The sequence below is a fragment of the Xyrauchen texanus genome, chromosome 34, assembly GCF_025860055.1.
Source record: "Xyrauchen texanus isolate HMW12.3.18 chromosome 34, RBS_HiC_50CHRs, whole genome shotgun sequence".
Lineage (NCBI taxonomy): Eukaryota > Metazoa > Chordata > Actinopteri > Cypriniformes > Catostomidae > Xyrauchen > Xyrauchen texanus.
The window spans coordinates 34949199-35078161 of NC_068309.1; the positions used below are offsets into that span (position 1 = coordinate 34949199).

At 37.1% G+C, this 128963-nt stretch overlaps 2 protein-coding genes across 6 annotated transcripts; one reads left to right on the plus strand and one right to left on the minus strand.

Moving 5' to 3' along the window:
• Positions 1-1528: 1528 nt before the first annotated feature.
• On the minus strand, positions 1529-66800 carry pdlim4 (PDZ and LIM domain 4). Its single transcript, XM_052104213.1, has 7 exons — positions 66646-66800; positions 54042-54193; positions 37307-37388; positions 14853-15052; positions 12267-12430; positions 7901-8054; positions 1529-5326 (listed from the first exon to the last, which is right to left on the minus strand). The coding sequence occupies exons 1-7, from the start codon at positions 66736-66738 to the stop codon at positions 5122-5124; spliced, it is 1050 nt and encodes a 349-aa protein (XP_051960173.1). The 5' UTR covers positions 66739-66800; the 3' UTR covers positions 1529-5121.
• A 17888-nt stretch (positions 66801-84688) lies between these two features.
• Positions 84689-118743, plus strand: p4ha2 (procollagen-proline, 2-oxoglutarate 4-dioxygenase (proline 4-hydroxylase), alpha polypeptide 2). 5 transcript variants are annotated; one of them, XM_052103982.1, is made up of 17 exons: positions 84689-84826; positions 85051-85217; positions 93979-94073; positions 94298-94394; positions 94494-94645; positions 97746-97883; positions 99145-99384; positions 100197-100396; positions 102140-102316; positions 103191-103261; positions 107915-108014; positions 109933-109986; positions 112969-113028; positions 113085-113150; positions 114873-114941; positions 115157-115253; positions 118278-118743. In XM_052103982.1, the coding sequence occupies exons 3-17, from the start codon at positions 93992-93994 to the stop codon at positions 118346-118348; spliced, it is 1674 nt and encodes a 557-aa protein (XP_051959942.1). In that variant the 5' UTR covers positions 84689-84826; positions 85051-85217; positions 93979-93991; the 3' UTR covers positions 118349-118743. The 5 variants fall into 5 exon arrangements, with proteins under 5 accessions (XP_051959942.1, XP_051959938.1, XP_051959937.1 ...); XM_052103978.1 differs by lacking the exon at positions 113085-113150 and having other exon boundaries at positions 97746-97901; XM_052103977.1 differs by lacking the exon at positions 112969-113028 and having other exon boundaries at positions 97746-97901.
• Positions 118744-128963: the final 10220 nt, after the last annotated feature.

Consider the following 128963-nt stretch of genomic DNA (forward strand, 5'->3'; position numbering starts at 1 on the left):
AATTTAGTTCTTTAAAGGTGAAATCATCTATGTACAAATGTAGCTACAAACTTAACAAGTGCGCACACCAAGGTTGCCACACACCCCTGAAAAATGCTGCCCGAACATTTCTGTGTCACCATAGATTTTTTTTTTTTTTTTTTTATTCAACAATTGCACAGTTTACAGGAACGTTCATCTCCATTATAAAACTAATACATTGTGCAGATTCCAACATTGCGGGTGTTTTAACATAAACAAAACATAAACAAAAGACTCACATCATCACATTTTCTGTGTCACCATAGATTGATCACTTGCCCCTGCCTGGCCACCATTTTGAAAAACTCCTGGCTCCGCCCCTACTAGACGTGCAGGTTTATTACACAGGACAGTCACGGTTTTTGGTAGGGTCACTGACTTTTTTCTTCTTAAATTAAATCTCATTGTCCTTCTCGCTGTTGTCTCAGGTATCGTTTGCGGAGAAGAAAATAAATGTTGTTTTGTCATTCCAGTCTTCAGCACATCAGCTGAAATGTGTCTGGTTACCATGGCAATGACGTCATGCGCTTAGCGCTCACGCTTTATGTCTTCCCGTCAGTCGTAACTTCTCAGCGAGTGCTAATTACTACTGTGTTGACTCATTATTTTCACAAACCAGTCGGCAGATAGAGACAAAAAAAGTAATCTCAGTATATATTATTTCTTTATTTCTGTATGAGTGGAGGGAAAAGCAACAGATAATTGAAATGTCAACAGAACGCAATAAGAAGTGTGTTGAAGTACAGTTTTGTCTTCATGCATCTAAAGCATATGCTATTATTCTGAAATCACTTTGAAGTTTGTTCAACAGGAAACTATAAATAAAATTATTTATAAATGAACAAAACAGAACACTTCTGATTTGTCTGCAAATTTCAAAGCACTTGTTCAGTTTTGATCATAATGCCTACATGCATTAAAAAGTAAATGTTCTAAGCTCTAAAAAAATACCTATTTTGTGTTGGTCATTATTGTAGTTATTAACATGTTAATAAATATGTTTAAATTATCAACCCTTTAAACTCAAATTATGGGTCGATTCAAGCTTAAAGGGTTAATATCCATTACTTTTTCAGGCCTAAAATTCCCTGATATAACCAGATTTTCCATGACCGTGGGGACCCTAAACCAAACATCAAATCCGACATCATCATAGTTCTTAACAATTCCACCAGCTGATGTGCAGTGGAAAAGTGATGGGAGAAACCTCTATTGACCCTTGATACTCACTGATAGAAACCATTTCAAATTCAGCCAATTTATTATCATTTTATTTTAATTCATTTTTCTCAACATTTTGCACCTTTATTCACCAAGTGATAAGAGGAAAATGTCAAAGTACAAATGCCCCATCTTAGTGGAAACATCTTTTTTCTGTTATGCAGTAGTTAGAAACATTCACTGAGTCAGGCTTGGAAAAAAGGGTTTGCCATGATGCTGACCATGTTGTATTTTAGACAGAGTCATTTTGTTTAAAAGGTGCCATTCCAAACACTCCTCGTTGTGGTTGGAGATTGTGAGGGAAAGAGAAGAAATGGAATGTGAAGTGCAACTGAAGGCTGTATTTAAGAGTGTCCTGCTCCTGGATTTGGTTATGGAGAGGCCACTGAATGCTCTCCGTGCATCAGAAATGCAGTTTGACCTTCACAGCTATCCTGAAAGCACAAACTCCTCTCATTTTACATGCAAAGTCAACATGGACTTCTGGGCTGTGATAGAGGATTAATTTCTTTAAGAAAACATGCTCATTAAACCATTGCAACACATGTCTACATCAGGATTTTGAATAACAAGCCAACTGTAGTGAAAACAAATGATTATTTAGGAATAGCTCACCTAAAAATGAAAATTCTGACATCATTTGCTGAAGTAATTCCTTTTCTTTATTCATCATTATGGCAAAGATCAGCATGAGAATTCCTCAAAACCTCTCTTTTTGTGTTTCATGGAAGATGGTGCCATGAAAATAAATAAATGATGGGAGAATTTCTATTTTGGGGCAGATAATTGCTTAAAAAATGACCATAAAACACCTTGCAATAAGAAAAACAAAATCATTCCATTTCTGTTTTTGTGGGGTTTTTTTTAGTTCCTTGTCACTATGTTAAAAAATTAACAATCTGTTAGCATCCAAATATTTACAGAAGTCTCTTATTACAAGGAAGCAGTGTTATAATGTGTTAAGAGTTTTAAAAAGGCACACGTATAGATCATTCATAAGAAACTAGCAAAAACAAACATTTGTCATTTTTATACAGAATTTACAAAAGCATCAACAATTCTATGCGACCTCCGCGGGAAAGAAAAGCCAAACAAATACAATAAAAGCATGCCTACTTTAGTAATCTTTAGTCTGTTTGATACTATTTTTCTAAATGTGTTGTTTTACATAAAGCAGCTATCTATACCAGTTAAAGAAATTAAGTTTACATCTGTTAAAAAGGCCAGAAACACTCTACACAAGTATGCAAACTTACTATAGACTATAGCCTTGGTAAATGCGTTGTAAGCACGTGGTCTTATTGTACATAACGTGCATTCTTGTCTTACTGTGGCAGTAACAAACATCAGTACTTAAGAGGCCATAGAGTTAACTTCAAAAGTCATTAAACCCATTGTGTTTATTATTTTAGGTAGATAGCTTTAAACTTGTCGACAGATGAGTGTGTGCTACTGTACACTATTAAACTAAATAGGCAAAAGAAGAAAAGGAAAGGTTGTATGTGCGGAATGCAACAACACATGAAACCAAGCTTGTGCAGCTAGAATCATTTGCGTTCAAATACTTCTTGTTTTGCAGTATGAATTGCGTTCCGATGCTTTTCAGAACACGACATGTGAAATTCAACTTGCGTAGCTAGACAGTGTTGGGTAAATTACTAAAAAGTAATCCACTACAAATTACTTCTATATATATTGTGATCAGATTACTAATTACTAGATTACTAAGCACTTTTCACAGAATTTAATTTTTTTGCTCAACGAATTTAAATGAATGTCTATATTTCCTCCTTGATCAGTACACAAGTATCTAACATTTCTCCCTTAAAATGACTTATTACAGCTGTCGCAGAAACGCAAAGAGATGTACATACACAGATGAGCCAAAACATTATGTCCACTCACAGGTGAAGCGACTAATGTCCTAACAAGGTCACATGTCAAGGTCTGGGTGGATTATATGGGAAGCGAACAATCAGTTCTCGTAGTCAACATGTTGAATGCAGGAGTAAAGACCTGAGCAGCTTTGAAAAGGGCCAAACTGTTATGGCCAAACGAGTGGGTCAGAACCTCCCGGTCAGCAGTGGTGAGTACCTATTGACAGTGGTCCGAGGAGAGACAAACCACAAACCAGCGACAGGGTGTTGGGCGTCCAAGGCTCACTGAAGCGCGAGGGCAACAAACGCTATCCCGTCTGGTCTGAACCAACAGAAGGTCTACTGTGGCACAAGTCACAGAATATTTAATGATAGTTATGGGAGGAATGTTTCACAACACACAGTGCATCACACCCTGCTGCGTATGGGGCTGTGTAGACCGGTCAGTGTCCATGATGACCGCTGTCCACCATCGAAAGTGCCTACAATCGGCACGTGAGCATAGAAACTGGACCTTGGAGCAGTGGAAGTGGGTCACCTGGTCCGATGAATCCCACTTTCTTTTACATCATGTGGACGGCCGTGAACATGTGCGCCATTTACCTGGGGATGTGATGTCACCAGGATGCACTGTGAGAAGACGACAAGCCAGTGGAGGGGGCATGATGCTCTGGGCAATGTCTGGGTCCTGCCATTCATGTGGATGTCATTTTGACACGTACCACCTACCTAAACAGTATTGCAGACCAGGTATACCCCTTCATGGCACACTGCACACATTGTTGTGGAATGGTTTGAAGAACATGATGAAGAGTTCAAGTTGTTGCCCTGACCTCCAAATTCCCCACATCTCAATCAGATTGAGCATTTGTGGGATGTGCTGGACCAACAAGTCCAATCCACGGTGACCCCACTCGCAACTTACATGACTAGAAGGATCTGCTGCTGATGTCTTGGTGCCAGATACCACAGGACATCTTCGGGGGTCTTGTAGATTCCATGCCTTTGTGGGTCGGTGATATTTTTGCAGCACGTGGCGGACCAACAGCATATTAGGCAGGTAGTCATAATGATTTGGCTCATCAATATATGTACATAATTCATGTTTAAAATTCTACATAAATAGTACTACTTTAGAAATGTGTAACTCAAGTAATGTACTGTACTAATTCATTTATTTGTAAGAAACTAATGTGATTACTAGAATTTAACATGTCATGTGTAACTAATTTTGACTTAAAGGTAATTACATTACAGTAACTAATTATTTTGTAATCAGATAACACTCAACACTGTACTTCCAAGAATGCAATTCATAGTTGCGTTACATTTCTAACACAATGACACTTGAAATAAAGCTTACATAGCTAGCATTTGCAGTCACGTACATGGATAGATTATGTTTTGTTTCTAAGTCTGCTTAAAGCCAATCAAATGATCTAGCATACAAACAGAAATAGTGCTCCATTTCTAGAGCCTCTTACTTGCGTCTACGGAAAAGTTAATAATAATAATACACTTCTTGGCTTCTTAGCCAAAGAATAAACATAACGTCCCAAACTTTCTGAATAAATGAATATAATTACCATTTTCCATATGGCTTGAGGCATTTTTCATGGCCTTTTTGAACAGCTCAGTCCATCACATCTTTCAGAACAATAAATCTCTGGGGTGCCACTGGAATTTAGGTGAACAGATGTTCATCAAAGTATCTGGGTCGTGGTTTATTTTCTACAGTGTTACCTTACGTTTCCATTTTTCTTCTTAAAGCAACACCAGAGTTGACTTTCTAACCACAGGAAAAGTGGTGCTGGCCAAGACAACAGCTCTTCTTTTGAGATCAGTGGCAACACAGCAGGTTAAAAACAGAACATAAATCTAGGAGAAAGTTGAGCAGTGTCTGAAAAAGATTTTAAGCAGAAGTTTCAGTTTGCTATTCTCATTCCCACATGGATTGCAGGATTGGGTTGGTCATGTCGAATCCTTGCCAAAAAACGTATGTTCAGACCAGTTCAACTTTAGAGTTGGGGTACACGGCCACCACATCATAGCCTTCAGGGGGTTGCACACGCGCCTTGGCATGGGTCTCACAATACAGATTTTCATCAATGAAGAAATATCCTTTCTGCTTTAGATTGTGCCCACAGTCATCACACATGAAACAGTCAGGATGATAGAGCTTGTCTCTGGCCTTCACAATGGTTCCACTGTGTGTAAAGACAAATATATGTGACTATATGCAAGACAATTCTTATATGCAAGTTATTATAACTTATTATGCTGGGACTTTAGTGTCACTTTAAATTCACATTTGCCAAAATGTCTGCATTTCAGACAGACAGATAGACTTAGTAAGGACATTCCAAATTTGAAATGTATTCAAATTCAAATTGACCATTCGCTAAGCTCCGCCCCCTGTCCCATAGAAAAGAATTGAGGATTTCCACATAGTGGGATTACAATGCAATTTACAGTCAAATGTGCTTATAAAATGTTTACAGTCATATAGATATTATTCTTACACAAGCTGAAATGAAGTGACATTGCAAATCATTTTTATCTGCCATTTTTCTTAAAACAACACTCATATTGTGGAGGATGAGAATTTATGCCCAATGCAATGAATATGCAACCTATGAGACTGTTAGAAATGTTAATGTTACTTGAACTGGTGCTGTTTTAGTGCATTTCTTTCTTAATACTGTGGAAATCTTTTAATAAAGCATTATATTGTTACATATTGTTTTGTTTTCTTTCCTAAAAAAGAAATAAATGCATTTTGACAGGAAAAGAGGTATATTTAGAGTAAACTTTCAGTACTTTAAAAATATGTGATTAATCGTGATTAACTATGAAAAATGATGTGATTAATCGAACATTTGTATCAACTGGCAACACTGTTAAAAAGTGATAAAAAAAATCAAGGCAAAAACTCAAAATAACATTCAACTGCAAATGTCCTTACTGATGTCATGTTACGCTGGCACAGTTTAATCCAAAACATACTACAGTACATACTTTTAACACTTTACCTTTATGTTCCCTTTGTAAAGGGTTTATAAAGGGGTTCTAATAATTCATTTACAAATGATTTATAAATCATTGATTTTCCCATTATAACATCCTGAACAAAAAGGGTGACCATAATGCAAAACCTATTAGTAACCTATGAAAATGTACATACACATGAAACACATATGAAGAATTTATTAAGTTGCCAAATAGTGAGACATTTGACCAAACGTTAAAAATGCTTAATAACAATTATTCAACATTAGTAACCTAGGAAAATGTACCTTATTGTAATGTGGAAACATATGAAGAATTTATCAAAGAGTTTCCAAATTTAACCTCGCATGTTATAAATGTTTAATATCACTTAGTCAACATTAGTAAAATAAGAAAAAGTAGCTTAAAGTAAAGTTTCCACATATAAAGTATTTATTAAGGGGTTGCCAGCATGAGACAACTGTATTCATAAAGTTCATTATAGTTTAATGGTGATTAGGCTGCATTGTGACATACTGTAAATTATTAATTGGGGCATTTGATGTATTTGATTAATATAAATAGAAAAAATTGTACAGTATATATTAAGCATTTATAACATGTATAATTTTTAATGGTGTTTGCTGACTATTAAGCAAGCATTGCATGAGTCACCCATTTTATTCATGTTGTTATAACCATATATAAATTATTTATAATGCATTTGTAAATGGCTTATTCGATTTATTAACCCTTAACAATAGGTACATTAATGTAAAAAACAATATTTTACTCTTTTTTTGGAAAGATTTCTGTAAAATTCCTCCAAAAACTTATAAGAGTTTCATAAACGTACCATAGAAAAGTGCAAAAGCTTGTCTGATAATAAGTTGCTAATGTAGGTTTGGTCAGTAATGTTTTTAAGGCAGGGCTTAGCAAAGGGTAAATTCCTTTATTCAATAGGCTTATCTAAAACAACACTGATCCAAACTAGATATAAAGAAACAGAAAGCTACTGCCCGGGACACATGTGTTTTATGTCAAACTGATGTCTTGTTGGATCCATATCACTAAGCAAGTTCCTATTATAATTATATAGGTCAAATTATGAACAGGTGTAGTTGTGGAGCTAATATAAGTATTCATATCAAACCAAACCAAACCAAATCAAAATATGACATTAATGTATTATTACCGGTAATAAAAGTGTCATTTGCAAACAAAAGGTGCTATAATGTTTCTCAAAACAAAATTACTTTTAAGGCCACTGTATACCAGCATTTATACTCATATTGCCACTGCTGCACACTACCACTGTTAACCGCAACTGATTCCAACATTTACAATGGATACATTGTTTCACACTTCTGTGGAAGTAACTTATCATATGACATCACTGTTTACTTAAGAGCATTGTAAATGGGAACTACAGAGAACTTGTGTCCTGTGGGAACGTGCAGACTGTAATAAAGTGATTTACAGTAATACCTGGATCACCGGTGCAAAGGGGTGTGGCCACATGTTGCAGCAGGTCTAGTTTCATTTGACAATTACATAATATTGTACCAATGTATGACTATTGTACGTTAGTAGTGTGTACTCTACAGTCGTTATTTATGTGAGAGTGTTTTGTCCGAGTATAATAGCCAAAATATTGTCCGAGTATAATAGCCAAAATATTGGCCATTAAACTGGTTCAGCTGGATCAACTGAATTGGTGATTACAATAGTGTTCAAGTGTTTGCTACAAACATTTAGAAAAATTGATGAGCAGAACTATTTGACACACTTACACAATGCCATTAGCACAGCGCGTGCACTGGGGCAGTTTCTGTAGTCCAGGGATGGGTGCGAGAGGAGCGCTGATGGGGCTGCACAGTTTTGGTACTGGAGATTTGACGGGAGAACGCAAGCCTCTCACTGAATGTTTCTCCACTGGAGAAATCCCTGAAAGTCAAACATATTGACATATTGATTGATATTCCCATATAGAGTGTGTCATTCAAGAATCTTTTTAAGGGGGCTAATGGTCAGGGGGACTTTGTGCGATAAGAGGCTATAGTATAGTATAGTATAGTATAGTATAGTATAGTATAGTAGAGCCTTTTTATTTGTTGACTATCCGTAAGTTACCCAGTTACAGGGCTCAGCTTAATGTCCATACATCCCTATTAAACACTTCTGATTGGGGACACATAGACATATTCATTCAGCCTAATCATCCATGGGTTCCTTACAGTACAGCCACTCCCTATAAGCAGACTATGCAGTCTGTGTAGGGCACCAACTCACTATGGGGGCAACATCTTACCCTAGGAGGGCACCAGAAAGTCCACCGGCTGCCCTTACTCACACGTTATAAATTATTCAAGGACCCAAAAGCAGTTGTGGAACACAGATGATTGCTTCACGCTCATAGCTGTGTGAAAATTCTTTAATTGTTCTCATTTTGTGTTCCTTGCAAAAACTAAAAGCAAGCAGGTTTGGAAAGACATGTGGGTGGGTAAAAAAAGGCAGAATTTAAATTCCTTATGACAGCATATCCAATGTATTTTAAGAGGGTTTGCTTAGCATGAAACAGAGAAATCTCCTAATACCCAAGACCAGGAAACAAAACATGCTTTTAGCAGCTGTCCCAGAAATGAGAGCTGAATTGAATTAATGTGCTTCACACTTCAATCCCATGTCAGATACTATTCACCACGCAGACATAACTGAAAATCGCTGGTGCGTGTTAGCTTCTGGGCATGGCTGCAGCCAAGGCGCTGGGCCAAGTGTGGACTACGGCTGCCAAGGCCTCCTCCTATCACCACTCTTTTGAGCCCTGTCTGAAACCAGTCCTGGTATAGCACAAGCTCAGCGGAAAAAAGGGTGATGACTAAAGAAAAATATTTAAGGACAAGTTCACCCGAAAATAAAAATTATGCCATTAATTACTTACTCTCATGTCGTTCCAAACCAGTATGATTTTCTTTCTTCTGGAAATCACAGAAAGAAAAAACAAATCTCTGGAGAATGTCCTGATAATTTTTTACTCTCCTTGAAATGGCAAGGAATGGGGACTGGAAATAGCACTGTGTGAGTAACAGACCCAAAGTAATTAATAACTGAAAATCTTGACATCTGTACTCGCTCCATTTGCACTATTATTAGGGGCCAAGCCCCGAAGGGTATCTGGTAGTTTTCTGCTTATTTGTCCATTGATGTCTAAGGCAGCCCATAGAACCGTATGGAAAAAATTTGAAACAAAGATAGAAGATATTACTAGATATTCCTAGTGGCAAATTTGGGGTCTCTATCTCAAACCGTCTAGTGCCACCAACAGGTCAAATTTCAGGCTTATAACTTTTTCAGTATGCATCCGACTAGATTTTGCAATGAGCAGTCTGGGGACTATACCACCTACTAGTGAATAAATATGGAAAAATTATATTTTTGATTCTGAAAAGATCTGCCTAACCAGATGAGACTAGGCTCTTTAGATTCTTTGAGCTTTAGATTCCTTGAGTCGAATAATATCCTATGTTCCTGGGTTGGCGATATAGCATGTCAGCCATTATACATTTTTCTGTAAACAACTGTTTTGGCGTACCAAGACTAAATTTAGTATGTGTTATCGGCACCATACCCTGAGGGCACTTGAAAAGGTTAGCCAAACATATAAAAAAGTTAATAAATATGCTTAAACTTTAAATTATTTTGCGCCATTTTCATGAATCTTATCTAGTTATATTCCTTGGGTCATGCAGAATACAATGATACCAATGTTGCCATGATCAGCCATATTGTCACTTTAACCCTTTAATCTCTGAATGTGTTTTTAAAGATTTCCTGTTTCAATTCTCTAAATAAATACAACAAAATAATTGTACATAAAAAGGAATTACACATGCAAACACAACAATGACTTGAGGTTTGTATAGCATGCAGACATGATTTTAGTAATTACATTTTACAGAATGAGTTTCATTCTGTGCCATTTGAGTCATCAGTAAGTCTGTGTCATGTACTTGGCGCCATCTCCTGGTGGCCATATGGAATTATAGTAATTGATCACATGCCTCTCAGCCCAAATATGGAGGACTATCACCACCGGTAAGAGCAATCTAAACCCAATCCGATTGGTTTAGTGTTCCATGACGCTACATTATTTCTGATGATGTCATCTGATCCAGGAAAGCTAACGTGTTTGTAGCCAGACAGCAAGATGCCAGATAGCCAGATGCTGTGTGCATACTGCGCTTTGTGTGCGTTATCTAAAGATCTATGCATGCAATTACTTTGTGTGTGGGCTAGTTTTAAAGATAATCGCCTCCTCTAAGTAATGTAAGGATATTTTATGTTCTGTTTATTATTCGGGAAGTTATAAGCAAAAATGTGGTATATGCTCACATAAAACGCATGTCAAAGACATACTTAGCTATTACTCACTACATTTTTGTCTGTGAGTAAAACAAATAGTCTGATAAAGTCAAATACTCTTTAAGAGCTTTCCAACAACATATGACACATGGCTATTTGATCAGTATGTTATTTTTACCAATTAAATAATATGTGCAGTGGAAAGTTTTTAAAAATGGAACAGTTCTGATTTGTCTGCAAATTTCAAAGCACTTGTTCAGTTTTGGTCATAATATCTACATGCTTTGAAAAGTAGAGCTACTAATCTTTCAAACAATACCTATTTTGTGTTGGTCAAGACAGTAGTTATTAACGTTTATTTATTTTTTTCTCACCCATCCGAGTTTAAAGGTTTCAATTATAACAGTTTTTTCTCTCCTCTTCCTACAAATCTAGTCCAATCTCTACCAAATTTCACTGATGATCTTCAGACCAAAGCGCACAAAAGTAATCATTTAAATATTTTCTATTCTAAGCCATTGCCAAGAAATGACATCACGAATGTGACAGAGAGTATTTTCATTAACAGTTTTCATAGCACCACAGAGACACAGTGTTTACCGTTTTTTTTTAATAGTAACTTAGGTATAGCTTACTTATAGTTGTCTCTGCAAATTAAGCTGGAATAGGAGAAAGTATTTTAACACTGTAAAACTTACAAACTACAGCTTTAAACTGCTTTGCCAAAAAATCCTCACCAGGGATGTTATATCCTATTAATTTCACTTGTATTGGGTCTGTTGCTGTTGTGCTTGGCCCTATAATTGCTGCTTGCAGCTGTATTATACTATCTATTTTACTTTTGGGTGAACTATCCATTTAAGGGCAGAACAATTATGGATACATTTTACAATGGTGTCAGCTATCTGACTGTTATTGTGCCAAAGTGAGATCGTTACCTCTGCGTTTCTCACAGTCACTTGCTTGGGCAACTTCAAACCTGTCGACAAATACCTCTAATAACACGCTTAAACAGTTTAGACTTAAGCCCTGTGACTCCATACTGATATAATTCAGCATGTGAGAGATGATAGAATGTAAGTTTAGTCTTTCCAACTCCTTCCCTTCAACCACCTTTCATATAGAGACCACTTTTCATGATCCAGTCAATTCTTGAAGGCTAAAGTCTTGTTTCAACCCCTTGGTTTACGAATGCCATTTCATTATGACTTAAATGCTGTCTTGCCAAAATGTATTGTTCTCTAGTTTATTTTTACCTTCTGTAAGGAGTGCTCTCATGCATTCAATAAAACAGATTATGATAACAATGACAAGAAAACTGAATATGACTAAGATATAAAGACTATGATAAATAAAGTGGGTGCAATGTTCTGTTTGATGAAAACAGATATATAGTGCTGCTTAACCTTGGAGAAATGACTTCTATTTTTAAATGCAAGCAACTCCTCATTCAGTCAGTTTGAGATTTCATCCACAGTAGCAATAATGAAGACTGCATAAGTGGTATTATGGTTATTCAAAATGGTCTGTAGCTAAACAAATGATGAATATATTGTCCTTGCATATTTAGTTAGTGTTTGATGAACAAATCTTAGCAGGGTGGACAACCAGGAAAGGAACATCGGACATAAAAATGTCAAGAGGTCGAGAACCTTCTAACTTCATTTATTATATGGCACTTTCAGAACATCAAACATAACTGACTTGTAGAACACTGTAATGAAGGAAATGACAACTTATTAATTGGTCTTTGGCAGTGTGTCCCTTTTAAGAGAGATATATATAAGTTAAACTAACCCCCATCTTCTGCTTCCAGGATTCCCTGCAGGTATTTAAAGGATCCAGATTGTTTGGGAGCTGACACAGGTTCCTCATAGTCCTGAAGCATCCTGTAGACATCTGACTGTGTGTCGACCCCATTGCGGCTGCCTGATGAATTCACTGACGGTTCAGGGCTGAAACTGAGAGGGAAACATATCCACATCTATTTCTGGAGAATTGTGGAGATTTTAACAATGTTGGTCACTCAGGAGCAGGGGAAGTCTTATAAGGTGCCGGTACGCAGTGTTGTAGTACTTGAGACCAGGACTCTGTCTTGGACTCAGTCTCGATACCATATTTTTATGGTCTTGGCCTTGTCATGGACTCAGTCTTGACTCGGACTTGAACATGTATGGACCTGGACTTTATCCTAAGGCCAGACGAGTCCCTTCAAAATATATATCATGAGCGCTTCGACTTATCTGACAAACATTTCTCTGACTGACAGTATCAGTGATTCTGACGTCTGTCACGTGTTTCTGTCGGCTGTGTAGAATCAGAACTAGTGATGCCCGATTCACAAATGAATCATTCTTTTGAGTCGGTTCTTTTCAGTCAATTGGCCAAATGAGTTAGCAAAAAGGTCTGAATTCTGTCTCACTGAAACATTTGCAGTGGTTTCTCAGTTAAAAGAGTATCAGATATTTAAGAAAATTGGAGATCAAACCGATTGCCTGAAGTGTATGACCTACAGTCATTTGAAACAAAAGGTATCTTTTTTGAGAGGTAACTTTGAGAAACATCCTCTGCTGCTGTGTCCTGTGAATGAGGGGCTGTTCACACCAAATGTCTTTTTGCATCCATCCATGCTGTTTTTTAAGTTGTTTTTCTACGTAAACATGCTAAATGGACATCTTTGACCACGTATCGCTGTTTCCAGTGTCTCACGCAGGATTGGCACATTTTTGTCCATTTTAAAAAGAACTTCAACCGTAAAAAATGTGTTGTGCTCTATTCATTGCTCTGTATCTTGCTTTTTTAGCGCAAGAACTTTGGTTTGAACGACCTCTAAGACTTTTAGAAATGCTTTAGCCATAGTTACATGAATGCTACACATACTAAAGAATATGTAAAGATACTTCTTTCAATGAAATCAGAATTCAGTGGTTTTGGTGAGGTTTCTGTGCATACCTCGAGATGAAATCCTGCAGATGGAGGTAAACAGAAATGCTTTCTTGAATTATTATGAATGGAATATAACAGTGCAATTGAGGAAATTGTCAACAAATTGAAAGTAAAGGTTTAGATTCACTTTCTGTATATGTATGTCATGTTATATTTAGTACATTATTGTTTAGATTTAAGGTCCATTTTGGTTATAGTACAGTAATACTGTATTTAATTTTTATAGCAGAAATGTTTACTTGACTTACAATGAATGGAATAATAATAGTACACTAAAGCTGGTAGTTTGTATTGCATTGCAAAGTGTTAACAAACAGCTGCAGAGCGTAGAGTCAATAGGTGTTTAAACATTAACTATACATTTAACACATTCAGATTTAGTGTCTTCTGTTCTTGGTCTTGACTCATCGAAAAGAGCCGCCAACTATTTTTTAATTCTGCGTTTTGTGACATCTCAGCTCCAGTGGCATTACGGGATAGTAAAGTTTCCATGGGATGCTCACTTCAGAATCGCGGTGGATGTAGTAGGTCATCCAGGTACTTTTTGTCTACTTATGAATACTGAGGAATCTGACATAATGCTCCATTGAAATAATGATTTTGGCATACTATATATTAGGGAAGTATACATATTCTGTCGCAGGAGTAATCTAGACAAGATTCGATGGTTGATGAAAATTAACCGAAAATTATAGTTCCACTGAAGCCTCGGATATACAGGCTTCAAAGTTATACATTTTTGACATAAATACAATAACACATCTTGCTAATATCTCCTTAACTGGCACACCTGATTGTAAATAAAGATTGTTACTTCCAAACCACACCCATGATCAATTTTAATCAATCATCAACACTACGTTAATTCTACGTTAATGAATTCCGTGGATGTGTTCAAAAAGCAGACATATTACCAAACAAACACCTTAGCAGAACAAAATAATTAGCATTTTATTTGTATAAACTAGCCTTTAGAAAGTAAGTCATAAGGATTTAGATCGATATGGGCGACAGGTTTGAATGGTTTAGAATATTTATTGAGTGAACTATTCCTTCAACATTACCTCATTTTAAATAACAATGTGCAAAAGCTGTAATATCTTTGCAAAATGTCAACTGTAGTGTGCAAGTGCTATGAATGAGGACAGAGCATGCACTTTGGAATTTCAATATGTGAAAATTCTCGCAATCACTTCCTTGATAAATCACTTTGTTTTTCACAGCCTTGTGAGAAACATAAATATTTGTTTCTGGCAGCTGTACCGTTGCAAGACCAGCTACAGAAGTTACCTTAAACTCAGTATTGACTGCAGAGTGCATGGTATGTGAACATGGCCAGCAAAAACATTGCAATTTTGGGAGTCCTCTAGGGGGTTGTGCATGTGACCTGTAACAAGCTGAGACAGTTTTCATTGACATCATGCAAAAATGACACACCTGTTTGGAGAGCATAGACTGAGGCCTGCCATCTGCTTCGGTAGAGCACCGTTGCCGTTGTTGTTTGAATATAATCCAGCTGGATTGTTGTACATAGGTCTTGAGTTGCCATTATTGCAGGGCACGCCGCAGGTAATTGGACTCTTGGGGGATGGGCTCTTGGGAAAGGGGCTATAGCCACTGCTGATTGGTCGGAAGGTCTGATAAAAAAAATACATGTGATTAGAATTATTAGCACTATTTCACTTGCCATATTTTAGAATATTTACATTTAAATGATATTCGGTTCAGTCATGGAACTCTACATGGCACAAGCTGAGAGATTCTTTGAACATGTAATCTGTTAGCCAATCAGCTCGCACAAACCATTGTGCAAGCTGATAAGTCCTTTGATATATAATATGTTAGCCAATCAACTTGCGTACTCTCTCTTTGTCGATCATTAAAATGGCTCAGTTGTTTGCAGGTAGGTCAGTTTCACTGCAGCAGACTGTGAGAGGTTTTTCTTTTAAACCCTCCTCCACCCCAGCATCGCAGGCCTAAATCTGCTTTGAGGGGATTGTATGTATGTCTAATTGTACTGTAGCATCATGTCAGTTTATGTTCTAGCAATAGCAAGTCTTCATACTTGCTCTACAGCAGCAGCATAAGCCTGTTGAGTCCGCCAAGACAAGGGAACCACTAATCCGATACTGACGTTTTTAGATGAATCGGGTATCAGTCTGTTAACTGTTAAGAATGACTGTTAATTTTTCTGCTGCATTATTCAGTAGACTAAGTTACAAAGGTTTCCTTAATAGGCTACACATTTATGTAATTATTAGGGCTGTGAATCGATTTCTAAAGTTTTAATAACTATTTGCAAAGTTTTTTGTGATTAATCACGATCAATCATGGTACATGGTGCATATACATTTTATCAACTATATTTATTTTATACTTTGTCTCAAAGAACTTGAAATAAATTTGTTAGTCATCATTTATTTGAATTATTCAAATAAGTAAGACATTTTTACATGTATAAATCTTTGACATGCAATAAAATCAGTGGACATGCTGTAGTCAAAAGTTGAGTAAAATGTTCTGCCGTTTTCCTGTCAAATTTTTTATAATAGTATCAAATGGGCAGATTCAATTTATAACAAGCTTTATTGGCAAGATAAACTTAAGTGTACATTTTACCATAAAACAAATTGAATTCTTAAGTTTAAAATATCAAACATTTGATTTTCTCTGGCTGCCATTCTGTCTCTATGGTACACATGCTGACTCTCTCTTTCGTGATTTCATTTTTGAAACTGGTTCAGATGACAGCGAGTGAGTAAATTCAGGCATTGCGAAGAGATACTGCAGCTTGCCCGTATCTCTACCACACCTGCATCATCACTTTCAGGTGAAGTCTCCATTCTTGTACAGTAATCCTGTGTTTATTATGCCCAGGACATACGTTGCGCATAATGAATAAGTGGGCACTGCACCACACAATCCGTTTCTGTGCTAGGATGTACAGTATTGTCAAAGGTTTTCCTTCATGAAACTGTATTAATGCCATAAACAGTTTATTATTAATCATAAAAAATACAGTGTTAAATTTCCCAGCCTATTATTTATTTTTTTGTGTAGTTTGATGTTTTTTTCTTTACACATAAGAGTACACACAATCAGTTCCACACAGTGAGGTATATATATTCAGAACTTATTAGCCCTGAAACGCATACCTCGGGTCTAAAGAGACCCCGGACTGTCACGATTCATGAATTCGCTGTTTCCTTCATGTCCCGTGTTATTGTTGTTCTGTGTGTTTGAGCGTGTGTTAGTGGGCGTTACCGCTTGTTCCATTGATCAGCGTGCCAGCTGATCTCATTCACTGCACCAGCTGCTGCTTATTACCACCATGTATTTATACTCATCTCTATTTCCTCTCTTTGTCAGATCGTTGGTTTGATGTCCTCAGTGTTTGTTCGGTTGTTTTCCTGTCCGCTATCTTTCTGGTTCGTGTCCCTGTTCGGTGTCTTCATAGTTCATCTCATCCGGATTCCACCTGCACTGGATTCACTCCTTCACTCTCTCCAGCCCCTCCCGTTATTCTGTACTGTTTCGTGTGTTCTGACCTCTCACATTAAAAGAGTGACTTGCATCTTTGCTTCCGTTGTTTTACTGTGACAGAACGATCTGACCAAGCATGGAAGCAGCAAGTGGCACCTCCTCTTCTCTGGAAGATTTCATCAGATCCAGCATGGCACGGATGGATTCCCAGGAGAGAAATATGAATGAGACGGGTCGGGCTATTTCTGCTCTCGTGACGCAGGTGTCCGAGCTCACTCAACAGTTTCAGCTTATGCGTGCTCCGCTACGCCACCCACACCGCCCGCTCCCCTGTACCACCAGAGAATGTCTCTCAGTCAGAGCCCCGCCTACCTGTTCCCGAGTCTTACAACGGTGAGCCGAATTTTTGCAGGGCATTTTTAACACGTTGTTCTATGCACTTCTCTCTGCAGCCCAGAACTTTTGCCAATGAACAAAGCAAGGTCGCATTTGTGCTCACACTACTGACTGGGAGGGCAGCTCTGGGGAACGGCGGTGTGGGAGAACCAAGATCCATGCTGCACCTCGCTCCAGACACTCGCCACTGAAATGAAGAGAGTTTTTGACCGGGCAGTCGCGGGCAGAGAAGCGGCACGGATTCTCGCGGACCTTAAACAAAATGAGAGATCCGTGGTCTGATTACTCCATTGAGTTCGGACCTTGGCAGCAGAGTGTCAGTGGAACGAGGAGGCGCAGTGGGACATGTTCCTGCATGGGCTGGCTGACCGCGTTCAAAGAGAGATCTATGCTCTGGACTTGCCTACTACACTAAACGGGTTGATCGAACTGGCGCCCGTGTAGATTCCCGACTCTCCCGAAGTGGAACATCGGAGGGCAACCGCCGGTTGTCTGGAGCAACGGAGACGCTGCGAGCCAGCAGCGGGACGCCGGTCAGCCCCGCTCACGATCACGAGCCCATGCAGGTCGGGCGAGCTCGGCTTTCCGGGAGGAGAAGGAGAGGCGGAGATCCCAGGGCCTTTGTCTTTACTGCGGCACAGCGGGACACTTTGCTTTCAACTGCCCGGTAAAGGGCAAGCCCGGCAGTAAATCAGAGGCTACTGTCGGGTGGGATCTCCGCTGAGAAGACCTCGTCAACATCTATGCTCCTCCCGGTAAGACTACGATGGGCAGCCCAATCCCTCGACTGTCAAGCACTACTGGACTCCGGGCAGAAGGTAATTTCATGGATTACTCCTTTGCAATCAAGAATCAGGTTCCCCTTCTGCCTCTCACCCACACCATCGCAGTTCAAGCCCTCAACGCCAAGCGCTTCCCACTATCTCATTCACCACTGGACCCATCACACTCTGCGTATCTGGCAACCACACTGAAACCATCTCCTTTTATATTCTGGACTCCCCTTGCATCTATTGTCTTAGGACACCCCTGGCTCATTGAACACAATCCCAAGATAGACTGGCGGCAGAGATCAGTATCAGAGTGGAGCAATAAATGTTATGAGTCCTGTCTTGTGTCTGCTTGTCCGCTTGTTTCTGTCTCTTCGTTTCAGGAGGTAGCAGTGGATTTGTCAAACGTGCCCACGGAGTACCTAGACCTGAAGGAAGTGTTCAGTAAGTCTCGCTGCTTCCTCCCTCCTCAGATCGTCCCTATGACTGTGCCATAGAGTTACTGCCAGGTACGCCTCCGCCTAAGGGCAAATTATATTCACTTTCTGTTCCAGAAAGAGAGGCCATGGAGAAATATATTTCTGATTCTCTAGCAGCGGGGTTCATCCGTCCTTCCTCTTCTCCAGCCGGGGCGGGTTCTTTTTGTGGGGAAGAAGGACGGATCCCTGCGACCTTGTATTGACTACCGGGGCTGAACAGCATCACGGTAAAGAATACTTACCCTTTGCCACTGATGTCTTCAGCCTTCGAGAGGTTGCAGGGAGCGCCGGTCTTCACAAAATTGGATTTACGTAACGCTTATCATTTGGTCCGCGATTAGGAAGGGGGATGAATGGAAGACTGCTTTTAACACCCCCAGGGGCACTTTGAATACTTGGTCATGCCTTTCGGCTTGTCCAACTCCCCAGCAGTCTTCCAGGCACTCGCCAATGACGTGCTGCGAGATATGGTCGACCAGTTCATGTATGTCTACCTGGATGACATATTGATTTTTTCTTCGTCTCTCCAGGAACACGTGCAGCACGCTCGACGAAGTGCTTCAGAGGCTCCTAGAGAATGGGCTTTTTGTCAAGGCGAGAAATGCGCTTTTCATGCACAGTCGGTTCCCTTCTTAGGGTATATTGTGTCGCCTGAGGGGATGCGTATGGATCCTGAGAAGGTTAAGGCTGTGGTGGATTGGCCAAGTCCGGACTCCGTGAAGGCCCTACAGAGGTTTCTGGGGTTCGCCAATTTTTACCGGGCGGTTTATTCGCAATTTCAGCCAACTGGCCTCGCCTCTGATCGCCTTGACCTCCCCAGAACTACGCTCAGGTGGTCAGACGCAGCTGAGGCTGCGTTTGCCAAACTGAAAGGCCGCTTCGCTTCGCCCCCATCCTGGTTACCCCTGATTTATCACGTCAGTTCGTGGTGGAGGTCGATGCGCCAGAGGTGGGGGTAGGTGCAGTGTTATCCCAACGTTTTCCTTCTGACGACAGAATGCATCCGTCGGCGCTTTTTTCTCACCGCCTGTCACCGCCGAACATAATTATGATATTGGTAATCGAGAGTTGTTGGCAGTCAAGTTAGCGTTGGAAGAATGGCGTCACTGGTTAGAAGGGTCGGGGTACCCTTTATCGTCTGGACCGACCATAAGAATCTGGAATACATTAGAACCGCTAAAAGATTGAACTCTAGGCAGGCTCGGTGGGCACTTTTTTCGACGCTTTGACTTTACTCTCTGCATCGCCCAGGTTCCAAGAACATCAAACCTGATTCTTTATCGCGCATTTTTGACCATTCCGATCGCCCGTCTACTCCCGAAGTGCATTTTTCCAGAGACCTTAATTGTCTCTACACTCACATGGGAGGTCGAATCGAAGGTCAAGACGGCCTTACAAGGGGTAACGCCTCGGTCGGCTGTCCACCGAACCGCTTATTTGTGCCGGAGGGATTACGGTCCGACGTCATTCAGTGGGGGCATTGTTCCAATGTGGCCTGTCACCCAGGAGTTAGTCGCACTACATCTTTAGTCAAACAACGATTTTGGTGGCCCCGTATGGCTCGCGACGTTCACAGTTTTGTTTTGGCTTGCTCAGTTTGTGCCACTGGTAAGACCTCCAATCGACCCCCAGACGGGCTCCTCCAACCGCTGCCGGTCCCTTCGAGACCCTGGTCCCATATCGCGCTAGATTTCGCCACCGCCCTCCCACCCTCTCAGGGTAACACGGTAGTTTTGACCGTGGTGGACCGGTTCTCGGCTGGCCCACTTCATTCCCTTGCCCAAATTACCCTCAGCCAAGGAGACAGCGATTACAGTCGTCAACCACGTCTTTCGGCTACATGGCCTCCCGATGGACGTGGTTTCCGACAGAGGTCCCCAGTTTGTGTCCAAATTTTGGCAAGAGTTTTGTAGATTACTGGGTGCGACTGTTAGTCTGTCCTCAGGGTTTCATCCCCAGAGCAATGGTCAAACCGAGAGAGCCAACCAGGATCTGGAAAGAGCGTTGCGATGTCTGGTCTCCAAGAATCCTTCCTCATGGAGCCAACAATTGTCTATGGTGGAGTACGCCCACAATTCATTACCAGTATCATCCATGGGCCTATCTCCGTTTGAGTGTAGTCTAGGTTACCAGCCACCAATTTTTCCTAGTCTGGAGTCCGAGTCGCGGTCCCTCCGCTCACGCTTTAGTCCAGAGGTAGTCGCCACACTTGGACTAGAGCCCGTGAGACTCTACTCCAAGCGGGAGCCGCACTAAGGCCAAGGCCGATCGCCACCGGTCGAGACCTCCCGTATACGTCGCCGGTTCCAAAGTGTGGCTTTCTACCAAGAACATTCCTCTCCGCTCCGCTTCTAATAAACTTGCTCCTAAATTCATTGGCCCGTTCAGCTGTCACCAAGATCATTAGTCCGGTGGCAGTCCACTCAATCTTCCTCCAGTGTACAGGAGAATTCATCCGTGTTTCATGTATCCAAAATCAAACCCGTCTTTTATTCTCGCGATTAACCCGCCAGCCCGGTTCCCCCACCGCGCGACTCGTAGAAGGGGAACCCACTTATTCGGTTGACCGTATTCTGGACTCTAGGCGAGGGGACGCGGAATCCAGTACTTGGTGGACTGGGAAGGTTACGGTCCGGAGGAGAGAAGTTGGGTGCCTGCTAGAGACATCCTGGATCATTCCCTTATTGATGATTACAATCGACAGGTAAAGGAGTCTGGGGACGCCAGGAGGCGTTCCTAGGAGGGGGTACTGTCACGATTCATGAATTCGCTGTTTCCTTCATGTCCCGTGTTATTGTTGTTCTGTGTGTTTGAGCGTGTGTTAGTGGGCGCTACCGCTTGTTCCATTGATCAGCGTGCCAGCTGATCTCATTCACTGCACCAGCTGCTGCTTATTACCACCATGTATTTATACTCATCTCTATTTCCTCTCTTTGTCAGATCGTTGGTTTGATGTCCTCAGTGTTTGTTCGGTTGTTTTCCTGTCCGCTATCTTTCTGGTTCGTGTCCCTGTTCGGTGTCTTCATAGTTCATCTCATCCGGATTCCACCTGCACTGGATTCACTCCTTCACTCTCTCCAGCCCCTCCCGTTATTCTGTACTGTTTCGTGTGTTCTGACCTCTCACATTAAAAGAGTGACTTGCATCTTTGCTTCCGTTGTTTTACTGTGACACGGACCTCATTCCACCCCTTTTACCTCACACACACACACACACACACACACACACACACACACACACACACACACACACACACACACACACACACACACACACACACTTCAACATTGCAGCAATTTGTTTTTCTAATGGTTTAAGTACCAAAAGTGTATAGGGTCTTTAGAGACCTGACTTATGTAAGAGTGTCAGGTTTTTTTTGCACTTCCATAAATACATTTTATGATTATTTCCATCTATTTACAATCGCAGGATATCTATTTCTTTATTTATTATAAGAGAAATAAGTACTATATTTACTATATTCATACAAATAAACACTATCACGTTGATTTTCTGTGCAACAATGGTGAATTATCAGTATCCCATATGCATGTACACATAAATATTATACATGCTATTTTGTACTGAAGGTGGAGCTGATGTTTCAGAGATTGATTTGATTGACTTTTGACATTGCTATTTGATGAAGAAACAATATTAAAGTAAACTATAGCAAGTTTAACACATGAACAGTATGATATGACTGTTGTTATTTGAGTGTTCTACTGAAATAATATAATTTGTTCAGTTATTTAAACTCAAAAGGTGCTTGAGAAAATATATAAGTGTAATGCATGTGTAACTTAAGGCGGGTGCACACTGTATGATTTATAATATTCCTTTTCGGTTGTTGCTCTTCAGACTGTTCGATATGAACACCTTGCACCATGGCACACTGTGCGGCATTATGTCAGACTGCACGATATACATCGTAGCCGACTGTGGTCCCAATCGTCCCGATCAGTGAACGTGATTCACGTTATGGGAGTGCTGCAGAATAGAAGCGAAACGGTTTTTGCCCTCCACAGAGGAGCATTTTTGTTCTCTTTTTTCCAATACACTCCATCACGAGCATAGGCTCACATTTACAAGAAAGTTGGATTTTGTCAAATAGGCCTATAATAAGACAGCCTGATCACGAATACAGAAAATTACAGATGTTGAGAATGAAAGTGAGTGCGGGAGCTAGCCTACGTAATAATGAGCTACCACAAGCAAATATCACCATGTAACATTTTATTTTTTATTTTATTTTGGTTACTGGGTAGTAACTGTTATTTCCTAATTGCTTATGCCTCAAAAGTATAGAAAATGGCTATTATTCCCCTCAAACTTTGCTTTTAAGACCAGGACAGTGATATTTTGAAATTTACCTATTTTCCAGCAGTATAAATACAGGGGCCTTAAGCCCACCAGTTCAGTTTAGTTCCAGCTGCCTAAGTGGATACATGTCTGCATTTTTCTGAGATGGCATCAAGAGGATGCAAGTATCCGGCAGACGCATTTTGCTATGTCTGTGGCCAATTTATCAAGACAAGAGTGAAAAAGTACTCCGTGGAAGCATCTGCTCAGATGTGTGAAGCTTACAATGCATATTTTGGCATGCCTGTTGTTGATCAAGACAAACACTGGGCACCTCATTTCACCTGCAAGCACTGCAAAAAACCTCAAAGAGGATTACAACAGCATTTAGACCTTGCTGGACACCTTGAATTATGATGAGTATAGCTGGGAGGTCGTAGGAGATTTCAAAATGGTGGCATTCCTGATGGGTCTCCAAGTTTCCCTGCTATCTTTGTCTTAGGGACAGCAGGGACACCAAGGTGCACTACCACAGGTGGGACTGACCACAGCGGACTGAGTTCTCTGTAGGGAGGAACAACATCAAGTGGGAGGCACTGGTGGACCCCCGGAAGGTGCTGATGCCACCACTGCACTTAAATTGGGCCTTATAAAACAATTTGTCAGAGCTCTAGATAAGGAGTCAGCAGCCTTTAAGTACCTTCAAGACATCTTCCCTAAGCTGTCTGAGGCAAAGGTCAAAGCCGGTGTCTTTGTCGGACCACAGATAAAGAAGATCCTGGAGTGCAATGAATTCCCCAAGAAGCTCACTAGTAAAGAGAAAGCTTTGTCGCAGTGGTTCGGGGCTTCCAGGGCAATCACAAGGCTGAAAACTATGTGGAGTTGGTTGAGACTCAAGTGAAGAACTATGGCACAATGGGCTGTAGGATGTCCCTTAAAGTCCATATCCTTGATGCTCATCTTGATAAATTCAAGGAGAATATGGGAGCGTACTCAGGGGAGCAAGTGAGCGCTTCCATCAGGATATATTGGACTTTGAACGCAGCTACCAAGGACAGTATAACGAGAACATGATGGGAGAATACATTTGGGGGCTGATTCGTGAAAGCGATTTACAGTATAATCATAAATCTCGAAAAACTACTCACTTCTAAATCTTTTATAGTCATTACTTTAGTATAAATACATGTTAATTTGGATTCATATGCTGTTTTTTTCTTACTTTGTATGAATTAAATGACACAAATTCGCCCATTTTCTCATTGGAAATAAGTACATTTAAAATTATCACTGTCCTGGTCACAAAAGTAAAGTTTGTGGGGAATAATAGCCATTTTCTATACTTTTGGGGCATAAGCAATTAGGAAATAACACGTACTGCCTGGTAACAAAAATTGTGTTACATTGTGTATTCATTGTGGAAATAATTTGTGGAGTTAATTAACAGAGGTTCAGGAGGAGCATGTTAATTTTAATCTGACAAATCATAGCCAACGAGCAGGAGTATATAAGCTGCTGCATACCTGCTTCCTGTGGCAACTCTCCTGACATCCCACCTCCACCCCATCTCCACCTATTCTCTAGATTCATTATCTAAATAAGTAAAGTCCAGGGGAATATTCAGGACTCGAGTCGAGTCTCAGGCTCCGAGCCCTCCAGTATATGGACAGCAAGCCAAATACATTTACTGCTTTAACACAAGATTACATTAACATACGAACTACTGAAAAGACTTGTACATGGCCCGAAATATTACAAACTTCACTGTTCACATTGGAGAAAACAAAAAAGGTGGGTTATAGTATGTCTTTCTCCACTTTTAGGTTAGTAACCTCTAGGCCATGCAAAATCTGAAAAATTCATATAGGCTGATAATATATCATCCTGCAAATTTCCTATGTGGATGATGCACAAACACGACATAGATATCTATCATTTTATCCAACTGTATTTGCTGATTTGGATTAAAATGTCCCATAAATATTTACCAGTATAAATTGTTAAATCTTTCTATTTTATTTAATTTATTTATTTATGAATAAAATTGGAGTGGTGTGAATGTGTTATGTGTAGCTCAATATGTGTTTGACAGCCAGTTGCATCTCATGAAATTTCAGTGTGAAAATAATGAATCCTATTCTTAATTTGTCCTGATTTGTTGCATTATATCTTTCATTTATGAAAAATAAAATCACAATATATTTGTAATATTTTGGGCATATATGCATTTTGTACATCCATGCTACCATACATTTAAGGGTAAAGAAAAAACAACACTGGTATCGGATCGAGATTGTTATCGGCCGATACCAAGAGTTTGAGTATCAAAATCAGATCGGGAGAGAAAAATTGGTACCGGTGCATACATAGCCAAGACCAAACCTACCAACATGCCATATCCATTATAACACCTTAAATGTATTCAGAGAGTTGTCATGACTGAAATTCAGTTAACATGTATAAATAATTACATAGTGCTCCAGTGCTTTAACAATTAACAAAAACATTTCTGAGACCCTGTTTACACCACCTTGTCTACTAAAGAGGTCACAGAAGACACCTTTGAGATGCATGTGTTGAGATATCAGTGTCAGAGATGAACTTTTGTACCATGCCCCACGGATTTCATTTTTATGGGCATAGCTGTTCACTTGTGATCGGATTGAATGAAATGGATGTTAATACCAGGTGTAACTGAGGCCTTATAGATGCAATAACAAAATTTTATAAAAGTAATGACAATCCACGATTCTAACAGAAAAACAGCCTTTGACTGGTTAACAGGTCTGGCATGCACTCTATAAAGAGTTTACTCGGGATGGGTAAATATTTACTATTGCACACGGCTTCAGTTCCCATCTTGCATATTTGCCTCTGGCCAACACCGCTTTTGATTACAAGCTGCAGTTGAATTTTCATGACATCTGCAAAAATTTGTTTATGTGTTACTTAGCAAAGTAGTGTTCTCCTTCAATTATGGAGTTGGGATATCATTTTATATATATATATATATATATATATATAAACAGTGTAGCAACAAGCATGTTTGGATTCACTTTCCAGTATGTAAAACTGTATGCTGACAATGACTACCTAATCCATCCATATCACATTCAAAAACCATTAAAATAATACGAAATTGTGTTCAGATTGTACTTACGGTGCTACTTTATCTGTATATAGGTACAATTTGTGTATATATACAAAAAGTGGCATTTGAAAATGAAACTGTAACAGAAATTCTCCCAGTTTCAAGTCAACTGTAGTTGGTAGGACTGGTCTGCACACTAAAAATGAAAACCATCTCAAATCCCCTGCATTACAGTACAAAGGGTTCCAAGGGCAACAATTCAGTATAGGGAACTAGACAAGAGTTTTATTGCATTCTTATCTTTGAGTGAATAGAAGCCAACTGCTCTTCTAGTTTCTCATAAAAGTGTGCAGAGATATCTGGTGTAGTTTTCTCATTATTTCTAAGCAGTAGCACATGTACATACATTTTTTTATATTTTCCCCTCCCTAATGTCCATGTATAGTGTAAGTAAAGACTATTTGCTACAAAACAGTCATACTTCAGTTTTCACAACCAATGTCATTCTATGTCTGACCCTTTCTGAACCCAAAACTCCTTTGCATGTTCAATGAAACACAGCTTTGTTGTGCTCACACACGGGTTGCGGGTTTGCAGTCTGGTTCAATATAAATGTAAATCTTTTAATAACAGCCTTTATGCAAAGTTTGCATTGCATTGTGACAGATTCACAAGACAATCTCAGCTGAAATGTGCCGCTCAGACTGAAATTATCAGGGATCATGTTAAAAAATTTTACTTTGGTATTCTTCAGAAAGGGTTCACAGAGCAGCAGGTACTACACACAGCCAGAAACTTTTACTGTTAGTTCTTCATTCAGACTTGAATACACCTCTTCTATGATTACCATATTTTCAATATCTGAATTATAATTCATTTTTATCATTTTTGAGGACATACAGTGACATATAAAATGTCAAGGTGGTCTAACTGTCCTGGAAGAAATACTTAAAATGTTTCTTCTGCTGAACACAAATATTTTCAGCTCTGTAGATCCATAGAATGCAAGTGAATGGGTATCAAACTTTGAAGAAACAAAATCACATAAAATTGTTAAATCCATGTCTTCTGAAGCGATATGATAAGTGTGGGTGAGAAACAGATCAATATTTAAGTTATTTTTTACTATACATCTCCAATTTCACTTTCACATTCTTCTTTTGTTTTTGGCTATTCTCATTCTTCCTGCACATCACCACCTACTGGGCAGAAGACTTAAATAATAACCACATTATGAACTTAAGAAGGTTTTTGCAGTAATCAGCGTTCATCAATCAGCGTAAACAAGAACCCCAATTTCCTTATGCCATTAAAGGGATTAAGAGAAAGCAGTTTAAAACATGGTTTATGTGGTCATGTAAATACATAAGAGGCATTTTGATGGATGTTTGAAGAGTGTGTATGTGCGTGAACAGACTGGATAACAGACATCATAGGATGGAGCCCAACAACAAGTCAACAAAGTGGAAAGAATTCAACATTTCTGGGAGTGCAGTGGGAAACGCACATACACTATTAATTTATACACACCAATGTAAAATATCTACGGTCCCTCACATTTGTCTATATGCGCTCAAACATTGTGGGAATCCCGGAGTTTGTGTAAGAGGAAACCCCACTATTGCAGTGCAATTCCGCTGCAGGTTCTGATAGCAAGTTAAGAAAACAAACACTAAAACAGCAACAGCTCTAGAATATCTGGAAATAAAGTTAAGCAACCGAGTATAAAATAGAAGTCTTCCTCGGATTCAGTGTTTGTTATTCGCAGGGAAACTATGTTGCTGTGGAGAAAGCTGCTTACTGACCAAGCATGATATATATGGGAGTAAAGAATACACTTATACAGAGCATGTAAACAGAATGCTGTTTTCTCACAATAGGCTGCTATCTAGTTTCCATGTAAATGTAGTCACTGATTTGTTTCTCACCCACACATATCATATCACTTCTGAAGATATGGATTTAACCATTGGATTTGTATGGATTACTTTTATGCCGCCTTTATGTGATTTTTGGAGTTTCAAAATGTGGTACCCATTCTCATGCATTGCGAGGACCTACAAAGCTGAAATATTCTTCTAAAAATATTTGTTTGTGTTCAGCAGAAGAAACAAAGTCATACACATCTGGGATGGCATGGGGGTGAGTAAATAATTAGATAAATTAATTTTTTTGTTGCACTGTCCCATTAAATAAAAACATTCACTGAAATGGTATAAATAAACCAACATAAATACAGTACTTGGGACTATAATTCTAATATATATATATATATATATATATATATATATATATATATATATATATATATATATATATACACTGTAAATATATTTGTGTTCTTTTTATTATCTTGGACATACTTATTTGCCATTGACCCACTTAGTTGTCAAAAAGACTATTTTCCAACAAGGCAACATAACTGTTAAAGACCTTTGACTTGACGCATAGTCCTTTAGTTAACATGTCTGCCACATATGGGTGTAAGTGCAATAAAAATTGCAGATTTACTGGTTTACACATCTGGCGAATAGCTTATAAAAGTGCCGGTTTTGTAGTACAAAACAGAAAACCATTCATTTGTACCTCTCTACCCTTAAACCATAAATTTGTACTATATAAGCTTCATTTATTTATTTTATTTATAAAATATGGATAAGGCTTTTGTCTCATTAAATGTATTTATTTGATCTGTGCAGTGAATGTAGAGGAGTGCTGAAAGTCTTTACAGATGCAGTGGTTGAAACAGAGACTCCATGCCGTGTCTGATCACTTCTTTTCATATCAGGGGAAATATTATATGAAAACCAAATCAGACAATTATCAAACATAATTTACAAACAGTGTGGTTGCTAAGATCTAACCTCTCCTGTTTTGAAAGGTTCAGAATGATCAAGAGACCGAATCAGCAGATGGGTGAATCTCACAAAACCTATGAAAAACAGGTCTGTTCTTCCTCAAAACAAAAGAATAAAATAAGAAACTGTTTTGCTTAAAGAATAAAAAACATATTCTTAGGACCATTATGATTTTTTGCATTGTGATGCTATTTTTATAACTACTAAAAACATTTCTGCAACAAAATCTCATTAATGTAATGCACCAAAAAAGGCACATTCATACAATGTGAAAAAAGGCCAGTACCAGTCTCCTAAAAAAAATTTTAAATCGTATTCTCATTACCGTAATGTGAAAAAAAATCTCATTATTCTCCTCAAAAACAAATTCTCATTACTGTAATGCAACAAAGGCTCATTCCTGCAATGTGAAAAATCTTATTAACAGTATGCAAAAAATCGTATTCTCATTACCATAATGTGAAAACAGAATCTCATTATCATTATTGTAATGCAAAACACATTTCCATTATTGTAATGACAAAAAGGTTAATTTTCATTAAGGCAATGTGAAAGTCTCAACCAGTATGTGAACATTTTTGTTCTCATTACCGTAATGGAAAAACAAAATCTCATTCTCATTATTATCATGCAAAACAAATTCTCATTACTGCAATGCAAAAGAGTAATTCTCGACTCATAACCGCAATGTGAAAAAAACAGCATATGAAAAATCATATTCTTATTACCGTTATGTAAAAAAATATAATTCTCATTATTGCAATGCAAAACCAATTCTCATGACTGTAATGCAAAACAAGGCTCATTCTCATTACCACAATGAGAAAAATCTAATTACAGCATGCAAAATATGTTATTCTCATGACTGTGATGTGAAAACCAAATCTCATTCTCATTATTATCATGCAAAACAAATACTCACTACTGTAATGCAAAATAAAAGTTACTCTCACAACCGCACTATGAAAAATCGAATTACCAGAGTGCGAAAAATTCTATTCTTATTACCACAATGTGAAAAAATATTATTATATTAAAATTACAATTAATCTTAATTTTGCAATGCAAAACAAATCCTCATTACTGTAATGCAAAAAAAGCTAATTCTCATTACCACAATGAAAAAAAATCTAATTACCAGTATGTGAAAAATTTATTATCATTACCGTAATGCAATTATTCTCTTTATTGTAATGCAAAACAAATTCTCATTACTGTAATAAAGAATAGCTAATTCTCATTACAGCAATGTGAAAAGTCTCATTACTAGTATGCGAAAAAATATATTCTAATTACCGTAATGTGAAAACTAAATAATTCTCATTATTATCATGCAAAACTCATTCTTACTACTGGAATTAAAAAAAAAGAGTAATTCTCATTACTGCAAAGAGAAAAATCGTATTATCACCACTTGAAAAATCACATTCGAATTACTGTAAAGTAAAAAAAAAAATGTAATTCTAATTCTATCAAATTCTCCTTACTGTAATGTATAAAAAGGATCATTTTCATTACAGCAATGTGTAAAATCTAATTACCAGTATGTGAAAAATCCTATTCTCATTACCATAAACTGAAAACACATATGGGCATAAAGTCTCCACAGATTCTTTATTTAGGGTGAAATAGGAACACAAAAAGTCCAGGGAAATATTTATGAGGTGTGTTTGTGTCTGTTCATAAATCATGACCATCATCGGGTTTCACTGACCTGTTTTACAATGCTTTCCCAGCATGCCCTTTGGTTCTGGGTGACTTCCCATAGAGCTTGAACATGCAGAACTATGCAAACTGTCCTGCTACTGTAGTGACTCTTACAAAAAAAATTATCAAACTGACCCACACATACTTTTATTAATTAGGTCTTGCCTCTGGGAATTGACCCCCTGATTTATAGTGGTAGATATCGGCCTGAACACTGCAAGGAAGACATAGACTTTAAAGGGAGGACCTGATTGAATCCATATGGCTACTGCTAGCAGACTTAAAGAACCCCCACCTAGAATCACAACCATAACACCACCCTTCCCCCACTAAACACATAAAATCAAACATATAGAGCTAAGTTTAAAAATAACCTGAGAGAATTAAAGCATAAAGATATGCCCCACCTCTTTAGTATTCCTCAACTTTTCTCTTATGAATAGTGTAACAATAAAAATAAAAAAGAGGAAATATTAGGGCTGTCAATCGATTTACATTATTTATTAAATTAATTACATGGTATACCAAAATGTAATCAAATTAAACGCATAAATAAATATTTGCTGAGTGCCCCTTAAATAACAATAATTCAATAAATAATGATTAAATAATTATATAGTTAAATTAAAATAATTACAATATATATATATATACTGTATATATATATATAAACAATTCCCTTATATTTAGTGTTGGGAACACTGATTTATTTTAGAGAGTCTGTTTGTTTTCGGCAGTTCATGTAAATAAACTAGTTCACATAAATGATTCACTAATTCACTTGAGCCACATGCAGCCTTAAAGGGACTTTGCCTTCTTTAATGCGAAATATTTAATTAATTGCTGCTGTTTGTCATTATATTTCAATTCAGTTACATAAAGTAGGGTGTTTTCTAGTTTTATTAGTGTATATTAAGTATAAATGTATGTGTAATATAACGTTGTTTTAATCTTACAAAAAATGTTTCTACTATAGTAGTATAGTAATATAGTAGTTTTGTGGTTACTATGGTTTAACTACAAATACCATGGTTAAACTGGCCACTGTAGTAAAAACATAGTTCATTCTTGTCAGGGTATGTCACCCCAAGTAAATAATAACTATCAGGTGATATTATTGAATTATGCAATCAGAATTGAGCGCAGAATTAAATAACATAATCTGATTGTTATATATCTAAAAATAAAAAAGTAGCTTCTTTGTAAGTTACTTTTTGTTAATAGTTTGAAGTGTAGCTAACTACTTTTTTAAAAGAGTAGCTTGACTGTAGTTCATATACTTTAACCGCTTGCGACCCCTCATCCTCATATGAGGACATTGATTTTTGGATTAATTGTACCCTACACAATTCAAATTCATTTAAAATGACTGTCCTCATATCCACAGAAGACTCCAGGCATTCAATTTAAGTTTAAAGTGTCCAAGCCTGGAGTCAGATGACAAAACAAGTTGGCGGCAAATTCAGTGAAATGCTTCTATGTAAGCTGACCAAACAAAAGTGCATCTGGTAAGAAACTTCATTAAGTTTTTACATTGAAATCCATTTTTGTCAAAAGGGTAACATTTATAGTTTCAGCTGATGTGCCAATTTGAAAATGTCAGTGATTTGTAAGGATAAAGAACACTGTTAATAATGTTGTCCTCTGACTTTATTTATGAGAAAACCCAAAAACCAGAGGGTGTGATCACCTTTCTGAATCAATGGATGCGTCCGAAATCTGGAAAATGCTACCTTCAGAGGCTGTATACTGACCAGAGAAAGGATGAAAATAAAGTGCCTTTCTTCTGAGAAGAAGAAATTATCTCGTTTGCATGGATATTAGGTGCTAATAGTAACAAATCATAAAGGCCAATGGAAAATGAACACCCCAATCTTGTCCGGGTCTCAGAAGGTTACGTTTTGAGTAGCTGTGGTAGCTTCCCCATCACTGTTTCAGACTTTTGGACATCCAACGTACAGTATAACTGATATGAGGACTTGATTATCACTGAAAAATTAATGTCAAACTACCTCAAATATCAAATACAAATAGACAAAAGATTATTTGGCGTGCTCTCAGTGAGTTTTCAGTGCAAATCATTTTAATATTTCACATTTAAAAAAACATTTATGACTATAAAACAGGGCCTGAAAACCCAGTGAATTGTACTTGAGAGACTTTAGGAAATGGGCAACATTAATAAAAGACATTCTGACTCATGTTACGACACTGAGGTAACAAGAATTCCAAGCAATGATACAATTCCGGTTCCAATTCCTAAGTTATTCTCTGACCTAAAGAGTCAGGGCTAAAATATGTCCCCCTGAAAAATTACACAAACTTGGCCGTATCTGCTTCCATTGGAAAAGATGTGACGTGTTCGACTGCTATTCTTACAGATTCTCAACATTCATAGTTTTCCAGTTGCCGCAGCGCAAGCCACAGTGACTTACATCTCAGCATGAGGCACACATCTGCTCTAGAAATCACTAAAACAATCTTTATAGATGTTATGACACACAGTCACCAAATGTGAATGTGATTTGCATTGCCAAATTCAAGCCAAGAGCCATTTGAGAACATCTGTCTCATTTGCTCACAAAAAATGGCTGACAGATCAATGCAAAGCTATTTTTTATGACACCAATGAAAACAAAGAAAATTTTAGCATCATGATGAAAATGTGTTTTACTGTAGGTTGGATGAATTCAAAAAGGCAATATGTAAGGTATAATGTTCAGTCTGTCAGTCAGTCCTTATCATGAAAGAAACCCTGACAGGGTCATCGGGACTTAATAATATAAATAATAAGGGGACTTTCATCACCTTGAAGGGGTTTATTTAGGATAATGAATGGCTGACTGTATTTTATCCCATGTATTACACAACTTCATGCCAAATATACAGATAAATGGACATGAAATATTGACTTTAAATGTTCTTATACGTAAGAAGATAAAGAGTGATACAAGTGATATGAAACTAGCTATGTAGGAAATCACCTGCCAGGGTCAGTGGTCAATTATACAGTTTAGTGATTATTATACAATACCATTTGACCAAAAAATACTATTCTTGACCAGTCAGAATCAAGTATTCTAGATAGTTGTGTAATAATGTAGACTATTACATTACATTTCCATAGAGTTCTTAGAAAAAGCCATTTGCCTTAGGGAATACTTGAGCAAAAAGTTCTGACCCAATTCAGATCCACCCAAACCGTAAAAAAAAAAAAATTCATCTTGAATCTTTGAGGTCTTCATAGCATGAGGCACCAAGAAAAAGAGACAAGAAAAGTCAGCACTTTCAATTTGAGATTTCTTCAACCAGGGTATACAAATGAATGAGGTCTGGGTTGGGGTATCAAGAACAGTGTCCGTGGCAGGCATGGGTATTGGCTCGTGGTCCATGGCAGGCGTGGGCGTTGGCTCGTGGTCCGTGGCAGGCGTGGTGGCCAGTGTAGAAGTGCCGAGTTCCTCATCCACTACTCCAACAGTAAAGGCCGAACCACTCATCAACAGGGCAAAGTCAAAATACTTTGAAAGAGTCCAATTGACTCTAACTCCAGACATCCTAGAGCAGACTGGTTCATTTAAGCCCACACGAAAAATGTCTTTGAGGGCAATACCATTAAAGTCCACCAAGTGACACAGTCCACAAAACTCAGTCACGTAGTCCTCGAGGAGATGATTCCCCTGGTGTAACTGCAGAAGTTTAACTGCTATGTTCATTTTTTCGATTGAGTATTCTGTAATGTTCAGTGAACTACAGTCCTTTACAAATGTGTCCACTGCAGTTTGGTGTATGCAACAATTGAAGACATTAGAAGAAATATTTGACTTGTCATCCTGAAATGCGAGGCAAATGTTGAATCATCATAATTAGGAACCACAAGTTCCACATATCCCTTCACTCAATTGGGATGTTCTCTACTATTCTGAATGGCAAGGGCAGTGACAGTAACAGCAAGTGTATTATGTAGTATTAAACACGTATTGAAACCGATTTCATCAGGCTCCGAAAATTCTTCGAAAAGAATGCAAAAAATAGCCTTCTCAGCTGCCATAGTTGCAACGATTGCATAACACAACAGGGTGTTCAATGCACCACCATTTCTGTTTAAATAATCATTTTGCTACGTTTTGTCAGGGCTGAACGTGCCCCAGATACTCACATGACAGGAACAAATGAGGGGAACAGGAAATCACATGACAAGGACACATGACCAGAAACAGATACAGGAAGTAAACTAATTTCAAAATAAAAGGCTTGAAAACAATACATGAACAAAACACATTTAAACGTGACAATTACACAAATACCATTTTGCTAAATATATTTTACTTAAGATGCATGAGTGATCGAATTATTAAGACATAGTTCTGCACCAGCTAGTCGACCATTTAAAACACTACTTGAATTATGCTATGTGTACTATCCTTATGTGAGCAGTGCTATATTCTCACATTTCATCTGAATCTCACCAAATCTCACAGTTAAACTGAGTCCACTGGGGGGATGAGAGAAGAAGTTATCATGGCGTTGTAACGATGCTGGCAAGGACGAAGACAATGATGAAGGAGTGATGAACCCAAGTGCAGCTTATTTAAATAAACGTGTAACCAAAAACACTAACAATAAACTAGAACTAAACCTAAACCTAGACTAGACTTTACTTGGCATGGCATGGCATGAACAAAAACAACAAAGTTACACTTACAAACATCAATACTAGACAAAGGACAATGGTAAACATGAGGGCTTAAATACATGACAGGTTGGAACATAAATCAATGATCAAACAGAACACTAAACAAGATAACAAGACAATTAAACTAAACCAATGACAAACTAATGAAACAATAAACCAATGAAAACAAGACACATGAACATGGAGGGAAAACAGGACATCACATGACTAGGGAACCACATGACATGAAACAGGAACTAGACTTATCAAAACAAAAGACGTGCAATCAAAACATGAACAAAAACACATCTAAACATGACAGGTGTCTTTAGCCAAGTGTGAAGTCAAGTGTCGCAATACATCTTATAATTGTTCTTGTTGGAATCATGCAAACCAACGGAGAAGGATCTGCTTTAATGGTGGAAAGAATATGCGAAGCGGTATGAGAAACTCAGAAGCTTATCAGACCAGTATGTGTGTATGTGCGTTATATTTCTGAATACGGCCTGAATACACACTTATAAAAAGACAACTTTAACCACTTCTGAATAATAACATGCACAATGATAAAAATGTGATAGCCTTTATGTAGATTCAGAGTTTATATATATGCATTACCCTAAAGTAAACTTTGGGTGAGTGAAAACACTTTTTGCTGTTATTTTTAAATATTTTTACCATATTATTTTTAACTTACATTTTAATTTCGAGTAATTGATTACTATTTTTTTGTGGGTTAGAGTACTCGAATAAAAAAAAATATATAATATATATATATTCACAATGCTCGAAAGAATGTTTTTAGCAATGGCAATGTGAAACCTTACCTCCTAAAATAAATGAAATAGTCTAGTCTTCATCATGGCCAGAGACCCAGACCCTGACGTAAAGCAAAACATGTTTCACCTAACTTACATTGTACATGATATGTTTTCCACAGTTTGAGTTCCACAGACGCAAGGAGAAAGCTAAATCAACTAAATCAGCCATCTTGTGCCTTAGTCAAAAATTAAGTGACGTGATTACAAATGCTTCAATCTCAATACAAACAAATAGAAAAAATGCAACTCACTTTTATTTATCCACAAAAAGAGGGATTGTCAGCCGAGATATCCAATGTTCTTCTTTTTTTATTTAAATCAATACAAAAATGTGCAACCAAAGTGCTCCGTGCATATTAAAAAAGATACAAACAATTTGGTCCCAACGGACTTTCTTCAGTGTTTGTCATTGTTATTCATTTTAACAATTTATAGTTTAGTATTGGTTAAAGTTATCCCACAACACACAACTTTTATAATGTCATATTATGCATTAGCTGCGTTAAATAAATATAATGGCATTTAACATTTAACAAATCTCATTGATTATAAATGCAATGAAATTAATGGATTAATCCCATAAATTCAACATTCATGGATTCAATCAGTCTATGTAAACATTTGTCCATTTCTAAAGGTGTTAATAAGTAAAATGATTACGTTTCAGATGCTGTCAGTACGTCAATATTGTAAGTGTCGACGTCTATGCAAATGAATGTTTGCTCTTCATGTAAGAATACATCTGACTTCTCATGAGATCACGTTGAAAATGGATTAGTGTAACGGTAGCCTAATTTGGTCTGCAAATAAAGAAAGAAAGAAAATGTACCTTAATAATGCTTTAATTAAAATATTGTGCTTTTGTTTACTATCTCCTTTTTTCTAAAATGTTGTAAGGCCTGTAAAAAGTGGTAACCTGCAATTTCTACCTTTAGCAGCTATTTCTGCCTGTTCCAACTAAACCATCGACTAATCTAATGATGTCAGGTTGATTCAATCATGTTAAATAATATTTTTTTTTCTTGAATAAATCCTGTTAATGTACTTGCTATAATATGAAGCACATTATTATTCAGGTTACCTGACAAAACATTTTTCACAGTGTGCATTTAAAAAATGTACAAAATCCCAGACCACTTTGCCAAGCACTTTCTGTTCCCCTTTATCATGCCATAATGGTTCAAACTTGTTGAAAAGGGAGTGACCACATGGTTCAACAGAGATCAAAAGGTGTCATGAGACATAATTTCAGCAGAGTGTGTCCAGTCAACTTGTATTGTATATTACACATTTATGGCAACACCCTTCATACCTGTGACTCAGACTCCAGTGTGCCACTGTATGAACTGCTCTTGTTTTCTTCTATTCCAGTTGGAGACCAAACTCTTCCAGATCTGAAAAAACAAAACAATAAAAGCAGTTACAGGTGAGTTAATCCATATAGTCATGTGCATCAGTGAACACAGCCTTCCTCTCTTTAAAGGAAACCGGTAACATTATTCATTTGGGAGTGTTCAGTTGTGCTGCAATCCTTGTGGTAGCTATTTGGTGCTGAAATTACATTTTTGTATTCATCCATCCAGAGTCATGTCATCCAGAAAAAAAAGTGCATCCAAACACTTTTATCCATTTGTCGAGCACATTTCCCCTCTTGTATGATTGCCTTCAGTTGTTCTGTTAGTAGGGGCGTATTCATGCCCTCACTGTGGGAGGTGTTGTCAAAGTTGCCGTGAACTGGGATGAAATCTAGATGCTGGCTGTCAAAATGTCTTCAACAAATGGAAAACCTAGTCCAGATGTTCTTTAACACAACTGACCTGATGTAAAGCAAAACATGTTTCACCTATCTTACATTGTACATGATATGTTTTCCACAGTTGAGTTCCACAGACGCAACGAGAAAGCTAAATCAGCCAAGTCACATTTGAATTGGAAATCAATCTAATGAAGACTTGAAAGAATAAAGGTATAAATAAATCACCAAAAACTACACTTGTGTTCTACCCACACAACAAACAGCAGAGATTTCTGAGGGGTTATGTTAAGGAATAGGGTTGGGTTAGGGGATCTAAAATATCAATGTGAAAATATAATGTAACTAAACAACTATATAAGTATAATGAAACATATTGGGCTCTATTTTCATGTGCAAACAAAGAGCAGCACTACGTTCAACGACTGTGCTTTACGTCTTATCCAATTTTCGTGAAAGCGCTAAGGCTAAGTGCAATTCTCGTGCCAGCGCAAAGCACAAGTTACTGTGGGTGTATGTGCGCAAACTGTCGGTGCAATTAGCTATTTTCCTGAGGAATAGGTCATTGTTTCAAATGCACAGATTTTCCATGCATATAAAAGGAGAGTATCACTAGAAATACAGTATGCCTGACATTGAACAAGGACGCAGTTAATGCACAAAGGAACATAAGTCCATATTTATATTATTTTCATTAATTGCATACAGTCCATTTACACTACCAACTTCTTCTGAATGTGCTGTCTTTTTAATAAAACTTTATAATAACCCATTAGCGCTTTACGTGCGCAATTTCGCCAAACCCAGACAAATTTGCTTGTTTGTTTAGTGACCTAGAAATAATTAGGGATCTTTAATGTTTCTTCTTATGAGATATCAAACTACATTTATACTTGAACTTGAATCCGGACTTGTTCTGATTGTGTCTTTCAGATCTTATTAAACATTGCTTTCACATGTGCCATTATGTGGGTGAATCTAAAATGTCTACAAAGGTCAGTGGCATGCCACCTTTTGACCAAATGGAAAGTCACAGAAGCCTCCAAAGAACATCTGTAAATAACAAAGACAATGATCTTCCTCTTCCCTCTGCCTATGTGCCACTCACACCTTCCCCCACACATCAATACACAGCTCTGAGCAACAAAGGAAAAGTCTGTGGCCACTCCTCTCATGGAAACTTCACCACTAAGGCATGAATGTTCCCTCTTCTGAGTTGGCATTAATGTAATGGGGTGAGGCAATGACTCACATATGAATGTCAAAGTGACTTAAGGCCATCTGGATGTGACTGATTACTGAAAGCTTTTAAAACGATACCCACTCACATGAAGAGACTCGTTCAGCAGACGGCAGGCTTGTAAATGGTAGAATTGGGAACGTTCCATTCGTCATGAGGGTTGAGAACCGACAAGTGGTTCTTATTCAGAAGCAAAGTGGAAAAAAGTCAAATAAATAGACAACACGTTTTTCTACTGCAATGACCTCGCTGCTTGCACACAACAGAAAACATATATCACGACCAGTGTAGTTTGAATCATGAATGAATTACTTTTATGAGCGGGTTTTCTTTAACGAATCTGTCAAATAGTTATCGGTTTGAATCAGTCTAATGAATTCTCTGACTCTCTGTGCTGCATTTTCTGTGCCGCATCCTTGACAGTTTCACTGAAGTACTGTGTGTTGAGGAATGAAATGGAAAATGAGCGAGGCGGATGCAGTGGGCAAAAATGATTCAAATGTCAGGACACAATGTTCTGTCTTGTTTCATCTCATTTTGCATCATGATCTGTCGTTCTATTTTCTATTCAGAATATGATGCATAATTACTGTAGGCCGTGGACAGATGTTCAAAATCGCTGTCTTCTACCATCACTATGAGACACAAAGACAAAAACACATAACCGAAGAAAGACATCCTCTTAAAAGATTTGTTTTTTGTACCATCATCGAGTGGCATAAATAAAGGACTACTGAATGCTGTGCAGTACACACTGAATACTGATTAATGTTCTTTAAAAATAGTAGGGTAAAAAAGGACTACAGACCATTTCAAAATTTCTCTCTCAAAATACTAAATATCAACAAAAACATGTGAAATATTCCTGATACACAAGGTCATTGTTTGCAATGAGAAAAGGTTTATTTAGAGGTCATTTGATTTTCACATGTAATCATTTTTTACATTTCCACAATTAAGATATGAAATTACCTTGTATTTTCTGACAAACGATTTTTCTGTATTTTTCAGTAACTGTCAAATAAGTGAAAGTGTGGTATTTTGGGTAAAAGGCCCCCTTGAGCTAAAAGACCCCTGTGAAAAGTCAAATATCAAGGTGGTTAACACCAACAAATCACCATTACGATGGAAAAGGAGGAAGATGCAGAATACCTGTAAACCTTGAAAAGGTATAGTTATAGAAAAGGATTAATTGTGGAGGATGTGCAAACTGTGTGTGTGTGTGTGTGTGTATTTAAGGTATAATCCATGGCTAGGTGTGCATTAAATTATTTTAAAAGCACGATGTGGAGGTGAAGAACCTTCCGACATGAAGCGGGGGTGCACTTTTTGCAAAAAAAGTGCAAATTTTGACTGGATTTTTTTTTTTAATATGCATCAGAATTATATTTTTAATTTCAATTTAATTAATAAATTCCATCAAAATGAATTGTGTAATGTTTAACTAAATAAACTAAGAAAGCAAATAAACAATTTTTTTTTATTACATTTTATTGACGATTACTCAATCTTCAATAATGTTTTTGTTTTGTTTTATGTTATTAAAGATTAAATATTTAAATGTGATGGAACTTTGTAAAGAAAATGAAATGTGTAAATCTTAAAATTATGTTTTTATGTGTGCACAAAATTGTTATTTTAATTTGATAACAAAATTCCATCAAACAGAATTGAGTAATCTGACCTACCGGCAGACGGGTCAGAAGGCACAATTAAAATTTCTTAAACTCTCAACATCCACAATATTAATCTGCCGGCAGACTGTGGCTATCTGCTTTTTTACAGCAATCGTGAAGCTGCGTTCATGATTCAGGTCAGGGCGTCAACAGCAGCATCGAGCGCCACTTTGAAATCCACATGAAAAGCGCTTTCAGACAAAATCTCAGAATGTGTTTTGTTGAAAGGACTTTAAATGCTTCTGTGGTATTAAATTGCATCTGACTTACGCTGTAAAATACTTGATTTCTGTCACAAGTTCCATCTGGGCTTGTTGTGTACATTAAATAGTTTTAAGACAACCTTTTCTCCATCATTTTATAACTGACATTGAATCACTGTTGTGTGTGTTTGTTGTGAGTGTGTCAGTGTAATGACTCCGGACAGACACATTACAAAGATTCCACCCTTCTAACAAGGGTTTATGCTGGTTTATGCTATATTAACATTAAATGCATTAACCACGATTAAGAAAACTTAACGCATTAAACTTTTATAATTAATCGCATGCGTTAACACGTTAATTTTGACAGCTCTAGTATCAATGTTATATATTTATAACATATATTTAGCCTATTTATTAGGAAAGTAGGCAAGGAAGTATTAAAAACCTTTTACTTGATGGTTACACCATTTAAAATCCATAACTGGTATAGAGAATGTTATGTTTTTAAAATATCTATGAAATCAATGCATAAATTACAAAGGTTTCTTTCTACGAACTTGACATATGTTTTAAACTAAATTTTTAAAAGATTTCAAATTTTTGTCATCTCGGACAAGCTTATTTGTCAGTGACCCACAAAATACTGAAGATTTGTATATGTTGCACAGCATACAGTACACATTATCTAATGCAGGAAAAGTAAATGAGTAGTATGGAAGTATGCTATTTTGAAATAGCATAAAACTAACTGCTTCACATCTCCCCATCATCTCATCATCACCACAGTCGGTCACCTTTGCTAAAATTTTCCTGCCTCTATGATTCATTTTCTCTGGTCAGGAATTTTTGATTGAATGATTCAGTTGCAATAGTTGAGGGTTTAATTTGGCTTTGCTATTTTATTTTATTTTTTCATTTCCATTTTCAGGTAGGTGACTAATGCACAGACACTTCCAGAAAACACTGTGATGAACTGTTCAAATGGGCTTTTGAAATCTCATATTTCCCAAGCAGGTTCTTGCATGTACAGTGAGTTTTTTTGCACTTCACTAATGCAAAAAAGATGATTATTTGCATATTATGTTGTGTATGTCTCCTCCAATATATAATACAGTATATGTGTTAAATATATTATATTGTAAATACCTGTATATATATATATATTATAATTACATTTCGAAAGATAATAAAATCTATTTTTTTCTTTGGAATAACATGCTTTGATTAATAGTTCACAATAAGACAAAGAACATAAAAAAACAAAGAAAGTAAATTCCCTTTTCATTTCCAGTTGTTGTGTGTTCAAAATGAACAAAACAGAGATTACTGATCACTTCAAAACTAATCGCTTTTTATTTCAGACACTAAGAGGTACTTGACTATTACTAATGGGCTGTTATTTGTCTGGAGGAGTGCTCAAATAACTTCCACAGACAAAATCAATGACATCATCACCCCACCGGCTCCCCCATTCCTTTGATATTCCCTTTACAACCAAGGGAAGAACATTAAATGGCAAATGTAGGTCTTCCCTCTCGTTGTTTCTGTGAGCTTTCAAATCCACACACAAATCCCTTATTCATGAGTCATAGTCCATTAAGCAGAGCTGGGACTGAGAGCTTTGTCCTCGTTTTCTCTTTCCCTTAATTCCTCTTTTTTATTTTCTCCGCTTCCCTGCTCTTTCATGACCTGAGTCTTATGACTCACTCGGTTTTAACTTGCTGGCACAGCAAGCTGTTTCCGACAGCTCCGTGACTGGTGGAAACAAATTTTTGTCATTCGGACTCTCTGCCTTTACCAGACTGCAGCTTTCCTTAAAGAAGAATGAGAGGATATACAGAACGATTCCCAGCAGCTGTTGTCGGTCCTCATGGTGGCCGTAGGAGTTTGAGCATATGCTGCCGAGTTTGTATGACATGTTCCAAAAGACCTTCATGATGAGTACTGGAAAAATATCTGGAACATCCGATAACAAAACACTGATGTCAATAACTCACCATATGTTTGGAACTGCTTTCACACAAAAATCATGATTCATCAATAAGTTCACACTTAAATAGACTCTAAATGAAGATAAAATTTAGAACCAGCTGAAACCACACAAATCATCCTGATATCATAAAAATTAAATGACTGTAGTGACATTTTTGTTAAATTCAATGATGTAGCTACTTACACGTATTGTGGCAGTTCCAAGGAGAAATGTCCACTGTTTGGCGCTAATAGCAAGTAAACATTTTCTCCCAAACAGATGAGGTTTAAGTGTTAATGCTCTATCAAGTTTTAATTCAACAAACCCTACCTCCCTTCCCTATACCTAAAACCTAATCGATAGTGTCAAAAGCAAATGTTAAATAAAATAAAAAACTTCGGAAGCAACCACGTCATGTTGTGTTGCTTCTGTGACACTTTAGGCTCACCTGTTGACTCATGTGCTCTTCAGGACTCATACCCCAATCCTTCGTATTGCATCAGTTCAGCTACTGTACAACTTGGTCACACTCGAACAAGCTTGTAAATTAAGTTGTTTATGTATTGCAAATGTTAAAATGTATCGCCTTACAAGTCATGCGCTATAGTAAAAGTGTTCAGATGTCATAAGACAGCATTATGTGAAGAACAGAGCGAAAAGTAACTGTTAATCTGCCCTTTTACTCGGAGTAAATAAAAGTGGTTGTTGTAGCACCTCTAGTGTTCATTTCGGGAAACTGCCGAGATACAGGTTGGAAAAAGGACTAAGAACAAATTTATGTGTCTATGCAATTTTTGTGAATCCAGCTTAACTGTTTTGTGAGAACATAAGCACACAACTTGTACATAATTATTAGTGAATGAGACTCTCGCAGAGAAATCGTACAGAATTGGCTAAATCATATTCAATAAACAATAACTCTCCGTTATACAAAACATACGCTTTATGCTTCAAATCATCCTTACAGACTCTGCTCTATGGTTAGTTTTATATATGGGGTTTGTTTAGGGCATACATTTAATAAGCATGTACAAAATGTCTTACACGTGGAACTTTCGCGTACTTCCACATTGCACATCCTTGTATGATTTCATACGATTTTGCCAACACTTCTCATGATATCGGGTTGGATCTTGTTGTAGAGACTGTCATTGAATGGTGCATCCAAAGATAAAAGACTGAGAGGCGCTATTGACACTACGTCACTGGGAAATCATACTGCAGACCCTGAAAATGGGGCAGCCGAGCTGAAAGTTTGACCCAGGCCTCAACAATAAGGATGGCCTGGGGCCAGTGTAAGAGAGTTTTGGGTTAGTTGATGAAACTGTCACTTGCCCTCTCGGGCCAATGCTTGCACCCTTTTGTTCCAACTATCTTGCATTCATGTGTTATAACGTATGACTTTCTGTGAAGTTTTGAACATCTGAATTCTGCTGATGTAAATATGTCACAAATGTTATGTTATGTATCTGGCTGGCATACCTGTAGATGAGGTTTGTTTGTAATAGCGAGAGTCTCACATAGTCAGACCTTCGACTGAATAAAAAGTTAAGGTCTATTCTTGAATTGTTTTCCTTACAAACATTCAGTGATGAAATATGTGTATGAAAATACTGATTCAGTATATGCTTCCCTGGTGACTGCTCTGGTTCTACACTGCCAGCATAGATGTGTCTGTAAACAACAAGTTATTTATAGCCTGGTTACTAACATGTTTGACATGTCTGCACAGCAATTCATTTGACTTATAATTTATGGCTGAATAAGGATAAGGCAAAAATATTGTGGCATAAATCAATAACAGTAAATCAGGCCTGTGCAACTGGCAGCCCGCAGTATCTTTGAATATGGCCAGTTAGACAATATTAGATTAATGATTGATTTAGTACATTGAAAAAGTGTTCATGTGAAGGTTGCATTGAGGTTAAGATGTTATTACTGCTTTCTGCCAGTAGAATTCACTTGTTCCAAACAGATAATGTTCACCAAAATGAGTAATAAAACAAGAACATTTACTATGAAAACTGCGTTTTCCAGTTGGAACAGTTTTTCTGTTTTTACACCACTACTTACGACAACATCAGCGCTGCTCTCATCACAGATTTAAAAGGTAAAATACATTGGCAGCAAAACTTTTTACTAGGGATGAACTGATATGAAATTTTGCATTTTTAACAAAACCTATAGGTGATACATAATGATACAGATACTGATATTTTGCAACTCACCTTAATGTACAAAGAGATACAAAAGCTTTTTCACTGTTCTAACAATAAATCATTTCTATTGAACACTGGATCTGTTGAACAAATGATACATACAAGATAAAAAGATAAAAAAAAATTACTAAATATGATAGCATGATGATTGATATGAAAAAATAAAGAAAAATAGAAATTGCCATATTGCAATTTCAATCTTAATTCAATCAATCATGTAGTCTATAGATACAGTAAGTGCCACTTTCACAACTGTCATGTACATTTATGGCCTTTTTTCTGCAAAAATCAATACTACGTGTTCTTAGGAGTGCCAACCCTTCAACATATTGTGGCTATTATTATTTAAATATTGTGCATTTTAATTCACAGAGTTTTTACAAAGTAAGCTACTATGTATTTATAAATAAACCATCGTGTTTCATATCACAGTTTTTATGCTTATAACCAATATGCCGATGTTTTTAATTTGGTCAATAACTGGACGATAAATATCTGCAGCCGATTCATTGGTGCATTCCTACTTTATACCAAATCTGTGACAGTGTGAAAATCACTAAAAAGGATCTATGCTGTTTTTCTCATGCTTGCGTAAAACTAAAAATAGTTGTTTTCAGTAGAAACTGCTAGGGAATCCACGATGGAGATTGCATGTCAGATTTTTTATATTCAGTATTGTTACTGAACAGAATTTTTAAATTCCGCTGATATTATTTGGATTTCAAATTTGAGTTAAAATTTATTTTCATGAGTGCGCAAAGCCATTGTATTTATGATCTCATTTGTATTGGTATTTTTTCCACCAGTTTTATGTCACTGTAATGGAGTGGGATAGAAGAAGTTGGAGAGAGTAAAATGTTTGGATTTGGTATGATTTTTTGGACAATATTTTTGTTGTATAATTGGACGCAGATGGTGCCGGAGAAGAACATCAAAATTAAATTGCACCTGACCCAGCCTATTTGCGTCTTGCACCAGACCCACTTGTGCCTAGCCTTATCAAATCCCTTTATTGTCACTCAACCATATACGCAAGTGCAACAGTGGGTGAAAGTCTTGGGTGCAGTTCCAAGCAACATACAGTAGCTATATGACAATTACAATAAACATCTGATTTACACATAACACAGTTTACACATCTGTTACACAACACAATACACACCTAATAATATGCAAAATACAGTATACACAATATAAATAGACTGTGTACAAAAAAAAATGACCCCCCCCAGTGCGGGTCCTGATGCTGCGATACCGTCTGCCTGATGGTAGCAGTGAGAGCAGCCCATGGCTCGTGTGGCTGGAGTCTCTGATGATCCTTCAAGCTTTTTTCACACACTGCCTGGTATATATGTCCTGGAGGGAGGGAAGCTCAACTCCGATGATGTGTCTGGCAGTTCGCACCACCCTTTGTAGGGCTTTGTGTTTGTGGGCGGTGCTGTTGCTGTACCAGGCGGTGATGCAGCCAGTCAGGATGCTCTCTACAGTGCTGGTGTAGAACCGTGTGAAGATGTGTTGGTTCGTTCCGAACTTCCTGAGACGTCTCAGGAAGAAGAGGTCACAAGGTGAGCCTTCTTCACAACGGCCTAATTGTGGACGGAACATGTGAGTTCCTCAGTGATGTGGACAGGAGGAACATGAAGCTGCTGACTCTCTCCACAGGTGCTCCATTGATGGTGATGGGGCTATGTTCTCTGTCTTTTCTCCTGAAGTCCACCACAAGATCCTTAGTCTTGCTGACATTGAGGGAGAGGTTGTGCTCCTGACACCAGCGTGTCAGAGTGTGCACCTCCTCTCTGTAGGCTGTTTCATCATTGTCAGTGAACAGACCTACCACCGTCATATCGTCAGCAAACTTAATGATGGCATTGGAGCTATGTGTTGCCACACAGTCATGTGTGTACAGGGAATACAGGAGTGGGCTGAGAACACAGCCCTGCGGGGCTCCAGTGTTGAGGGTCAGTGATGAGGAGATGTTGCTGACCATTCTAACCACATGGAGTCTGCATGACAGGAAGTTCAGGATCCAGCTGCACAGTGAGCTGTTTAAGCCCAGAGCCCGGAGTTTCTCATCAAGCTTGGAGGGCACTATGGTGTTGAATGCTCACATTCTCACATGTGTGTTCCATTTTACCAGGTGTGAGTGAGCAGTGTGTAGTGTAGATGCAATGGGATAGTATAGAATCTGATTGGTTTGACCAGCAGAGGTATAATAGCAGACAATAAAAAATAAATATGAATACATCAGTGGAGCGGTTGTTGCGGTATGCAAACTGCAGTGAGTCCAGTGAGGGAGGCAGCACAGAGCAGATGTAATCTCTAATTAGTCTCTCAAAGCATTTGCTGATGATGGGGGTCAGAGCAACAGGATGCCAGTCATTTAAGCAAGTGATTTTTCATTACTGTGGTACGGGCAAACACCAGCCAGTTGGTTCGCGTATGCTCTGATGACACTGCCCGGAATGCCGTCTGGACCCACAGCTTTACGGATATTCACCCGTCGGAAGGACCAGGTTATATAAGCTACAGTGACGGAGAGTGAACTAATCTCTGTAGCTTTGGCCACGAGAGCTCTCTCTGCGAGGGCAGTGTTATTCCCTCGGAAAAAGCATAACAATTATTTAGCTCATCCGGGAGAGAGGCAGCAGTGTTCTCGGCTGACTTTTTATTCCCTTTGAAGTCTGTGATAATATTAATTCCCTGCCACATGCTTCTAGTGCTGGTGTTGTTGAACTGTCCTTCAATCTCGCCCCTGTACTGGCGTTTGGCTGCTCTGATAGTTTTGCGGAGGGCATAACTGGCTTGTTTATGCTCCTCCGCATTCCCGGAATTAATAGCGGAGGTCCGCGCATTAAGTGCTGCATGAACATCGCTATTAATCCATGGTTTCCGGTTAGGATAGATACGTATAATTTTGGTCAGCACTACGTCATCTATGCACTTCCAGATGAAAAATGTTATGTTATCAGCATAGGCCTCTATGTCGTCATCAGAGGCTGACCGGAACATATCCCAGTCCACGTGATCAAAACAGTCTTGTAGTATAGAATCTGATTGGTCTAACCAGCAGAGGTATAATAGCAGACAATAAAAAATAAATATCAATACAATATGAAATACAAACTGCATTGTGGTGCAAAGTTCTCTCTATAACAATTTGGTCCAATTTTAAAATGGCACAGACGAGCTAGACCATTGATAATTTGCGGTGTTTGCCGAGGCAAGCATCAATATTACGATTTGAACAAATCTGTAACCATAAGAATTCAACTTTGGTGCATAACCCGTCCTGTATAATGTAATTGGATGATTTTTGCCTGGTAGATGATAAAATGGGGGATTACTTATATTAGACTTATACTTAAAGAGGAATCATTTAAAGGTGGGCTCTTTTGAATTGGGGCAGTAAGCATCAACGATCTAGCAATCACCCAGAACACCCTAACAATGATAGCCTAGAGCAAAACCATGAAAACCCACTTACACTGCAAAAATAGAATTTTATTTGTATTTTGTATTCCCATAAAATATAAACATACTTGTAAAAAAACTAAAACAAATATGCAATTTTAAGATATTAATTGATGGAACAGACTGAATTTGAACATTCAAAAGCTCAAATGTTACCAATTTGATGAGAAACTAATGATAAACTATAATTTGTAAAATTAATATTTTTTACTTTGTCTTTGTGTTGATCTACAATCTTGTCCCTGACATCCTTGGACAGCTCTTTGGTCTTGGCCATGGTGGAGAGTTTGGAATCTGATTGATTGATTGCTTCTGTGAACAGGTCTTTTATACAGGTAACAAACTGAGATTATGAGCACTCCCTTTAAGAGTGTGCTCCTAATCTCAGCTCGTTACCTGTATAAAAGACACCTGGGAGCCAGAAATCTCTGATTGAGAGGGGGTCGAATACTTATTTCCCTCATTAAAATGCAATTCAATTTATAATATTTTTGACATGCGTTTTTCAGGATTTTTTTTGTTGTTATTCTGTCTCTCACTGTTCAGATTAACCTACCATTAAAATTACAGACTGATCCTTTGATTGTCAGTGGGCAAACGTACAAAATCAGCAGGGGATCAAATACTTTTTTCCCTCACTGTAGTAGGAATGGATGGACTGAATATTGCACATGGTTGTATTAACAAAAGGAATGTATTTGGGGGCAGTTTTAACATGAGGTGGATGGCCTGATGGAAAAACTGTTCCTGTGCCTGGCTGTTCTGGTGCTCAGTGCTCTGAAGCACCGGCCAGATGGCAACAGTTCAAAAAGGAAGTATGCTGGGTGAATGGGGTCAAGAGTGATTTTACCATCCCTTTTCGTTTCTTTGGATGTTCTAGCAGGGTGGGTAGGGGAGTGCCAATAATCCTCTCGGCACTCCAAACTATCTTTTGAAGTCTTCTGATGTCTGACTTGGTACCTGAACCAAACCAGACAGTTATAGAAGTGCATAGGACAGACTCAATGACTGTTGAGTAGAACTGTATCAGCAGCGCCTGTGGTAGGTTGAACTTCTTCATCTGGCAAAGGAAGTAAAACTGCCCTCTGTTGGGCCTTTTTCAAAATTGAATCTATGTGGGTCTCCTACTTCAGGTCCTGTGAGATAGTAGTGCCCAGGAACCTGAATGACTCCACTGTTGCCACAGTGCCATTCAGAATGGTGAGCGGGGTTAATGTTGGGGTGTTCCTCCTAAAGTCCACAATCATCTCCACTGTTTTGAGCGTGTTCAGCTCCAGGTTGTTTTGAATGCACCAGATGACCAGATGTTCAACTTCCCTTCTGTATGCAGACTCATTGTCATCTTGGATGTGGCTGATGACTTTAGTGTCATCTATAAACTTTTGGAGCTTGACAGAGGGTCCTTGGCAGTGCAGTCATTTGTGTGTAGGGAGAAGGGTAGTGGGGAGAGCACACATTCCTGTGGGGCACCAGTGCTGATTGTACATGTTCTGAAGGTGAATTTCCCATTCTCATTAGCTGCTGCCTGTCTGTTAGAAAACTGGTGATCCACTGAAAGATAGAGCCAGGAACAGAGAAATGTGTTAATTTAGTCCATAGGAAAGTGGAGTTGATGGTGTTAAAATCCAAACTGAAGTCAACAAATAGTCTCCTTCCATAAGTCTCTGGTTGTCTAGATGTTGAAGTATGTAATGCAGCCCCATATTGAAGCATCATCCACAGATCTGTTTGCTCGAAACTGCACGGGATCCAGGAAGGGTTTAGTGATGTCCTTCAGGTGAGCCAACACCAGTCACTCAAATTACATCATGACCATATACATCAGAGTAGCGGGAATGTAGTCATTAAGTCCTATGATTTTGGGTTTCATTGGGACTGGGATAATTGTGGAACATTTTAAGCAGGGAACTTCACAATGTTCCAGTGATCTGTTGAAGATCTGTGTGAAGATGGGAGCCAGCTGGTCAGCCCAGGATTTTAGACAAGTGGGTAAAACTCCATCTGGGCCCTGTGTTTTCCTTGTCTTCTGTTTCCGGAAGACCTGGCACACCACAGGAGAGGGGAAGAGGGTGGTTGCACGAGGTGTAAACGTTTGTGTGCTTTTAGATTTAGATTCTTTTAGCCAATCTAATCTCCTTTGTCAGTCTGTTTTTGGACTGATTGTACAAGTTTTTTACCTCACTCCTGTAACCATTTTATTTGAGCTGATGAAGCTTCCTGAGTTTTGCTGTAAACCATGATTTGTCGCTGTTGTATGTTAAATAATTCCTAGTAAGAATATACATATCCTCACAAAAACTGATATATAATGTCACAGTATATGTGAGCTTGTCCAGGTCTGTGGCTGCAGCCTCAAAAACACTCCAATCAGTGCAGTCAAAACAGGCTTGTAGTTCCAGCTCTGCTTCATTGGTCCATCTCTTTATAGTCTTTACTACAGGTTTATCTGATTTTAGTTTCTGCCAGTAGATCAGAAGACGATGAACCAGAGAGTGATCAGGGAGACCCAAAGCTGATCGAGGGACAGAGCAATATGCATCCTTTATTGTTTTGTAGCAATGATTCAGTGTATTTCTGTCTCTGGTGGGGCGTGTAATGTGTTGTCTGTATTTGGGCAGTTCAAGTGTGAGATTTTACTTGTTAAAATGTCCAAGAATAATAATAAGTGAGTCTGGGTATTGTTGCTCCTTGTCTGTGATGTGATCAGCAAGCTATAGCAGCGCTGTGCTCACACACACGTGTGGAGGAATACAAACACAACAAGAATACACTAGGAAAATTCCCGCAGTGGGTAGAAAGGCTAACAGGGCGCCTGTAAGGCACCGCTGTTCCTCTGACAAAAATGTCCATCAGAACGTCTAAATAATCAAAAACTGGTAAAAGATTGTCTGGCGTGTGTTGCAGAATATTCAGCAACTCGTCTCTAGTAAAACTGATTGGAAATAAATGACTAAACACAGGATCATACAAAAACAATCATACAAAAAGAGAAAAAGAACTGGATAGCTCCACACCAAGGCGGCCATCTTAGGAAAAATGGAACGTTAGCGGTAGTTCTAGCAGAAATACTCTGGATCATTATGCTTTCATTTAATCAGGCTTCTCATTCAATCAAAATACAGCCTCTGCTTTATTAGCCTCCACCTGTCTCTATTGTTTGCATACTTCCATTGTTTTCACCCCTCCACCCCATCATCACCAGTTTAGGTCCTGTCCTAGGCAGGGGTAAGCTCCACTCCCCTGCCATCATCACCTCTGGTAGTTCAAGAAAGTATCTGAGCGCTGAACCATAGGATGGGGCTAATTGGAATCTTTTCTGATAAAAATGGTTTTGTTGGAAAGCAGCGGCATGTGGGTGTCCTGCCATGGACACAATGCCTGTTTAACGTTCTCAGTATAGTAGACTCAAAACAGAGATGTTAACCAGTTCCAATGATTCTTACAAGTCTTTAGCTGGCACTCTAGTGTTTTACCTCATTGAGTATTCTGTGGTGTGCCCTTGTGAGTCATCTTGGCTGGACGGCCACTTCTATGGAGAGTAGCAAGAGTACTAAATCATCTCCATTTATAGAAAATGTATCTAACTATGGAAAGATGAATATCTCAGCTCTTTTTAACCCTGTCCAGCTTTAAGCAAAGCAACAATTCTTGATCGTAGGTCTTCTGAAATCTCTTTTTTGAGTGCTTTTTATAAGTCAAAGTAGCTCTAACTCAAACCTCCAATCTCGTTTCATTAATTGGATGCCAGGTTTGCCAACACCTGAATCTAATTAGCTTTTGTTGACATCTTTAGACTAGGGGTTCACTTACTTTTTCCACAGCACTGTGAATGTTTAATGGGATGTGTTCAGTTTGTTTGTTGTTAGCTCAAGCACATTGTGTTTTTCTATACTTGTGACTTTGATGAAGATGAGATCACATGACAAATTAATACAGAAAACCAGCTAATTCCAAAGGGTTCACATAATTTTTCTTGCCACTGTATGTAAGCAAAATGGACATTGTCATAGAAATGAACCCAAATGAATCTATATAAAATCGAATCTAATAAAGATCCGAATTGAATTTAATCGTATCGAGAGCTGTGAATCTGAATCAAATCTGTTTCAAAACCCAGCACTACACAAAACATATTATCATACTATTTCAGAAAACAAATTCTCTCCATATCTTCAAAAGGGCTCCGTAGATTTAGGCTTAAAAATAAATAAAAAAAAACAATAGTAGCATGTCACACAGTCATATACAGGCTTATGTTTGCGTCATTCATTGATATTTCTTCTTCTTTCAGATTTGTCCCTCACCTTCTGAAGACCTGGGTGTTGTCCTTAGTCTAATTACTTGGTTTTATATTGTCTTATGGGGGAATAGGTTAAATGAGGTTCTTTTTCTATATGGGGTAAGCTCCGCTCCCCTGCCGTCATCACCTCTGTCAGGATCTGATGGTTCAAGCAAGTATCTACCTCCCTTCAAGAACTATACACTTCCAGAGTGAGGAAAAGGGCTGGAAAATCACTCTGGACCCCACTCAGCCAGCCCACTTCCTTTTTGAACTGTTGCCTTCTGGACGGTGTTACAGAGCACTGAGCACCAGAACCGTCAGGCACAGGAACAGTTTTTCCCCCTCAGGCTATCCATCTCATGAACAGTTAAAACTGCCCCATTGAGAAAAATTATGTGTAATTCACAGCTTAGTCTATTTATATTCATCCAACATATCCAACCTCTTCTGCCATTACATTCCCTTGCATCTGTATATAACAGATTTGTATTTGTATATATATATATTAGTCTTATTGTGTATTTCTAAATATACATATATTTTCTATTCACTTTTTATTTTTTATTACATTTTGTTTATTATCTCTGTCTTGTTGTTGTATTGTTTGTGCACTGGAAGCTTCTGTCACCAAGACAAGATCTTGTATGTGTAGGCATACTTGGCAATAAAACTCATTGTGATTCTGATTCTCTAGTGTAAATGAATGTGGATTTACTGAAGTAAAGTACGTTTTTGTGATGTGATCAATTGTAGAGGGAAATAAGTTCCCAGTTGAGCGCTCAGTAAACACAACCCAGGGTATCCTTAAATAAATTTACTACCTCTGTGTGAAAGTACCACTAAGTGTCCAAAGCTGATATATGAGCAGTTCTACCAAGAGGTCAGGGCTTTTCCAAGTAACAAGAGCAGCTCGCTCAGAGAACACATACCAAATATGGTAAGACGTAGCATATGATGCCTCTCAGTGAATCTCACACTGAAATGAATTTTGTTTGTGTGAGAAGGATCCTGCCTGTTATCATATTGTCCTTTCTATAGCATAACCAGGAGTGCTGACAGCTTAAACGTTCACCCAAAAATGAAAATTCTGTCATTTACACTCACATGTTGGTCCAAACCAGATCTTTCTTCTGTGGAACACTAAAGGTGTAACAAAAAATATTTGGACTCTTTTGGACACTTAATTCACAGTTACAGTGAGGCAGATTTAAAGGCCATTGGGCATTACCTGCTGATAACCAGAACAAGCTGATCTGTGCAGGCTTTGATGCGGTTCTGGGCCTCCATGTGTGTCATGCTCTCTGTGCTATCTCCATTGATGGCCAGGATGGTGTCTCCCGGGCACAGGTCGCTCAGTGCTGCTTTACTTGCAGGTGTTATCTGACAAAAGCCAAACAGAAGAACAGTTAAATAAGCACCACACCCAAGCCAAACACTGCGGTGCCTGGAGCCACGGGTGCCATTACAGACTGAATGCTAGATCAATAACACATGAACAATCACTCAGTTTACTGATTAATGTGGTGACTACTCCAGGTGAGACACCCAAGGAGGTCTATTATTCCAGGAGAAACTGTTAGTATTCACATTCATCTCAGTGGCAATTGCTTAGCTGGCGCATGACCACCGGAATTACACGAATTGACACCTGCCCTTTTCTTACATAGTCTGATTTTTTTAGTATGCTAATTTTTGGTAGTTAACAGCATATTGGTGTGCATGTAAACGCACTCACTGATTGGCTGATGGAAACACCAGAGCGCTAACAGTCCCAAACCCTTCACTGTGACATCAAAGGAAGCAGATAAGAAAAAAATCAAGTTTGTCCAAAAAAAAGTTTTGATAAGTGAATTATTGGCAAATATCTTCTAAACAATTTGTTGAATTTAAAATTATTTTGATACATTTTGGTCATGAGGGTCTCTAGATGATACATCCACAATTTCATACGATTTGTACCAGTGGTCTAGGAGAACTTTGTAAAGTAGGTCTAGTAGGAGTTTGTAGATCCCTACAAAGTCACTAGAATACTTAGTAATGAAATTACTTCACCCCTGACAGATCTGGGTTTTTTTTTAGAATTTTTTGGCAACTTTGGACATTTTCTCCACTTTTCCAAACTGTTTGGAACCCGATAACTGCTGCTTGCGGCTATATGAAGGACAATTATTTCTTTCTTTTGCATTGTAGCCTCGGTCATCATAACCTTTTATTGTAAGGAAAAAAGATCCAATAAAAGTGAATGGTGACTGAGGCTGTAAGTCCCTTTTATATTCCACAAACGAAAGAAAGTTATTCTGAGCATTATATTCATGACCACACTACACGCAAAGACCATGTGCTCTGTCTTATCCAATTTTTGGTGAGCGCTAATTCTAAGCTAAATTTCTGAGCCAGCGCAAAGTGCAAGCAGGTACAGGTGGCAGTGCTTGCACTAACTGTGGGTGTATGCTCGCAAACTGTGGGTGTATTGTATGTTAATAAAGTGGCGCAAAGTGCAATTGGCTATTTCCCTGAGAAATAGCCAGTCACAGAGCAGGGGGTTCCTCAAGGCAGGAACAATGGAACATGTGAGACAACATGTGAGAGAGTTCACAGCAAGGATGTATTTATTGCGTGAAAGAATGTAAGACAGATATGGTCCAAAATTTCTGTTCTTTTATTTCATTGCATACAGTCCATTTACAATACCAAATTATTTTGAATAGACTGTCTTCATTTATATCGAAATTGTTTGACAGGGAATGGAATATATATTAGGATGCATATGGTGCAATAACCAGAGAATAACCCATTTATGCCTAGACTTAGTGCATGCTTGCACGAAAATATAAAAACTTCTTGGCCATACCTATAGACTTTGTGCATATGACATATTGCATTATGATGTGCTTCAGACATATGACTTAAAATAGGGACCAATTGTTTATTTCAGAACAATAAATACTACCATAATGTATACATACAATTGTACTTAACAACACATTGGAATAATTAATATTTGTATTTATAAATTCATACAATTGAATTTGAATCATTTTTTATCTGACAATTGGGGGAGGATGCTCAGTTGTCATGAAAATAAAGGCATCAATTAATTTATGCACAATATAATGTCTTTTTAGGCTACTTTCTTTTAATTTTGAGGTCAAATATAAGCCAGACATTTTCTGGGCAGGTTTCATAACGTTCAGCCAACATAGAACAGCACTTTGTTCTATGAAATACAGTGAAAATGACTTAATTCCTTAAAAAATAAAACATTTTGATTCTCTAAAATGTTGTTTGAAACAGTTGCAACTGTTAGACATTCATCTGAGACATGTGTCTAACAGAAAGCAGGGCTGGCTCTGTAAATCTTCAACACTGATGTTTTCTGACTGTGTGGAGGCTGTAAGAGATGATCTCCAGCAGAGGTGTTGACCTTCTGCAACTCATGTTCTCCACACATGACAACAATTATATGTCAATGATATCCTCAAACACACTCTTAGCACACATCCTGCCAGCACTACTGGGATTTTAGATCCCAAAAAACTGAGGTTGAATGAATGATTTGGCTATACCATCCAAACAGGGATCAAACTGTTAAGAAGACAGATGTGTTTTGGAGCATTCTGAGTTGATTAACTTTAACATTTTTAATGTCCCTATGCACCTTTAAGTATTCAGAGAGCTCTAAAGGTTGCACAAAAGAACAGTTTAAACTTTCCGCCAGGAAGCTAATAAAAAAATAAAAGGAAAGAAAAGTTTTTAATTCGTAAATAAGGTACACAATGATGTACTGTCTGTGGCTAGCCTGAAATGAGTATGGCCACTAAGAGTAATTGTCTTTACATAGCCCACCTCGGAGTCATTAACTACATGACTCATTTACTTCACTACTTCATCAAACAGCCTTTAATTAGACAAGCACACAATTAAAACCCCCAATATTTAGAAAACAGAAGCTCTTTGCCTGTAAATAAGGTTAATGCCTCCCATTTAACAAGCCTTATAACAATTTGCATGGCTGCTTATTCTAACTGTAGCACACATGTTGTTTTATCATGGTTAACCCTGCTGAGAAAATTACAAGTCACTGAGGACAAATTATGTGACCTGACCTCACTGGAGGTCTTGTCAGGTTATGATATAGGTTTAGACATTCATCTAAGTATAATCAAGTTAGTTCTGGCCAAGAAAAATCCATGGTTGGGATAAACATCTAGGGAAAACATTAAAACTTGCCAGTGTAGACAGAATGATGAGGAGAGAGGTGAGGTTTACTCGTCAGGCTTAAAATATGAGCAGTATTCTGTATATCGTTTCATTATTTCAGTGGGGATCCTATGAAACCCCATAGCTATGTACAGTCGAAAAAGGTAAATACAAGCATCACACTTAAACACATACATTTCTTTTTCTTTACATTTGACTTTTTTGAAAACATTTGGTCTATTATTGGAAAAACCTCATTCAGTACCATTACATCGCACCAGTCGAAAATAAAGTTTGTTTCTAACACCTCACGCAAACCTGACCAACACTGAGACGACATGTCAAGAACACGGTCATATTTTTTATCATCTGTCTTCAGAGTCTGTATCGCAGGAATTGGTGTCACTGTCTCCTGAGAAAGATGAATCGTCATAACAATCTTCTGTTTTAACCCACGAAGTGCCTGTGAAGACATGATCGTCCAGCTTCTTGTTCATAAAATCACAGACGACTCTGAATCGTACATTTGGGGTTACGCCATTCCATATGATAATGGACAGAGGTGTGTCTCGGACGGCTAACACTCTTCCAAATGTGCGTATAGAAATAACACCAATCTATTTCCACTAAAAACAAAGGCGGATTGTCGAACGAGACATCATCAACTTCCCTTGACGTTACATACCTTTTTATTAAACTCGAATCCGGCAAAATACTCACGCTTCACAATGTTCGAAGTGGACAGATTCAGCTAATTCTTGCGCTTCGGGGCAAAACCCAACCCTTTAGGTAATTGAACTTGCACTCGCACCGCAGAAACAGCCATGGTCACCAACCTTCTGAATATTTTCTGAATGTGCTGACTTGTCCACTCACCTTTTAAACCATTCGACACAAGCTTATTAGTCACTACCAACCATCAAAGGTCAAACCAATGACCAAACCAGAGGTCAACAAACACACATCCTCTCAAGCTTTATCAGATGCAAAACAGACATCCTATCAAAACATCCGGTCTATTGTTATATCTCAAACAGACATCCGGTCTACTATATTGTTATTGTTATCAACCATAAACATCTGTCAGCTACTTCTGGCCACACCCCTCATCAATCAAAGTGACATATGCCATCCTATATCACTACTACCATCGCTAAACTATGGTAACTGTTGAAAACCATCATTAATCCTTATGAAAATTAACCATGATTTACTACAGTAACCATAGTTTATCCATGGTATTTGTAGTAAAACCATGGTAACCACAAGATTAACCATGGTTACTACAGTCATACTACAATAGTACTATAGTAAAACAATGGTTAGTTTATTGCAAGGGAACGCAAAACCCAATGCAATGGAATGCAAAATTATTTCAGAAAATAAATTCCCTCCCTGTCTCGTAAGGGTACAATACCACGATTTTAAAAGCAGTTCACAAAATTAAAACAAATGGTGTGATAAAAACTAGGGGAGGAAAATAAAATGATTATTCACAAGTTCTTGTGACACAGTCTTGTGCTTCAAAATTTCCTAGCTGCTACTTAATCTCATTTTGAATAAAGTTCCTCACGTGGCTTTCTGGAATGTGGCTGTGTTACAAATCCAGGGACTGTGGGCAATGCATTTCAGCATTCTATAATGACTGCAATGCCCTTACAGAGCAATAACAAGAGGACAGACCAGAATGTGATAAATTACCCCTATGAAATCCCCAAGGGAGCCAGCCAGTTATTGAAGATCAACAGGGTAAATAAGTTTATGAAAGATCACATATGCTGAACTGGTTCAGAGATTAAAATCTTCTCAATTACAAATTTCTCAACTGTCATATTTTTCTTAGTAAAGACGATATTCTTGGCAAGAAGTAGTGAAAGTATTGCTTCATTCTAGCCTCTGGATGTTATGGGGCTGTGAGTTCCTGTCAATGAATGACAACATTTGTCAGTCTAGACAACCACTGACAGTTTGTTAACTATTGCATTTGGCAATGATTTAACAAGCATTTACCTGGTCAGTGTCATATTCAACAGGAAAACACCAAATGTTTATGCTAATAGCTCAGGCACAATGATCCAAAGTTGTGAAGACCCTTAAATCTTTATCAATTATGCCTATTAATTATAAAAGCCTGAAGATGTAGTACAACATAATTAATAAGCATGACTTCCGAGTTTTATCACTAGTACACAATGGCTCTGTTCCAAACCTAATGAGCTTTCTTGCTGTCTACTGCCTACATAGGCAACAACCAAACTCAAATGGAACTTCATAAGTGACTGATTTGGAAAGCTCTACATAGGCAGCAAACCGTACACTAGTGTTTCTCAATCCTCAATCTGCACATTTTGGATGTCTACCTTATTTGACACAATAAATTCAGACCATGGAGCACTCTACCAATTAGCAAATCAGTAGAATCAGGAGTGTTAGACCATGTTTACACCTGGTACTATGATGCGTTTCAGGTGATCCAATCACATGTGGTCAGGAGAGAGACGTCGCTGTTTACACCTGGTCGCTAAATGTGTCTCCTATGACCACTTGTGTTCAGATTTGGAGGGGAGAAAATCTGATTTCACGACGACATGCATCAATCACTGTGTTACAGTTTTCTGCATGATATTAAAATCTAACAAAGTCAGAAAAGACAAAGAATGTGCCGAAAAAACTGTGCAACATTTCAAGCAGAATTATTAGTTACTGGAATTTCTTGTATTAACCTGAGCTTAAGATGTTTGTGCTTCTCATCTGTCTCGCTGCATGCTGATATCAGACACACTGAAGAAGATCCGTGAAGTTCTCGTGCTTGTGTATGTATTCACTTTTTCGAATTTTCCAATCAGATGGTTATTTCCTTTTAAAGCTGGCAAAGTTGAAAACCTTGTTTTGGCGCAGTAGTTGATTGACAGCTGAGAGGTGGTGCTTCACTGCTGTCTGGAATGCATTCAGGATGATTAGCATTTACATGTCAAATGTGATGTGGTTGCATGTGTTTTTGACCACATTCGTATGTGGTTTTTCTGATCCGATCATAAAACACTTTAGACCCCATTTAGACCTGTATTTAGGGTTGGTGTAAACAGGGTCTTAGATTAAGGAGACATCCAAAATGTGTATGATTTAAGAATTGAGAAACACTGAGCATGTTTTACATGAACATCAATGCACTGATAAATACCAAAAATCAGCTTATTCAAAACATCTGACAACACAAAAATCATTGGATTGATCTTTCCTTTTGATGTCAAATCATAAACACTCAAGTGCACATCGCATATGCACATTGGATAAGCCAGTAAAAACAACAGTAACGGTGTTAATATGCAAAAATCTACCTGTGTTGATCAGTTTATGCTTAAAACGTTTATGATCATACCATGATGAAGGAAAATGGTTTAAGGTGTTTACATTACCACACATGTTCGGCTTATTAAGAATACTTGGCATGAGATCATGCACGTAAACATCGTATACAGTGATGTATGTCATACACTGGGCATCGTCTATTTGTGGACAAATGAGGAGCACATTATATAGCTGTTGTGAATGTGAACTTAGCAACAAACAAAATCTTCATGCTGTTGTCCGCCAAAATAAAAGCTTGACAGTTTTTAAACTCTTTGATTTGACTGGACTGCATAGCAATGCCATGTGCAAGTTAAGATCTTATAGCAGAAATATATTACATATATTGTACAATAATAATTATAATAATAAATATTATATTACAAAATACAATTATATAATTTTAAAGTTGACTGGTATCCAGAAAATAATGATGACGAATAGTGGGCTGAGACCCTATCACGAAGTATATGAACAGTGCTCCACTGTTTTATTTATTTATTTATTTATTCATTTTCTTTGTTTGTGGAAGAAGTGAAAAAGGTCTGAGTTTGGTTCATTTTTAAAGAGGACTCAAGTATGAACCCTTAAAGAGTAGCCAAAGGGCTCTATTTTTGTGAGTGCGCAAAGCGCAGCGCTACGCGCTACGATCGTACGCATCGTCTTATCCAATTTTGGTGAGAGCGCTAATTCTAAGTGCAATTTGTGTGCCAGCGCAAAGTGCAAGTGGGCGTGGGTGGGAGTGTTTGTGCTATCTGTGGGTGTATGCACGCAAACGCGGGGTGTCTTGTATTGTAATGGAGTTGCAAAAAGCGCAATTAGCAATTTTCCTGAGAAATAGGTCATTGCGCTAAGACGTCTGTTTTCAGCGCAAAGTCTAAAGTCAGATCATGCATTTGCAGTTTGGAGATTCCACCAGTAGGTTGTAATGAAGTTCATAAATATAGTGGAACATCAAATTATGTCCCTGCCGCTTGCTGTTTGAGCCTTTTTTTTTGTTGTTGTTGTTTTTACAAATATTTGAGATTTGTGTTAAACTATCTTTTGGTCATAGTTTATTTTTCAATTATTATTATTATGTTTACATTTACAATTGTATTTATAATATAATTTGCATTGGTATATTTCCACCTGTTTTCGTAGAATGATTTTTAAGTAACTGCAAAGGGGCCGGCAGAAATATATCGAAAGAGTAAAATGTTTTAATTTGGTATGTTTTTCTTAGTTTTTTTTTTAACCACATTATTTTGATTATATTTTTGTTTTGTTTGAAGTGTCATTTTAATAAAAAAAATTTTTTTTGGTTAAATTGTTTTGTGTTTCAATAAATTAATTACATTTTTCAAAATCGACCGGTAGAATTGCAGTGCATTTGGATACAGTCACTGTTAATACTAGTTATGATTTGTGTGTCAGTAGATTAAAATTATTAATAATACTTACATTTTCTATAATTTAACGGAGTGTAAATCCAAATCCTGATGAGAACCACCTTTTCCATGCATCCAAAAGTTATAGAAATATGGCTGTCATTGAACAAGGACGCAGTTAACACACAAAAAAGTCCATAATTCTATTTTCCTAATTCATTTTATACAGTCCATTTACACTACCAATGTAATGATTGTGGAGAAATCAGGAGGCCAGACAGGGAATTCGGATCTAAATGCGGTTTATTAATAACTGAAACACAAACACGGGAACAAATGAAAAGTCCACAATGGGAAAAGAAAACTCAAACACAAAATAACGCACGAGTGAACACAGGTTGACAAACATCCACGAAGGGCAGGGTTAACTAAAACGAACTCGAGAGAAGAAGGCAACACAAACACGGATGAAGCACTCACGGGCAAAAGCACGAACATGAAACGATAACGATTGACAAAGGGACGGGGAGAAAGCGTGGTTTAAATTAACAGACAAGGTAATGACAAAATAACAGACAGCTGCGGACAATAACACAGTGATCAGGGCTGGGAGCGTGATCCGGGAATTGTGGGAAGTGCAGTTTCACACACGGACAGTGAGACTCAGGGCGGACAACAGGGAAAACGTGACATGGAAAGGGATCGGTGACGGGTGAAATGGAAAACACGGAGCGGACAACAAGGAAACGTGACATAAATGTGATTAGAGAAACAGAGAACATAGGGCAGACAAACACAGGAACGTAACAACCAACTTGTTATGAATGTGCTGTCTTTGTTTATATCACTGGTGCTTGACAGGGAATGGACTATATAATAGGATGCAGATGGTGCCGGAGAAGAACCTCAGAATTAAATTGCACTTGACCCAGCTCATTAGCTCAGTTTCACCAAACCCACTTGCACCTAGACTTAGCGTATGCTTGCACGAAAATACCAAAACTTCCTAGCCACGCCCACTGACTTTGCATGTATGACTTATGGCATAGTGCTGTGCTTAGTGCTGGTCATTACTAAATTATGGTCAAATTAATCTCTTTTTAGTTTTTTGTTTATCATCGCAGTTAAAATCGTAATATTTTTCAAAATAATTACAATATGTTTTGTCTAATTCATAAAACCCTGCTAACAAACATAGAATACATTGGGTGAAATATAATCTTTTTAAAACAATATATATTGACAAAATTCAGAATATAATCAATTATATTTAAAACGTCTCTCCCTTCGCAGATTTTTATCTTCATGAAACTTGTCGCATTTTACACTGTAAAAAGTGGTACCCTACAATTGTTACAATAAGAAATTATTTTAACCTGCTCTAACCCTCAAAATGAGCTGTGTTGGTGTAACTTAATGTGCTCAGTTTAATTCAGTACTAAATTTATTTTTTCACTTGAATCAAACCAGTTAATTTAGATGTTACCACATGAAGTACATTTTTACTGCTTTTTTTCCGTGTGGTTTTGCTTTCTCCGTGAAGGATACATGTGATACTGCCTTCAATTTGGCCAAAACGAGGTTAGAAGGCAGTATAAAAAGGCAATATTTTCAATATGACTTTAAAAAATATGCTGCCCTTGCAGATAGCTCACTAGGTTTTGGAACATATCCAAAGTCTCCATAGTTACCAGCAAGCTGTCTATTACTAAAATTGCATCTTGGGTTGACCCAGTAATCTCTGCATTCACTGAGGAAACTCGATCTATGGTGCCAGATGGAATGGTGCAGACTAAACATCCATGACCATTTGTTTCAGAAACACCACAGATAAAGCCCTGTTTCTTAATTTTAAAGAATAGTTTACCCCAAAATTTAAATTCTGATAATTTATTCACCCTCATGTTGTACTGTTGTTATTTTGTTTTTCCATAGAACACAAAATTAGAATTTTTTAGGAATCTTCATTCAGCTCCAAAAAAGACAAAAAAAAAAGAAATAAAATTAAAGCACATAAAAAGTAGTCCATATTGACCATATGATAGAGTTGTGAGCAACAACAGACCAAAATTAATGTTGTTATTCAAAATATCTTCACTTTGCCTATAGTCTCTGAAATCAAATATAGTGCTCTTAGACGTGTCACATCCAGATTTACATCAATGATGTTTAGTGATGTAAAAACACAATGACAACTGATGTCATTGCCGCCCAACTTGTGCCATATTTGATTTGAAAACTTTGTCAGAGGGCACTTTAATTTCAATCTGTTCCTCACACAAAGCTATCTTTTGGCTTCTGAAGACTCTGAATATGTCACACTCGTTGTATGGGCTACTTTTATTGTCCTATTCTGATGTTTTTTGACCTTCTTGGCGCTTAAGACTGTGGTCAATTTGTTCATGTAAAAGCTCTGTGTGAAGAGACCTCCACATGACTGCTGTGTGCATTTTACATTTACTTTTTTGATTTTTAACTAGTAGCACCAAAAACACATAAAAAAAAACCTAAAAACTATTCTACAGCAAATAGTTTTCCTAAAAATGAATGTCCACATATGTGGACAGCAGGACTAAGTTGTGAAATTTTAAATCAGTTGTTTATTATTATTCCAGGAGTGTTGATTATTCATGTTTTGAGATGTTACAGACGTTACAGCGGATTTTCTGCAAAGCTGAATAATCAATTCTGATTCAAAGTAATGACCAACATCATCCAATCACTGCCAACCATGTTAAAATTTAATTTAACTTTATAAATTGTGAATCTATCTACTGATTATAATTGTCACATGTCTGTCAAACATGTTGAGTCTTCCAAACATCATTTGCATACTGAAACTCAGCTTTTGGTCAGATTTTAGGAGTGAATGCCCTTAGCTGCATAGAGAGCTATAGGATGCTCCCTTGCTCCCTATTTAGTGAATGACTTAACCTCCAGTGTGCTGTCTGTCTTCATGCAACTTATTTTTATTGACGGCATGCTGTTGAGTCACGTGACTCGGTGCAGCAAAGGTAAAAAAATTATTTATCCCCTTTTCTATGAAATTTGAATGCCCAATTCCCACTACTTAGTAGGTCCTCGTGGTGGCACAGTTACTCACCTCAATCCGGGTGGCGGAGGACAAGACAAGTGCACCTTATCATGTGGCTCATTGTGCGTGACACCTCGGAGACTCACAGCATGTGGAGGCTCATGCTATTCTCCGCGATCCACACACAACTTACCACACAGCAGCAGAAGCAGCGAAAGTTTAACCCTTTAAATGACTGTCTAGTGTCTTGTGAACAGTATTCAGTTGTATTTTATTCATTTAAAGTATGCGCTGTGTATGGCAAAGCCAAAATATAACATCAATGCATGTTGATGCGGGGTCACACGAGGTCAAAGCTCATTTTGTTCCACAGGGGAAAAAAACAGCATTAAAGGTGTACTCAGTAATTTTTTCCTCATTGCCATGATAGAATCACATGACCAGCTGAATACTACTCTCTTAATCTCAGTAACCATCCTGTTATTTGAAACTTTCACTCATTGATTAAAGTAATCATGTCTGACTGTGAATACTACATTTCTACAATGACATCAGAAACTGAAATCTATTGATTTTAAATGATGCTGAATCCAAACCGCTAGGTGTCAGTGTAAGTCCAAGAGGACACAATGACAAAAGTTACTGAGTGCACCTTTAAGATTTCAAAGAACATGAAAGTGTGTAAACAATGACAGAATTATAAGTATTTTTATTTTTTTATTTTATTTTGGTGAACTATTCCTTTAATAGGTGGAAACCAGTTGCAGCTTTCTGAATGTGGAGGACAAGTATGTGTACATTGATATGTAAATATGTTGTTTATAAACAACATATTTACATAGCAATGTACACATACTTGTCCTCTACATTCAGAAAGCTGCAACTGGTTTCGTAATTGGTAAATGTCTCGTCACTGTCATGACTGCTATGTTGCTCGGAACTGCACACAAGACTTTCACCTACTGTTGCACTTGTGTACATGGTAGTGTGACAATAAAGTGATTTGATTTGACAGCAGAATAAGATTTCTACTGCCCTGGACATTTGATGATCGTATACATGTTGAGCGTGATTCAGCTTTTCATTCAAGCATCGGTGTCAATGTCCTTGGTAAGGAAAACCTTTAATATCTCAAATTATTTCTGAAGTTATTATTAAATGGAGAGCAAATTGGAGATTTTTGCTTAAGTTTCTTTGTTCTCAAAAGTTTCTCCTGAGACTTCTGATGTGTCTGCTCTATAGATTTCAATATAAACGCAACTCAAATATCAAAGCTTACATTCTCACGAGACCAACGTATCTGATTTATTTATCACTACCTATTGTTTCATTTGTGTCCATTTGTATTTCTCCTTCTGAGACAAAGTCACTGTAACTAAGAACTCCATGACGTGTCTCAAGCAATGACAGAGAAACCTCTGACTCGATACAAAATATATCCTGCCGGTGTGGTTTATTCACAAAATTGTCACATAAAAAAATAAAACCTAAAGTCTGAATTTCGAACCGCAAACTATCTTTTCTAGAGTCATAAACTGGCTTAAAATCCCTGTCAGAAAAGTGATGAGACAAAACTGACGTTCCCATTATAACAGTGTAAATGGGTTCATTGATTAGAATGGGCGCGCTTGCGTCGCGTCATTCGCTGTAGATGGAGAATTAAAATTCTAGGCACCATTTTACGTTGTGGGTTGCAACGGTTGGATAATTAAACTTTTAGAAAAACCTCACTTCTAACTTTAGAAATGTACACCCAAACTGTCATTTTAAACCGTTAGAAAAGATATACAATGCCGGTTATAGAAGAGCATTCAACTCTGTCGCAGAGTTAAACAAATTAGGAAGTTAAAAACTCAAGAGAAGATGAATAAAAGACGTACTCTGGAGATGGTGAGCGGGGTGCTGAAGTCCCTTCCACCCACTAGCCGAAAACCCCACGGCGAGGGACCGCTGAGAGTCACAGTGTGAGACATACTCGATTCAACAGTATCCGACTGAGAGTCGCAGCAGCTCCAGAGAAAGAGGAAATCAGCGCTCTTTTCATTCACTCTTTAAATAATACACTAGTGCTGACGAGAGGAGGAGCTGAACACACAAGAGTGCAGGGGGAGGGCCAATGCAACGCCATGACAACCATACACTTCTCATTCAACACCATACAGCATCATGCTCAACTTAAACAACACCGTACAACACCACACACAATACTTTATACAGCCATACTCATTCAACACCAAGCACAACCCGATACAAACTTAAAGAATACGCTCAACTTTTAAAACACACACAATTACAGTAGACCAGCTTCATTTTTATACAACACCATATATAACTATAGAAGAATAGTAGGCTATGTAGGCTACTTTTACAGCGATTTTTTTTCTTGGCCTTTTTTAATATAGTTGTTATTATAATTTTTACTCATTTGAGCTTATACAACACCATACACAACTCAAATATTCAACCTAAACAACACCATATAGGCCTACCAATATTAAATCATATAAAACTAATTGTAAATGCTTTATTCAAACTATTTCTATTTGGGGTGTCTGTTGTTGCTGAAAGCACATAAAAAAATAGGTACTTTTCAATAATAGTGTAAATAATACTTAAAACATTGCTTGTTTTATCTGCTGTCAGTAAGAAAAAAACATCCCTGCAAACATTTTGCTTGTTTAAGTTTTTAATATTGTATCAGTTATCGTTGACACTTTTCATTTAGCAGTCAAACGACTTTCCTTGATTTTCCTCAGCTTGTGAAAACATTGTCCCCCAGCTGGCAGCTATCCAAATTGGCAAAAAGACCAAATTAATAATCACAGTATGACATTTGGTGGAAATATAGATTCCCTATAATTATGGGAATTAAAACACTGGAGGAAATTAAACTGTTTAATTCATGTTGTTAGCATAATGCTCTGAAGAATATGGGTAGCAGATGTATTTGCAGGACAACCCAACATCAAAACATGTCACAAAAACTGGCAAAACTTTACATTAATGTTCCCTTTGTAAAGGGTTTATTAAGGGGTTCATTAATGACTAATACATAATTTACAAATGCATCATAAATAATTTATACACGGTTATAACAACATTTATAAGAATGGCGACTTTCATGCAATACTTGTCAAACAATGAGCATTTTTACTTTCATGTTATAAATGCTTAATAAATACATGTATTCATATGTATATTAATCAAAACAAACGTTCTATTCACAATTTATGTCAATGCAGCAAAAATAAACTTTTATAGTCAGATTAAAATGAGGGAGTATGTCATTTTGATACAGTCTACTTTGTGTTTATATTCATTATTGTAATGTCTTGACTCACTTGTGTTGCTTGTCATGTGGATGTCATAAGAATGGTGCTACTCCATGTGCTGTCTCAACTTAACTAGTCCTAGATACCTAAAGTCTTCTGCCTGTTTTCCAAGTGTCCATAGTGTCCATTAATATATATATTAAAAGTAACATGTTACGTAATCAGATTACGTTTTCAAGTAATGAGTAAAATAATACAATAATATTTTTATTTTAGGTCATAATATCGGAGTTACTTTTTAAATAAAGTAACACGTTGCTTTTGTACACTCCTACTTTCTCTATACTGCGAGAAATCAGGAGTAAAAGTGTGCAAACTTCGGAGAGGAGAAGTAGTGTATAATTGGCATTGTAGTTCTATAGATTGTGAGGCCAGAGACTATTTAGCAAAATGAGACGAGTCCCTTCTATTTAAATGAATGGCAGAAATTGGAAAGCCCAACCAAGAAGCTCTAGCACCCAACAGTAAATGGATGTAGATAGGATGTCCCACCTTGCAGCTAAAAGAGCCAATCACCTTTTAGATACAAACGTTGCCTGTCAATCAACTCGATAAATTAAATGCGCATTAGCTATATAAGCCGGAAAATTTGTGTTTTAGTAAAATATGAGGTCAACATTCGGTTTAGTGAAATGTGATTGATTAATGTGTTAATACACACTGCATTCGGTCATTAAACTCGTTTAGGCAGAGGGATTATAAGACTAGTCTTCCACTGGCCACGACATGATCGAACTTATGCAGCCGAACTGCTCCGTGTTACAGATCTCCTATAATTGGGAGAATGGGATGAGAAAAGCTGACTCTGGATCAGTGGCTCTGAGCAATGTTCTACATCAATTGTGTACACAGAGAAAACATTTTTGTTTTATAATAAATAAGTAGTTTGATTCGTTAAACAAACCATTTTTATGGCATTTTGGTATAGCATTCAAAACGATTCCATTCACATTGTATGAAAATACGGATTTGAAGTTGAAGCGTCTGTATGCACCCTGGATCAACTCAAAGCAAGTTTGCACTGAGATGACTTAAGTTACAAATATTCATTTATTCATCAGACTTATTCCTTCAACATGTTAGGCTGGCATTCCCCAAATAATTTTATCCTGATTTTTGAAGAACATCTTAGTGGTCTCTGGCATTGTCAATGGGTTCTGCATATGATGACGTATGATGCAGGTTCAAGTGCTGGACTTTGCTGCTTGAGGTAAGACAGTGGTTATTCTTCATTATTCATATTGGCTGCCATGTTAATGGAAAAACAAGTCATGCATATTCATGTTATTGATTCTTCATTATAAATATGACGTGAAGACCTACTTTCTAAATATTGTTTACTATGTTGTTTTGACATGAGTGTTGTACAGTAGCATGCATGACCTGTAATGTATCTTGTAAGCAATGCATGGTTTATTTGTATGGTATGCATAGCATAACAGAAGAGAAAGTGGCTGTGAGAAAAAGCAACGCAAAAATAATGCAAAAGTAAGTTACTTTTTTAAGGAGTAACGCAATATTCTAACGAGTTACTTTTAAAATGTAACGTTACCCAACATTGAAGTACAGTATTTGCATGTAATTACATCTGTTATTACTCTGTTGACCCTAACACTACCTGTTCTCCAAACTCAGTAGTGGCAAGTGTAAATCTTGTGAGTTTTGCAGAACAATATGTGTATATACACACGAATTACAATGTATTTAACTACTATGTACTTAAATACAAAATAAAAAAACTTGAATGACACCTAATATAAAGATGTACCGGCAAGGGCATACAAATATATGTAAAAGAGGGGACTCTGGCATGAAAAAAGAGGTTTGACCACATGAATCAAAGGTTGAAGATTAACCTGAACGCTCGTAAATACTTGCAAATCCTAACTCCTGTTGGTCACCTGACAGACCAAGGTTTCTGTTTTATTACTTTAACCCTTTCAGAAACAGGGACAACATTTCTATCATATATTTTTTTTTATTGTCATGAATAAGTAAACAAACTATCAAACTAAAATGTGCATGGGTTTGAAATCTTCAGGCTTGGGGTTAAAGGTCACTTCAAAGTGGTTTAGTCTACTGGGTCTGGCTTATTTCTATGAAAGTGTATGCTATGCTAAATTCATTCTTTCAATCCAAAGTTTTTGATTTGGCATTTGTTTTTGCATTGATTGGCATAAAAACATGAGCTTGTTCAGTAGAAGAGCTGCTAGTACTTGAGCAATACTGACATGGCAGAACAAACTATTACCAAATATTGCAAGTTCACACAAAATATTACAAAAGCTATAATCATTATAATACTAATAATAATAACTATTAACATTCCTCACCCATAATTGTATTCACATCATCATTCTGTTCCCATAACAGGACATTTAAATGCATATCACTTTGCACAGGCATTCAGCTTCACAATAGACAGCTTACAAATGGTCTAAAGAGCCAAAGGCAAAGTTTTCTCAATTGTTGAAGTCAAGTCAACATAAGGTCGAGCTTGTTAATACTTGGTGAATTAAAACCTCACCCTGTCTGACATATATTGCGCAAAGTTTTGCAGCTAAATGAACAACACAGAACCCTTTTTATTTTGTCTTTTCTACTGCAAACATGTACATACACATACTAAAACCAAATAAATAAAAAAATATGTGCTTTGTGGTTATGTGAGCCGACGCGGTGAAAGAGACAGAAAAGCATTCAGAAAATTAATAAGTGAAATAAAATGTGTTTGCCGGAGTGAATGCCGGGACAACTACACTGCCAAATTGAGGTTTTGAACAAACACAGGTTTTGAATGTTAAAATACCCCAAAAAACAAATTTGGCTTATTACATGGCTAATTTAATTTAATTGTGTTTGGTCAATGGTGACATTCTGCAGGCGAATATTTTGTGTAGTGACTAGCTGCTAAACTATATATATATATGTATATGTATGTATTCCACTAGTTACAATTTAAATTGGTATTTAGAATACAGTTACATTCAAAAAGTATTTTGATTACTGAAGAGGTTACTTTGCATTTCATTGTCATTTATTTAATTAATATTTAGTGCTTTCAGATGGAAAACATTTATACATATAAATGATTTTATCCAAAGTGCATTTGAACAGCGGTGAAACACTTTCTTATGATGTGTTACATTCATACGAGCAGCCAGAGAAGTACCTTTGAAGTAAGTTTGGAGTGGAAGAAATAGAAATAAACCTTGTGTAAATTGTTAGCTTTACGCTAAGCTAAATTTTTATTTCTAGTCATTTTACATGCACATGTTACCAGACACCATCATATTTTTTTATGAAGAAAATTCACATTGGTTCAAAATTTCTTTTCTCAAGTAAGACCTTTGATATTAGTGCAAAAATCATATTCTTGATAATAATTTGCGTATTGTTTTCCTGTAAAAATATCTAAAAATCCTTAAAACAAAATCAGTTTGATTGATCTTGTTTTAGATACATCACTGCATAAGATATCTAGCTTTTTCAGAGAATGTCCATCCATCCATCCATCGTCAACCGCTTATCCTGTGTACAGGGTCGCGGGGGGCTGGAGCCTATCCCAGCTAACATTGGGCGAAAGGCGGGGGACACCCTGGACAGGTCGCCAGTCCATCGCAGGGCTTCAGAGAATGTATTTTTAGTATTTTGTTTTACTGTACTGCCAGAGTTTTTATAGTCAAAACAAGTGAAAAAACCTACCAGTGCTGAAGAAGTAATCCAAAGTATTTAGAATGACCTTGAGTAATCTAATTAAATACATTACAAATTACATTTTACAGCATGTATTCTGTAATCTGTAGTGGAATACATTTAAAAATTATTATCTCTGTCTTGTTGCTGTATTGTATTGTTGTGCACTGGAAGCTTCTGTCACCAAGACGAATTCCGTGTATGTGGAAGCATACCTGGCAATAAAGCTGATGCTGATTCTGAAACTGTATAATCAGCCACTGTCCCAGTTTATGTTTTTGAATTATTAATACATAGTTTTTAATTATTCAAAATGTAAATATATTATTTTGCCAGTTTTTACTACTGCTTGTACTACTACTAACATTAATAAAATGAACAAATAATCAAAATAAAATATAGTTCCTTATAGCAGTTTGGAAAACAAACACAGCATTTTTTAATAGGTTTAGATGGTTTTTACAACTTCAGACACAAGCTTGAGTGTCTGTTCATACAAACATAGCATCAAATATTGGGACATCTGCCAAATGATGTTTGTTCTGCTTGCTGCACACTATACTAACCATCTATTGGCAGTTTGGCACATATATGGTAGTTTACGTTTCTGAACAAACTCATATTTAGCTGTGCAAGACATTCAGTGAGCACATATTTTTATTTTTTTAAATATTAGATTGTCTCTTAAAATCTTTGAGGAGAAAAATATCTGCATCACGTTAGCTTAAATCATATATCATCTCCACAGCCTCAACTCAGCAGTGTAGACAGTGGTAATATAGTAAAACTAATATTCATAACTTTTCCAAAGAGGACCTTACAGATTCATAACAATAATCATAAAACAAGATTAAAGGATTGTTTTATATTGTTTTGTGTTGTTTTTTTTTTTTTTGTTTGTTTTTTCTGGGGTTTTTTGTTTTTGTTTTGAGATCATCCTTTCAGAGTAAGATCATCGAAAATATTAAAAGATTTTTCTGTTTTGTTTAGCTTTGTTCTGTTTTGTTTAGTTTTGTCTGTTTTGTTTTTTTTTTTTGTTTTGAGATCATGCTTTACGAGTAAAATAATCACAAAAAGATTAAAGGATTTTTCTGTTTTGTTTAGTTTTGTTCTGTTTTGTTTTGAGATCACGCTTTACGAGTAAAATAATCCCAAAAAGATTAAAGGATTTTTCTGTTTTGTTTAGTTTTGTTCTGTTCTGTTCTGTTTTGAGATCATGCTTTACGAGTAAAATAATCACAAAAAGATTAAAGGATTTTTCCGTTTTGTTTAGTTTTGTTCTGTTTTGTTTTGAGATCACGCTTTACGAGTAAAATAATCCCAAAAAGATTAAAGGATTTTTCTGTTTTGTTTAGTTTTGTTCTGTTTTGTTTTGAGATCACGCTTTACGAGTAAAATAATCCCAAAAAGATTAAAGGATTTTTCTGTTTTGTTTAGTTTTGTTCTGTTCTGTTCTGTTTTGAGATCATGCTTTACGAGTAAAATAATCACAAAAAGATTAAAGGATTTTTCCGTTTTGTTTAGTTTTGTTCTGTTTTGTTTTGAGATCATGCTTTACGAGTAAAATAATCCCAAAAAGATTAAAGGATTTTTCTGTTTTGTTTAGTTTTGTTCTGTTTTGTTTTGAGATCACGCTTTACGAGTAAAATAATCACAAAAAGATTAAAGGATTTTTCCGTTTTGTTTAGTTTTTTCTGTTTTGTTTTGTTTTGTTTTGAGATCACGCTTTACGAGTAAAATAATCCCAAAAAGATTAAAGGGTTTATTTATTTATTTATTTTTTGGTTTGAGATCATGCTTTCAGAGTAAGACTGCATCTATACATGTATAATTACAAAAATGAAAACTGATTGAGTGTCGTGATGATGACATATGAATCAGCAAGTTGATGAAAACAGAAAACGTTTTTTGCATGTATTGTACTAACAAAAAACATAAAAGAATGTATAGTACACTGTTATGTCACTGCACCTCTTAATCTACTGAAAAACAAAACATTTATAATTTCCATTTATTACAGTTCCAGCACTCTATGTGAAGGTCTATAAATGTCTAATGTTGTCTATGTTATTGTTTTTATCAATGGGTAACCTGGTTCATTGAACAAGCCCACACTTTTGGAAATAAGTGAGTTTTAGTCAATTACACCATTACAGAAGAATACAGCACAGAAACCATGAGACTTTCCTGAAAAATAAATACAGGTGGTGTAAATTTAACTTTCGTTCTTACCCAATTCATTCAGTCAATTTATTCTTTGTTTAAGCACCTTGGGTTTTGTTGGCTAAAGATGAATAAACTCTACATGCATAAATCGTGGTGCTATTGCAAGATGTCAATAAGACAAAAGATGAAGGCAATAAAAGGCAAAGAGACAGGAAAGAACTCTTAGATTTGTATATTGTTGTACCCGGACTATTAAGTCATCCATCTTCCTCTCTATGGCCATTGTGCAGCCCATGTTTGTATTTCTGCTGTTTGTGCTGTTTATTGGCCTGTTCTTTGGTTTATTTGGACAAGATAAGTTTAGTTAAGTTTTTGTTGAACAATTCCCTACACCAGTGGTTCTCAACTAATCTAGGCTGTTCAAGGAAATGTGCAAACAAACATCACACTATGCTTCATTTTAAGTGTATACTATGTGTAAGCATGAGGCATTTACTCACAAGTGAAAGGGCTTATTGCTTCTAAAAGTTCTTTAATGTGTAATATTTGTGAGGTTCGCTACTTTAAAACATTGGCCTTATTTTGAAAATCCCCCTGGTATGCAGGGGCTGCAGTAGCATTAGAAGTTCTAACCAAATGTTGCAGTTCTTGCCCTTTAAATTACTTTCAAACAATACATCTCCAGTCACTTCCTTAGCAGTCAGCTATATACCACATTTAGAATGACGTCCTTATGTTCATATGACTCCCATGATCCACAATCATCCAAATTCACACTTTTACATAATTTCAGACATGCTATTTTGCCATGCACAGAAAATTATATAATTATATAATAAATGCATTAAATATTAAAGAAATAGTTTACCCAAAAAAGAAATGTTATTCCAAACCCAGTTAAGCAGATTGTTAACGTCAGTCACAATTCACTTTCATTGCATTTCTATTTTAACAATAAAGGTGTCAATTTGGGGTTGAACCAATGCATTTTTTTTTTTTTTAAGAATTTCAATTTTCAAATATACAGTAGCTGCAAGCAGCAATGATGGGCACAAGCACAACTGGTCCGATTCCACCCGGTGGATTTCGGAAAGTAATGCAGTGGACATATGCAATTGGCATTTGACATTATTCAAACAATCTTGAAGCAATTTGAGTAAATATATTTTATATTTACTCAACTATTTTAACATCTATTTTAACATCTGTTGTAAGGGCCACACTTCCTGCTGCCAGGTGGTGGTGCTATGACTGAGACCCAAAAGAGTCAATCACATGTGATTATCCCCCAAGGCAAAATTTTTATCTAAATCAGAAGATATGTTACACTTCCTGTTTCCCATTTTTCGCTTCATTCAATAAATAAAAAAATTCATAATTTAGCATCTGCAAAGTCTTTGCATAATGTTGATTACAGTCCCATGAATCACCTAAGAGGAGTATTTAAAAGTTCAGAGACTGCAATATTAAAAAATATAAAAATGGCGTGGAGCTAATGACTATAATTATAAAAGTTGTCTGGCTTGGTGAGAACTATATATGTATCATGTTTGGTGACTGTAGATGAAAATAAGGGTGCTACAGAGGCTGCTTTACACACCCATTTTAAAGGGGGCACCATAGCTTTCTATCAAAAGTTCAGTTTCAGGCTGCAGATGATGTTTGGATCACTCAACTTTGGTAGACATGGGACAATGATAATCAGTACATAGATTCAGAATTTTGTATAATTGTTTTTTTTAACATAGTTCGCAGTGATTGGATGATGCTGACCATTACTTTAAGTGCATGGGTCAAGCTTTCAGTATGGTACAATGATAGATACAAAAATATATGTTCCAGCAAATCTTACATATATTATTTATGGAAGAGTTACATCTTACTAATTTAAAGGTGCTATTTTTTCCTCATTAAAAAAGTTTACCTCTTTATTAGTAATTAGCTTACCTATTAGTAATTTTGCAATATATGTAGGAAATGATGAGCACGCACATTAAAATAAAGACTTCCGTTATATCAGTAATCTTATGAAAGCTGTTTTATTCTACATGGAGAGGGTCCACACATGGGGGCGGCCATGTTAGAGTCACATGACCTACCGAATACTTCTTGCTTAATCTCAGTAATCGTCCTGTTATTTGACACTTTCACTTATTTATTAAAGTAATCATGGCTGACTCTGAATACTACATGTCTACGATGACATCTGAAACTGAAAACTATTGATTTTAAATGATGCTGCATCCAAACCGCTAGGTGTCACTGTAAGTCCAAGATGACACAACGACAAAAGTTTCTTAGTGCACTTTTAATGCTCAATATTGTCTGTGATGTGTAACTTATTTGAATGATTACTAAAACAATAGATCAGAACAAGACATAGGTTGTAGAAAGATTACTGACATACTGCTGGGCTGTAGAAAGGATATTGGAATAATGTAGTTATGAGAACATCAGGGAACGTTTTATTTCTGTAAAACAAACTTTCTTGGCTAATCAAAAGAAAATGTTAGAATGTCTTTTCTGGGAACAAGAAATCGTTAACTGGGTGTGCAGTACTAATAAAAGAGGGTTTGCTGCTCTGCTCTATTTATTTGTTTGAAGTAATTCCAGGTTAGCTAGAAATGTCAAACTTTCTTGTATATTTAGCATGCATACAAGACTGTACAGTGGAGGATCTGTTATCCAGGGCCAGGGGTATATAGAACATGACTTTGGGCTTAAGTGATACATTTTGTGTTGGAATTATATGTTCAGAGAGGATTGTTGGTCTGTATTTCCCTCAAACTGCACTTTGAAGAATTTTCAAGTCTGCAAACACCGACTGCTGATGACTTGAACACATGCAGGAAGTCGTTTTTCACATTTGTCCTTATGTTACTGCTTTCTCTCTCTCTCTCTGAAATTATATAGCATTTCCTTCCTCAAATATAAATTTTATCTCAGTAGTATTTGAAGGTATTTGTACATTTGTGCATGTATTGGACAATACCAACTTACTGACAATATATGAAATGTCACGGTGGAAGTATACTTCTTTTAGCTCCTTTATTAACATTTTTGTTTTATCTCAACTCCTTTATTAGAAGATTTTGCAGATCAAAACGATCAAATGGATTTACATTGAAATAAATGCTACTAGTTTCTAACAGAAGTAAAGGTCAGGGGTTTAAAAGGTTTTTAAAAGTCTATTAAAGTCTTTTATAAACAAGAGAGTAAAGGTTTGACACATGTTTTTGTTTACAGAACCATAGTGTGTTTGCAGGTGCAGCTGGTTTCATTTACATTATGCTTGAAAAACCTGTAGATTTATGACATGTGGTCTGTTCCGATCCACTTGGGAGCGAAGAGTCCATCAGATGAACCCTACATAAAAATTTTATTTTTTGAAGTGCCCTTCGAAGCGGTTCATTTTATAGTAGTCCTTTTTTTAAAGAAAAAAGGACTTAAATATTGATCTTTCAGCAGAAGAAAGAAAGGCATATACATCCGGGATGGCATGAGGTTGAGTAGATGATGAGAGAATTTTCATTTTTGGGTGAACTATTTCTTTAAGCTTTTGCTGGAAAAAGGCAGGCAAATTCCCTGCATGCAACTCCTTTAGAGATCCAATTTTCACTTTAATGAATGATGTCACTAGAAATCCAGCCTGCAGATTTGGTTTGGTTCTGGATCTCTTCTTGTTTTTCTTTTATGTGGCTTGTACTGTGTTCTGGAGGCTAAGCTGACTGACTTAATTGAAAAGAGAATAAAAATGTAGTTTGACTCACTGTGATCAGACTGAAGGAAATACAGAAAGAGCTGCGAGCGCTTCATTAGTCATTTTGTCTGTTCGAATGTGTACGTCTGTGACCTTATGACCCCTTGCTTGTGCACGACTAACAAGCCATTCCCCAGAGTATTATATATATGTCTGGAAACATTTGTACATCTGGAAAAACTTTTCTTTTTAAATTAATGGATAGACAAGATGGTTATTGTCCAGTAACTCAGTTCGAGGCTCTCAGAAATGCACATTGGGATAATTTGCCAATCAATTTAATATTCATCTTAAGTTGACAAAAATGTATCATGTTCATTTTTTGCAGTTCTCTTGTTTTTATATGTACCATACATTTTTTTAATTTTGTTCAGCCTATTAAATGTCCAGTGAGTATTATAGATTATTGGCTCCTCATACAACTTCTATACAATGTACACAATATGTGCCGATATTCAGAACATCAGGATGATTTTGAGTGTGATATATAACTGTGATAAGTAACTGACCATATTTGTACATTTCTAAATATGCCCTAAGCTATAAAATAGTCTAAACAACAATTCCCAGTTCATATTTCTACCCTAAAAATAAACATTTACATTTACATTTATTGATTTGGCAGACGCTTTCATCCAAAGCGGCTTACAAAAGAGGAAGAACATCAGCGAATCATCTTAGGGAGACAGTGGTACGAAAAGTGCCCCATTACAAAGTTTCACTAGCATCAGAATAGTATACTAAACAGATTTAAGTGCAACAAGAAATGTAAATAAATAATGATTTTTATTTATTTAATTTTTTTTTTTTAGTGACCGGTTAAGTGCTTTTGGAAAAGATGTGTTTTTAGCCGTTTTTTGAAGATAGAGAGTGAGTTAGCTTCCCGGATTGAGTTGGGAAGGTCATTCCACCACCGTGGTATGATGAAACTGAAAGTCCGGGAAAGTGTTTTGGTATGACAAGGTGACGTTCCTTAGCCGAGGCTTCTGGTGGGAACGCAGCTCTGCATAAATGTTTTTAGGTATGCTGGAGCAGACCCAGTGACTGTTTTATATGCCAGCATCAGGGCCTTGAATTTAATACGTGCATGAACCGGCAGCCAGTGGAGAGAGACAAAGAGTGGTGTAACATGTGCTCTCTTAGGTTCATTAAAGACCAGATGTGCTGCTGCATTCTGGATCATTTGCAGGGGTCTAATAGCACATGCAGGAAGGCCTGCAATGAGAGCGTTACAGTAGTCCAGTCTAGTTATGACAAGGGACTGAATGAGCAGTTGTGTGGCATGTACAGAGAGGAAGGGTCTTATCTTCCTGATATTGTAGAATGTAAATCTACATGATTTAGAACAGAGAAATAAACTAAATAAAATATGATATAAAGAAAGAAAGAAAGAAGTTATATTTGGCTTTCTAAAATGAACCCTATTTTTAGAACCATTAATATTAATGTATCCAATTAAAAATAATAGGTTTGATTACAAAATAAAATGTGTGTAAATGTACTAAATTGTTATGAAAATAATGTCACAATGCAAACAATCTTAATTTTCATAAATTGGGGTTCATTTTCTTTATGTAAAATATGATTTGTTATTTATTTATTAGATTTTTTTTTTAGATTCAACCAGTATAGGTTTATGGTGCCTTATTTGTTTCAATTATTCCTCATACTGCATCTTTAGAGAGCTCTCCATTAGTGGTAATAATGTTAAATACATACATGTCTTTGGCAATATATATATAGATATATATTAAATGTTTGCTCACTGTGAAAGACATTGGTTGCATTTGTGCATGTGTTTGACTTAGTGTGAGAGAAATAATCATGCTTTTTGTCATTCAAGTAAGTTTTCCTTGTGAACTGTGTCAGAAACTTAAATCAACACCATCGGAACTCAAAAATAGACAGAATGCTCTCTGTGTGCAGCGTGACATCTAGTGGCTACACAGAGACAAATACATAAAATGCCATAAATATAAACATGAGATTTCTGTAAGAAATCCAAGAGCTTAAGAGTCTTATTTTTGCCATATTTAATCCCCTTGTATTCATGCCTTGGAAGTTAAGGACTAGTTTATAGCCTGACCGAGGAGTAAGTAAATGAGTAACAAAGTCATCTATACCATCAGAGAAAAGGGTTTACTTTTTCACTAACTCACTTTTTGATTTAGGATTGTTAGGATACGTTGTTAATAGATCTCATCCTGCTCTGGTTCTTGATTTGTGGCAGCCTACATTGGGGCAATTCATAATTCCTTTATTATAAAAGGACTCCAAAACAGTTAGAGAAGAAAAGTGTTTAATTTCTTTGAGACGTTGCTTCATGTTAACAAAGACCTTTTCAAACAGTAATGACCCTTGGCAATGACAGAGAGAGAGAGAAAATGTATGTTTGCAATTCAATAAATACTAGAACATTAGAAAAGTAAATACTTAGAGGATAAAAAGGGAAACTTGTGTTTAAAGAGTGGAACAAAAAACAGACAGTTTACACACAAATCTGCAAAACTAATTATTCACAGATTGTCATTTGTTTGGAGGGGATCGTTTGGACCCAGTAGAGAAAAAGTGCATTTCGTCCTTTTATAGTTGCCTGAATGTATTCCATTGTGGTTTTATTGTGTCCACAACTTGTTTAACAGCTATAGGGAAGTTTGATAATATTGAATGTTTAGTTTGGAGGACAGAATTTACAAAAATCATAATTAAATACAGTTTAAAACTAGATAGAACATACAAACCAACATAAAAAACCACCACACTTGGCACACCAGTGGAACCCTCTTGAAATCCTCCAGACACCCTTTAAGAAGCCTAAAATATCCTATTTATGAAAGAATTTCAGACTATATTTCAAGTGCTTTGTAGTCTTTCTCTTATGATAAGGTTTCTGAAGGAACCATTAATAGGCTTTAAAGCTCTTTAGAGTTCTTGCAGAAGCCAAAACTAGGGTACAATGGGACTATAGGCACCTCTTAAGGACAATTAGCTTTTTTCTGGTCGCAAAGTGGCAAAAGAAATCAAATGTATTTAAAAAGTGGCGGGGGGGGTTAGGTTGTAGGTATATTGTGTACATATAGAGCTACAGTAGGTCAAAATATACTTTTGAGACTGCAAGATGCTTTTTTTGAGTATCAAATTAAGATATTTATTCTGCATCACTTCACTTCACAAAAGGTTGCACCATTTCCTGTTCATTTTAATGCCATTTGGCATTTCATGTATCTCCATTGTGATTGGTTCAGTCAATGTTGAATTCTTTCCGCTGTGTTGACTTATTTACATGATGTAGGGCTCCATCCTAGATACTGTCTGTTCCATCCATATGCATACTTTTCAAACACCCATCAGAATGTTATGGTTATGTAACCTTGCTTCCCTGAAAGGAGGGACAGACGCTGCGTCAGTAGCTGATGCTATGGGGAAACTCCTTCCTGGAGTGACGATCTCTGAAGCCTTATAAAATCACACCAATCTATTGGCAGATGGCGCTTGACAATCCGCCCCTGATGTGTGCATCATCGTAGGCATATAAACTGGAGCACAGCCCGATTTGATCAGGTTTTTTTCGACTAAAAGTATAAAGTAGTCCTCTCAAAGGCAAATCTCAAGAACGGCCTGTGGCAAGGAGTTATTTACCCATGTAAGTATGTGTCTTTAAGGTCGATTGATATGAACCAAAGAGGATGGACATGAGGGAAGGTCTGTCTCTGAGAAACAGAAACTTCGCTTATATATCAAGTTCAGTATGGAACACAGCTCACCATCCTTCTTGGCGACCAGAAAATAACGTTTGTAGAAGCCGGCCTGTTCCTTCTACACTGGAACTTTCTCTGTCACATCTTTGGCAAAAAGACATTGTACCTATGAGCATAAAAACAGTGTGTCCCACACCATCACAGTGGAGGACAGAATGCCGTTGAAGCCGCCTTGCAAAATGAAGCACATAGCTGTGTTCGAATGTACTCAGTTCCCAGCTGGAGATCCCAGAGAGACTGCACCATGTTTCTGGGCCAGAGGACACAGGGGCTTGTGTGTAACCGCTCAAAAACGTTTAAGAAAATAAGGTCTGAACACTATATTGGATTGTGGCAAACAACAGGCAAGCTGCCATCAGCAACACAAACAGAAACATTGTTGTGAACATCTTCTTGATCCGGCATTCGATGGCAGGAAGAATGAAATACACAGAGGAGCCAGAGTAGACTGTTCCGTGGGCTCTGGTCCCTGCTTTATGGTTCTCGGACCATCAGGAACACTTGGCTTGCACAGAAGGAGGATTTCTGCTGGAATGAGGGCCTGAGAGCAGAATTTTCCACTTAGGCCATGGCTGCTGGGGCCTAACCGTGGGCTCAGTCTACACTTTCTGGGGAGCTAAAGCGGCAGGGGCACTTAGCTTTGCAGGGCACTGCCCCGAGGAAGAGTGAGTCAGTTTTGGCACAGAGCCGACTTCTTTTTAGCAGTCTGAAACCACTCGTTGAAGGCACTCACGGTGAGACATCAGGGCATTGAGCAGGACAGAATTGCCCTTATCACGTATCTCTGTCAGACTGAGCCAGAGTTGATGCTCTTCGGACACCAGGCTACCCATAAATCTGCTGATGGTTTGGGCAGTGATCTTGATAGCCTGGAGCCCCAGGCCAGTGGCATGTTGCAGCTCCTTTAAATATTTGCTGTCTGGGCATCTCTCCTCCATGTACTTGTAGGCCTGCAAGACCGCCATGGTGTGCAGGGCTGATCCAGTCTGATCTGCTGCAGCATAGGCCTTGTCTAAAAGTGAGGATGTACGCTGGCCTGACATGGACAGAGGCACCAGCTTGGCTTTCTAGCCCAGTGCAGAGGAAGGGCATAAATTGCCAGCTACTGCCTGTTCAACTGGGGGAATCTCAGTATAGCCTCTTTATGCAATGCGATCGAGCACCGTGAAGGTCACTGCACCAGATCAGTACATTTGTGCAGAGTAGGGAGAATGCAGTGTTTTGACAAGCTGATCATGCATTTTGGGGAAACGGTAACAGACGGCAGGATGCAAAGCCACACTTGCTTGGTAAGAACCGTTCATCTACTCAAGAATGTCCATGCACACTTGGAATGGGCCATTCTAGCTGGAGTTTCTTGACTGTCCGAGTAGGGAACCGAGGCAAGGAGGCACGCAAAGCTTGCTCTGGCAATAAATCCTCCTCAATCTCTCCACACTCAATCCACCTTATTTTTCAGAGTATCTAGGGCACCGCCATTATCAACCTTGAATGTAGACCTCTTCTGAAGTCATACACATCTGGGATGGCATGAGGGTGAGTAAATGATGAGATGATTTTCATTTTTGGGTGAACTGAAGTGTTCATATATGTTAATATGTAATGTTTTAATCTGCTATATTTTAATATGTTTTTAGAGGATTAGGAAACATGCTAAATTGAAATACTGGCTTCTCCGATAACAATGCAACAGCCAGGGTTAAAGAGGGTTACTTTTTAAATGTATTCCACTACAGATTACAGACTACATGCTGTTAAATGTAATTTGTAACGTATTCCGTTAGATTACTCAAGGTCAGTAACATATTCTAAATACTTTGGATTACTTCTTCAGCACTGGTTGATTTTTTCACTTGTTTTAACTATAAAAACTCTGGCAGTACAGTAAAACAAAATACACATGTTAAAAATACATTCTCTGAAAAACCTAAATATCTTATGCAGTGTAGTTTATAAAACAAGATTGATCTTGTTTTATGGATTTTTAGAAATATTTACAGGAAAACAATACAAAAATGTTTATCAAGAATATGATTTTTGCGCTAATATTAAAGGTCTTACTAGAAAAAAGAAATGATGATCCATTGATTTTCTTGATAAAATAAATATGATTTATGGTACCTGGTAATATGTGCATGTAAAATGTCTGGAAATAGCATTTAAGCTTAGCGTAAAGTTTACAATTTACACAAGGTTTATTTCTATTTCTTGTGATCCAAACTTACTTCTCTGGCTGCTCGTATGAATGTAACACATAAGAATGTGCTTTACCGCTGTTCAAATGCACGTTGAATCACATTATTTATATGTATAAATGTTTCCATTTTAAAGGATGAAATTAAATTAAAGAAATGACAATAAAATGCAAAGTAATCTCTCCAATAATCAAAATGATTTTTGAATGTAGCTGTATTCTAAATACCAATTATGTAAATTGTAAATAGTGAAATACAGTTACTTGTATTTTGTATTTTAAATACGTAATTCCCTTATATGTATTCCATTACTCCCCAACCCTGGCTACAGAGAGTATATTCTACTTTTAAGTTTCCATTCGGGGCGGAAGTTCTATTTATGTTTTGGCCTGTGTAATCCCGCCCACTGCCCACTCACCAATAGTATTTCGACACCGCCGGGTTGCCAGATTTGAACATGTTTGCAGTCAAACAACACTGCGTGCTGCAGCCATGGAAGCCAGCAAACGAACAAAATAACAGAGATAACAGATTCCGCCCGACCCGACCAGAGGCGTAGTAAAACAAGGATAAATATTGGAGACGTCTTTGAAAGGTGGAGACAGCTTAATGCCCAGAAATCCTTCAAAACATGCTGAGTTGGCTAATTTGCGTGTTAGTTTTCTGGCAATCCGCATGAGCTTCTAGTCTGGGGGGGGGCAGACACTCTCCAATATTTTGAATTTGGACTGCAGTACCCATTTCAAACGCTTGATGTCACTCTTACAGCGCCTTTTAAATTTACAGTGTGATACTGAGAAATGGCAACTTCCACATGTGACAACTAACCCCAGTCTCCCCTAAAAACTTTATAGGCTAAGATATAAGCAATACTTATTTTCAATATGGCCTGAATACATTAAACCGTAGAGATTCTCTTTCTCTGGCTAAACATCTCATCGAAGATTCACCCAGAGCCGCGAGTCAAACGTGAACGTGCAGCCAAGCATGACGTGTTTTTACCGTAATACTTCATACACACACACACCGTGAGACAGCGAGCTGTATCGATTTCAGACATTGATCAGCTTGACCGTGATTAGACCTCAAAACCTGCCAGTGTCTTGATAAAAAGCCAATTAATAATTTCACCTGGACATAAACAGCAGAGTACAGTAAGTCCTGCAGCAACGTTTTTTCTCTGTCAGCGATATGTACGTGTAAACACGGCTCCACAATGATTGTACACCATCTGCGGTTAAACGCTGCACTTTTACGACATTTAAGAGTCATTGGCTTTTAATGTGCACATGGATATTAGGCATCTATGACTGATATGATACGATACTAAATTGAACGCCAATAATGCCTGTTTGGTTGTATGTTTTTCTTCATATAGCGGCTTGTGGAGTTTGGGAATGTGAGTGCGCGTCTATTAGGAGGACTGTGAGTGTGGAAAGTGTTGAGGGTCTTCTGTACGTGGCAGCGAGTAAATCTCTGCTAAACGTCTCAAACATTGTGGCGGACTGTTTATTAAACTCTTTTGCACTCATCTCAGAAACGGAGGTAAGGACATGTAACTGGGCTTTGTTTGTAGATTAATTCTGAATAATACTACTACATACTGCTGCTTCATATAGATGTGGTTTCGTCTTTATATAATCTTTTCATTTATTATTATGTATTTTATTTGCATTATACTGCGGTTTTTTTTCTTCTTCTTCAGATAATTGTCGCATTTCATTTCTTGGTATGTCACATTATGACCTGAAAATGCGATCTTTGAGCGTTTGGTGAACTTTAAATTAGAACATTGTGTTTTTATTAAAAGTTAAACCAGTACTAAAATAAATGTGGACGCTTTTCAATTGTTGTCAAGTTTAGTGCTTCTAATCTATCTTTTAAACAAGCTGATCAGTTTAAATTATTTTGAGAATGTTCCTTCTGTACGAGTGTTTCAAGAGTTTATACATAAAAGGTTAGCTTTGACAGTATGATCAAATATACTTAGATTTTAAAATAGACTTTTACATTTTAATATAATAATTAAAAGAGTAACAATATTTTTTCATTTGTAATACTAAAGGCAAGTGTCAGAATAGATTTGTAAAGTGCTTGAATCTGAATACTTTAATGCATCTTATATGACACTACTTGTAATTAACCATGTTTATAAGAGCATTAATGTAGAAATCTGCTGGTATAAGCACTTGTTTTTATTAGTGAAAGTGATTTAGCTGATATTCTGAAGTGGTTGAACCGTTCAGGCACATTCAGATGAAAGGTTAGGCTGATCCTCTTCAGGAGAACAGGAAATGTTCTAGATGTATTCATCTTTCCCATGCTTTTACTACAGAAGCATGTTGAGACTGTATAATTTATTCTGATTTACCCCATTTATAAACTAAAACTAATCTCTTCATAAGAGTAAGATAAAATGTAGAGAGAAAATTTAGGTGGTCAGTGTCCACCCCAGCTCCCCCCACTCTAGATCAGGCCCTGTACGATAATGATAACTGGGGAGTAAAATGTGTTTAGGTGTCCTAAAAATAAGGTCACAGTGCAAAAAATGTATCTTAATGGTCCTAAATGTAGCCTTTATTTTCTATATGCAAAATGTAATGATATATATATCTATATATATATATATATATATATATATATATATATATATATATATATATATATATATATATATATCTATATACATACACTGGCAGCCAAAAGTTTGGAATAATGTACAGATTTAGCTGTTTTGGAAGGAAATTTGTACTTTAATTCACCAAAGTGGCATTCAACTGATCACAAATTATAGTCAGGACATTACTAGTGTAAAAAACAGCACCATCACTGTTTGAAAAAATATTTTTTTATCAAACCTAGACAGGCCTCATTTCCAGCAGCCATCACTCCAACACCTTATCCTTGAGTAATCATGCTAAATTGATCATTTGATACTAGAAAATCACTTGCTATTATATCCAACACCGTTTAAATCTATTTGGTTTGTTAAACGAAGCTTAACATTGTCTTTGTGTTTGAGTTGCCACAGTATGCAATAGACTGGCATGTCTTAAGATCAATAGTAGGTCAAAAATGGCAAAAAAAGAAACAACTTTCTCTAGAAACTCATCAGTCAATCATTGTTTTGAGGAATGAAAGCTATACAATGCCTGAAATTGTAAAAAAACTGAAGATTTCAGTCAAAGGTTTACACTACAGTCTTCAAAGACAAAGCACAACTGACTCTAACAAGGACAGAAAGAGATGTTGAAGACCAGATGTACATCTAAACAAGAGGATAAGTACATCAGAGTCTCTAGTTTGAGAAATAGATACCTCACGTCCTCAGCTGACAGCTTCATTGAATTCTACCCGCTCAACACCAGTTTCATGTACAACAGTAAAGAGAAGACTCAGGGGTGCAGCCTTATGGGAAGAATTACAAAGAAAAAGACACTTTTGAAACAGAAAGACAAAAAGAAAAGTTTAGGGTGGGCAAAGAAACACAGACATTGGTCAACAGATATTTGGAAAAGAGTGTTACGGATTTTAAACCGATTGAGCTTTTGTGGGATCAGTTAGACTGTAGGGTTGGTGAGAAGTGCCCAACAAGACAGTCACGTCTATGGCAAGTGATACAGGAAGTGTGGGGTGAAATGTCACCAGAGTATCTGGACAAACTGTCAGCTAGAATGTCAAGAATCTGCAAAGCTGTCATTGCTGCATGTGGAGGATGTTTTTGATGAGAACTCATTGAAGTGGTTTAAGAAGTTCTGAAAAAATAATTCAAGTTGTAATAGTAATTTTTCACGTTATTAATGTCTTGACTATACAATGTGATCAGTTGAATGCCACTTTGGTGAATTAATAAATATATACACACACACACACACACACACACACACACACACACACACACACACACACACACACACACACACGCACACACACGCAAAGTCCATAATCTTATACAATTTTTCACAAATTTGACTTCATTCTTCATGCTCAACCATTATACACTGTAAACAAAGTTATTTTAAATGATCAAACAATTTTTTTTCTGTAATTTATGGGAAATGTAATTTCATCAGTGACTACAAACCAACATTTGGTGCCAAACTAGCTAACCAGTACAGAGTAATAGTTAATTTTAAGATAATTAACTTTACTTGCAACCCTGTTACCCATTCTGATGTAGTTTTATATAGTTTAAAAAAACTTTAAGAATCGCTTAAACTCTGATTTAACTCAAATTTAATATCTCGCCATTCACGCATACTGTGGACTAATTGCAAAAATGTGGTCTCATTTTTCAAAGAACCGTCCAAATAAAAACAAAAAAGACTCCAATTATTCATAAATAATATTGTGTGTTTATAATCTTATGATAAACAAAAATAAAAAAAACTTTGTAAAAATGTACTTCTGGTTCTGTTGACCTCACTTTGAAAAGTCACATTTTATTCCACTAGGTGACTAAAAGCACAAATAAATAAATAAATTCTTAATCACATTCCATCACAATATACAGATCTGAAATGTAGGTGGCGCTCTAATGCATTTTAGACCTCACAGATTTGCTCGCCCTTAGAGTCTAATTTTCAGTTCAAGCACCATCTTTTTTTTTCCATTAAATACAGTATCTCAGCCTCTGAGTGGACTAGAAGCTCAATCTAGATATTATTAGAAAGCTGAGATCCTCTCCTTTGCAATGATATAAAATATATAAAATATTTTATCATCAATAGTCAAATATATTTTTTGATGATTTGTTTAGCATGCTTTTGCTTCTAGATGGCATATTTTGTTTGGACATCGAAGATATAATATTGGATTATTCGGCCAAGCAAACTCACAGATGAGTAAACAATGGCTAATTGTTTAGGTTAAAGCAGATATTTAGTTATTTGGGGCTTACAGCAGCAGTTATCGGAGCATAAATGAGACGTTTGTATTTGTTGACTTACAGTAGTGTTTCCCCAACTGGGGTATGCTTACCCCTGGGGGTACGTGAGGTGACAATGGGGGTACGCAAATACAATTCTGAGATTTACCGTTCTTTCAATTTCATCACATTCTGAAATAACATTCAAACCCAGTTCATGTTTTTCTCACAGACAAAAAGTATTTTGTGTGCCCTCTAGTGTAGAAACACCAAAATGGTTGTGTCATAAAGGTCAGAAAAATATGCAATTAAATAAACCTATATTTTGTGGTTAAAAAAAATGCATCATGCATTGTGCATCACACAAGTATCTTTTTCGTCAGCCCAGCCTAGTGCTAGGTGACTCTGCTTAGTGATGGCAAGTAAAATACTTCACAGTTTTACCAGACTCGCACATGTCAGTCATCCACGATTTTTTTTTTTCACAGTTTAAAAAGTCATTTGTATTTAAGGTTAGATGCATAGTGAGTTTTGATACTGATGTTATAGTTCAAAAGTTTTAATGACAGATGTCAGACATTCAGCAGCACCAAATAATTTTCCATATTCACACACAGTAATTTTCAATCATCACATTTGCTCACAAGGTAGAGACCTGTTTTTACATTGTTGCATGATGTTTTTTCAGCAAATGAGGTCAACCTTACTAACAGTGTCAAATGTGACATAAAAAAGCACCTTGAGCTGGCCGCGCAATTGCACAGATACTTACCCACAATACTCGAATTTGGCTGGCAATGCATAGCTGCAATGATGCGCAATTCCAGGCACAGATCTGAACGCTATTCTTGCGTACCACAACACGATGAGGGGAGAGTTTTCAAGTTATGCAGTTTTATCATTTCTAAAATGTAAATGTAAAAAATGTAAATGTAAAAATGTAAATATCATATCTAGCATTCCCATCTCAATCGGTATAAGACATTTATTCAGTATGATTAATACAACATGTACAAAACATGTTTTATATAAGGGAGTTGTTTTACAAAGATAATTGTGTTAAAATTTTCAAATGACCTTGTGTGAATTTTATCTATGCCTTAGAGAGGGGGGTACGCAAAAGGATGTTGAATGTTTACAGAAAAAGTAAAAGGTTTGGGAACCAGCGACGTACAGAAATCACATTTCACGTTGTGATGCTTTTGAAAATCTTTTGTGTTGTGTTTTTAGGGCAACAAAATTAACTGTACAGTCACATTCCTGAGAATGAGAGATTTCATTGGACATATAAATGGTCCTATTATGTGCTATGTGAAGGATTTTCATATAAATATTTCTACCCCATTACCTCTAGGGGGCGCTAATTTCAACACAAATGTTTTGAGGCCTTATTTTGATATTTTAAGAAAAATAAATGCAGAAGTGATGATTATCTCAGTATATCTGTCAGATTCGAAGCTTTCAAATGATACCTCATCTGCTTGACTTATGTCCAGTATACGGAGACGTAGATGCTCATTGTTTTATTTGTAGTAAGTGGTGTTTTATAAAAATAAATGAACGGAATGGTTAATGGTTAAAATATTTGTATTTAAAATTAACAAAAATAATTTGTTTTAATGACATCTCGAGCATAGTCCTTGAAAACTAATAAAAATGTGCTTTAAAGTCCTTGAATTTAACTTTGAAGCATCTGTACGAACCCTGTTTAATGGCAAACTTATGAGGCATTTTGAGTTACTTACTGAATTTCTGACAAGTTTCCCTGCCTCTTCTTAGTGGTGAACTATTTTTAAAGTGGATGCTCTGGGTGGTTTGTATTGAGCTCTGTGATCAAGTCATTTCACCCACACCCAGTTAAATTGTTCAGCTGGCTGGTTAAATACTTGAGAGTAATGACTGGTCTTTAGCTGAAAGGTTAGTTAGTTCTCTCTCTCATTTTTATACTGCAGACTTCACAATGACCAAGTCCATCATGAAAAGATGCTCTCCCCAGAAATTGTGCAAAGTATTAATTAGCAAAAGTTCCAATGTCTGTGATGTTTCTTTTAAATTTTCATTTTAAGATACAGCATAGGACCTGCACCTACCCAGAAAGACCTCAAGCTATTTTTTTATACATGTTATAAAGAAAATGTGAGTGGAAACCCAAGAATAGCTGCGAAACGGCAATGTGACTGTCTGAAAGGTTACCTTGTCTCCCCAGCTGGCAGTGTACCATGTCAAGTATGGTGAGAACAGTAACTTCCAGACATGGGTAAGCCTGGTATGCATTGGCATTTCACTGTCTTGAGCATCATAAATCAGAGTCATTATTGCTCGTTTTAATCTCAGTATTAGGGTGGGATTCTTAATTTGCCCAAGTTCCTCCCTGACCTGTTCCTCAAATGAATACTCCCCCCATATCCTCTCTTGGAAGTTCGGTCAGAAACCTTATTTAGTATTGCTATTTTTTTGTAGCTCATTGTTGTCGTCATTTGTATGAAACCTGTACTTTGCAAGGTCGTTGTGCGGTGGAAGGTTCTTCATTTTCACAAGTTGTGTCTGAAAAAGAGGATTGCAGGGGACCCTGCTCTGGACCAGGTGACGGATCAATTTCATTTTCCATTTCCATGTCCATCTTGAGCAGTAGTCTCGTGTTCAGGTTGTAAAAGATAAAATAAAATAAATTATTGTAAAAATCAAAATGGAATAATAACAAGAAGGAAAACTGCCTTCCCTCTTTCCTTATCTTATTTTCTACTATCTCCACCTGTCACCCCTCCCTCCTCTTTCTCCCTCCCATTATTCCCTCTCCCTAGTAAATCGACTTACTTTCAACCTATTTTCACTTGGTCTGTGCAAAACAAAAGGTTGCAGGAATTTTAAATGTTAAATTATCCGCTTTTGCCTTGGTGTTAGAGGTTTAAAGCAACTCCCGCTGGGTTTCCCTTTGATGAGCTTCCCAAACTGCGTCCTCAACATCTACTGTATAAACTATTACCAGAAAACAAACAGCAATGTTAAATTGATCTACCTTGCAAGTCTGTGTGTGTGTGTGTGTGTGTGTGTGTGTGTGTGTGTGTGTGTGTGTGTGTGTGTGTGAGGGAAAACCTCCTTTTGGATGCATTTTGGGACATCGTCATTTGGAAAAACGATTTGTGTTATTATTATTTTCTACTAACAATGCAAACAGTTCTGTTAGGGTTAGGTCAGTTTATAGTAATTATTGTTAGCCTTGTATGAAACAACAGAAGTCTATAGTAGGTCCTTAGTGTGTGTGTGTGTGTGTGTGTGTGTGTGTGTGTGTGTGTGAAAAAGCCTTTAGAGATTATGAACAACATAGCTATCTGTCCATCCATAAATCTATCTGTACTTCACTCAGCTGAAACTCTTCAGCGATCATCTATAAAATGTCATCTCTGACGACCCAGTCATTGTAGACAGGAAACATTATACAGGGCTCGCTGCTCCTGCCAAAGTTCAACTAGTTGGTCCCCTTTCTCAGTTGAGACACTAAGCATCCGCGTTCTATCTCGTCATCAGCAGATTGTGCAAGTGAAAACGTACTTCTAACATACCGGATTGCCTCGCACCCGGTCGACCTCGTTGCCTTAGAGTATACTTGTGACAGGATGGAGGGCGGGGCCGGGTCGTGATTATACACACCCGGTCCCTTATAAGGCTAATTTAGCCTCCGAGAGGGATAAAGGCCAACTGCGGAAGGTGGTGCGATAAGAGAGAGATCGTTTACGGTCTGCTGACCGTCATGTGTGTTTGTGTATTTTGTTTAAGTTTCTCATTAAACTATTATTTATATTGTCAAGCCAGTTCTTGCCTCCTTGCCAGTTTATTTCCCTTTACAATACTTTTCTTACTGAGAATGAATAGGAATGTTTTTGACGCATGCAAACTACAACTGCTAAGTGACACTTTTTAATACAGTCTATGGCCAGCACATGTGCAGACGATGCTAACCGCCAAGGGCTGCATGTGCGTGTCAAGAAAATCTAGGCGATGTGCTGATGTAATTTGCACCAGAAGTATTTTTTGGCCTTAACAGCACATCTTTGAACGTGCAGAATGTGCATGCACTTGGAGTTATTTGCACTAATTTATGGGTCCACTAGGTGGCAACACTTACATTTGAGCCGTTACTGTCACAAAGAAGTGATAGAAGATGTACTGTAATTGTCACTAAACATCAGGAGATGAAGGTAAAAACAACAACAGTGGACATGCAAGTCGTGCACATGTGTGAGAAAGTCAGGAGATTTGCATTTGTATAACTCGAGTCTGAAGGAATGTAAAGACATCTTTAATACTGTTTTTCATGTGCTATCTGAGTTATGCTACTTCCCATTTCTGAAGTTTACTACAAGTAATTCGTGTTCAAGTGCTTTGTTGTCAGAAAGAACAGAAAACATGTACGACTCCAGGATCATTTATACATATTTCTTAAGGAACTTTTATTTTGACACCATAACACACATTACTCCGTTAGCTTTCTGACCATATTGGAATTTGGGTCAAATACAACAAAATGCAACATGCATCAAATGGTTGCTGATATACATAAAAGAATATGACCGAAATGACAAGTGTTAACAATTAGCTGTATTTAGAAAAATGAATAAAACCATTGGGGATCAAAAAACACATGATAAGATGCGCGGGTTGACCGTCTCTGACGTGGAGGAAACTGAGATTCATCCTCCGCCACCTGGATTGAGGCGAGCCACTACGAAACCAGGAGGACTTCGGGCGCATTGGGAATTGGGCATTCCAAATTGGGGAGAAAATCCAAATCCAATAAAACCTGTCATTCACTACAGAAACCATACTCTCCTCCACCATTTTGAAAGTTTATGACTCCTCCCATCTCATAAACTCTGGTATCAAAATGGTCTCCCAAGTTTCCTAGTCGAAATTATGACTTAAGGGGTCATTCATGTGCAACTTCCAAGTGGGAAACTCGTATTAATGATAAATCTGATAGCACGTGAAGTCAGCATAAACCCCTGAAAAGAAATTCCGGTGTCTCATAGCAGTCGTAGCGTGCATGCGGTAGATGTTAGATGAGTTTATAGTATCATATCAGCTTAAACTGATATTATACACACCTGCTGTAAATCTGGTGGAAATTCTGTGTGTGGACCTTTTCAACACCCAGTGTTCTTTTTCTTCCTTTTTTTAAATTCTTTTTCACCAGTAAGACAAAGTCAGCAGCTGTTTCTTGACCTGTTTGTGGTTAAACACCAAAGGGCTTTTGTAGAGACCATGTCCTACTTGGCTCAGTCATGGATCCATATTTAACTCAAAACAGTGGCCGTTGCCTACAACATCTATTAAAAGCTGTTTTTAAACAACCGCAGGAATCTAAATTATATCCAGTGGCATATATAGTAGTATATGTGCATATTGTTAAATGTCTGTTTTTATATATATATTTTCTTGTAGGCCTTGCTTGACCATGTCTACGTTTCTGGTGATAACAGTGTTTGCTCTGTCATGCCTCTTTTCGGCTACACAAGCAGAAATCTTCACATCGATTTGTAAGCATATATTTTTTAAGATTTAAGTCTTCTGAATTCACCTTTTGTGGTTTACAAAAGAAATTCATATGGTTTTGGAACAAGTGATTAGTCATTTATAAAGATTTCCTTTTTGGATGAGCTGTTCCTTTAATGGTTTACATTAAAATGTAACATTTTATATGAATAGTTGATTTAAGAACTTGTATTATTTTTTTACTGAACTTTACCCCCTCCACCCATAGGCCAAATGACAGACCTGATATTTACAGAGAGGGAGCTCGTCCAATCCCTGAAAGAATACATCAAAGCAGAGGAGTCCAAACTTGAAGCTGTGAAGAGGTGAATATATTCTGAGTCAGATATCATTTATCTGTAGAAGTACACCCAAACACATGACTCATTTGTGTGTTGATTTGTTTTGGTTTTCCTCTTCTGCAGCTGGGCTAATAAACTGGATCTGTTGACACGTGTGTCCACCTCGGACCCTGAAGGCTTCCTGGGTCACCCGGTGAACGCCTACAAGCTGATGAAGAGACTGAACACGGAGTGGTCGGAACTAGAGAGCTTGGTGCTACAGGATCCTTCAGATGGTATATGGCTTTATCACAAAAGAGTCACTACAGCTTTAAAAGGATAGTTCACCCAAAAATGAAAATTCAGAATGACAGTCTGAGTCACCATTCACTTTTATTGTATAGAAAAAGAGCAGCTTCAACATTCTTCCAAATGTCTTGCGCTACACAGAAGAAAGTAATTTGTACAGGTTTGGAAGCACAACATGTGCGAACTATCTCTTTAATACTTTTTTTTTACATTACATAAGTGAATACATTCTTAACACTCCACGTGGCAACATGTTGCAACAGAAGCTCACATTAGGGTGACTGAGTGCATACATGAGCAGCTGCAATGACTCACACTCTTTCTAATATCTAAACAAATACTCATACACTGCTGCGCTTTTTACCATACAGGGAGCAGCATATTCCCATTATAATAATGATTTAACAGACATTTGAGAACTTGTTTTAAACTGTTTAGATTTTGATTTTTTTAATGGTGATTTATTTTGGCTGGTGTGGGTTCTAGATCACGCCAGGTGTTTATGTCAGGTTCATATTTAATGTTTAATTCAACAAACTGCCCTATGGATATCTTAACATTTCATTTTCACTTCATAGTTCAGTCAGTCTTATGTAGGAGGTTTTTGAAACATGCCAAAAGTTAAAAAATGATTTTTTATGTCTGTTCACCAACAACCGAATTGCGCTTTGCTAAAACGTTGTGTTTAAATGTTCCTATCATAAAGCTATGGTCTCATCCAGAAAAATTCCTTTATTTTCAAGTCCTTGAGTACATTTTGGTGCTTAGACCAAAATGTCTTCCGCATAGTTCTTCCTGCGTTTCCTCGCTCAAGCGTCCTCGAGAAGCTTCCTCTGTCCTTCCCTCCTCGTAGTGCATTTAGTGAATTGATGCATCCTTCATGAGCGTGAACTTGGATTGGTTTCTGGGTCACAGGATGGAGGAGCAAGGAAATGAAGATGCACAATTTAGGAAAAGAGTAGCACCCCATATTTGGATGACTTTCACCTCTAGTTGCAGCCTTCTGAATCCTAATACGATTGGTTTAGCATTCCATGATGCTGGATGATGTACTACATCATTTCCGATGTCGTAATTTAATCCAGGAAAGCAACAATTTTGTAGCCAGATAGTACATTATATGCTGTGCGCACAATGTGCTTCGTGTGGATTTATCTAATGATCTTTGCATCCGATTACGTTGTGTGTGGGCTCATTATAAGGATAATCACCTACTCTAAATAATGTAATGTGATATATTATGATTGTGTTTCTTTTACTTTGTTTTTCATGAAGTTAGAAGCGAAAACGTGGCATATAAGCAAAGCAGCACCTGTTTACATGTAAGATGTAAACATATACTTGGATGTTAATAGTTATTTTTTGTCTGCAAGTAAAACAAATATGCTTGTTGTATTCTACTCTGAGAGCTTTCCAACGACTTATGGCACATATATATTTGATCAGTTTTATGTCTTAATCAATGACAATAACATGCACAGTGCAAAATTATTACTAAATTATCCAAATGTGACACTTATGAATTTCAAAGCACTTGTTCAGTTTTGGTCATAATGCCTACATGCATTATAAAGTAGACCTAGTAGAGACCAAGTTTTAAAACTATATTTTGTGTTGGAATTAAGTTATTAATATTTTGATAATCATTTTGTTCTGTGCAGGCCAATTTGAGCTAAAATGTATAATTTTATATACAATATATGTATCTAAAGTGTAATATATATACTAGGGCTGTCAATCGATGTATTAAATAATGTCCCGATTAATTAATCGCATACACAAATATTCGCTGAGAAAGCCACTCGTGATAACATTAATTCAATATATAATGATGAAATAATTATACATAGTTATCTTTAAATATTTTATATATATATATATATATATATATATATATATATATATATATATATATATATATATTTAGATCATTAAAATGCATTACATTCTTGTGGCAGAAGAGTTCATCATTGATAAGACGATACAAAAAGCGGCTTTAGAATACAATGTATTGTTTACTACCATATTATTGATCATAAGTCAATCATTGACACACAGTTCACAGCAATCCATTTCACAAGTGAATTTGTCAATCAGTTTATTATGAGGACCATCAATTTCAACAAGCGTCAGACATGCTTGTGTAGCGTCTCTGGTGCGTTGCATCATAAACATAAAACTTTTTAGGTCACTGTGTTTAACTTAACACAGTGACCTAAAAAGTTTTAATCTTTAAACACATCTTGAGATCCCTTAGTTTGAATTTGCGCTCCCAAGTGTTTGAAAGCAAGAATGTAATGTATGTTTGTGTTGTTCTGTCTGCTGAAGTGTTGTTTTGTTCACTGTATAAACTGCATGTTACCTCACAGCTGGAATTTCAATTACTGCCCTCTGGAGTAAACAGGTGGTATGACAACCTTGCATTTCTCAGTAATCTTCCTTATTACAATCCGGGGGCATTGTGATTAATTGCGTCATTTATTTAATACAATTAATTGTACTGAATTGAATGCGTTAACTCTCTCTCTCTCTCCATCCATCCATCCATACATACATACATACCCCCATTTAATTTTCCGCTTTAAATCTAGAAAGTAATAGTTTTCATATAATTTGCATTATATGATTACATTTTTTACTCCACTGATGATTTGTTTTATTGTTTGGTTTAGTGTGTATGGTTAATACAGTATGCATTACTTTTGACTGTATTATATCATTTAAAACTAAAACAACTCTCTTTTGGCACCCCTCTGTGGAAATCTCTCCTGAAACTGGAGTTCGAAAATGCCCATAAGTTCAAAAACATTTTCATATTCGACCACTGGGGGCAGTGGTTTTAGTTTTCATTAGCACAAACCGATTTCAGCTGAAGAATTTTCAACCTACTGTTGCCGAATCCAAAGGGGGATCAGTCAGGTTTTTCATTAGATTCAACCAGGTACCTATAGAAGTCATGTCTCAAAAGAAAAGCCTAATTAATCTTTAATAACACTGATTAAAAGTGTCACTAAATCTAAAGTTTTGTTAAGGGTAACGCAAGATGCTATAACTCTGATCTCACCATATTTCTTTTCTCTTTTGTAGGCTTCATCTCCAACATGTCGGTGCACAGACAGTATTTCCCTGATGAAGAGGATGAGAAGGGAGCAGCTAAAGCTCTGATGCGTCTGCAGGACACGTATAGACTGGACTCTGAGAGCTTCTCTAAAGGCAAACTGCCAGGTCAGAGACAGCACTCTGGTAACACCAACTCTTTTCTTCAATCTTCTCTATTTTCACTTGCAGTGTGGTCGTGGGTTAAAAAAAATGTATACTGGGTTATGTATTTTATGTTGCAACATTTAAAGACCCCATGAAATCAAAATAGGGGGTTTGTAGCTTTTAGTCCATGTCTGTAATTTGTTTGGTCATCTGTAGGCTAGTGTACTCCTAAAAGCAATCAAAATAAACATATAATTGGTAAACACGTTTAAAATTGTCAGCTTTCTCTGCTGGGAAATATAATAAGAAATATTGATGACTCATCTTGAACTCCGGGGAAAATATATTTGTCCTAAATGTCGCTGGGTGTCGCTAGTCTCTGTACTATAAAGTTGCTAGTGTGCATTCCTACTGCTGTCGCTCTAACTTTATTGATGGACTGCACATGTTGCCATATCTCTTGAAAATATGAACACAGTTTCCATGTAAAACTCAGTTTTCTTGTCCCTAAAACTGCACATTCTGCAGGGGAGTGTGTTTTAATATGAACTGCAGCAGTGCTCAATGCATCATAACACTAATATGACGTATGATTTATCAATGTATAGATCAAACTCATTCAGACTGCTGACAGTTTCTCTCCATGCATAATGTTTTATTATATCCTTGTATGTGGTTACAGGAAAATGTATAGAACAGTGAAATCGCTCACAGAAACTTCTCCTCTGCATATCTAGACAGGTGGTGCAGGGGAGGGGGAGGGTTTCAGAGAAAAAACTCTAATAGTGTGCTGCAGTGAAACCGACTTGCCTGCAAACAACTGAGGCAATATAAATGTTAGAAAAAGAGAGAGTACGCTAGTTGATTGGCTAACAGATGACATGGCAAATGACCTATCAGCTTGCCCTATGTAGAGTTTCATAACTTAAAATAATTTTCTAATTAGATTAAACTTTTACTTTTTCCTCAAGTTGTCTCTAAACCATAACTAAAGTATATGTGAACTTAACTACATCGGTAGAACCAACAACTATTTGTAAACTTGAGCAAAAATTCCAAGAAATGTAAGCTGAGTTTATATCATTTCTTTTATAACATTATCTTACTGCACCGTGACCGATGATTTCTGTATTACTGAAGTATTTTAAAAGATGTGCCTCATGTGTGAAGTCGTGTTGTAGTATAGGAACACACTTGAACACACTTCAAAGGTTAAAAAGTGAACAAATAAAAAACAATAAAAATCCATGATGAATAATGTGATACAATACTTTGTCCACAGGGGCGCGCTACAATGCTTTTCTGACAGTAGATGACTGCTTTGACATGGGGAAACTGGCGTACAATGAGAATGACTATTATCATTCAGTGCTGTGGATGCAGCAGGCCCTCAGACAGATGGACGCTGGAGAAGAGGCAAAGACACTGAAGGCTGATATTTTAGATTATCTCAGCTACTCTGTCTATCAGATGGGAGACTTGCCACGAGCCATCGAGCTCACACGACGTCTGGTGGCCATTGGTAGGCCATTCTCTCTCTCTGTTGTGTTTAAAGTGTCATTTCTACAAAAATGAGATTCCAGAAAACTCCCTCATTTTCCATTGGCTGTACAAAGAGATAGTCCCACCCCAAACTAACACCATTGGTTGAGCCAATGTTGCTGTTTTGGGCCACTCAAATAAACAGAGCAATCCAAGGTCAGTGTTACACTTTTAGGTAAAATCAACATATGAAAGACTTCTAGTTGACTCTGCATGTTAAGCTGGGATATGAGAATTTTTACATTTACACACATTAGCTTTAAACTTTGTATCTTACTTTTTCAGTTACATCTATAGCATTTGATCAAGATTTTTGAACTGCTTCCATTTAGCTTTTAGAATTTGGTAACACTTTACAAAAATGTTGTATCTATTATTGCAATAGTTAACCTGCACTTAATATAAACATGCAGTTACAGTGAGGCAAGTACAATGGAAGTGAATGGGTCCAGTCCATAAACATTAAAATAATCACCGTTAACATTCCACAAGAAATAGACATTATTAGTGTTAACATAATTTTAGTGTGATCAAATCGCTTACCATATCTGTGTAAAGTTGTGTCCAATAATACAACAGTTAGTATGCAATTTTATGACACTAAAATCATGTGTATTGAACTTGGAAAATTCCTGTAAGTAATATTAAGGTATATAATCTTATTGTCAAGTGTGACCTAAAAGAAAAAGTGCTTGAAATGAAAACGGTATATGTGTATTGTATTAGAAATATAGGAGGACTCGCGCGTTATGAGGACAAGGCACAAAATATAATCATTTTGTGCACTTGCAGATCCCAGCCACCAGAGGGCAGGAGGGAACCTGCGCTACTTTGAGGGTTTGCTTACTAAAGAGCTGAGGGACATGGGTCAGAGCCAACAGGAGCTAGCAGATGAGAGACCAATTCAGCTGGACACTTATGAGCGGCCCAAAGACTACCTGCCTGAGAGAGAGGTGTATGAGGCCCTGTGCAGGGGAGAGGGCATCAAAATGGTGAGGACAATCTTCATACCTCAAATGCAGACTGAGAGTTTGGGAAATGTGACTTGACAGCTAAATTATTTTCCTTCACATTTATGTTTTCGTAAGGAAAGATAATGCAATCAAATTTATGAGCTTTAGCATTTGACATAATGCAGCGAGTTTGAACAAGACCATGTTAGGTTACTCAGACAGAATTGGTCTCATTCACTAATAATTGCGTACAAATTATTAATGTGCACAGAAAATGTTTGCATGCAAAATGTCCACTGAATTGCTGATTAACACACAGAATAGATGTATACGCACATACATTAGTTCTTACCTTTGCTTGGATTTTGATCATCCCGGATTATTCTAAATGAGGGAATGTGTGCCTGAGGTTAATAATTTGCACAAAACATGCCCAAGCGTATGCTTTCACTCTCTAAAGAAGCGCTATCACCTGAGAACATACACAACAAGATCTTTGAGTCAAGTGTGCTATTCTCAAAACAAGTTGAAACACAATTAACACCTTTTTATATTTGGCTAGACTTCATGTGATTGGCTGCATTTTATGCTGAACGTATCCCAGATTGAGCTTTAACTCACTTCTTACTTATTTCAGTTAAATTTATTCTCTAATATATACAGTATATTCTATATATACATATATATTTATTAGAACATTCATACATTTTTAGATAAGTGCAAATTAAATGCGTGTGTTTACAGTCACATTTATAAGGTTTACTTTGGTTTTAAATTGACATAGCATCTAATAAAACACAGCGTCCTTGCATCTCATCAAGGGGCTTGTTGAGTGTGTTACCGCGGAGACATAGTGCATGTGGAGGCTTATGCTATTCTCCACGGCATCCACACACAACTCACCACACGCCCCACCGAGAGCGAGAATCACATTATAGCGACCGCGAGGAGGTTACCCCATGTGACTCTACCCTCCCTAGCAACCGGGCCAATTTGGTTGCTTAGGAGACCTGGCTGGAGTCACTCAACACGCCCTGAAATCAAACTAGCGAACTCCAGTCAGCCAGCATCTTTACCACTGAGCTACCCAGGCTCCTATCGGCCAATTATTAACCAAATTATATTATTAACCATCATAAGCATGAAAATGGCAATAGGAAAAAATGGTTTATAATTAATTAGGTAAATTACCCTTTCAAAAAGGTTGTGTAGTATAAAATGTATAATGTCTTTTTTCCCTGTGTAATATAAGGAAATACCAAAAAGTATTATCCAAAAAGTAAATATGTCGAATTGCGTATTATGAATTTGGAATGTTCTGTCATAATATGTAAAATGTGAGTTTAAAATGTTAAAGATGTGCTCAATCATTTGTTGTAAACCATTTGTTTTAAAGCATAATTTCTAAGCAAAACATTGCTCTGATGACAAAATAAGGTAAGTGGCAAAATATCGGTATCGATCTAGTTTTTTGTCAAAATCGATATCAGCCAAATATGCTATATCTTTGCAACCCTGGTATGCACGGTTAGTGAAAGAGACTCGTTGTTTTCCAGTTTGCTAATATGCTTCCTACAACAGTTGGTATTCATGATCACATCTGAAACAAGAAAATGAGTTTAAGGAACTTAAAATGGTTTTTATTCAGTATATAAGGAATTTTCAAGGTTTAATACAACCTATATGGACAGCACCTTAAATAGGTATTAATATATTAGATATAAAATGAAGCTCACATTTTTTAAAGACTGAAATCATATGAGTTTTATCATCATTTAACAGACTCCACGGAGACAGAGCCGACTGTTCTGCCGCTATCAGGATGGAAATCAAAACCCTCGTCTGCTGCTCAAGCCGATGAAGGAGGAGGATGAGTGGGACAGTCCTCATATCGTCCGCTACCTGGAGGCCCTGTCTGACAAAGAGATCGAGAAGATCAAAGAGTTATCCAAACCCAAGGTCAGTCTACACTCTCGGGGGACAGATGGACCGTATTGAGGTCTTATTAGCTCAATGTTTGCAGGACATTTGGATGAGTTTAAAGAAACGGTTCACTTGGAAATGCAAATTCTGTCATCGTTTACTCTCAAGTTATTCCAAACCCATATGACTTACTTTCTTATGTGGAACACAAAAGAAGAGAGTTTGAAAAATTTTCCATATAATGACAGTGAAAGGGGACTGTGGGTGTCAAGCTCCAAAATGACAAAACAGCACAGTAGTTCATATGACTCATGCTCTATATTTGAAGTCTTGTAAAACATTTGGTAGCTCTGTGTGATGAACGGATCAAATTATGTTATTCATTGAAAAATGTCCCTTTCGTTGTTGCTCTCAAATCAGATTTGGCAGCATTAGACACATTGCGTTGGCTTTGACATCAAAGACGTTTGTTTGATCACGAGACATGCGAGAGAACCAAAGGCTTTTGGTGAAGTACTTTTAGTGAATAAGTACTTAAGCTTTGTGTGACAAACAGACATACATTTATTGTATGACTTCAGAAGACTCGAAATATAGTGCACAAGTCATATGGATAATTTTATAACACTTTCATGATGCTTTTTTATCATTGTTGGAACTTGACAGCCTCAGTCCCCATTCTTTTTCACTATATTCCAAATAGTGGCCTGGATATTCTTCAGAAATTCACCTTTTGCGTTCCACAGAAGAGAGAAAGTCAACAATATGAGGGTGAGTAAGTAATGACAGTGTTTCTTTAAGTTTCATAATATAACTTCATAGTGCTCATTCATTCAAACTTAAGTGTTTCAATTCTTTTTTTTTTTTTTTTTGGTTCTATCTAAAGCTAATTGTGAGTTCTTCTCTGTAGCTTGCAAGGGCCACAGTGAGAGATCCAAAAACAGGTGTCCTGACAGTAGCCCATTATAGAGTTTCCAAAAGGTGAGCACATAATTCTCAACTCAAACCTCAAATGTATATGTATATTTTTTTTTTTACTATATTTCCTGTCTATACCAGACCTATTCAACTGTCGGCCCGCAGGCCAAATCAGTGGGTTGCATGAGGTTGTCTGTTATTTCATATAATCTTCATTCATTATGGTAAATAATTTTTATAAATGCACTATTATTCACTGTAAGACTCTAAAGATTCAAAGTCACCGTGGCACCTTTAGAGGTTGCAATACAAATAATTATCTGTCATTTTGGCGGAATGGGATGTAGATTTTCCATTAGAGAAGATTAGAGATGTCAAAATGAACGCATTAGCGCATGTGATTAATGTAAAATGTTTAACATGTACATTTTTCTATAACGTGATTAATGCGTGAACCAATTTGACATTCGATTTTGAAATTTTATTTAGCTTCGTGTGAGTTCTGAACCGTGGCTGGGGTAGGGCTAGGGCTGGGTATCGTTCAAAAAATGTCTATACCGATGCCGATACTTTGGCTTCTATGCCGGTTCTTAAACGATACGTTTTTCGATACCAATTTTATGAAATCCATTTTAACAAGATTAAAAACATTACACATTACCTCAAAAAAAAACTTTGGTTTTATTTTTTCAGTTAGTTGGCTTTTTTTACAGACTCAAAGACTCATTTCCTGAACCTTCTGGTCTCCTCATGCCAGGGTCGGCAGGGGCAGAGGCTATAACATTAATGTGAAGAAGAAAAAAAACATGAAAGTTAAACTGTTAATTCAGCCAACCCTAAGGATAAGTATGGTTTAACAAGATAACTAGTTTAATGTACGTTAAACTTGATCAGTTACTGTCAACCTTAAACCATTTTTAGCATCGATTTAGCTAGCTATCTATAGCCATACATCCAAACAATATCTAATGTTAGGTAGGTCCCAGTTTATTGGACAATGTCACTGCACACAGAAACGTTAATTTAACATGTACACAAGCATGTGTTTGCTAAAATTAACCTTACCTGTCGGTGTCCCAGTCAAAGCGGCGCTGCATTCATCAGTAGTTTTGAAGGAGGACTCGTGTGGTGGGCATGTTAAAGGAGGCTCTGTGGCAGGAGGACGCTGAGAGGATGACTGCACCGGGTCGGTCTTCTTGCAGTCGAAGACGGAGCAACTTTCTGCGCTTAAGTTTATTCCGTGCACAGTCAAGTGCTTCATCAGATTTGTCATGTTGTCGGTCTTGGCACCAATTATCTTGTTGCAAATATTGACTTGCGTGCTGTTGGCATCGAGCCTGGTGAAATGTAGCCACACTTTTGATCTTTTCCACATCTTTTACATCTATGGGTGTTGGGACGCATACACACTACAGCCTCCTGTGTGAGCCGCATCTCTGGGCGTAACTGGCGTAAACTAGTGATTTTTCCTGATGCCTAAACACAGCCAACCACCGGCACTTTTAGATTTGGGAACTCGATACCCAGCCCTAGGTATGGCAGAACCTTTCCTATGAGTCCAGCAGGGACATCACGCTGACGCACACACCACAAACAAACGCAGTGATTCCATATCAGTGATCAAGTGATGGGGAAAAAGGACCTCTATTTGTTGTACAAAACAAACCCGGATGGGACTTGCGACAGAAATCTAGTACTTTGCTGCCTCTTTAGGGTTTAATTTAGATACTTCAGTTCAGAAAGTGTGTAATTATGTGGGGAGTGCCAGCGCTAAAAGCAGAACAAGACGTCTGCAGCGCTTTTCACGAGGAGTTCAACTCGGTGCTTAATGATGCCGTTGATGCCCTAACTTCAATCTTGTGAATGCAGCTTCACAATTGCTGTAGCAATGTGGATATCCACAGTCTGCTGGCTGATAAATATTGTGAAGGATGAGAGTTCAAGACAGACATTGGCAATTTACGGTCACCCCATGGTTTAATCTGGCTCATTTATCCTAGAAGCGTTTTTTTATTGGATATGTCAGTTAACTTGCATTGAGACCTAAAGTGCCTACACAAATGTTTAACATGCTAAGGGTTGCTAGATTTGAGATGCAAACCCTGCAATTAGAGATGTATACTTGCACAGATTGGAAATATTCCGCCAATTGTTTTAATTATTTAGTGAATAGATACACTTCAGAAAATTGAGTACACAACCATTTCTGGGCTTATAAGATTCAAGAACCAAAACAATGCAGAATATCTCAAAAGGAGTACAGTGTGGCTCCCTATGCACTACTTAAAGCCTGATGTGGCCCTGTACCAAAATAGTTGCACAGCCCTGGTTTAAGAGATGTAATGCACATTGCAATGCTTATGCAACCTTTGAGGACTAGTTATTTTAATTAGTCAAACACCTACATCGACTTTGTTATTTGTATTAGTGCTATTTTAGTGCATTTCTATCTTTATACTGTGGAAGGCTTTGTTTGAAAAATGTTAATAAAACTTTACATATTTTTTCATTTTCTTTCTTAAGATGGAAATGAATGCTGTTTGTATAGTATATAGTATATATGAAGTAAAATTTCAGCATTTTCAAAACCTATTAACCAATTAATTATGATTGGAGATTAAAATGGACTGAACAGCACTAGAGAAGGTTTAAAGAACTAAAATCATGGATTAGTTATTGGCATGGATAAGTGTGAGTTCAGAGAATCTCAAAGTTATATTCGTTAATTTGGTCAAGAAAATATTAGATAAAAGATAAAAAAAAAAAAAAAATGAATTAGAAGTTTGTTCAGTAAAATATTGTAATGCTTGGTATTTTTAATGTGACATGCAAGAATCTCTGTGGCAAGAGCTCATACCAAGCACTGTGGTTTCGTCTGGCACCAACAGTCATCCATTCGATGATCTAATCAGCCAATCTTATGGCTGCAGTGCATAAAATCATGCAGATACGGATCAGGCGCTTCAGTTAATGTTCACATCAACCATCAGAATGGGCAAAGAATTTGATCTCAGTAATTTGGAACGTGACATGATTGTTGGTGCCAGATGGGCTGGTTTGAGAGAAGTCAACAGAGAATGGCCAGACTGGTTTGAACTGACAAAGTCTACAGTAGCTCAAATAACCAATCTGTACAATTGTGGTGAGAAGAATATCACCTCAGAATGCTATTCTGAGATGCGGATTGATGCTCTTTTGGCTGCATGAGGGGGACCAACACAATATGAGGCAGGTGGTTATAATGTTGTGGCTACATCATATTTCTAACTGTAGAAACAACACAAGGCATTTTGAATTATCCGTTGATGTTTTAGAAATTATGTAAATGACAAAACATTTTTGGTACGGATGAAAATGATTTTTTAGTTCCAACTAGAATAAACTGTCAAGTAGTTGTTCAGGCTACCGAAAGCAACTGATGTGTGTTTTTATTAGAGTCTGACCGATATTGGATTTTTGAGGCTGATAATGATTTTAGTGGGGGAAATGAACTGATAACTGATATGGTGGCGATATAGTAAATTTTTGAGCTGGAATGAAAACAAACCTTTTCTATGTGGATTTTGCACCGATATGAATATGCAAAGGTACTCAGAAGGCTGCTTTCTTAAACAAATATTTTTATCAAAGTAAAACAAGAAGTATTTACATCTGCCGAGTCAAGAGATAAAGCGCGTTGGTGTTACACCGTATTGTGCTATACAAGCTCAGGGGAAACTTTCAACGGTGGAAAACCAGACTTCTAAATATTACATTTTGTAAATGCAACAACTGGAATTGTTCAGTTGAAGGGGGTAACAAATTGTGCATCCTGAACAAAACAGTTTGGTGAATACACATTAGCTTCCACTCAGCTGACAAGCAATGAAAGTAGCTACATGGTCAGCTAGTTAGCTATAAGCTCGTTGTCACGGAGAGTAAAAGATGGTCCAGCATTGCGTGTCACCAACTAGGTAACAGCGTAGCGTGAAATCAGCAATTTAACAGACACAATCCAACACCGCACCGTTGTCTGATGAGCTGCAATAAGATGCTCTGATGTTTACCTTTCAATCTGCTACATTACTGACCACAATGACAAACTGTAGCTGGCTAGCAACAAACAGATGTGATAAACATGAGTGACATGGTTGTCAGGGACAGGGTTAAAGTTCTATTAGTTATATTGAAAAGGGAAAATGATGGGGTCATTGTTTAATACATTTCCAGTATGTATTTCACAAACTAGTTAGCAACTTACCGATAAGACACCTCTTAGAGTCAGAGCATGCTCTACTGGACAAACTAAGTTATGACACCAATTCTAAAGCATTGTTTTCTGCATTATATGTTCTGAAAGAAAGTTTTCATATCTGCGCTTATCTGTAAAATATACGCCGATAAAGATATAGCCTGTTGGTGAAAGTCTATATCGATATATCGGTCAGGAACTAGTTTATTATGCAACGAGACTGGAAAAAATTATTTTGTGAAGAGTCTGTCTAGGCTGTATGTAGACGATGCGATGCTCTTGCTTCAGTACTTGCCATCAGTCTCATTTACTCTCTCTTTTATGGACAAGTTTGGAAAGCACAAGGTTGATATTAAATTATTTTGGTCATACCTCTCACCCCTATGTAATACTTAAATAAGTGTTCTTATCTTAAACTGGGATACAGATGTTAAACAGTATTTTGCCTGTTTTTATAAAAGCATAAACATGTCTTGTGTGTGCAGTGCGTGGTTGGAAGGGGAGGATGATCCAGTGATCGTGCGGGTCAATCAGAGGATAGAGGATATCACTGGATTAACTGTGGACACTGCAGAACTGCTACAGGTGACCTAAAATATCCCATTTATCCCATCATGTTTATAAAGGTATCCATAGGCATTGGCTGACACCAGATCCAGCATATACACCAGTATTTGATCATTTATGTCAGGGTTTCCCAAACAGGGGTATAAAGGCAGTAAAAAGAGTGAGTGAATCTCCATTTACTGAATGTTAAAAACTTTGACCGATAATCCCAAATGTCCATCATTTGACAAATAAAATACCAATACTTGTCAGTGCGGTTTATCTCTCTCTCTCCCTGCACGTGCTGCATATGTGTGTGCAAGAGTGAGAGATTGTTTGCCCTGTAGTCCTGAAAACAATAGGTGATGGCCGATCTTAAGATATAATGTATATTTTCATTTCCTAGAATGTAAATGTAAATTTTCAAAATAATATTTCTAGAAGTAAGGGGGCATGGCCTTCACCTCAGGTTACATCGGCTATGTCAAGATATCAAATACACATACACGAATGGAATTACATACATTTATAAAATCATCAGGGAAATGAAAACCGAAATGACAGCTAAAACTAAATGTTTTGTTTATTTTTATTTTTTTGTGTAAATCTTGGGATAGAAATGCCAATGCCATTAAAGGGAGACACTCTGCAAGTTTTCTTCAAACGCATGTTTACATACTACATAGACGAACATTTTAAAAGGTGCAGATGGAACATGACCTGTGTCACACACTCAATTAAAAATGGATTGCTGTCAAGAGCAGGCCAATAATGGGTTTGTTTAATTATATGGAAATAAAACAAAAAATATATTGCCTTCTAAAGTCACTTTTTTTTTATTGTCTAATAATCCATGCTTGACTCATCTGGCACAATAATGTAATGCACTTGAATTATCTGAATGATTATATTAACTTTTTATATAATATTGAGAATAGTTTAAATTATATTAACCCTTGTGCGACCTTCTGGACATTTTTGTCTTTTAAATTTTAGTTTTTCGATCATTTTGGCTGTGTTGTTAACAACGGCATAAAGTTTGCCAAAGGTGTGTATTTTGGGGGAATTTTGATTTTTCAACCTCAGTTCCTGTAATACATCTATAATACACTGCGTTTACAAAATATTTACACTCAAAAATGTCCCCATTGAAAGCCATTAAAACTGCAAAATTTGATCCCAGTGCCATTAAAGCATATAATCATGAATTCTATGATATTATGTTTCATTCTGGAGCTCTGGCTTCAAAATTAAAATAAATTATGGTTACACCAGATGGCACGCATCTTTAGCCTATGGAGCTAAACATGCTTTTTTCCTATTTTCTGTTTGCTGTATTATAGAGCACTGCAGGCCAATTGAATACATTATGCAGGGTGTGTGTGTGTGTGTGTGTGTGTGTGTGTGTGTGTGTGTGTGTGTGTGTGTGTGTGTGTGTGTGTGTGTGTGTGTGTGTGTGTGTGTGTGTGTGTGAAAACAACAGTGGCATTATGTAAACAAAAGGGTTAAAATCCTGAAAATGATTGAATATTTTGTAGTTATGATCAGGAATGATGTTGGTTAAAAATCGAATCAGTGAAAGTGGAAAATAATATTAATATATAATATTTTTATGGCAGTTTTTTGACACGCAATTTTTTTTTTTTATTGACAAGGATTAAAATAAATTTTATTTCAGGGCCATTCTCAGTAATTTGCAATTGAATAATTAATTGGCACATAATGCAATTCATTTGTAATTTAAAAGCAATTAAACTGATTGACTGCCCTAATAATAATAAAAAATACAATGTATGATACACAGCATGCAGATATAAGTTATTTCAATTGTTATTCAATGTCTTCAAATGTCCCATATTATTTGATTGCTAAATAAAATAAGTTTGGGGTGTATAAAGCACCACCAGTGTATTGTGTATAATTTCTGTTGAATCTAAATTGTTGTCTTTTGTCTCAGGTTGCTAACTATGGCGTTGGAGGTCAATATGAACCACATTATGATTTCTCTAGGGTAAGAACATTGTGCATAAGCTCCATGATTAATTCAATGATTTACCATGAGATCTTAGAGCTTCAGACCAGATGCATGAGGACATTTCTAGGATGTCCTTTAAAGGGCTCATGAAATGCTATTTTATATATATACAATTTTATATATATATATTAGGGCTGTCGATTTAATGCGTTAATTCAGTGTGATTTAATTTGGAAAAAAATAACGCGTTAAAAAAATTCACGCAATTAACTGCAATGCCCTCGGACCGTAATAAGGAAGTTTCCTGAGAAATGCAAGCTTGTAGTACCACCTGTTTACTCCAGAGGGCAGTAATTGAAACTTCAGCTGTGTGGCAACGCGCAGTTTATACAGTGAACAAAACAACACTTCAGCAGACAGAACAACACAAACATACATTACATTCTTGCTTTCAAACACTTGGAGCGCAAATTCAAACTAAGGGATCTCAAGATGTGTTTAAAGATTGAGTATTAAACTATATTTATCTTGACACAGTGACCTAAACATTTTATGTTTATGACACAACGCACCCAATACGCTACACAAGCATGTCTGACGCAGGTGTTCATTGACGGGTCTTTAAACAAGCCCTCACAATAAATCTCCAACTGATTGACAAATTCACTTGTGAAATGGATTGCTGTGAACTGTGTGTCAATGATTGACTTATGATCAATAATATGGTAGTAAACAATACATTGTATTCTAAAGCTGCTTTTTGTATCGTCTTATCAATGATGAACTCTTCTGCCACAAGAATGCAATGCATTTTAATGATCTAAATAAATATATATATATATATATATATATATATATATATATATATATATATATATATATATATATATATATATAATTTTAATATTTAAAGATAACTAAATTCTTTCATCATTATGTATTGAATTATTGTTATATGAGGGGCTTTCTCAGCTGAATATTTGTATATGCGATTAATCGCAATTAATTAATCGGGACACCGTGTAATTAATTTGATTAAAAAGTTTAATCGATTGACAGCCCTAATATATATATATATATATATATATATATATATATATATATTTTATTATCTTCCCTGAGGTCTACTGATAATTTTAAGTGCCCACTGTTCTGATTGGCTAACATCGTGCAGCCCCTCAAATACAGCCATATTTGAAACTCAATCGGAAGAGAATGATCAAGCTCCACAGCATTATAAAACAACATTTCACTGTTTACACATAATGCACATCCTACACATTGTATCTGAATATATTAAACTATTCATCTCAAGCACAACTGTTATCGCTTAGCACCATAAACTATCAATCAGTCATGACATTTGACATATTTATGAATTCAACTGTTGACTTGTGTTTTTGATTGGGGCCAAGTGTTTGTAACTGCCCCATCCTTCAATAGCAGTTCCTTTGCAAAGCTTGAATCATATTATGACTGGTTAACAAACAAAGTAGGCATTGATGTTTTTTCACTGACTCAAGAATAGAATGAAGCGTTTTTGCAACTGGGTTTCAATAAATGCTTTTATTGCATTAGGGATTAAGTTTTGATTTCTGAAATGAACAGTATGTTTTTATAGTAGAATGACCTCTTAATGTCAAAATGTCAAGGAAAATGTTATCCTCATGACATAACCCCTTTAAATGTAATGCAATCCAATGTCATATAGAGCACCCTAAATGTCTGTGATGTATCAATATGGATCAGGTGACCTGTGATTTATCACTATAACATAAGTGGGTTTTTTACTGACAGTTGACACACAATACCCAAATGCAAAGTGAAAATTTTGAGAACTTTTTTTTAGAGAATTTGATAATGGTTTAATGATAATAATAATAATACAAAAAAGTTAAATCTGTTGGTATTTGTCCCTTTGCTATGACATATGAGTCTTAAAGTATTTTCATCCATGTTTTTAGAGTTTAACTGTAACTTATATTTAAAGGGTATTGTGTGTCACATGATATGAAAAAAGAAAAACAAATCAGTCCATTTTAAAATCAAGTTTGAAATTTGTTTTATATCTTGTACTAGTATTTTATTACTGGTACTATTTGCAAATCAATTTTCCTGATCGTTTAAAGAGAGTGTTCACCTGGAAATGAAACTTCTGTCTGTTAAAATGATGTTCCAACCTTGTTGTTCCAAAACTGAATGGCTGTCTGTCTTTGTGGAAAACAACAGGTACAGAGCCACCTAAAGAACAGGGAGGGAATGTTTTTCTGAAATAGTTTTGCATTCCTCCCAACAGTTTGCTTGCCCTCGAAATATATGAACCATGTTTTTACGAGTTATATTGTAGTTAGCAACCATGATTTATCTGGTGGATACCATGATTATACTATAGAAATATTGTAGACTGTAGTAACCATAGTTTTTTGGCAGAAATTATGGTTACTGTAGTAAAACCATGTTTAATTTCCATACTATAATAACTATAGTTGAAGTAAAACCATAGTAACCACAAAATTATGATTTTAATTAACTTAGTTTTCATTTTCCTGTGTTATTACTATGATTTCACTATGAATATCATGGTTAAAATGTGGTTACTATAGTAAAACCATGGTTACTTTAATGCAAAGGAACACAAAACCTATTGCGAGGGCACGCAAAAACGATTTCAGATAAAATTTCCTTCTTGTCCTCTAAGGGGATTTGCAAAATGATGTTACACAGAATAAAAGTAAATACTGTTAAATCATATTTTTGGGTGAACTATCCTTTAAATGATTTTTCTCCCTTGAAAATTGGATTTCTTTATGAGTCATTTTAATTGTGCCAAATGTACCAGCAACTCTCAATTGAACCATTATAGTTCAAGTGTTCTCTGAGGATTATTTGTAAGTTTTCTCAATTGAATTGACCATCAAAGTGTCTACTTTGTCGAGTATGAACTAGCATGCCTTCTGAGGCGGAGATCCTCCTTCCTGCAGTTCAGTCTGGTTTAAAAGTTGCAAACATCTGTTGCAGCGTCCTTTTGACACCAACCTCAAAGTTGACGGAAATAGACTTGCCACCTATCTGAACTACGTAAGTACATGTGTGTGTTCCCTGCCTGTCTTTACTCTCAAATTTTATCTTCATAGAAAGATGAACCTGATGCTTTCAAATCATTAGGCACTGGAAATCGTGTGGCTACTTTTTTAAATTATGTAAGTATGTGTATCTTGCGGAGCCTGGTTCCAGAGCTCTTGTGTGTCTCATGTGATTTGTTCCACTTCAGGCATCAGGTCTTCTTTTGTCATCAACATGTATGGTTATACAATGGTAAGATTAAACATGCTAATTCAGTGCGAATTCAGCAAGGGGCAGTAAGTGCAGCTCGCGCAACAGCTGGACGCATCGCTGAACGCAGGGTTCGAACTACGTTTAACTTGACACAGCATCTTAAAAATGCTGTTTTTTTTACACAATGCAACCAAAGTTAGACAAAGTGTCCATCTGACACGAGTGTATATATATAGAGCGTGCCCTTATAAAATTTCAGACAGATTTAACAAGTTCAATGATAGACTTTTTTTTAATGATATGGAAAAGCACTTTTTGTATTGCCTAATAAATGCTTTACTCGTCTGCCACAATAGTGTAATGTATTTTAAATATCTGAATTATATTTATTATGTATTATATTTGCAATTATTTAAAAATATTTATTTATGTAGTTATTTTTATGTGGGTGGCCTTTCTCTGAAAATGTTGATATATTGCAATTAATAGAGATTCCGGATGCCCATTAAAACATACTGAACTTTATAATACAGGTTTCTAATGTTGGTAACTCGTTAATAAATGCTTAACAGCTGACCACATATTTATGTTGTAGATACATGTGAAATAAGTGTTAAGCATCTGAAACATAAGGTAAAATGGCTTAATATTTGCCAGGTATTGCGTGAAAATCAGCCTTTTAATGCACGTTATAACTGTATATAAATGATTTATAATGGATTTGTAAATGAATTATAACCATTTAATGAACCCTTTATAAACCCCTGAAAATGGAGCATTCATTTAAAGTTTTAAATACGTATTTATGAAAGAAAAATGGCCAAAATGTTTTTTCTTCACAATAAGACCAGGAATCAGGATTGTTTATTAAGAACGTAATTCGGGGTCAATTTTGAGATCATGTTGACTTCCATAATAAAATACATGTCAAGTTCTTTATGTTAATATTCTCATCACATATGAGGTCTTTGTCATTTAGCAGATACACTATAGATATATATATCATCATCATCATCATCATCATCATCATCATCATCATCCAGGGCTCCAAAATGTGTAGTGTTAGGGGCCTCCAATACAGGTTTGAGAACCACTAGTTTACTAAGAGTACACTAAAAGCAGCGCCCCTGTACAACCAGTTGTCCTAATTAAGGATACTATACTCTGCTACTTCTCTGGACAGTTACTCAACTTAAAAAAATAAAATAAAATAAAAAAAATTTTTTTTTTCATTTTCCAGTTCATTTTCTCTTGCCATGTCATTATTTTCACTGGCCCCACCACAAAAGTGAGAAAATATATTTATATTTTTCATTAAATGTTAAGTTTTATTTCCAAAAGATTCCATATGATGCAAAACAAGATTTGATTATATTTTTAAATGTCAGCCATTTAGGTAAGTACCTTGGAGACACATTTAAATCAGCCGAATTTACAACAGCGACGTTCAAAACATCACACCAAACCACACATTTCATTTGCAAGACATCAAAACATGCAGAAGATCAATGAATGTAAGATGTCATGACACTGCAGCACTGATCCAAAACTCTCTCAGACCATTGGACCATACTTATTGAGTGCTGACAATATATAAATCCTGTACAGGGGAGAGAGGTTATAATAGTAATGTCTGTCAATTACAGATGAGTGATGTGGATGCTGGTGGAGCTACTGTATTCCCAGATTTTGGTGCTGCTATCATGCCTAGAAAGGTACGAACATCATTTTTAAATATATAAAGAATAAGAATCATTACATCAGTGAAAAGACAGATATGATCACTGTCTGTTATGTTTGAAACATGTTGAAATTGTACATAGTAAATGGTGTTTTACATCAGCTATAAGTGTTCAGTTGATGGTCTAGTTTTTGTACAGATGTGTCATTTACAGTCATATTTAATAAAATGACCCTCTTGTATATTTAGGGAACAGCAGTATTCTGGTACAACCTCTTTAAGAGTGGAGAAGGGGACTACAGGACGAGACACGCGGCCTGTCCTGTTCTAGTAGGCAGTAAATGGGGTGAGTTGACACGAGACAGACTGTGATTAATTCTGCTGCCACTTTCCACAAATAGACTTCAAATAAAGACACAAATCCCATTATCTGTAGAGATAACTATTGGAAATATTTGATTATTATCTAAGGGTCGTTAACAAATAATGTTGTCCGAGGTGATGCATCTTTTAAAAGATTTCATCATACTTTTTTCACAGATTTGTTAATGTGGAAAGTTATTTAAAATAACTTACAAGGGAATAATGTACTGAATGATACATTGATATGTGCAAATCATGTTCATAAGGCTGCTGACGTGTGAAAAATGAATGCATTTTATAAAGTGGCATATCAAAGGAATAGACACTTCTCTTTACACCAGATAGGTTTCTATGAAAACACTTGAAGTTTCTTAAGAGGCACTTTTGTTTGCGACATGCCTATAGATGCACTTCACAAATATCAACGTCATGTTGTTGTGTCACGTGACTCAGTGCGGCAGAAGTTAACCCTTAAATGACAGTCTAGAGTCTTGTAAACATAATTCAGTGACTTTAAGTAACACATTATTTAAATTAATATAAAGTTAAGCCAAAATACAACGTCCATGCATGTGGATGCAGAGTCACACAAGATTAAATTACATGATGACAGAAAGGCAACCTACATTTCTGCACTCTACATGACTTTAATTTGATGGGAACATTTTTGAAAAAAATTATATTTGAAAAACAAAATTGTTTCAATGCTTATTTCTTAAAGGGGAAAAAATCCAAACTACTACTCATACCAACATTTCTTTTGCAAGAATTTCATTTATTTATTTTGTTATTTATAATGTCTCCTGAGAGTAACACTATTTTTTACTTTAACTTTAAACATATTATCATGCTTGAGGTGTATTCAAGTTATTGTTTTTTAATAACTTAATAGATCTGGACAAAAAAAGGTTACCTCCTGGACCCCTAAAATATTATCTAACAAATTATTCTAGCATTAAAAGTGGCTAGTTTTAAACACGTCTTTAAATAATCTCATTGCATTTTCTCAATTTAAACAAAAATTACACAAATAGTTTAGAGTTTATTGCATTCCTCAAGCTCAACCGTGTTAATGTAATGTAACATTTTAGTTTACCAATACTGCAAATAAGCATTTGGTCACAAACTACAGTAGCTGCCACTTACTGATTGCTTAATATAGTTTTTATTCTTTACACTTTATACATTTTATTTATTAAATGTATAAGATTTTTGCAAAAAAAATAACAAACAAAAAAAATCACACTAATACAGGGATAGGTTATTCAGATTTGCCTCAAATATTTCCATTTAAAAATTGCAAACATCATACAGTGCAAGAAATATATGTGAACTGTTTGGAATTACCTGCAATTATGTATCAATAAGTCCTAACATCTGGTTTGATCTTCATTAAAGTTACAATAATTAACTAACACAATCAGTTCTAACTAATAAAACACAAATTATTGTTTTGTTCTTGTACATATTGAATGCATCATTCAAACATTCACAGTGCAACTTGTAAAAGGTATGTGAACCCCTAAGCTAAAGACGTCAAGGAAAGCTATTTAGAGTCAGGAGTTGGCAAACCCGGAAACGAGATTGGAGGTGTGGGACCATTCCTCGCAAAAAAGAGATCTCAGAAGACCTACGATCAAGAAATGTTGCATTGCGTTAAGCTGAAAAGGGTTACAAAATTATCTTGAAGAGTTTAGATATTCATCTATCCACAGTTAGACAAACTGTCTATAAATGGAGACGATTTAGTACTGTAGCTACTCTCACTAGAAGTGGCCGTCCAGCCAAGATGACTCAAAGGGCACACAGCAGAATGTTCAAAGAGGTAAAAAAGAATTCTAGAGTGACAGATAAAGACTTGAAAGTATCTGGAACTAGTTAACATCTCTGTTAATGAGTCTTCTATACAGAAACATTAAACAGGTTTGGTGCCCATGGCAGGACACCACGAATGAAGCCACTGCTTTACAGAATATTACTGCATGCCTGAAGTTTGCCAAAGACCATTTGACACTCCACAACGTTACTGGAAAAATGTTATGTGGTCTGTTGAAACTAAGGTTGAATTGTTTGGGAATAACATGCAGCGCTACATATGGTGTAAAAAGGGCACCGCATACCAACATTAAATAATAATCCCAGCGGTGAAGTATGGTGGAGGGAGCAACATGATTTGGGGTTGCTTTGCTGTTTCAGAGCTGGGAATACATGCCATCATCAAGAGAAAAATGAATTCCCAATTTTATCAAGATATCCTACAGGATAATGTCAGGGTGGCTGTGAGCCAGCTGAAGCTCAGTAGAAGTTGGTGATGCAGCTGGACAATGACCCTAAACATCGAAGTAAATCCACTACAGAATGACTTAAATAAAAGAAAATCCAACTTTTGGAGTGGCCCAGTCAGAGCCCAGACTTCAACCCAATAGAGATGCTGTGGAATGAACTCAAGAGAGCCGTTCACACAGACATCTTAAGAAGATGGCTGAGCTGAAGCAGTTCTGTGAGGAAGAATGATCCAAAATTCCTTCTGAATGTTGTGCAGGTCTAATCCGTATCTACCAGAAACACTTGGTTGAGGTTATTGCTGCCAAAGGAGAATCGACCAGTTATTATATCCAAGGGTTCACTTACTTTTTCCACAACAATGTGAATATTTAATGGGATGTGTTCAATAAAGACATGAAAGATTATAATTGTGTGTGTGTTGTTAGCTTAAGCACTTGTGTTTGTCTAAACTTGTGACTGATGAAGATGAGATCACATATGACCAATTAATGCAGAAAACCAGCTGACCCAAAGGGTTCATATACTTTTTCTTGCCACGGTAAAATAAAACAGCTCATATATCATTTTACATAACGAGGTAGACAAACAACATTTTCTGAAGGTTAAGCATCATTCACAGATATTTGATCAAAAAGGATACAAATGTTTTTTTTTTTACAAATTATAATGAATTATAATAATCATTTTGGTAAATACACCATTTCATGTTGTCTTTTGGCAGTTTCAAACAAATGGATTCATGAGAGAGGTCAAGAGTTCAGACGACCATGTGGCCTGACTGAAGTGGATTGATAGTGAGATCAGTGATAAACTCAACACCACCTGCAGTGCCTTTGACTCTGCCGCGCACACACACACACACACATACACACAAACACTCACACTCACACACTCCAGATGCCCCAAGAATTTACAGCAGTGACCATCCGGACTAACAGCTGTCAGACCTGTGCAGACTGGTGTTTGTGGGGTGTTCTCTCTGTAAGGGATTGGTTTTATTTTCAGTGTTTTAATGTCCTCCTCTTTGCTAAGCCTTTCATGTTTGTTTGAAGATTATGAATATGCAAAGTGCTAATGCACTGGACATCACTTCATACCAGAAGTCTTATTGTGTTTTTATGTAATGCATAAATTATTGTCCTGTTTTCTGTGTTTATTTTATATTGATGTTTGGTTTGCAATAAAATGAGTACATTTGAATTTAAATGTCTTTGTCCATTTTCTTCTACATTTTGTGAACCTGCTGTCTAACTGGATCCCTCATGCCCAATTGTGCCCTTCATCTTCATGGTCAATAAAACAAACAAACATTTGTTAATCAGTGCTAATAAAATGTATAATGTAGAGGAAATCACAACTTCTAACTTCTATATGCGGAGTTCTCTTTTACATCCTGGTCTGAGCACAGCATCTTTTAGCCTTCAAAGAGAAGATCACCACCAATTCTAATCACTTCACAAAAGACTGATATCAGCAATACATACTGGAGTGCTACTGTCACCCACACAATACACATATTAGCAAATCTCTGTTTTCTGAGAGATGGTTAATCTAAAAATGAAAATTCTCTCATTATTTACACGCCCTCATGCCATCCCAGATGTGTATGACTTTCTTATGTTGAACACGAACAAAGATTTTTAGAAGATTATCAGCTGCTCTCTTGATGTGCTTTTTGGACCTTCAAAGATCTGGTCATAATTCACTTTTATTGCATGGACCTACAGAGCAGAAATCCTTTTGTTCAGGAGAAGAAAGAAAGTCACACATCTGGGATGGCATGAGGATGAGTAAATGATGAGAGAATTTTCATTTTTAGATGAACAGTCCCTTTAAGAATCTCTGTATGTTGCATTGTCCATTTTCCCTTCTATCCAGACAAGTGCTCCAGACCCTGCCAAATAGAAAGGTTTTCGGCAGACATATCTTGTGTTTCGGGCCAAAAAGCTTCCACTTATCCAGACACTTATCCTAAAAGAGTCATTTAGGGTTTAGATTGTGTGGCCAAATTTTTTGGTTCAATTCTAAAAGTATATTTCTATATAGACATTCCTTGACTAAATAAAACACATGAACACATTTGAACACATGTTGACCTTTTGTGACAACTTGCCCCAATGGTGGCCCACAAGTGAGGCTTTTAGAATAAGGGGCTTCGTTGAGTTTGTAATCCCATGTTACCTTGTAGTCCCCATTGAAATGATGATAAACCAGAAATAACAAGACTTTGAGAATGTGACCTGAGTCACCACAACCACAATCAAGCGCTGTAATAACCTGTTACTCAATCCGATTTGGAAATGTAGGGTTAATGCGCTCAATGTAAAGAAATGCTTATTACAACCTCTGTTATATTTTCAAAGTGAAAACCGCAATGTCTGAGTTTGTTGTTTGGTGTAATTATCTGGATTTATGACCTGTCTCGATTTGTAAGCTGCTCACATTGCAGAAGACAAACCTCACTGAGACAATAAAGCAATTAGCTGTAATCTGTTTTCTTTAAAGTTGTGACTCAACTGACCAAATACACTATACACCTTCAGAACGTCTAGTTTTGCCTCTGACAAAAATGCTTCATATGGCGTGTTTGTCTTCATCTGACTTGTGTATGTGTTTAAGTGCTTTGTGCTTTTGAACGTTCAGCTCAGCAAAAAAGACTTGAAAATGAAGGCAAAGTGGTTCATTTTATTTGTATGTACATACTGGACTTGTGCTGCTGTAAATGAGTTCTACTCTTCAACAGGTTAGTGTGTCTTGCAATCAGACATGATGTTTTAACAAGTAGGGTGAGTATAGGTAAAGTTTGACTGCTGGTGAAGTCTAGTTTGAAGATTTTAAACCGTTTAAACTGGCATTGAGTGAAAGATTAACACACCCAACAGTTCAACGTGGGTTAACCACAATGTTTTAAAAACATTAAATTGCTAGCTGGGAGCTATTTGGATCAATCTCAAAGACAAACGATCAGAAAGTGTCCCACTTTACTTGAACTCACCCTAGTGAAGGATTGCAAAGGAAGCTCATGTCACTTTAATCAGAATTGAACTGTGCTTTTGAAGACGTGCTCAAATACCTGTTTTAAACTGGAGTGTTGTCTGCAGATCAAATGACTCAACTGATCGACATCAAACGAGAGTTTGCTCAATGCCTTCATGAATTTGTAGAAGCGCTGGAGAGACAGGCAGATCTTTTGAAAAGGTAGGGATCATTTTGTTAATGGAGATGATATTGTGTAATGAATGTATTTAATTACAAAATCAAAATAGGACTTGTTACGATCTTAAACTAACTGTCAACGTGTCAAATTGTTTTATAGTCAAGAGATTCCAGTTTTATTTAAGACGCCTCTCTTATGGATTCATTTTATGCTGCCTATATGTTCTTGTTGGAGCTTTAAAGTTCTGGTCACCATTCACTTGCATTGTATGGACCACAGAGTTGAAATATTCTTCTAAAAATCTTCATTTGTGTTCAGCAGAAGAGAGAAAGTCATACACATCTGGGATGGCATGAGGGTGAGTAAATGATGAGAGAACTTTCATTTTTGGGTGAACTGTAGCTTTAATCCACAACTGTATTAAAAATGAACAGACATTTAAAATTAAATAAACATTCAGTTAAACTTAACTAGGCTAACATTAGATTCACTTGTATAAAACCTAAAAACAACCATTGCAGAACATTCTGTGTAACTTTGTATTAGGTTATCACACACACACACACATTTCCCTGCAATGTTCCAGGAATGTTAGGAATTGGTTCCCAAAAATAACCAAACAGGGAACCATCTGCTAACTTTATAAGAACGTTTTGTGTTTGCAGGGACTGAAGGCCGTACAGTACAAGCTGCTTTGCTAAAATAGTTGCACATTATTAATTAATTACAATAAAATATAAATATTGTGTAACGTAAACACTGACAAATAAAGTGTTAACAGTAATTATAACTTTAAAGGGACGGTTCACCTAAAAAATGGCATTTGTAATCATTTACTCACTCTCATGTTGTTCCAAACCCATAAATCTTTCCTTCTGCCATGGAACTCAAAATGAAATGTTGGGCAGATTTAAGCTTTTATTGAAGGGACAAAAAATAGATGCAATGAAACTGAATTTAGATCTGGTTGCTGGTTGTGGCATTTTTAGTGTATTCAAAAACTTTTGCTTAGAAAGGAAATCAGAAGTTAACATGCCACAACCATTTTTATGAAAAACGTTTTGTGGACATCGTTCATTTAATAGTATATCAGGTGAGATGTATTATACAGGTATTTATAATAAATACGATCTAAAGAATATATTATTAAATTAAAATCAGGTTAAAGTCCACCACATCACACATTAAACGAAATAATGTGATTTAAAATAGAATTATAAGTAGTGGGGACACAAATAACACTCAAATGGCAACTTTCATGTTATAGTTTTATATTTTAATTACTAGGACTCTTAATGCACTCGAGAATCATTTTGATGCCTCCTTGAAATATGCCGAGAAGTTCATCAGCAACCCTCTAGCAGCATACCAGCTTGTGAGAAAACTGAGTCAAGTCTGGGCAGCAACAGAGGACGTTTTGGAAGGAAGACACACAAAAGGTTTGTGGAAAAACACCAAACAACTTCACAAATGTCGAATTGTAGAGCTGAGCCATCTCATAAGATAATGTTATGACCTTTTCTATCACTCTAGCCATAAGGTGTTATGTAAAATCTTTAGTATAATCTATTGGTGGACAACAAGACTTGGTAGTGCTTCATGCGTTCACTTATCTGAGGGGCTTCATCAGTTGTGTCAGATGGCAGTCTTGCAAAGCCGGCCTTTTGTTTTGCAGCAAAAGGTCTGATAATCATTGCAGCTTATTCTGGCCAAGAACTGCCCATTTAGACTAGAAGAGACTGGCCAACATGTAAAGCAACCAACCACTGTTCGTTTCACTCTAGTCTGAAATGATCGGTTTATATGAACTAAATTATACCACAATAAAAGAGGGCAACAGTGCACCCCCCTTTTTCAAGCATCCAGAAGTATTTTCACAGTAGGTCTGTCTTTAAAGATTTAAAATTTATTGTTAAAAATTCTGTTGTGTACTCCCGTCTGTCAATTATTTCAGATATAACTGAAACGAAATATGATGGATATCTCACTTACTTGCTTAAAGTGCCCCAAAATTGCTCATTGTCTCAAACTGATATTGGCTTCACACAACTTCCATTTCCATGTAGAACTATAAAACTATAGGTAGAAAATAAGTGACAACTAACTGATGAACAAGTGAAAATACACCAATCAGCCACAACATTAAGGCCATCTGCCTAATATTGTGTAGGTCCCCCTCATGCCAGATGGACTGGTTTGAATATTTCTGTAACTGCTGATCTCCTGGGATTTTCACACACAAGTCTCTAGAATTGACTCCAAATGGTACCAAAAACACGGTCATGGCCATGGTTCTCAGCAGGAAACCAATGGAGTGCGTACTCCAGTTAGGGAAGGAGGTATTGCCTCAAGTGAAGGAGTTCAAGTACCTCGGGGTCTTGTTCACGAGTGAGGGGTCAATGGAGTGGGAGGTTGGCCGGAGAATCGGGGCGGTATTGCGCTCGCTCTATCGCACCATTGTCATGAAAAGAGAGCTGATCCGGAGGGTAAAGCTCTCGATCTAACGGTTAATTTTTGTTCCTACCCTCACCTATGGTCATGAAGGCTGGGTCATGACCGAAAGAACTAGGTCGCGAGTACAAGCGGCCGAAATGGGCTTCCTCAGAAGGGTGGCGGGCTTCTCCCTTAGAGATAGGGTGAGGAGCTCAGTCATCCGTGAGGAGCTCGGAGTAGAGCTGCTGCTCCTTTGCGTCGAAAGGAGTCAGTTGAGGTGGTTTGGGCATCTGGTAAGTATGCCCCCTGGCCGCCTCCCTAGGGAGGTGTTTCAGGCACGTCCAGCTGGGAGGAGGCCTCGGGGAAGACCCAGGATTAGGTGGAGAGATTACATCTCCACACTGTCCTGGGAACGCCTCGGGGTCCCCCAGTCAGAGCTGGTTAATGTGGCTCGGGATAGGGAAGTTTGGGGCCCCCTGCTGGAGCAGCTGCACCCGCGACCCGACTTCGGATAAGCGGTTGAAGATGGATGGATGGATGGTACCAAAAACATCCATTTAGTGGTAGTTCTGCAGATGGAAATGTCTTGTTGATGAGAGAGGTCAACAGAGAATGGTCAGACTGGTTCAAAATGGCAAAGTCTACAGTAACTCAGATAACCACTCTGTACAATTGTGGTGAGAAAATATAATCTCACAATGCTATTCTGAGATGTGGGTTGGTGCTGTTTTGGCAGCATGAGGGGGGTCAACACAATATTAGGCAGGTGGTTTTAATGTTGTGACTGATCTGTGTATAATCTAGCTCATTCACGGTAACTTTTACTCACTACTGTTTTTACAGTCACTTTGGAAAAACTGCGATCCAAAGCTCAGTCCCTCCCCAGTACTGATGATGTAGAAGGTGTAGTGATGGCCCTGGTTCGACTGCAGGAAATGTACAGATTGGATCCAAGGAACATCTCAGTATTTTGTGGTGGGTTTCAAAGTTGTTTTATTTAGTTCTTTATCACTTTGCTAAACTATAGTGTTTGCTAAGGCAAGCATTTCTATTACTATTGCTCTACTATAGGGGCCTTTTTGCCTGCACCACTTAAACGTAATCCGTTGTCTGCATTTGAAATGTCACTCTGATGACATATTCAACTAATTTCGTAGCATTGCTTTACCAACGTTAAATTATAATATTAAATAATTTGAGAATACTGTCATCATTTACTCATTGCTTTATTAATTTATTGCTTATTTGTTAATTGTTTTGATTGCCCTGAGATACAAGGTAGTTTTCAGAATGCCCATGTTGCAGGTCAAAAAATTATTAAAGCACAATAAAAATGATCATAATCAATATTCAGCTACACAGGTAGCTGTCAAAACCCACTGGGCATTATTGCCCACCACTCCTCCACCAGTGTCTTCAGTCCAGTGGGGTCATCAGCCATGAGCCACCCATCATAGAAGTTTTGCCCTATTAATCAAATAAAAAGGCTACGCATTTCTGATGGCTTAATTCTCATCCTGGCCCATGCCAATAGCTCTTCCAGCCTTTTCAAGGGATGGTTTGCACATCTAGCAGTCTGACTACCTAGATATCATATAGAGACTGTGTCTGTTCCCCGACATATCAAACATAAAATCCTTCCCGAGTCATTTATAAAATATTTTATTGCAATCAACCTTGAAAATAACAAAACATTAAAGATAAACATATAAAGTTAGGGCTACTAAACATTAGATCGCTTTCATCCAAAGCACTAATTGTAAATGAAATGATTGCAGATCATAGTTTAGATTTGTTCTGTTTGACTGAAACCTGGCTTTTTTATTGTTATAAACATGAGCCACGCCTGAATAGTCAATGTACAGTGATGTTTTTGGTGTTACAAATATGTCACGATATAAGTTCAATTATTTTGGCATCTACGCTAATATTATTCTATTTGTTTACCTGACTTAATATTGGGATAATATCTTGAGGATAAAAGATCTTTCCAAGATCCATGCCGGATGTCCAACTCCGGTCCCGGTCCCACTACTATGTGTTGATGAGTGATGACGACTAACTGCAGCTTGTGCTAGCCAGATATCTCTTCAGTCTACTTCAGACTTCACAGAGGATGAACTGATGCCAGCACCAATCGTCAGACATGGGATACTTCACTGGACACTGCCTGAAACTTGGACTTCAGATGGACTCCACCGGAAATGAATCTGCCACAAGCTTACAGTCGAACTGCAGTGCATCTTACTGACCTCTGCTTGCATCACCTTGGTCAAAAGATGGACTACACTCTACACTAAAATGGAATACATAGATAATAAATTAACTGCAGCCTTCATCAGCCAAATAACAAAGGACAATGCATCTGTTTGTGCTTCTGCAGTTAAATAAAAATGTACATTCTAAGACTTAAGTCATTCATCTTACAATCAATACAAAATCTTTTTGTTTAAACATTGGCCCCCAACACTTATTTTACAAATTTTAAATCTTGACTTGACCTTGTGACGAGGTAAGGGATGGGCAATGAGGAGGCAGGACCTGGCTGAACAGTCAATGTAAAGTTTAATTATATAAATGATATAAAGACACAACGCAGCCGTGTGCGCCTCTCTCTCGCTCTCTCTCGAACTGGCACCTCCAGCTCATCTTTATCCCCCTCCCATCTGCTTAGCCCGATTCAGGGCCGGCCGTGTGTCCTCACGGCCCGGCCCTGCCCTCCTCCTCGTCACACTCCTCCATTGCCCGACTCAGGTCGGGGAAACCCATGGCATGACCCACCCCCCCTTCCTGGAGAGGGGGCATTGCCCTTTCGGCCATGCCTGCCAGTAGGTCTTCCCCGTCTTTCTGGAGCCCTGGGAGAGAGGGGGGATAGGGGAGAGGGAAAGAGCAAGACGGAGTGACAGAGAGAGGAGAGAGAAAACTGGCTCGCCGGTTCCTGGACACGCTGTCACCCAGTCCTCAACTGCTCCTCCTTTGGCTGAACAGCCAACATAGAGTTTAATGCTATAAATGAACTTAAAACAACATAGAACATAAAATGAACACACATGCAGTTTCCCAAAATAATAATAATTAAGTGAACAGGTAGCTTTCAAAACCTGCTGGGCAATATTGCCTGTGGCACCTCTGCAGGTCATTAGCCGGGAGCCACCCATCATAGTTGTTTCACCCCATTAATCCCAGAACATCTCCTGGTGGTAAGGCAATGGTCAGGGACATCTCCTTGCCACCCCCTGCAGCTGGACACCGAACCCTTTCCATTTCCTCTCATTCCTCCTTTACAATCATGTCACATCCCAAGGTCTCTGCTATGTGAACATCTGCTGAACATACTATACCATACCACCTGTGCATCATGAAACCTCCCATGCAACCATAGGTGCCAACCTTGTGGTTAAGGCTGTGCTAGCCCCACTGGTACCATTAATGCACGCTCAGTGCCCCTGTTTCCGTATGGCATAATTTCTTCAATAACCCTAGCTAGAATACTAGACAGACACAAGCCCTAGTATTTTTTTCCAGGATGTAATTACCTCACATTACCTCAAACCTCAAAAATGTTCCTGATGCCTAATTTACTCTTTTTTTTTTTTTTTTTATCTTTTTAGCAAGTCAGTCCACTCGACGACTATGTAAACAAGCACCATACAAGTCTACTTGAATTGGGAAAGACCAAAATATCCCAAATGATTGGTCAAGATTACGATCAAAAAACATATTTAAAATCAGCAGTAAAATCTGAAAATTGGTATCATAAATTGTGCCACTTTACCTCAGATTATACTAAAAAGTAAAACAAATTCGGCTTGTCGATGATTCGGTGATTGGCTCTTTTACCTGTAAGACTGGACTTCCTTTTCTACACCCGTTGACCGTTACAATTTCTCCCATTTCATTTTAAAAGAAGTGGCCCATCTACTAAATAGTCTCTGGCATCGATCAGCCCCCCATCCACTCAATTCCCACTCTCATTTAGACATTCAGATTTGCTGCCTCAACAAGCATTACGACAGCTTTGCATCCATGATTTCAAGTGTCAATTATTGTTGTTATATTATTGGTTAGGTTCAGGTGTAGGGGTGGGGTTTGGTGTTTATAAATATCTATATTATAGCACAGTGTAAATAAAATTGTAGTGATCACATTGACCTGCATGTTTAATGTTTCATATTGTTTATAAATTGTTAGGATTAGGCTTGGGTGATCTAGAATATAGATATGAAAATATTATGTAACTAAACTAATATATTTCTAAGTATCATGAAACATATTGTGGTTAAACGTGTGATAAATCCGAAGATTGCCGGGCCTGTGACTGAATCATATGAACTGAGGGTGAGAACTGCATGACAGTAATGTTTTTATGATGCAGGCAAAAAAGTCACTACATGTACGAGTCGTCATGAGACTGACCCAGAGGTAATTTACTGTATATGCTAGTGTACTCTTAAAGGTGGACAAAATGAACTTTCAGCTGATATATGCACTTAAAATTTACAGTGTTTGTCTTGAAGGAAAAAAATCAATATTAATGACATTATTACATTTAAATTAATAATTAAATTTTTGTCCAATCAAATGCTCTCTAAAATGAGCATGTCCTGTAAGACAAAGCTATAACAGAAACAAGAGCCTATTGCCTATTTTAAAAAAGGAACAAAGCTCTTCGATTTGTCCCACTCCAACTTCCTATTTCAACAGGAAATACATTACACAGGATTCATCCTGTAAAAGAAAATATGGGCAAAAAACCCATAGACTTGCATTGAGGAAGGGTGGGCCATTTCTAGGGAAACAGAATTTCATAGAGATTTAGGAGTGAGTTTTTTGACTGGGCTAGTAGGCAACCACCCAGAACATGCTAGCAACCAATTGGCAATGCCCTAACAATCACCAAAAACACCCTAGCAACTATCCACAATGCCCTAAGGTTGTGGAAGTTTGCATGGGAAAGCATCACTCATATTTTCTTTAGAAAATGCAACAACCTAGTTTAGTTTGTACTTGCAGGTTTCAATGTTGTGTATATGTTTTATATTGATGTGTGTTTTTGCAGAAATTAACAACAACATAACACTGGATCCAGACGAAACTTTCCATATTGCGATGGTCTCCTATCTGAATGAACACTTTCAGTATGCCCTTCTCTGGATGCAGGAAACCCTGCGAAAACTCAATGAGGGTGAGGAAGCCATTGTGACCAAAAAGGAAGTTCTTTACCAGCTTGCTTCGTTTTCCTGCCAGCTGCCGATGTCTCAGCTGTCCTCTGACCAAGGTAAAGTTTTTACAAAAGTCTAATTAATTAATTTAGTGGTTTCTCTTCCAACTAGGATCAGAAATGAAGGGGGGCTCGGGGCACAAATGCTACTGAAAGTGACAAAAATGCCCCCATATTTAAAGTTGAGGCAAAACATTTCCTGTTTTTTATCCACACTAGAACGGCATCTGAAAACACTCTTCTGGACTGCATACTTTGGTAAATGATGACGTTACGAAACTGAAAATGTTCCAACTTAAATGGATTAGTGTGAATGTAGCCAAAGTCTACCCCTGATATGGAACTTAAACAAACAATATATTGACTATGTGCAGAGATTTATTCATGGAAAGCCAGAGTATTTATTTTTGTTGGGGGGGGCTGTCAGTTTATTAAATCAATAAATCATATTTCTGGTGCTAACTTGATGTCTCAGTTTTATAATTTGCTGAAATCAACCTCTAAATATATTGTTTTATTTTACATTAAATCTAATATTTGTACACAGCCTTGGCTCTGTAAACGGGACAAAAACAAAGTGGATCAGACCGATCCAC

Coding starts and splice junctions, on each gene's coding strand:
- pdlim4 (XM_052104213.1), bottom strand. CDS start 66,738: ATGTCTCACACTGTGACTCTCAGCGGTCCCTCGCCGTGGGGTTTTCGG. Junction 37,389..54,041: donor CTTGTTCTGGTTATCAGCAG/GTAATGCCCAAT, acceptor TTGTTTTTTCAG/ATCTGGAAGAGTTTGGTCTC. Junction 15,053..37,306: donor CACTGGAGTCTGAGTCACAG/GTATGAAGGGTG, acceptor TTTTTTTATCAG/ACCTTCCGACCAATCAGCAG.
- p4ha2 (XM_052103982.1), top strand. CDS start 93,992: ATGTCTACGTTTCTGGTGATAACAGTGTTTGCTCTGTCATGCCTCTTT. Junction 100,397..102,139: donor GGGGAGAGGGCATCAAAATG/GTGAGGACAATC, acceptor ATCATTTAACAG/ACTCCACGGAGACAGAGCCG. Junction 113,029..113,084: donor TTGCCACCTATCTGAACTAC/GTAAGTACATGT, acceptor TTATCTTCATAG/AAAGATGAACCTGATGCTTT.